Genomic DNA, 115,917 nt, shown 5'->3' on the forward strand with positions numbered 1-115,917 from the left:
AGTTGTCATGGCTGAAGAGATCTGGTCTCAGAACTGAGACAGATTACTGGTTGGAAGCTTTTTGTCATTTTCCTACAGCTTTAAAGCATTTGTTGTTGTTTGTTTCAGTGCTAAAAAACTAAAAATGATGAATATTATCATATAAGTATTGTTTATCTCATTATTGTTGTAGACTAATTCTGTTCTCTCATTCTCTCTTTTGCTCTAGGGTTGTGTGTCTGTGTGGTGTGTGATCTATTAAGTATGGAATGGCGCCAGAGAGCAGGCTACTAGAAAATAAAAGATACAGTATATGATTTAACTTGTACAGTAAAAAAAGGTAATGTTTTAAATGACTATAGCAAAGCAACAAAATGAATGCAAGTAAATCAGGGACAGACCTTGTAGGGTACAAAATAACTTTATGCAACTGATTACAATTTTTGACATAAATATTACTTACTGACCATGAAACTGTATTATAAATCATTTTTGTATATACTATGCCTTCTTATGCTCACTAAGGCTGCATTTTTATAATCGAAAATACAATAAAATTGTAAAACGTATTATCAAATATTATTACACATTTTTTGAATATTATTCTAATTTAAAGTAACTGTTTTCTATTTTAATATATTTTAAAATGTAATTTTATTCATGTGAGGGCAAATTTGAAAATTCAGTACCAATTACAGCCTTCAGTGTCTGAAGAAATCATTCTAATATGGTAATCTGCTGATTCAGAAACATTTGTTATTATTATGAATGTTGAATACAGTTGTGCTTAATATTTTTGTGGAAACCATGATACACATTTTTTTTTTTTTTCAGGATTCTTTGATGAATAGAAAGAACAAAATAGAAATTGTTTTGTCTTTATTGTCACTTTTGATCATTTTTAATGCAAAAAATATCTTATTGACCCCAAACATTTGAACGATAGTGTTCATGTTTGTTATGAGCAGCACAGGTTATTTAGTAAAATTCTAGTGTCATGAAAAAATGTTGCAGTTATTTATAAAGTTACAAGCTGGCAAATATTTATTTATTTAGCTAAAATTATTTGTTTTCTATAACTGCCAAGGCCTTGTGTTTTGGCCATGCTGCTATTAAAGCTATGCTGCAGGGTAAAATGTAACACAAAACTATTACTAAAGATTGAGATTTCATGTAACAAACCTGTGAGTAATTCAATGTTTGGTCGATGTGTTTCAGACCGCTGCTAATCTGAAACTTAGTTTGAATTACATCCTGCAACTTATGTGTGTCATCAAATCCTGCCAGGTGAGAGTTCCTGTTCCCCATCTCTCCTTTTTTTAGATGCCCTAGTTCTTTTTCCTCCCTCCATTTCTCTCTTCTTCTCCCCTGGTTGCCTGGAGTATGCCCTGCAGGTATTTAACACAGGCCTGACTTTTCTGCTGCGCAATGCTGTTTTACAGGGCACAGGCATTAAACAGGGCTGGTCCTGGCTTCCCTGCCCTGCTTGTCAGCCCAGCAGGATAACAAAGGTGAATTTGCTCTGTATTAAAGAGGCTGTTGTAGAAAAAGTGCTGTGTGATAGTGGCACCACAACGCTCGGTCCAGTGTCCTGCTGACCGTTAATGCCCCGGCACTTAGTCTTACGAGCAGGACTGCTAAACAAAACTGGGTAACACACACACTCCTAAAAAATAAAGGTTCTTTATTGGCATTGATGGTTCCATAAAGAACCTTTAACATTTAACAGTGATGCCATTAAAGAACCATTTTTTTGGTTCCCCAAAGAACAGTTTTTAAAGAAACAGTTTTTCTTACTTTGGAACATTTAATAATCTAAATAACCTTTGTTCACCATAAAGAACCTTTTGTAGAATGGAAAGATTCTTCATCGAACCATTAAAACCAGTAAAGAACCATTATTTATAAGAGTGTAAAAAGCTACACTCTTAAAAAATATAAGTTCCAAGAGTTTTGCAATAGTAAAACCAATATCAATGCAATAGTAAAACCATTTTGGGGTTTCCCAAAAAACTTTCCAGTGATCAGTTATAATTTGTATTTATTTATTTTTGAAGAACCTACTAAGAAACCTTTTGCAAGGTTCTTTAGATGTTCTTCATGTTAGTAGTAGTAGTAATAATAATAATAATAATAATAATAATAATTACTATTACTGATCACTGGAATTTTTTGGGGGGGAACACAATTCATCATTGGTGAGTAAAAGTATTAATTTCTCAATAAATAAATGGATAAATAAAAGGAAATTAGTACAGCAAAACTGGGAAACAAACTCATACCCCCGGTTTCACAGACAAGGCTAAAATGTAAGTCTGAACTGTATCAAGTTAAAGAAACTTCCACTGACTGATCTTAAAATATATCAGTGCCATTGTTTTGTCTCATATGGTGCCCGTGAGGTGACATGGTCGTTTCACTTAGTTTTGTTGTGGCCGCGACATCATAACTCGTGGGAATGTGATATTATGTCGTGGCCACGAGATCTTTTTGTTGAGCTGACAACATCCTTATGTCGTGGCCACGACTTCTTATGTTGAAGGAACGACATATTTTTATTGTGGCCACGAGTTCGATGCGTAAAAACAAACCTGTGTGACCATAGCAACCCGGGATTATCAGAGATGGATTTATTAATATTTTATTTAGAATTAAGAAATTTTTATATTAATTATTATAGAAATTACATTATTAAATTATTACCATGGCTACCGGACTGTATTACGTGCCATAGTCAGCATTCAAACGAAGTTTATCATGAAATGTTACATAAAGTGCATAAAATAAAATAGGCCCACAAGAAAACATTTTTATCCATCCCACAGTCTTTAAATCCATTAACTGATTGTCTTTTCCCCGTAATTTTTGTATATTATTATTATTATTAGCCTATTATTATTGGTCATATTTTGATATTAGTCTTTTCCCTTCATTTCGATCTCTTTACTTAACGTTCTGAATTGTAAATAACAGCCTACTGTAAATGTTCGACATGCAATAAAGCTTTGATTATGCTGACTGGAATTTTTACTGGAATGCAGTTTAAATTTAACATAGGCTATATTTCATTTTATTTCTGCTAAGTAATAGACCATAATTGCAAATACTACATAGTGTTTCGTTGAGGAATTAATCATTCACGTAATTTAATTTGTAAATGAAAACACAACATTTATCATCACACACGGGCATAAATACAATCATAAAGTCAAAACTTTATTGGCATAATTGTCAAGCATTCACAGTATTTGCAAAATATATGGTAGGCTAGCAAATATAGCATAATTACACAAAACGTTAACTAGGTAAAGCGATACACAAATTGAAAGGGCAAATATGCATATATAACAAATAAAAAATATAACCCTATAAGTTAATGTAGTAATAATAATAATAATAATAATAATAATAATAGCCTATACAAATATTAAATTAAATGTTTAATGTTAATAAAAATGTTTTATGATAATATCTGATAATCCCGGGTTGCTATGGTCACGCAGGTTTGTTTACGCATTGAACTCGTGGCCACGAGAAAAATATGTTGTTCCTTCAACATAAGAAGTCATGGCCATGACATAATATCACGTTCCCACGAGTTAATATGATGTTCCCATAAATTAATATCTTGTGGTTATGATGATATAATAACACGAGTTATGATGTCGTGGCCACAACAAAACTAAGTGAACCGGACATGTCACCTCGCGGGCACCGTAATCTCAAGAAGTAATGTTTTTTTTTAATATTCATTAATTACTCACCCTCATGTTGTTCCAAACCTGTAAGACCTTTGTTCATCTTCGGAACACAATTTTTTTTGTTTTACTGATGTTCTTGTTATGTTTCTGTGTTGATTATGGCAATATCATTGCTATCTATGGAGGGTCAGAGAGCTCTCAGATTCCATCAAAAATATCTTAATTTGTGTACGAAGATGAACAAAGGTCTTATGGGTTTGGAACGACATGAGGGTGAGTAATTAATGACAGAATTTTCATTTTTGGTTGAACTAGCCCTTTAAGGCCCGGTTTCACAGACGGGGCTTAGACTAAACCATTGTTCAATTAGGAAATTTAAGTAATTTTTATTAACATGACATAGAAAAAAACATTACTGGTGTACATCTTAAGACAAAACAAAGGCACTGATATATTTTAAGATCAGTTAGTACAAGTTTCTTTCAGTTAAAACAGCTCAGTCGGGAACTAGGATTAAGCCTTGTCTGTGAAACCAGGGGTAAATGCCCTAACTGAACTATGGCCTAATCCTGGTTTAGTCTAAGCCCATCCTGTGAAACCAGGCCATAATGTTTTATACCAAAACTATATGTGGCATTGCTCTGAGGATTTTTTTTCCAGCTCATGATAGACACTTCATTCACAAATTTATTTGAAATACAAATCTTTTGTAATATTATAATTTATTTACTGTCACTGTTGATAAATTTAATGCATACTTGCTGAATAAAGGTATTTCAGTCATGACAACTCTCGGAAAAGTTTAGCATGGTGATGGATATGACAATGTTAATGTATTTGGTCGTGGCGGAATAGATCTGCTACACTGCTGCTGAATTGCTGCTGCTGTTGGTTATTGCTGTAGTTGTATATTATTGCTGCTGCTGCAAGCAAGTACAGGAACTTGCTACTGCCAATGCATATGGTGATACGGTGCCGTGAGTATTTAAGACATACTGCTGCTGCACAAATAGCATATAAAATAACCTGTAGCAGATCTACACAGGTGGAGCTGGGGAAGGTGGAGGGCTTCAGAGAACTCTGAAAGCACGCTGCAGGAATCTCAGTGGATACTAGCCAGCCATATAAATGCAAGGCATTAAACTCATTGGCTGCATGTCCAGCATGAACCAATCAGCTTGTGCCAAGTCGTTTAACTCTCTGAATATCATCAGTTACGTTAACAACCCGTCAGCTTGCGCCATAGAGTTTCATGGCTGAACTATTTATTAATTTCTTTAAAAAAGTAGTACTTAGTACTGCAAAACAAAACTAGACAACACATATTTTATATCAAATCCATGGATCTCACCATGGGTACTCTCACTTTAAAATAAATTAAATGCATCCTTGCTGAATGCAACTAATAATTTTATTTTTAAAAAGTGGTGCTTAGTACTGCAAAACAAAACCGGACAACGATTTTTACCAAAACCATGGGTGGAGTTTTTTTCCACGTCATGATAGACACTTCATTCGCAAACGTCCGTGCGCGTAAATGCAACTAAGCGGGTTGCAGATTGCATGTCATTTCAGGAGACACTGTGCTAAGATTAATACACTATGCTTGTCAACCTGTTTAGCAGGGAGGCCATTTAAATTGAATATTGTCATGGATATAGAAAAATACCATTCCACAGAAGCCCAATGAGGTAATTCGATTAGGCTTCTAAAATGGGAAATCTAACATGAACTAGCTCACAACTCATACAAATCTGATTTAAAAAGACATTAATAGAGAGGCCTAATGGGAAAAATGCCAATTAAGCATTGATTGCCCTGAAATGAATGTTCTCAGTGTTATAGAAGAGATGTGTGTGTATGTTTGTGCGAGTATGTTCCCGAAGCAACCGACCTGAGTGTGTGACCTCGGCCCTAGATGACACACAAGCCTCCACAGGCGTCTCTCTCTCTCTCTGTCACACAGCTATAGCCGCTCGCCCATGGAGGGGATGACAATGCTATATATTAATTGAGGGTTTTCAGAAATAATAATAACAACAATAAAAAAATACCTCTCCACCATATCTCTCCCACTCCATCCGGCCCCCCGCTGTCAGACTACATTAAGAGGTGCATGCAGAGAAACAGCGAATGAGAGAGAGAGGCTGCAATGGAAGAGACGAGATGCCATCTCATCTCTCCTGAAGGCAGCAACAATTTCACTCCATTGTAACAAGGTGCAGCCTAAACTGATAAATTGCAGATTAAATGACGGCTACACTTCACTTGCTCTCTCCCATCACGCATACACACACACACGCACACGATGCCCTCCTTAATTTCACACGTTTCTGCTATTCGCTACCTTCTTGGCCTGTCAATTCTGCCTAATAGCAAGAGGCACTAAAACACCAGGGCCTGACAGACTCAGATCAAGAATGATGAACATCTCTTAGCAGTGAGAGACGTGTCTCCTCAGTCCTGACTTCACCGGATGGCTGAAACTTCTTATGCAGGAATCTGCTCATAGAAGAGCTCCAGCTGACAGTGCAGACGAGGGCCATGTCGACTCGTCTGGCTTATGAAAAGTAGCAGAGAAAGTCAGACAAATTAGTTTTAGTGATATTATAGTCGCAGGACGTGGCGGCTAATGCTGTATTATGGAAAAATAAGACATAAGGATGAGGGTTTCTGGACTTTTCCATGCCAAGGGCCCAAACTATAATACCATAAAATATAAGGGTAGCTTTTTAATTTCATGTATGCACTGTGTCACAGAGGAAATACTCATAATCTGATCATGATTTTTGTAGCATTTTAAGAGAAAAGAAAACATAATTAAAAAATATTTTTATAAATGTCATGATGCCAACTCTGACACAACATTTGCTTACATATAGGTCATTTCTAAACACACCCACCCACCCACCAGTGTTGTTTTAGTATTATGTGTATATACTATTATGTTATTTATTCATAATTTCAATTAGATTTTATTTTTATATACTTTTTAAATCTTAAGTTTTAGTAATTTTGATGTGTACTTTTGTCATTTTTATTAGTTTTTGTTTTAAATAGAATAATAGAATAGATAATAGAATTTAACTTTAATATATTTTCATTTTTAAAATAATTTTACTACTTCAGCTTAACCTTACAGTATTTAATTTCAACTAGTTGCCACCTTTTTTTCATTTTTGTTTAAGTTTACGTTCAACTAATATTTTTATTTTAATTTATTTCAACTTTATTTAAATAAAAATCTTTTTTAATAGAATTTTTGTTAACATCAACACTGATGTATGTATGTATGTATATGTGTGTATATATATATATATATATATATATTCACATTAATTTTGTTAAAATACATTCTCATAACCCAGCGTTATGGACAAAGTAAGCCAAATAAGCCATTTGTAGTTTGACTCCCCTGAAAAGTGTGAACACTGGATCTCTGAGGTGTTTTCAAAACAATATTTGTTTCAGAATCCCGACCTGCCCAGCACAGCAACAGTGGCTCAACCAATGGTGTGCGTTTGGGGTGGGGCTATCTGTTTGACTGACCAATGACAGACAGGGTGAGTGTTTAGAAAACCTGTTTGAAAACATTCTACTTGTGCACACTTCACATTTAAGATGTTTACTGGATATTCATGTGATGCTTAAATAGCTCAACACTTTATTTTAGACTATGACTTTTTGTAGAGACTAGTTCATCACATTAGCAATGTTACCATTCCTTCAGCATTTGATGTTTTAGTCAAAGATGTTCTCACTTTTAAAGAGTTTCTACCACTAATATGAGGCTAACTTCCTATAGAGGCCTCAAAATATTCCTCCATTTTCAAAAATCGTATCTAAACTAATGGGGGAAAGATACAATTCTCATTTCCACAAGTCTGTCTCAGCCCCCACCCCTATAACTAGAAAAAAGTGCAGGAAGACATGAAACAGGGTCATTAAAAACCAAAACAGTGAGTAGATGCTTGTCTTCCATGGGTAGATTTGTATTGTATATTCTAATTTTACTGCCTAAATTAGAGAAATAAGCATTCCCATGTAAATTTATTCATGGTGAAGGAGAGGGAGTCTTAGGGGGGTGCACTAAGATCTGCCAGATAATGCATAATTTCAGAGCTGAGACCCTCATTTCTGCATCAAGCCCCTGCCGTAGCGCCTGGTCATTAAATGCTAAAATAATGGCAACCTCGCAGCTTCCTCAGCCTAATTGCCTCCTTCTCTAGCACTGCATTCTCAAGACAATAATGATGTAGTGTGCCTGTAGCACCAGCCTTTCTATTAATAAGATTGTATTTCTAAGTGTGCTGGATGACGCCAACGTCTTTGGAGTTCAATGCGGTGTGTGTGTGCATGTGTGAGAACAAGAAGTGACTGCCGTTTTCATGTTTAACGCATGGCGCTTTAGCGCATATTCTGCTCACCGTTCTTTACTGTTGCGGCCTAGGATTTCATTGCTGATCGTCTTGATACAGGAGGGCAATCAAAGAAGAAAAATTCTCATTAATAAAGCGTTATGTCCGCTTGTTTGCGCTGGTTGGCTTGTGGTGGTGGATCAAGGCTAAGCGTGTGGCATTTTAATGAAATTCACCCCCACTTTTTTAATTGGCGGGGTTTAAGGAGAGCGGCGTGTGCATTTCAAAGCAAGATCAATACGTTTGAGTTATTTTCGTGGATGAGCAGTTTTTCTCTTTCCTCCAAGTGTGGCTGTAATTAAGCTTTCTATCTGCCTTTAAGCTTACAGGCTAACATGATTAGCAACGTACAATCAAAAAATAAAGGTTCCATCAGAGCGATGACATAGAAGAACCGTTTTTTTGGTTTCACAAGGTACCTTTCAGTGATCACTTCTTAAAAGAACGTTTGTGGGAAGAACATTTTGATAATCTAAAGAACCCTTTTCCATTACAAAGAGCTGAAAGTTCCCAAGCATAGATGTCAATAAAGAACCTTTATTTTTATTCTTAAAAGTGTAACTCACCCATTTTACCATCGACAAAGTCCTTTATTGTCATTGATGGTTCCATGAAAAAGCTTTAACATCCATGGAACCTTTCTAATGCATATAAAGTTCTTTATAGTGGGAAAAAGGTTATTTAGATGATCAAAATGTTCTTTACAATAAATTTAAAAAAAAGTTTCTTTTAAGAACTGTTAACTGAAAGTTTTTTGTGGAACCCAAAATGGTTCTTCTATGGCATCGCTGTGAAAACCCCCTTTTGAACCCTTTATCTTAAAAATAAAAGGTGCTTAAAAAGTTCTTCACAGCGATGCTATAGAAGAACCATTTTTGGTTCCACAAAGAACCATTCAGTCAAAGGTTCTTTAAAGAACCATCTCTTCCTTACCTTTTTATAATCTGAACTGAAGAACCTTCTTTCGCCACAAAGAACCTTTTGTGAAACAAAAAGGTTCTTCAGATGTTAAAGGTTCTTTATGGAACCATTTAGACAAAAAGGTTCTTCTATGGCATCGTGAAGCACCATTATTTTTCATGTCACCAAACTTGATACTGGAGGGCCTATGTCCTGCCTCAACACACCTCCCTGGAAGTTTCAAGTATACCTAAGACATTGATTAGCTGCTTTGGGTGTGTTTGATTAGGGTTGGAGCTAAACTCTGCAGGAAACCGGCCCTCCAGGACCGTGTTTGCTGACCCCTGGCCTAATCCAATCCTTTGCTGGCTCTCTGGAACGCTTTTTAATTATGTTGATTCGGTTGATTGTTGGTTAGCTCAAGACTGAGGTTCTATATCAAGGTCAGTTCTCACGTAAACTTGTGCGCAAACGTTTATAAACTCCCTGCTTGTGACGGCCATAATGGCTTAGGAGTTAACACTCAAAGCTCTTCCCCTCGCGCTCGGGCTCAGAGGAGTCTTTCCATAGGGCACTTAAGGCTTTATCTGGCCGTTGAGGGGAACCTCAAGTGGTTTTGACGGCATTGACTACCTTAAGCACCCTCTCAGCGCTCACTCTCTTTGAAACATTTAGCCTCTGCTCATCTTCTCGCATCCTTAAAAGCTGAAATTAATGACAGGAGCTCAGCCGCTCATTTATAATTGCTTCATTATACGGCCGTGTTCTCCTGACAATAATGGTGTTTGTGGTGTATTTCTAATTATGTGGCATTTTTTGCGCTCGTTATCAAGGACTTCAGGTTTCCTCTAATTGCACAGAAAATAATGACTGGCTCTGCCTTAGCCTCGTCTGCTCGCTCGCTAGACGTGTCTCTATTGGATTGCATCACAAACAGTCTCTCGCTGGAGTCACGTGAGGACGGCTACAAATGCCCAGACGTCACTTCTGGATGGCTTCAGCTGTCCTCTTTTGGCCCTCTGGTTCACAGCAGTGACTTTCAAGAAAGATTCTGGGGTGTTTACCTACTTTCTATAATTCTTTGTATCTATCTATCTATCTATCTATCTATCTATCTATCTATCTATCTATCTATCTATCTATCTATCTATCTATCTATCTATCTATCTATCATTCTTTGTATTTTTCTATATAACGTCTCTATCTATCTATCTATCTATCTATCTATCTATCTATCTATCTATCTATCTATCTATCTATCTATCTATCTATCTATCTATCTATCTATCTATCTATCTATCTATAATTCTTTGTATTTTTCTATATAACATCTCTATCTATCTATCTATCTATCTATCTATCTATCTATCTATCTATCTATCTATCTATCTATCTATCTATCTATCTATCTATCTATCTATCTATCTATCTATCATTCTTTGTATTTTTCTATATAACGTCTCTATCTATCTATCTATCTATCTATCTATCTATCTATCTATCTATCTATCTATCTATAATTCTTTGTATTTTTCTATATAACATCTCTATCTATCTATCTATCTATCTATCTATCTATCTATCTATCTATCTATCTATCTATCTATCTATCTATCTATCTATCTATCTATCTATCTATCTATCTATCTATCTATCTATCTATCTATCTATCTATCCATTTATCTATATTCCACTGATGATCACATTTTGTGATCTGGGTTTAATTAGAGAAACCTTTACACCATTTTACATGAAATTTGTTTTAATTTTTTCCTTCGCCCTCATAGTATGTATTAGCACACACTCCGAGGGAAGCGACATGCTGCACACGGCACTTCAGCGCAAAACATCGCTCTGCCCAGCAGGGTACGAAAATGTCGAACTATATGAAAACAAACAAACACAAAAATCATAATTATATCCAATAAGGCCCCTGAGGAGATAATCTCGCCACCCGACGTGTACGAGTGATGACATTTGATGATGCATCCCGCTTAATAATCTGTTGCAGTGATGATGATAGCATCACCAATAAAGTCTTCTTTAGATAGAAACTTAATTCAACTGCAGGAGATTAAAAACCTGCGCTTAACGCCCACTGTGCTCAGCTGTTCCTTCTCTCCGTGTTACATCGACGGATATGGATAATGCCATTATAATAATTAAAGTGTGTCATGAGCTGAACAAGCCTCACTGTTTGGAATGGTGTGTAATGGTGACCACCACTGATACTTCCATTTGCGAAAGAAATCCATTTACGTCTGAAACAAATAATAAAACACCAGGAGCATTAGAGTCAGTTTTATTTCTCGGTTTAAAGAAAGACGAAAGCAAGTCTAACTATTTCTCTCTCTTTCTTCCTTCCTCTCTCTCTCTTCTCTTTTTTTTGGATTCTGCTGTTGCAGCATGTACCTCCGCCACAGTAGGAGCCCTCAGAGGCGGACTTAATTAGTTGCTAAGAGAAAGCCGGCTCTAGCGTGGAGCCGCTAGTTCTGTACAGATCCAAGTTCTACTGTGAACTTTGCTAATTATCAGGTAGTCTGTAATTTTCCCCTCTCCCATGTGGCCCCTGACAAAGAGCTGCTAGAATAGAGGGAACAATTAGATGAAAATGATGCATAGATGTTGAGAGGGGGGTGAAAAGCGAATGGATATATTTCATTTTCCACTCTGAATAAGCTTGGCTGCCTGTCGAGCGCTCATTGTTTTAAAGTCATGAATGAGATCCGAAGGAGACATTATAATACATTAGATTTTCGACTTAAATGCACATCTGATGACGGGATGGCTCGTTGTGCCAATGATGCAATGATGAAACTTATTTTAGCATTTAGCATATATTTAAAGATAAGTCCATAGCAGATGATGTAATTATGATATCATAGTATTTTTTCCCCCCACTCCACTCAGATGCCAGTTAAATAAGGACATTTTAGCGTACTTTTAAAAGAGTACACATTATGGAAATATTTTACTTTAAAATAATATATGGAAAAAAAATTAATTAATATAAATTATATAAATTAAATGGAATGCTTTTGAACACTTAATTGCATGTTTTTTGCAATTAAATAAAAATGTATTATATGTATTAATTTATATTAATTGACATTAGTTGAACTTAAGAGTGCTTTTTGACCCACGTAAGTAGGATTTTAAGTACATTTTTATATGTAATTTTATAATGTGGAACGACAAGCATTTCTGGTAACTAAAATATACTTAATATGCAAAACATAAAATATTGACTGACATGCAAAATATAAAATATATAATTTCTATTAAAACTTGTGTGTCATGTATTTAAATATACATTTAATATATACTGTAATGATGAAGTTGCAATTTATTACATTTAAAATATAACTTAAATGTAATATCAAATAATGCACTACTACAGCTGAATTTATATTAATATAATAACAGTACATGTGCTACAGTATGTTAGTCAAAAAGTGTACTACTATAAAAGATTATTAACATAATATTAATTTAAAGTAAAACTTTTTACATTTTTTACAAAGTGCACTTTATAAAAAGTGTGTTATGAAAATAGTCATTAATGTGTACTCAAGTGTTTCATTAAAAGTTGCCTTTTAAACAAAAGTTCCCTTTTGTTTCAGGAATATTATAATATCTGAAAGTACAAAAGTATAAAAATATACTTTCAAGATTTGAATATATTCAATACACTCTCAGAAATAAAGGTACAAAAGCTGTCACTGGGGCGGTACCTTTTCAAAAGGTACACTTTTGTACCTATTAGGTTCAAATATGTACACTTTAAGTACTAATATGTACCTCTAAGGTACCAAAATGGACCCTTTAGGTACAAACATGTACCTTTTGAAAAGGTACCGCCCCAGTGACAAATTTAGTACCTTTATTTCTGAGAGTGTACATTTAAGCGCACTTCAAGTATGTTAGCTCATCTGGTAGCACATGATGCTAGCAATGTAATTTCACTGTTAGTCACTGTGGATGGAAAAGTGTCTGAGAAATGTGAAAGCAGAAGTCTGTGCACTAGCAAATTGCTTTGAATGGCTTTGTGCATGTTCATTTTTGTGATCTATTATGGAAGAGGTGTGACATGATAAGATCAGGATTCAGGCATTTGCCAGGACATTTATGAGGACATTGCCATCTGCATTAACCCATTAATATATTCAAATGCCAAGAGTGCCAGGATAAAATTTCTGTTCTGTCTTTTAAATAGACACCCAGTGTCACTTCATGCCAGTTTGTTAATGGTCTTTGCTTCTTGAGTGGCCTTTAAAGTTCAGTGTGTCAACATCACAAGCCATTTCAAAGTCTTTAGCATTATCATGGAAAAATTATGTGATCGTTAAACACCCAAGAGGATCCTGATAATAGCAGGACACCCTATCAGATAAAGGAAGCTTCAGAGAGAATAGACAGTACTATCTGAAACTCAAATAATTATTTAATTAGAACTTTTCAACAGTTAGTTCTGGTCCTCAGATCTTATTGGCTGAGTGTTGTTAAAATACAGTCCAAAAGCACTGGGACTTTTCACTGGTTGTATCACTGAATCACAGATTCAGTCCAGTGAATCAATTTGTTTGGTTGATTCATTTACTTGAACAGATTCACAAAAATGATTATCAAATTCAAGTTTCTGTATTATGTACTATGTTTCGAATTGGTTATGTAAATTAGGGTGTTTTATTTGCAGCCTAACTTTACCTGGTCAGGTTCCCGCTCTGGGGTGCGATTCCCAAAAGCATTATTATGGTCACCAACTATGGTCGCAAGTTCTGTCGTTATCAACATCGTTCAATGATTCAGTGTTTCCCGAAACTATAGTTCAAATGAACACTCATAAACAGCATCGCAAACCTACATGGTTGTAACTACAGCTCTCGACCTGTGTTTAGAAGCATAGTTAGTAGTTAGTATGGACTTAAATAAATTATGTTCATGGGAACAATAAGCAAGCTAATATGCAGTAAAATCTATATCTTCCATTTAAAATATATATGTAATTTAATATATTTGAGCATGTCCTCAATAAGCTCCATTTTTGAAGAGTGTGGAGGGAACCCCAGAGTATGACATAAGCGGGAACCCGCGATGAATCAAACATCAAATATGACAGGGAACAAAAATATTAAAGTCATCATCAGGTACCATGTTCAATACAGCAGCATCTTAGAAATCTCGAGTCAATTAATTAGCAGAAGGTATTACTCCACCACGTGCACATGACGTCATTAATGACGGCCCTATATTGTTGAACTAATGTGGTTCAAATGACATGCGACCGTGTTTGGGAAACAGTCGTGACTAGCTAGTTTATTTCCACAACAATGCATAGTACTGTGGTGGTTAATCAGCGAGTTATGTCATTGTACGGGAAACGCACCCCTGTTCCTGTCCATGTGTTGCTTTGACAACACAAGCTTGATGGTTCAGCTTCTCCTGTAACTATTTCTATTAGTGGAGAGGAAAAAAAATATTACTTGGAAAATTTTTACTCAGAAATTGCTAGTAGATTTCAGAAATAAGTACAAAGAAAGAGCAAGTAACAAGTTTTGAAGCAGAAAATAGTACTTTTTTGTAAAATGTACTCCAAGAATCTTTGTTTAAACATTTTTGTATTAAAACAATATTGCACTCTAGTACACACTACGCTTATTAGCCTCTGTCACAATGCTACCATCATCACACAAATTCCTTCTCCCTCAAGGCCTCTAAAAACCAAACAAGTTTTGGTCCTGCTAAACATTCATTACCCTCCACTGGTAAGGTCTAGAAGTCGGTTGTTTTTAAGATGCAAGTTTCTCTTCCCCCCCCACCCCCTCCATGCTCTATCTCTCCCGTCCACCCTGTCGCTACAGAGTCTCCGTGTCAGTGATATCAGGGGAAAAACTTTTAACATGCACGCCAGAGAGCTCACAGAAAAGAATCCACTTCTACCACACTGCCTTTAATTGTCCCTCAGAGACCAGTGGAATTGGAATCTAAGTGGAAAAGCAGTCTAACTCTCCATCCCTCTGTCTCTCTTTCTTCTCTCCGTCTCTCTAGGGTGGTGGTGTGCAAGATGGAGGAAGGAGTGGCAGTTTGTTTTGGGGCCTGCGACGTGGCTGTCTTTATATTGTTGCGGGAGCCCGGTCTTTTCCTGTTCTTCGGCGCTCTCTCGCTCACTTCCTCTCAGCTCCAGACTGTTGGGCTTTATTAACCCTCCTAAGCACGGGGGACCTAAGGGAGGTCAGACATCGGTCGTTAAAAATCTATTGTGACTCGTCGGGAAAATGAATAAATGAGCACATTATTCCCCCCTTCGTGTTCCGCGCTGTTTGTCTAATCAAGTGCGAGCGGCGGGCGAAGTCAAGCGGGGCTGACGCGCACATTTTATTTAAGTTTTTTGGTCTGTCAGAGGAGCTTAGAGGTGTAATGAAGAAAGGAGCGGTGATTTGAAATATAATCCCATTACCCTGATGAAATTACAAAGACGGTGAGAGTTCACAAATCACACGCTGTGTTTTCTATCAGCAGTGATGCCCCTGTTGAGGTGGTGGCACCCAATGGAAACCGGCACAGCCAATGAGAAGTGACAGCACTGTAACAGCACTGAGACCGCAGAGCAGGGGAGGAAAGCGGGCGTCTGGATCCCTCTACACCTCACACTGGTGCTGCGTTTAGCTTATTTCACTCGCTGAGGTCTTCACGCCGACCACTCTCAGGGCAGGCCGTGTTTGTTTATAAATTCCATTTTAATGCCATATTAAGATGCCTTTAAATAAAGACTAAAGGTGGGAGAGGCTGCACTATGCAATAAATATATTTATATTATATTATATATTATAAACTATTAAAAATACTCACAATTTCTCACAAAAAAAATTTAATTATTCTTTTTTTTTTTTTTAATTACATTTTATTTATTTCCATTACTTTTTCAATTCTTGAAGCCAAACTTTTTCACATCCTGGTTCTTTAAAGACAAATGTTGTTGAGGGGGTGAAATAAAATAAGAAATATCTTGAATTTGAGTGGTTTTAGCTTATTTTAATTAATTCATTGATTAATTCATAAGACTTATTGAGGCCCCCTTGAATCCCTGGTATAGAAGCGCTGCTTTAGAAACATAACTGGGGTGTCATTTATTAATATTCGTGCATAAATGTTTTTACTTTGTGTATAAAATGTGCTCACATGAACAGGTGTATTCTTCAAAAATAAGCCTTTTTTCAGTATGGTCAGGTGTTTATCCAAAGGACTATGCTACAAAATAGTTAAAAATATTTTTCTCACAGTAATGACTGAAATGATTTATGTTTATATCAGTATTTTAGATGATCATAAATGTCATGATTCATATTTGTATCATGGAATTTATTAGTTTGAGATTGAAAGTATACATAAAAGGTGTTTAAAAGTAGCAAAATTGGTCATTACTTTTTTTATATTTTAAGCCAGTTGCATAAAAACTAAGTAAGACAAATCTCTTGGCTAACTGCTAGTTTGTCAAACTAGTTTTTAAGTCTTAACATAATGGCTGTATTTATGCAACTGGCCCATGATTGTAATAAAAATCAACCCCTGTGGCATAAAAGTGCCTGTAGTTAAAGAAACACTGAAGTTTAAATTCACTGACTCAACATACAGTAATTACTGTATTAAAATGCTCCCACACAAATACATGTGTACATACAGTTAGAGACCCAATGTGTGCAGAAATAAAGATACGTCAAACTCAGTGACCATGTTAGCGAGACATCTGTGTGGTAATGGAAAGATTATGTGCGTCTTCTCTCAGGTACTTACCGTGTAATCTCACAATTCAATCTGAGGCAATCCCAGCGAAGTGGGCATTGTATTATTTTCGAGCGTGGAATCCATATACCCTCTTTGATTTTTCCATTTGATAAGGCCAATGCGAGCTATTCATTCCTCAGGAAATAAAATACAGTCACATTCCGGAGGGTGTGGGGGGGTAAATATTATCTTTCAGAGTTCCCCTGTCTGTTCTCTCTCAGAGTTTCTAGTTTAATTGGTTGCCTCACGCGCCCTTTAGGAGAACATTACAGAGGGCTAATAATGCTAAAATCTACATCTGCCTATAAAATGCTAGCCATTTTTAACACTAATGAAGTCAATAGTGTCTTGGTGGGTGTGAAGCAGTGAGTGTGCACATGAAATGTGGATTAGGCTACGGTGCAAGAGTACGGCATGCCGCAGATTGCCCTTTCTCAGAATAGAGTTGTATGGAGGTTATTTGTGTCTAATTGGTGTGGTGGAATGATAATGACTTGACTGAAATGCCCTTTTAAGCATCGCAAGCTCACACGTAGCTTCTCCATTGCCCCGGCGTTTGTGACTTATTGACCACATGAACACATTTCAGAACAATAATGTGGAAACTTCTTCAATAATTGCATTATGTATTGCGGCTGTCTCCAATTAGGCCCAATTGTACATTACTGATGAATGCTGAATTTCCGAGTCGGACATGGAAATGCTATGGAAGCTTTAAGAGGCCATTGATTATTATTATTTTTCTTTCTTGTTTTGATCACAACTTCATTTTCTCGTGATCTCGACATGTTATATTCTCATGATCACAACTTCATTTTCTTGTAATCTTGCCATGACAAAAGTTGTTTTCAAACAGCAGCACTAAATGTAGACTAACCAAATGAAATAATAAAATACTGAATACATAAAGCAGTAAGGATGTCATCACATCATGGGTCTGTTTTGATCAGAAGATGTCATGCATGTAATGGTCAGATTTTATGACAATTTTTTGGCCTATCTTGTATTATGAATAAAACAATTTAGAGTTGTTTTCTGATAGCACTCTGCCTATGCTTGCCATGTTGAATCCTCTGTTATCATATTTAACCATTTTAATTAAACACATAATATGTGTAGTGTGCTGTCTCTGGAAAAAAACAAAACAAAAAATCAGAAGGGATTAATTAGACTATATTAATTAGTTTATTGTAGACTTTATTAAGTGAAGCAAACTTTTTGCTGAAATATCCAAAACATTAACAACAAATAAGAGAGCACAGTTTATCTGTCAATAGATGTGCATGAATGTTGTGTTCACGGTGCATTTTGTTTCATAATCAAACAGTAATTGTAAAATAAAAACAATCATAAGAAAATGAAAGGGTTAGTTCACCCAAAAATGAAAATTTTGTCATTAATAACTCACCCTCATGTCGTTCCAAAGACCTTCATTCATCTTCGGAACACGAATTAAGATAGTTTTTAATGAAATTCAAGAGCTTTTTGACCCTGCAAAGAGAGCAAAGGAACTACCATATTCACATCGTTAAGTCCATGTGACATCAGTGGTTCAACCGTAATGGTCTGAAGCTACGAGAATGCTTTTTGTGTGCAAAGAAAACAAAAACAAAGATTTTATTCAACAATTTCTTCTCTTCCGTGTCAGTCTTTGCCGTGTGTTCAAGAGAGCACCACAGTGCATGCATGTAGTGCTGCTGATGCAGGAACCTGATGTGCTGTGCCTTGTATACAAGCAGAGGAAGATGCATGCTGAACATAAAACGGTCTTCAGAAACGTCTGAAGATTTCAACAGAGATGACGACTTGCATTTTTTTGCCCAGCCTTACTTATTTGAACCAGACTATACAGACGATGAACTAAGAGAGAAGGACGTTCTACGTCAGAATGCCGGCTCCTTTGTCAGCAGCACTGCACGCATGCGTCGTAGTACTGCGTGACAAAGACTGACATAGGAGAAGACATTTTTGAAGAAGAAATTTGTTTTCTTTGTGCACAGAAAGTATCATAAAATTAAGGTTGAACCACTGATGTCACATGGACTATTTTAACAATGTCCTTACCACCTTTCTGGGCCTTAAACGTGGTTGCATTGCTGTCTATGCAGGGTCAGAAAGCTCTCGGATTTCATCAAAAATATCTTCATTTGTGTACCAAAGAAGAACAAAGGTCTTACGGGTTTGGAATGACTTGAGGGTGAGTAATTAATAACAGAATTTTCATTTTTGGTATCCCTTTAAGTTATGATAACAAGAAAACAGCTTTTTTTTTGTTTTTTTTGTTAAGATCACAAGAATATTAAGTTATGTCGAGATGATGAGAAAATTAAGTTGTCATAACATGAAAACAAGAAAGAAATATTATAATAATCCATGGCTCCTAAAGGCTTTCTTGGCTCATTACACAATACAAATTGATGCTTTTTCTTTTTTAGTTTGGATTATCATAGTGTTAAACATCAAAATTAATATTTTTATAATGGATTTGAATATTTTAAGATTAAAAAGGTGTTTAAAAATTAAGTAGTTTTTTAACTTTAAGACTGGTCGTCAGTTGCGTTAACACTTAGATTGTAATAAAAAGTATACTGATTATACTTTGGGTAACAGCTAGTTCATAGCCTAGGTCTTAAAACTTAACATAATGGCTGTATTTATGCAACTGGCCCTTGACTGTAATAAAAATCAACCCCTACGACATAAACGTGCTTGAACTCGAAGAAACGTTCAAGTTTGAATTTAACTAAACTTTACTGCGTAGCCAGAAATCAACATACTGACCAATCAAATTCGAAACTTGCTCAATCCTGCGCTCAATCTGATCATCTATTCCATGCACGTGACAGCTCGTCATGTGCATGGGAGCAGATTGTACAGAAAAAATACTTTGCTTTCCCCTCTGCCCAGTGGAAAACATGGCTGTCATGTGCCCGTCCACGCTCATCTCCATGCTCAGCTTGCCCAGCCGCTTTTATTCAAAGTGACAGTACAAGGGCTGGGGACCCTCTCCTCTGGCACCCCAGATCCAGGCCTGCCCATGCGTCTCTGCGGCAGCACATTAATTCTAATAAAGCCTCGCTTTAGCAGACGAGAATCCCGCGTGGGGGGTGGGGTGGGGTTGCGGAGCGGGGGGCCAGCAGGAGTGGTATAAATACACACTTTAATGAAGGGAGGACATGGGCGCAGGTGGCACGGCTGGGCAGGTGGCACCTCACGCCCTCGGGCTCCTGGGCGACACCGCTGTTGCGGCGTGCCCCGCTCTGGGGGGTTGAAGTGGTGGAGATTGCATTTTAATTACCAACCACTTCCTCTCCGTCCTTTACAGGGGTCACAGCCTGAGTGTGCCTCTTGGAGTTGAAGGTGGGAGATGCAGCACAGGTAAAGTTTTTATGACTGTTTACAGGTATTAATGTATTAATTCATATATAAGGTGTGTGAGATTATACAGGCCTCTGTAAGAAGCCTTAATAAGGTTCAGCATAGATAACTAATTAATGCTTTTGTATTAATAAGCTTCACTGTGATATCCCAAAATGAAAATGTATTTTAGAAATGAATGAGCAAGTCATTCTTTTCCATATGATGTAACTGGCTGTAAAACAGTATTTTGCATGAATTTTGTTCCAATGACAGTGAAATTGTTTAGAAATTTTTCTTGCATATTTCTGACAAACAGTTCAGGTGTCACATCATCATTTACAATATCAACCATTCTGCATAAAAACGTGACAAAACAGTGTAATTTTCCTCTTAATATTCAGATTTTGGTGGCTAAATGTAAGGGGTTATTCCAAATGATTGCATCATTGAGTGGTCAAACATTTCTGAATAGTGGTTGCTGTTCATGGGAACACTGTGTATAACTGACCATTCCTCCTGAAAACCTATGTTTAGTATCTACATTATCTACAACTTGACTAATAAAATAATTGCAAATGAATATTGCATGTCTGTACATTTTAGTATAGTATTAATATAAACTAATACATAATGAGAGAGAGAGGGAAGGAACTGCACTATAATTATTAGTATAGTATTTATATACAGTACTGTTTAAAATGTTGGTGTCAATCTGTTTTTGAACGATACTAAGACTTTTAAATTTAAAAGTATTAATACTTCTTAAAGACATTCATGATGTTACCAAAAAATACATATTTTTCAAATAAATGCTATTCTTTTAACTTTCCGTTCATCAAAAAATCCTAAAAAAAAAATGCATCATGGTTTCCACAAAAACATGAAGCATCACAAACTGTTTTTAACATTGATTTGTTTCGTGAGCAGCAAATCATCATATTAGAATGATTTCTGAAGGATCATGTGACACCGAAGACTGGATTAATGACTGCAGAACATTCAGCTTTGCATCACAGGAATGAATTACATTTTAAAATATATTACAATAGAAAAGTTATTTTTAATTGTAATAATATTTCCCCATTATTAGTTTTATTTATTTATATATTTATTTATTTATTTTCCATTAAATAAATGCAGCCTTGGTGAGCATAAGAAACTTCTTTCAAAAACATAAAAAAATAGTATAGACCCCAAACTTTTGAACAGTAAGATATATGGTGATTCAAGAGCGGATGATCATTTGACAGTACATTATCCCTTCTTAAGGGGAAAAAGAGAGAAAACTTTGGCATCCTAAATAAACCTCTTATGTTCATTTTTCCACTGAGGTAAAAGTTCTGGCTTTGATAGAGTTTGAGAGCAAAAGTTTGTGTTTTGGATTGTGACGATCCACATACCAAGGTGGCAGTCCGAGTGCAATTCCTGAGTTATCCTCAAACCGCAAGAGAACTTGACATATTTACAGCCTGCACTCCTCAGTCCCTGAATCATGTGTGTGTCCAGTGCATTTCCATGGGGGAAAGGGGGAAATGTAGAGCCTCGTTCATGTGTTAAACCACCCTGGGGGCCCATTCATTAAACATCACTTAAAACTGAAGTACGCACCTGGTTTTCTTCTCTCATTTTTCGCACATTCTCTCTCTCTCTCTCCCTCTCTCTCTTGGGGTAGGCCATCCTTCTCTCCTCGCAGTGCTAACTCAAAACTCCTGACGTTTTAAATGTTTCTTTTCTGGGATTCGGGTTTCAAGCGTGAGCAGTGACCTTGGCGGGAGATGCTTTATGGATTTGACCTGGGAGTCCCCTCAACAAGCTTGGCTCCTCGATCGGCAGGCTGATGGAGGGAAGGAATGAAGGGAATAAGGAGAAGGATGGAGGAGGGTGGGGGTTGGGAGGAAGGGGGGTGTCTGGAAACACAGGACAGGTGAGGCTGCTGCCTCCAACCCCCCCCCCTGTCCCGTGACTCTGGGGAAGAGGCACTTCAGCACGCCAACACAGATGTTGTTGCATTGTCTGGAGCTCCAGCCCAACGGGGAGCAAGCTCTCATTAGCTATTGTCTTCCACTCACTGTAGATCCCTGTGATAAATGCAGCAGTCGCTGCTACACCGCCATGCCGAAGAAAAGCACCACGGATGGTTCAAAAAAAGAACAGGAGCATCCTCAACAAGTCTGGTTTAATTCAACATATTCATTTTCTCTAGGAGTCTGTACATATTTTATCATGTTAATGTGTCTATGGGTTAGTAGTTTAAAACATTCAAACTCACTCCTGTCTGTCAGTGTGCTATATATGAGCTCCCATCAGCCTCACTGTATTTGTCATAAAAGCAGATCTTAATGGTGAAATCATTGGGGTGTGTGGAATACAGGAAGCCATTGATGTTTTATGAAGATTAACCATCATATAGAGCACAGAGCGTGCTGTCAGGTAGGACCATGCCAGAGGGATTTACACAATATATAATGTACTCCACCACGAAGAGAAAGAAACAAAGTAAGAATCCCATGAATCTCTAGGCCCTAATGCTGAAATCAGTCCTTAGTGTGCAACAGTCGGGTTTCCGAAGTAAAAATCCTGTTCATTTTTTCCATAAGGGAAATGATATTGAATGATTATTTCAGCTTACTTTTTAAATAATCTTATTTAATGGTAGAATTTCTAGTTACAAAACACATTACCCATGATTCAACAGAGTAGCCTCCACCAATCAGAACTGAAGCAAGCAAACTGTGCAAAACACAATATATACATACATACTATACTATTTTAAAAAAAGAAGAAGTTAGGTACACAGTCTTGTATCTTTGTCTGATTTTCAATTTTCTTTTCTCTCTTTTTTTTTTTTTGCTTCAAATTAAAGTTTGCTATTTTTCACCTTGTAGCTTGTTTGGTTTGTGCCTTAACTCTTAACGCTTAAATGAAGACTCTTTAAAAAGCCCTATGGGAAAAATAGTTCAGAAATAAGAGCTGCTAAAAAAGTGGACAAGCACTGTTCCATTTTATTTGGATAGATTTGGACTACTTACCTCCGGTAAATTAGCGTTTTTACTGATGTAAAACAGCACTGACAGAGCACTGTACTTTAACCAACTCAGGGTTTGGTTTCGTGGTTCAGGCTGGTCAGGACAAAATGCCAGTTTTCTGAAAAATTCTCCATTTGCAGATTATTTTGATTATAATTGTGCATTTTTAGATTATAATTTTGTATTTTGAAATAGCTTGTAAATGGGAAGTAATTGACTTTCCATACTCATAAGCCTCAAGCCTCCATTTAGGGGAACAGGCATCTCTTTTGATCTTGGTGTAATAGTATTATCAGTGCTTGACCAGGTTAATATAAGGTGTAACCTTTTGCTTTAATTGTTTGATACAAAATTGCACTTGATTATACTAACTCCAAATTTAGCCACTGGGTGTAGGCCAGTGATAAATTTAGGTATTTTTCCACACCAGAAATTGTCACTTCATTAAAGGCACTGTGGGCATTTTTAAGGAATGGCATGCAGAAAATGATCCTACTCCCTAATAAAATATATTACCGCCAATCTCTGTAGTAAACAGTAAAATAAAAAGTGGCTTTTGAGGCACTTTCTACCTGTCAATCATTTCGCGCGGTCACAGCAGGCACTCCATATATGGGCAGCGGCAGGAAGCTGAGCGCGCCATCGTTAAACTTGAAGCGGTTGTGGGGAGCGAAGGACACGTTGAATGTTCACGATTTCCTTTCATATAAATTTACTCTCTCTTTCTCCTTAGTCACCTTCTACTAGCATGACCAGCTGTCCTTCCCCTGGAAACACAACGAGTTTGAATCTGGCTGTCATCCATGAGCCGTAACAGGTGCAGTAAAAACTCATATTCAGCTTAATTTGCTGACGGTTAATATAGGGTTCACACGGAATGCGTTTTAATCATTTTAAATCATTTTTTCTGTATAAATATTCGTTAGCGGCGTCTTTAATAGCGCTACTTTTTTTTAAGACACTGTCAAGTTGAAGAACTTTCTTGCTTTCTTTTTTATTCCGCTGCGCTGAGTCAAGAGATTTTAAGCTCAAGAGAACCTTATGTAAAGGCTCCTTAGTTTGCTGACTTATAGTTTCATGTGTATTTATTTTCCTGTGACACCGACCTAATGCACTGCTACCAGTCTCCTGTTCCTGTTTGTTTTCACCAACCATCATATACAAATGATGTTTCAATTATTTTGGCCTAATGTGTCACATATGCAGGCATCCAGTGCATGACCGTATCTGTACATGAAATCACATCCTTTGTTAATAATTATAATTCAAATGTTTTTTAGAAATCAAATTTTGTCTGGATAGTGCTACAGATGCCATTTTATAAGACCATGACCCCTACATCTCTGTGCAGGGAATATTGTGAAAGGTTCAATGTTAGATTCACCTCTTTAATGTCCTCATTCAGCAAGACATGAAGGCCATAGCATTGTTTCTCTAATCCTTTCTTCCTAGCCCTCTCATCCCTCGTTTCTTTTCCCCAGCCGGGGCTGTGAACACATTGCAGTGCCCGAGGGCAGTAGCGTGGACAACCTGTGCTCTCCTCACATGAGTGAGCGGCGAGCGGTCCAGGGATCCGAGCTGGCACGCTCAGCCAAACAGGTGTATGATGGGAAGACGCAGGCTGTGAAGGGTGAATTTTCTTACGTGGAGGTAATGTTGCTTTTGGAGCCAGTCTTTCTGTTTGGACCTGACTCAAGAAGCTTTTACACACATTGCAAACTGACTGTTTTGAATAAAATTGCCCCACGGGTGTAAATGGCATGAATTTTTGATTATGCCATGCCTTTTTCACTTTTTTAAATTCTATTGGTTATAGTCTGTGTGCACTTAAGTCATTATGCTCACATTTTGAGTTTCATTGCCATACTGCGTTACTGCAGTCTTCTCATATTAACCTAACAAGTATATATATATATATATATATATATATATATATATATATATATAATATTAATTTTAATATAATATTAATTTTTGGCTTTTTGCCTTTATTTGATATGATTAGATTTGTCTTTATTTGAACTGCCTGGAAATATGCAATGCAATGTGTATCAAGTAATATATATCTAATGCATTAGTTATGCATGTCAACAGATATATTGTTGTTTGGGGTGTGGAGTTACATTATTAAAAAGGATACACACTAATGCACCGTCCTTAATAATGTAACACCACACCCTAAACTCAAATACAATATATCTTTGTACTCAAAACAATATCCTGTTGTCTACAGATGTCTGACTCTTAATAACGTGGTGTAAAAAGCTGAGTTTGTCCCACTCTGCACATTGGAATAAAGAAATGACACAGACTCCCTTAGGAGTCACTAAGCCATTGGACATAAATCTCAAGCAGTCCCGCTCTTGATGGCTGGACCTTGGGTTACCATAAGAGACCATGCTAGTGGTTATTAAGTGAAAGTTTCCAATCGATAGCTAGGGAGGTGTAATCAGGGAGGGTTTAATTGCACTGGGAGACGACATCTATTCAGGTTATTGCCTCAGCTGTCCAGTGAGGGTTCATTTCCGCTTGGCGCCTATTTCTCTCCTACTCATGAACCCATCCTGGGCTGTGCATGAGAGCAGCGAAATGGATAAGAATGACCCTAACCTTTGACCCGTTCACCTTTTTAGTGTGAGGTCACCCAACTGGAATAGATTTTTAATTCCATGCATTATAATATCACTATAGCAGACTGATTGTATGCGCAATAACGAAAGGGTACAAAACGACCACTTTATGGGTCTTGTCTCATCTGAAACGATGAGCCCCCGAAGTCTATTAAAACACTTTTTTTTTTTAAAGATTTACCAATGAATCAGCTAATGTAAATCTAATGTTCTTGGTTTTTAGAAAGGAAAATATTTAAAAATGTACCAAAAGAAGGCAATAACTTGGACTGTCAATTGATTTTGTTCATTTAATATAATTAATAATAAAAAAAAAACAATGCAATAAAATTAACTGTATGTAAACCAAACCAACCACACTCACAAAGAAAAAAGTATAGTACAGAACAGAATGCAGTGGTTTCAGAATGTTTTTCTCAAATTAGTGCTGTCAAACGATTAATCGCGATTAATCACATACAAAATAAAAGTTTTTATTTGCATAATAAATACACACAGTACACACCCATTTATTATGTATATATAAATACACACACATGCATATTTCAGAAAAATGTTGTTTATACATTAAATATATTTATTTATAATATAAATGATATGAATATAAATATAGACATGTAAATATTTTCAAAATATATACTGTGTGTATGTGTATTTATATATACATAATAAATATACATAAAACACACACATATATTATGCAAACAAAAACTTTTATTTTGTATGCGGTTAATCGTTTGACAGCACCATTTCAAATGTAGCTACTTTTATCTGTCTGTATTTTAAAAATATGCTAAAATACAGCGAGACGCGATGCGACAACTAAAGACTCCCATCTACATCTCTACAACTGACCAACAATTTACAAATCACAGATTGAATGCAAAAACACATCCTTTGTGAACGGGTCCCTAAGTCTGTCTCAGACAGATTGACAAACTCGAAGGCAAAAACAGATTCCCATGGACCGTAGATCTTATGTTTAAGTAACAAACAATATATTGCCTTTTTGTAATCTCTATTCAATGACTGCATCTGCCTCTGTTATTTTTTATAGACACAGTGCAATTAATTATTGTTAATTCTATATTAACATTTACATTTATTCATTCACATTTACATATTAACTGACATGTCATTAATTTTGTTAATCACTTGATAGCCCAAATAATAAAATGTTCAATATGACTGTCCAAAACAGATAAAAACGTCTCAGCATTTAATCCTTTAACTGTTAGAGAAAGAGTGCCACAAGGAAACTGTGCACCATACGGGGCAGTCTGTGAGAATGGGAGCAGTTTTTTGGAGAGGAGCTGATTTGGCCCCGTCTCCCCTGTAAAGGCTGCGGGCTATTAATTTCTAGCTCCATGTGCTGCTTGATCACCAAAAAATTCCACGGGGCGACTTATTGCGGGGCAATTTAGTGCCACCAAATGACACTGATGTGTATGGATGGCTGGTGTCGCGTCAAATCTGGTAGATGTCAGTAAATTGGAACATATGTTGCTTAAACTATAACATCAGGATAATTCTCCCTTTTAAGATGGCTCATAAAATGGCAATTTACGAGCTCAAATTTGAGGTGACGATAACATAGATAATTTTTAATGGAAGGTTAATGTGGGAATCAAAAGATAAAATCCAAACCCTTTGGCCTTTTGTGAGAGAGCTGTCTACAGTATGGCTGCAAAAAAAGGAAAAACTTACAAGTATTTTATGCACCGTGGGGTGTTCCCCTTTCATTACGCTTTATAGCTTAAGGCATAAAAATATACTGAATATTTTCATGGACAATAAAATGTAAGATCCATGCATGACAGAGAGAGACTAAAATGAAAAAAGAGAAAGAGAAGCTCAGAGAAAGAAAGAGCGAGTAGTCCTGATAAACCAGTGCATGCAAGGAACTTGTGTTCAAACTGTTCCCCATCACCCAAGATTTAAGATCCCTCTGGAGTGCTGGATTGTGCTGAGGCTCTTTGTAGCATCTCGTCCTCACCGGTTCTCTCTCAGGGCCTGGGACTGAACAGTTGGCAATTGGCGGGCCATGTTATTCCCAGTGCTGCTCCTTCCTAAATAGGCCACATCAGAGAAAACATGACTTTTCACTATTTTAATAAATGGAGCCCTGTCGTCTTCATTATTAATAGCATCCCGGCGTACTTTTCGGATTCGGTTTGTGCAAAGCTACATGAGTAATTTATATTCACACGCACGTGCGAGACATTGGCCTCCGGTGTATGTATGCTCACTGTCTTTTCTACTGTCAGAAATGTGTAGCAAGATAAAATTTTAATGTTTACCAGGGCATTTCTGACCTCTCTAATCCACCTGGTTATTTGTAAAATCAACCCAGCACAGAGGCACAATTAATCAGTTTACAGTGACCTATCCCATTCAAACACAATACACACTCTATGTTTGAAGAGCCATTTGCATTGAGAAATAAATATGTACTCTGACTAAAAATGAATGATTATGTAGTCCAATTTATTTTTTTATTTTTTTACTTATATAATGGCAAAATAAAGATGTTTCCTTTTAAGGGACCCTGTTACTAAAAGCCAGAAGTACTGTACATATTTATTTACATATAGGCTATAGATTATACACTGTAAAAAGTGATAAGTTGACTTAACTTGAGGAAACCCGTTGCCTTAAAATTAAGTAAATAATAATAAAAAAATAAGTTAAGCGAATTGTCAAGTTCGCTTAACTTTTTAAATTTTTTTTTATTATTTACTTAATAATTTTAAGGCAACGGGTTTCCTCAATTTTTCCTCAGTTTATCACTTTTTACAGTATATATATATATATATATATATATATATATATTGTGTATGAAAAACAAAAAGCTTCATATTATAAAAACAACATGTTTTTAAGATTAAACAGCTTTTATTTTGTTATTTATTTTAAAGTCAAAACAAATTTGTAAAATATTACCTGGAAAATATCAGCTTTTTTACAAATTTATTTGTATAGCTTTTCTGACAGTACATACTGTTTCAAAGCAGCTTAAAAAAATGGGTGTTTCAATCATGAAGTAATACTTCAGAGTATCATCTATTCGGCAGTAGTATACTATACGATAATACAGGTTATGTGTCTAGTTAACATCATGTATTCAGTTAAGTAGACAAAATAAATATGTTAGTCGATGATTACAGCTTGTGATCATAATGATTACAAAATAAGGATAGTATTTGACAGTATTGTATGTTGATTTATTTGATATTAATTGTAATATTACAATTGTACAACATATCTTTTTCTATAGAATGTTAGAAATTTTGAGAAACTTTGTTATTCAAGTTTAAATAATTTAATATTATATATTCTATTTTCAAACAATGTAATTTGACAAAATTTGGTTTGGTTGGAGATTTTTTTATAGCATTCTTTTGGACCTTCTAGCACCCCTCTTGTAGCCTCCTGGGGGTCCTTGGACATTAGTTGAAAACCCCTGATGTACAGTACAGTAGACTGCCTCATCCACTAATCAATGCATTTAAACACCCATAGATGCAGCCAGTGAATCTGTAGTAAGACAAAGCACAGATTTCAGCTCATTCACAGGCAGTGGTAGTGATACTGTGTTCTCTGGCCTACTTTCCCAGACCCCCGGGCAGAGAGAGGAGCCCGGCTGTGGGGGGCCACAGACACAGGGGCTCACTCACATGTCTAGACCAGCCCTAACGCTGCACTGCTGGTCTCTCCATTTCACAAAAAGAGAGAGAATGAGTGTATCAGTGTGGCCCACTGCAGCTGCAAGAAATATAATGTCTCCTCTTTTCTGAGTGCTGTTCTGTATGCACTAAGTTTGGTTATTTCAAACCGAATTCACACCTGAAAAATTCAGCTAGCGATAGTAAAGTTAGTATTTATGCTATTGTTCAAAAGTTTGGGGTCGATAAAGGCTGCATTTATTTGATCAAAAATAAATTCAGTAAAAATAGTTAAATATTATTGCAATTTAAAAGAATGGTTCTCTGTTTTATTATACTTTAATATGTAATTTATTCCTGTGATGGCAAAGCTGAATTTTCAGCATAATTACTCCAGTCTTCAATGTCACATGATCCTTCAGAAACCATTCTAATATGGCGATTTGCTGCTCAAAAAACATTTCTTATAATTTTCAGTACTGAAAACAGTTGTGCTGCTTAGTATTTTTGTGAATATTTTTTCAAGATTCTTTGACAAACAGGAAGTTTCAAAGACATTTTGGAATATAAATCTTTTATTTTTTTTAATTTTTTAGCATTATGAATGTCTTTACTGTCGCTTTTGATCAAGTTAATGCATCCTTGTAAATTAAAGTTTTTTTTTTTTTTTCAAACCCCAAACCTTTATTAAACTGCAGGTTGAGTTTTTTTATTTTTATATATACATATTTCACAATTTACAAACTGTCCAGTTTAACATCCCCCCCCCCACCCCCAAAACGTTTAATATTAATTATTAATTAATAAGAAGATTGAGTCTGTAATAAAGTTAATTTATCCCTTTTAAACAACTAAAATGGTCAATTCTCATTGACAGTCAAACCCATCAGTGATCAAGCACATTGACTATTTAACAAGTTTGTTTTCTTGAAATCAGTGATTTGTTCATTCTTTTCCCTCAGTTCACTAGTGCAAATGCAGTTGTCACTCCCAAAAAGTTGGGTCTGTGTGTTCCGTACTTGAGGTTAAAGGACTTTATACAGGAATGCCTCATTTCTTATAACCTTTTATCTTTAATGTTGTGATAAATTTGCTTCCTAATCATAGTTTTGGGTAAACTATATTACTGCAGTTGTGTAGAATGTCTAGTGTAAATGGACAGTTTAACAGAACAAGCCTTTCTTCCATTAACAATGTTACAATTTATTCTGAAGGGCGGAAGCAGACCCTTGGTCACATTCAGACACTGGACCGAAAGAGAAGAGGCATTTAGTCATGATGGTTGAGATATGAGAGCTTGAATATTGCATGACCTACAAGGAGAAGGCAAAGACAATTTGAGCAAGAGAGGGAAGGAGGGGTGGATGGATGGAGGAGAGCGAGAGGAGCTTTGGTGTGGGGGCTGAAGAGAAGGAAAAAGAGGAGGAGGATAGGGAACAGATGGCTGTGGCCCCCGTCTCTTCAGCACAACAGACGGGGGCCGCAAGATGGCGAGAGCACTCGCAAGAGTCAGCTGCGTTCTGGGAGAATATGCGACGTCTAGCAGGCAGCTTCGGTTTTAATAACTGTCTAAAAAAAAAGGTAGAGTTAATCAGAGTGAGGGACATGCAGACGCAATCCTCAGGATGGTTTATGAACATGCACGTACGCGTACACATGTTCTCACTCATGCTTCTGTAGTGACATCTTCACGGGGTGAAGACAAATGATAATGCAGCGGCACTGAGAGACACAAAAGTTTCCTGTGAAAGTCAAACCGTAGAAGCTCCTTTGTGTAAGACACCCTTCACTAACTGATGTGAGTCTTACAGCCAAACACTTAAGAGTAACAAAATCTATATTTGTGTACAGTGTCAACTGTCTGGCTTTAATTAACACTTAGTTGTTTCGCTTTCAGTTGTATCTGGTGAATTAAGACAAAAGTGTGAACTTGAACTTTTTTTTTTTTTTGTAAATTACAAAATGTAAATTAAGGAGGTTTGCATAAATAATCAAAATCAAACTGAAATTGTGATATGGCTTATTGTGATTATCATACCTATACATATTGGAATTGTAATTTTACAGTTGTATTGTAAAATAAAAAGCTGCTATTATTATTATTATTATTACTATTTAATTATCTTTTATTTTACAGTAATATATTACAATACTAATATTTCTTATTTTAATATTTTATTTAATAATAATAAAATAATACATTATTATTATTATTATTATTATTATTACATTGATATATAATCACAACACATTTGGCCAAATTGTTCAGCCCTACAGTGTTTTTAAATATTAGATCAGTTTTTATCAGAAATTATGTGACAGATGACAAAAAGTATAATTTTTAAAATTGATTTTATTTTATCATTGAGAAATTGTTTGTTCGTGAATTGATTAAATTGAAGTATTTGAACCCTTTCCTAACATGCAGGTGTATAATATTCCACAAACTTGGCAAATTAAGCAATTAAAATGCATCTGTGAACCAGAGTTTGCATAATAAAACTTTTTGCAAATGCTTGCAGAGACAGGTGTGTAAAACATGTTAAATGATCCTGCAGAACAAATGCTTGCATTGCAATAGAATCATTTATCTTCCATTTTGTCTTCCTGATTTCTTTGCAAAAATGATTTATTTGTGGCTAACTTTAAGGTAATTTGTGACAGTTTGACACATGGGGTTTGTCAGAATAGTATATTTGTTGTAAGGAGACTATTTTAATGACAAAAGTCATATATGAAACTAAGCCTTGCCTTTTCTTTAATATAAATATGTCATCCTTTGAGCTTCGGACATAGGTAGCATCTTTATTGTCAGAGGTCAGAGATATCAAACAGGAATATCTCACACCTATAACCTACCCTTAATTGGAGTTTATTATGGAGTTTAATATGCTCAAAGACCAACAAGCATGCTAATTCAGGTATTTCCTACTTTGCTAAATGACATTAGGTGCGTTTCTGCATTTACAGTATATGCGCACATGCGATCACGTTCAGCTTCAGACTGTCTTTAAACAGCCGTACTTTGAAGGATGACTGGTCAAAGTTCCAAAACCTTGGCATTTCATCATCATGTTAATTAAACATCATTATGATACACCAATCGTTAACATAAATTCCCTGTGCAGAAATTGTTGAATAATTAAAAAAATTCCTTTGAAAAGCATTTGATAAATTAGCCTCTGGTGTTGCTAATGTCCAATCCATATTTTACATCTCACTGATAAAAAAAGAACAGTCAGCGCAACTACTAATTGAGGTTTAATTAGTATGTTAATGTATGCACGGTGTCTGCGATGAGTAAGAATGAGAAGAGAGCAAAGAATGATGAGGAGGAGAGGTACGAGGTGGCGTCGCAACATGCTTTTCCTCCATCTCTCTTTCTTTCTTTTTGCCTCTGTCAGTCTGTGGTTTTCTCGCTCAACCACAAGGGCCACTCGAAACACCTTTGCTTTCAGATCCAATCACAATCTTGGCGGCTTCAACAGTTAATAGATTAATGAATACTAATGTAAATCAACCAGCAGGGCCTGTAAGCAAGTGGAAGCTAGCATATGGAGATTTCTCAATTCCCAAATGGAGACCTTTTATATTCAAGGGTCCTGATAGTTGGCGTAATCAATGACGGCATCTAAGTGGTACTCTTTTTCTCTCTTCATCTCTCCCTCCCTCTCTTTCCCTCTCTTACTGTGCTCTTTGTAAAGGGCAAAGGACCAGAGCGAGAGAATCATGCATCTTTGGGAATAAAAATTAATAAAATCATAGGATGTCAAAGTGTGCTGGAAAAATGGTGCCCGCTAATGGATTTTCAAACGAAAACAGCTTTTATGCAATCAATCTTTTGGTGCGGGGACCAATTATTTAAGTAATTGTTCATTGCAAATGCTACATGAATTTGCCCATTTGACGTCATTTCAAGTAAACATCTTTTTCTGTCATAAGGGCTGTGAGAGGTCTCTCATTAACTCTTTAGAGCCCGGGCCTCTCTCTGCCTGCCACAGAATAAATCATTCAGCTGCTTTTAATATAATCCACTCGCTTTATATCACATCAGCAACTTAATGCAGAATGTTTAACCTGCCTTTATTTTTTTATCTGAAAAAAGGGCAAAATCTCTCAACTTCGGTGCCATCAGATGCGTGCCACATTCACCTTAATACTAGTTTGTTTAAAAGCTGTGATTAACAGCAGGAATACCTATTTTAAGACATAAACCACAAACTGTATCGTGTCCTGAATATACTGATACCCCCTGTTAGCATGTATTGACCTTACTGTCTTGTTAGTGAACTCTCTCTGTAATGAGTATTAAGGTTCCCTGTTGATGTATTTTCAGGTGGCTCCAATTAACACACTTGTATATCAGGTATTGTCTGCTGAAATGAAAGAGCTATACTATATGTTAGGTAAACACAAAAACAGTATGTTTCTAACACAAAGAATGACATGTGTGCATGTGTGTGTTTTGTTTTGTTCTCTTTTTTTTTTTTTGTCTGTGCTCAGCTGCTGTCAGCCTCCAAGGTAACCTTACGTTTAACTGTTGTGCGGAGGTGGCTTCGCCAGATGTTCCTGTTTTGATGAGAACGGAAGATGAAGAAACAGCTGTCTGTACAGAAAAGGAAAAAAAAAAAGAGAAAACCTGTGCTTTTACTTTCTATAGGTTCTCCGATGCAAAGCGTACCTCATTCTGCAGAAAATCTAACATTATATAGATCACTGCTATGGTAACACTACCTGTTGGATGAGATATTGTCTGATTCTATGCAAATTATATAGCAGGCCAGTGGAGTAGCAACCATTACAACATCATTATATGTCATTATATTAATTTTGCTTGGACTGAACAAACCGGTAAGCAGTAAATTCAACTATTGCTAGTGGCTAGCTCATTTTGGAGTGAAGGTCATGTTATGCAATTAATATCCATGAGCAAAGCTGGTAAGTTTGAGATCATTATGACACCATTGCGACTGCCAACAATTTTGTATATCATCGATATTCCACAATTCAGTGTTATGTGGTATTGATTTTATGTAACACGATCAATAAACAAGTTGTTAGTATTGGATAATTTGCATTTTAGACACAATATTGTCGATTACTAGTGACAGGAAGATCAGATCATTTTCATCAGTCTTATTTCTGATAAGACTTATTTCTTAATCTTTATTCAAGTGGTTTCATTGGTCACACTTTATTTTAGGGCACAGTTCTCACTCTTAACGAACTATTAACTACAACTTTTGCCTCAGTAAACTCCTAATTAATTACTGCTTACTATAGTTAGTAAGGTAGGATTAAGGCTATAAAATGTTTTTGACTATAAAAATAAAATAATTATTTTTGTTAATACTTGTTCAAATCAATCACTTTAGCCAAGTTAGGCTATTTTCTGCTTATTTTGATAAATAATGTTCAATAAATATAATGTCATTAAAATGTTAATATAAAAATATATTTTAAAATACAGAAACAAAATAAAAAGTAAAGATTCTGAAAGCATTGAAGGAGATCCCATAATAAGATAATATAGATTTACAGTAGTAACAACAAATTTTATTTTATTATATGATATGATTATTATAAACATTATAAACATGGTGATTATCTTTAAGGTGGACACCCAACATAATAGGCTATATGATACCATATGAACCATGTCATGTCAGCAATTGGAATTCAGCCATCTATTAAATATCATGTTAATTATTGTACCTTTCGCCCCAACAGCAGGGGCGCTTTTTACACCAAATACCATACTTTTACATATTCTTCTAGTTATTGAAAAACTGTTGCTTTAATTATCTTAAAGCAAACTGGTAATCATTAAGAAGACCTTTGTCTCAAAATATATTCAATAATTTTAGCGATTCTCATTTTCTACTTAAATCTACAACATTAAAAAAAAAAAAAAAACATCAAATATTAGATTTAGCATAGAATCAACTACACGAAAACACATCACTGCCAGGAGTTATTGCCCACTTCAAAGGCCTGTTTAAATGATTAAAACTAGAGGCATTTATCAACTTTAAGATTACTTTTTATCATGTAAACTATATATACAGCATGTTATATACACGTGACAGAGGGGAATACGGCCGCATCACAGCATGCTGCTCATATCAAAGCACATGACAGACAGCTGTAGGAGAACACCTGAAAAGCGTGACTGAATGAACGATACTCGTCTGTATTTGCAGTACACAAGCCGCGGTTCAGCTGCCAGTGTGAAAGCACAATGGCCGCGTGCCGCTTCTGCGCTGCCTCTGCTCTGCTTATGTGTGCGGTGTGAAACCGGTGTTATACTATAGTACAGTTAGTCAATCTAAATCAGCGATTGTGCATTAACAACCGTCAACCAGGTCAGCACACAAATGAGCATTCTGAACTTATATATCCAGCACATTTGTTATTTTGGTCACGCATTAGTACATTATGGAAGTGTACTTTTTTAAACCTGGGAAGTTTGTTGAATACTTTCCAGGCACAAATTTCTGGAATATTTCTCTTTGAAGATTTAACATGCAATGGCCAAGTCCAACTAATCCAACTAAATCCAACTAATAGCTGTTGATCTAATGTAAAAGGTTCATGGTTTTAGGTGCAAGGGGCCGTTTCTATAGCAACCTGCACAAACCGCGGATGAGATAAGGGGCCAGAAACCGGGCCCCGTGGGAGTCGTTAGGCATCTGTCTCCCACCACACCCCTTCTCCATCCCCTCTCCCTTCAGACCTCAGCTGGGGAGGAGCAGCCACGCAGACAACGCTTAGCTAACAAATTGCGGCGTGTCTCCCTCTCTACCGTGGCCATCACCTTCCTATTGGGTTAATCAAACATTTGTTCCCCAGCTCCCTTACAGCTCGCTGACCAGGAAGTGAGCGCGGACGGGTTGCCACTCTGTCCCGGCATCAGAATTTGGGACTGACGGACACTTTTAGCCAGGAGAAGCCCCATCAATTGTCCTACTCCATTACAGTCACACTGTCTCAGTCAAGCTCCATTGCTCATGGAGTTAGACCTCCACAGCATAATTCCCCCATGAAGTGCGTCGTGTTACACGTCGGAGGGCAGGAGAGAGGCCTGTCAGAGGCAAGGTTCATCAGAGCGCTGTGATTAGACATTTGCAGGTATCTGCAAGGGGCACTCATGCTCCACTGGGTCTCAATGCACCTTCCCTTCTCAATATGTTCCAATCAAGACGCTTTTCTATTCTGCCTTTCTGAAAAGCAGACAGATAAGAGCGAAACCCGTGTGTGTTCCCCGCGTGAACGATTCCATTTAACTAATGCAATGACGAGCAACAAAAGATCAAGTGTCCTGAGCAGTGGTAAAAATAGGCTTGTTGAAATGGATGATGATGACCATTCAAAGGCCGCTATCTTCCATTGCTGTCATACAGGAGCGTGTAGAGAGTAGTTTTTCATTAACTCTGACAAGCCTTTTTATGTGTATCCTCATTAAAGGGAGTATGGATTCATTACCAGGCTTGTCTTTTTGATGAAAGTCGACCACCCATTGTTCTTAACGTCTATGCTACGGAGACGCAGCTCCCGTGTCTCGGTGCAAGTGAATAAAAAAATTAATTCCTCCCCCCACCCCCCGTTTCATTAAAAGATGTAACTCGGATCATTTTATTTTCCCGGCGCTTTTCAAGTTTAAATTAGTCTGAATCTTGGTCCAGTGCTCTATGTAGAAGCCATTAGGGTGTTTGTAGCGAAGCGCTATCTGCACACTTTACCCATCAAGATTGAATTATTCCTGCAGATTCGCCATTGTTGAGGCTTGACAGCTGACGTATGGTTTGATTCTGCCGACTGATATTCCTCCATGCAATTAAAAGTTTTTTTTTTTCCCTTTCTAATGCAGACAATGCATTATTTGTTTTGCTGTTTATTAAAGTCTTACACATTTTAATTAGCTGTCATGCTAGTCTCTCAGGTTGTTCACTGTACAGTGAGAATTAGTTTCTATTTAATGATCAGGACTTCATGGCTGTGTGGTTTATAAGGAACATCAGTAAGTCATTTTTAATTGAGATGAGGCAATACTGTAGTCGCTGTAAACAAGTAATGAACTGTAGCATGTCATCCTTGGAAATTTGAAAAGGCAAGCTAATTTCTCAAGACAGATTATGAATGATTTAAATCTCCTCGTTGCCTCTGAACACCTTCACAAAAAATGTGGTCAATGTCCTAAAAAGATGCTGGGTAAATTGCTACAAGTACAGTTTAATTGGAAATAGTGAAACATGAGAGAGCTGGAGGATTTCAGGATATAATTAAAATTGCGATCATGAGATTTATAGAGAGCTTACAACGCTCTAAGAAAATAAAAAAAGACAACATCACTGTGGAGATTATTTTACTTGGTTTGGAGCAAGCCCTGTTTCCCTGCTAAAAGTGTTAAAAATATAATTTATAGAGAAAAGTGAATTATTTCATTAGATATATTTTTTTCAAAATTAGGAGAGAAAAAGAACGCTGGGCATTGCATTGCAAAATTATTTTGATCAACAATTTTAAGTAAATTAATAAATGAGCTTGTAACAATGTTTAAAATGTTGCAAATTTATATAGGTAATGAGAATACCTGCAATTATCACACATATTTAAAAATTCTCTCTCTAAAGAATTGAATAGGTTTTAAAGGATGTACAAAGTGGACCTGTATTAATACCAATTACATTGGTGATTCATTTATGAAATATACCTATACTAACATTGTAGTGATAAAATATTGACTATAGAAAATGAACAATTATGTATTCCTTGAATAAGGTGCCTATACTGTAATATTACTCAAAAATATATTGCAAACGTGTATGCATATGGCATTGACATTTGGACTCTTAGAGTGTAATAAGAGTGAAAGACAAGTTAGACTCAATCATATCCAATTCAGTCAAAACCCTTATGATATATCCTACACAGTTTATAATGTGTGTAGGACACATTTTAAACATCCTTTATAATATCATCTGACATGATCACATGTCTGTCATGGTTAAAATGACAATCTGCATATAATCAAGAGAATGGGCAATTTCTGAGTTATATCCACAGTGCTCACTGTGTAATACGTTAAAAACATTGCAGTGGTTTAAGAGCACATCCCTGACCACTACAGATAGATGGGGGGTCTGAAAGACAATAACAGATCCATCACATCCTCCTGCTGCTTTTTCAGCCTCATTGGCTGTAGTGTGTACATAAACCCTGGTTGAAACGCGCTGTCCATCAAGAAAACGGCACATTATTTTCCTACGATGCACTCCTGCTAACACGCTTCCATTCATTTTCAAAATACCCTGTTTTTACGAGTCTCCGTCTGCCCTGAGAAAGCACGATGATTGTCCTGACAAAGACCTGCGGTTTTTACTGGATTATCATTATTTATTTTTAGACATTGGAAAGCATTTTATCTCGAGTGCAGCGTAAAGGGAGGATGGAAGTCTCAGGAATATTATGCCTTCATTAAAACACATTTCAGTAGTTTTCTGTACTGTTTTCCTTTCTTTGCTTAATGGTTTTAATACTAAAATAATAGTGTTACGTGTTACTGTCAGTTACCATCATCAATAGATAATTGATCTGCAGCATAGTCATGGACTTTTTAACATGGATGTTTAGCCGACCTCAACATTTTGGGTTAAATTCTGAATGAGTGTATAAAGGATATATTAAGGTATAAAGGAAAGTGTATATTTTAGATCCTAATAACTGACCATTTAATAATCTTATTTTCTTTGCTAGTTCATTGTAAACTGATGTAAAAAGCCACTCAATTAATTCTGCACTAAAATAATTATATTAAATATGATCATTCAATAATAATAATAATTATTATTATTATTAATACTACTACTAATAATAATAATAGAAGAAGAAGAAATGTAATGCAGTATATTTAAAATATTTTAGATGAAACTTCTCACTGTAGGACAAGCAAACTTCTCAAAAAGTATTTTATGTCTACAGCAGTAAATAAAAATGTACATTGTTTAGTAAGTTATATCATTTCATTGAGCTGGACACTTTGGTTGATGTTAATCCATCACCGAATGACACAAAGTGAGAGAAAAAAACATAAGTACACATAAACTAAACTCTGCCCACCTCATACTGTGAATCACCACATTCTCTCTCTCTCTCTCACACACACACACACACACACACACATTCTTGCACCAAGGCTGCCTTACACCTCTCTAGTCCCCACCTAGCGGTTTAAGGGCCAGGCAGAGGCAGGCAGCCTTGTTTTAGAAACAGATGATAAATAAATCAAAGTGCACTAAGCACTGCTTCCACATGGCAATCGGCCTCCTTCATAGCGTCTGCACCTCATCAATCACGCCATTGTCTGCCTGAAAGGCGAGCCTTGTAAATGTCATCTCCACTCAAACCCAAGGAGAGGCGAATCAGAATGCACCCACTGAAGAGGGTCTCTCTCTCCCTCTCTCTTGCTCTATCTCACACATATTTTTTTTTTTTTAATTGAGTAGTGTAATTAAACTAAAAAACCCGGCTGGACTGCCTTTTGACAGGACGGATGAAGACCCCTTTTAATAGGGCTATGAAACATATTTGTTAAAAGGGATGAGGCAATATGTGGGCATATGATTGGTTGCCCTTATGTGTCAGAGTTTTCTTTTATGATTAAAACCCAATGAAAGGGGGTCCTTGTATTCAATTACACAAAAACTTGAAAGAGATGCCAGTGGAAGAATGAAGCATAATTGTTTTTATTACATAATGGTAATCAAAAATATGTTGTTATAGATTGCAGCTTGTTCTCATTGATTATCTACACTCTTTTGAGTCCGTTTAGCTACATTTGTGGATTTTTTTTTTCTTGTGCTAAGCCAATTAAGAAATGTCATTTGTATTGCAGATTGAAATAGGAAGACTAAAGCTGCGTTCTGATTTACAGGATCCTTATGCGGTGTTCATTGCATCCTACGCACTGAGCGGGAAAGAAGTTCAATGCACCTGGAAAAATTTGACAAGACCTGACAGTACTTGTTGTGCAGATTAGGAGTTTCAGGTATGATGGTTCATCAGTGAATTCTGAAAATATAGTTTCATTGTTTTCAAAAAAATATAAAGCAAAACAACTGATAATAAGATTTGTTTTTTTTTTTAAGCACAAAATCAGCATATTAGAAGGATTTTTGAAGGATCATGTGACACTGAAGATTTGATTAATGGCTGCTGAAAATTCAGCTTTACCATTACACAAATAATAATAATAATAATATTTTTTTACTATATTTTTGATCAAATAAATGCAGTCTTAGTGAGCACTTCTTTTAAAAACATAAAAGGCTTCTGAAGTGTATATAATTAACATATTCAAAAATAATTAAATTAAACCCCATACATTTAATGGTAGTATTGCAGTGTTTACTATGAAAATAAATGTGATTTTATTGTTAATAATTTAAATTTAATTACCATCTTACATACTTTAAACTCGAAACTACCTAGAAATTGCACCACAGGTGAATTAAGCTGAGTAAAAATCACTGAATAAAGAGTAAATTTCTCTCTCCACTTCCTGTAAATATATTAATGTACATTTGTTCCCTCTGAATGAACGTTTTGCCTACCTTTTGATTTGAAATTTCACTTTAGATGAAACCCTGTGAAGCCGATTGGAACGTACACTGAGATGATGTAGTATACAGATCATTAGAAGAAGAAAACAGGTCAGTTTTGTTAGCACATGTTTTCAATTCCATTTAATTTAACTCTGTTTGTGCACTCGTGACTGAGCTCAGGTTTCATGGTGCATCGCCCTCCACGATTATCATCAACGCTCTGCTATTTTAATCCACAAACCCCGTTACCCTTTCTGATGCACCCATGTTGGGGTAGCATAAGCCACTAGGAGAGGTGCTGCTCATCGGTGGGCGACCCTCTAGGGATATGAACTCTGAGACCCCTCACTGCGGATCAATAGGACAGGGGTGCTGAAATAAATCATGATGTTCAACTGCTGTCTGTCAAACAGCCGCATCCACGCACACACAGACAGCACTCAGTTTTATGGCGGCGCTCAGTGTTATTGCAATCTTTTGATAGCTGCAGCTAATTTATCTGATTGCCAGAACACCTCGCACTTTCCACCTCTCACGCCTGTGATGCAAAAGTCTGCTAAACTGGAGCAAGAAGCGCTTAAAGTGATTTACGGAGTCTGTCAATAACGCCGGTGCTCATCATAGCCTGTTGTGAATATGGAAGCCATCTTTACATTTCAGAATAATAACGTGTCCATAGGGAACACGGAAAAAACAATGGTAGATATCCATCAGGAGCGTTTTTTTCCACTCCGGATCACTTGATGGTTTCTTTGCACGGGCTCCAGACGTGAAATAAAAGGCAGGCGAACGATACGCCGCTGCTAGCAGCAGGGCAGACCCCATCAAAAGCAAGAGTGGCACACACACTGAATGAACACGTCAGCTACCTTTTGGCTTTTTTAAATGAAACGGCATAAAGGGCTCCCCTGCCACTCTGCTGCGCTGGCAGCCGCCACCAATTGCGTTGGAAAATCTATTTTGGAGTGAGCAGCCCCCCTCCCTTTCCACCCCGGTCCCCTTCTTCTTCCCGTCAAATCAAAAGGAAGAAAAGAGTGACTGCTGGACTGACATCAATCAAAGCCGGGGACGCGCTGGCGGCCAGGAACAGAGGAGGACGGGGTCCAGAGTTCACAGGTTAAAGCAGGCGATGGAGGGAGGAGGGAAGAAACGAGGGGAGGGGGTGGACGGAGGGAAATCGGGCAGCTTGTGCCTGACTTCCGATATCTCCACATTGTAAAAAGTGCTGAGGAGAGAGAGAGAGAGAGGGAGGTAGCCCCTCCTGTATTCGCCTGCCCTCATTAATCTTCATGCCATCTTCTTTACCTAGTCATGTAGAACGGCTCGATAGAGGGCCGTATAATGGGGAAGGCCCGATGCCAATTACTAGGTTAACATAGTGTTCAGCCCCACTGCAACAAAGGAATGAGATCTTGGAGGATATCTGGGGTGCAGGGGAGCAATGCATAGCATTATGAAAGAAAAAAAAAAGAAGAGGGAGAGGTTGACAGAAAATAGGACGTTACCTCCATTTTTTGTGATAACTAAACAATACTGAAACTCAGGATTTCAGGGTAATGCTATGTAGTTGTTCTTCATTCATTTTTCTGGTTTCCTGTTAAAGGAGAGCCGTGTTTTCAGGGTTTAAATGCCATTATATAAAGCACTTATATATATTTAAAAAACATAAAATATTGCTCTAACTGAGCATCCCAACAAATGTTGAACCAGTGGTGTGAGTTTGGGGTAGTGCTTTCTCTTTAGAATATTGTCCATCAACAAGTCTGCATATATTTGATCAAAAATACAGTAAAAATCATAATATTGTGAAATATTATTACAATTTAAAATAACTGTTTTCTATGTATTTTAAGATGTAGTTTATTCCTGTGATGGCAAAGTTGAATTTTAATGTCACATGATCCATCAGAAATCATTCTTATATGCTGATTTAGTGAATATTAAAATTAAAAATGATTTAAAAAATTATTTAAACACATGTAAATGTTATTGTGCTACTTAAATTTTTTGTCGAAACTTATTTAAGGAAACTGAATAGAACGTTCAAAAAAGCCTTTATTTAAAATATAAATCTTTTGTAACATTATAAATGTCTTTACTGTCACATTTGGTCAATTTAATTGACCATTGCTGAATATAATTTATATATATATATATATATATATATATATATATATATGTATATATATATATATGTGTGTGTGTGTTTTATAAATTATAATTTTTTTTTTTTTTAATATAATATAATAAGATTCAGTAGGTTATATGTTTTAGGTCATGTGACTGTAAATGGTCCTATTTGTGACAAATTCATTTTAAAAAGTTTTTCTCTTTTTTATGTCCTCTCCTCTCATCTTTGCACTTGAGGGATTTTGCGGAGTGATCCTCTTGTAATGAGTGCTGTCAGATGCAGCACTGTTGTAAAGTGCAGTTATTTAATTCCAGGTGATTAAAATAGGCTTGGCTTAGACTGGCCTGACCCGTGGGCCTGAGGTTTTGTTTTGGGACTAGCTCTATATTGAATGCCCTATAATGGAAATGTCACACCATCACTGTGCAGATGCTTTGGGAGAGAGACAATGAGTGTTGATTCAGTCCTTGCTGTCTTCACTGAAAAGTAGCATTTGTGTAATGCACCTGTGATGTTTCTCTCTCTCTCTCTCTCTCTCTCTCTCTCTCTCTGTGCTTTAGTTTTGATGTTGAAGAGCCTGACAAGGGCCAACAGGACATCTCTACCTGCTGACGTCACGTCAAACTCCCGCTGTCCTTCAGTGTTGTTGGCCTCAGCGGCTCAGTAGGTGCTGCTCTTGCGTTACACATGCAAACAAATTGCATTTATTCACTATAACTAATAGCTTCTTTCCAACAAGTTATAAAACACTGTTCATAAGAAAGAAAAAAACACAAATGAGATCTCTTTAATATCTCAATTGTTTCTCTTAGAAAATGAGATTAAATGTAAAACAAATTGAGATTTTCTTCCTTAGAAAAGAACCTGTATCTCTTTTTTTTTTTTTTTCATAAGAAACTGAGGCAAAATCAATACCACCATTCAAAAGTTTGGGGTTGGTAAGATTTTTTAAAGATGTTTTCTTATACTTGCCAAATCTGCATTTAATTGGTTAAAAAACAGTGATATCGTGACACACTGTATAATTACCATTTAAAATAACTGTTTTTATTATAATATGTATTCCAGTAATGGCAAAGTTGAAATTTCAGCAGTAAATACAGTCTTCAGTCTCACATGATCCTTCAGAAATCCTTCTAATATGCTGATTTGTTGCTCAAGAAATATTTCTTATTATTATCAATGTTTAAAACAGTTGTGCTGTTTAATATAAGCTCTATATATTTTTCAGGATTATTTGATGAAAGTTCAAAAGAACTGTATTTTTTTGAAATCGGAATCTTGTGTGACATTATAAATGTCACCTTTTTCATCAATTCATTTATGCTGAATAATTTAAAAAAAGAAGAAAAAACTTACTGACCCTAAACTTTTGAATGGAAGTGTGTGTATATTCAAAAGTATATATATATATATATATATATATATATATATATATATATCTTAACATCCTAATGTGCAATAAAATAATATACACATTTCATTTACTCTCTCCAGACAAAGATCAGGCAATAATAAGCTCTTGACAGGAGGAGACGGTGTGAGGAAACAGCTTTACATTCAGTGGGTTGTGAGCGGGGTTGGCTGATAAGCGGCATTTTTGTCTGAAATGATAAGGCAAGGAAAGCAAACATATTACAGGGCTCGAATTTCTATATCTATCGCTTCCCAATACCACATGTCCAATAATTCATTCATTTGTAGCATGTGAGGATGCCGCCTCCATCCGTACATACATTGCGCTGATAAGAGATCTGGACACAGAATTGGTAATACAGAGTGAATGGGACACTGTTTGAGCTGATTAAATGAATCTGACTCTCTGCCTGGATACAAGTAGTGGCGGCCCAAAAGAAAGAGAGAGAGAGGATGATTTTGGTGATATGCACAATTTCATACGACATGTGGCAGCTGCGGTAGAGAGCTGTTAGAGACGGGCCGTCCCTCTCTGACCTCTGTGTCATAGATAACGGGGACACTCACAATAGCCAAATGCATCATTACAGACTTGAATAGAATAATGATTGATCTATTTCAGGTGACTGCTTTGACGGTTACATTTTGGGCCAGGGATGTCAAGAGAAGATATATATGAAGCAAACATTTGATTAAAACATAAGCTGAATTGAATAAGTCTTACAGTGATAAGATCCATCATTATGCTTTCTTAATATAGGGTGAATATCAAATGCCGTATTTGCACCCTTGAAGGGCAGTATGGACACTAACATAGGGTTGATCCAAATAAAAGTGAGCAACTGAATCCCTTTATAAAGGATCCTTACACAAGAATTACATATGATTGAATTTCTCATATATACTACCATTCATAAATTTAAGGTCATTCATTTTTTAAAAGAAATTAATAGTTTTATGCAGCAATGATTCACTGAAATAAATTGGCCAAAATGGACAGTAAAGACATTTATAAATTATATTTCATTTTTGTAATTTATAATATTAAGCAGCACAGCTGTTTTCAGTATTGATAACATGTTTGATAAGCAGAAAATCAGCATATTTGAATGATTTCTGAAGGATTATGTGACACTGAAGAGTAATGACTACTGAAAATCACAGGAATAAATTAAATTTAAAAATATAATAAAATAGACAATAGTTTATATATTTTAATGAGAATAACAACAAAACATTAAAAAATACATTCACTGATTATAAGTGGAAAATATTGCTTATAGATGTCACCCTCCTAAATGTCTCATGGACAAACAGTATGCATTTTGAAAAGTATTTAAATTAAAGACATGAATAGGCAGTATTTAATGTTTCAAATTTGCCATGTCAAAAGCTATACAAATATAAATTTTTTTAATGTATTTCTTTTTAATTTGGTTTATGTGTATTGGTTTTTACTACATTTTTTAAGGTAAGTGGTTGCAAACAATTCATTCATTTAACTGATAAGTTCATCAACTAAATTTGTTTATTTAAATTGAGCTCAAATAAATTGATTTCAATCAGTGTGGTTACTTTAGATTTTTTATACTCTTTACTAAAAATTCTGTTCATTATTTTTATTTTTTACTCATCCTAATATATGTCAACTCTAGAAGCAAGCGAAATTACTTCTAAAGTCTAAATGACTGGCATTTACACCTGCAGATATTAGGTACAATTCATCCATCTTGCACTATATAATGAGTATAGAATATTAAGTACCACTGAGCTTAAATTAGCAATGGCTTTAATACAGTTTGACCTTAAATGTTACATAATACTACACTAGTAATGATTCTTGTTTTCTATGAGAAAAAAATAAAAATAAAAAATAGTGCAAGAGAGCACACATCTGAGCCAGTAATGGCCTTTATTAGGATCACTCATGATTAGCTAGAGTTTAAAATGGGTGTGAAGTGTCATTCAATTACAAATGCCAGAGCAGGCAGGGATCACTGCAAATATCAAGAACACTGTTCTGAATGAGTGTAATGAGGCACTCTGAACTCTGAGCTGTCATTATGGACAGGGCAATCTGAATAATTAGAATTTTATGGCTATATTTAATAAAACAGTGGAGTTTTGGTAAATTAACTTATAATGCAAATTCAAGTGTCGTGCTATGGTACAGACATTGGGCCTCATTCAGGAAACACGAGCAGAATGAATTTTTGTGTAAATCGTTCAAAATGCTGTTCTGACGTAAATTTTCGGATTCGTGAAAATGTTCGTATTTTCGAAATGTTAGTTGGTACGAAAGAAATCTACACCTGCTCCCTACTGTCACGGTGCACTGGGGACGAAGGAGCGAGGAGACAAGGAGTTCTTCAGAATACAATATATTTTAATATGACTAGGAACATAGGAAGACATACAGGATGACGTAAAACAGCAGACAAAGAACCAGGGGAGAACACAGGACTTATAAAGACGGGGAACGCAATCAGGAAGAACAGAAGCAGGTGGAGTAATTAATCAAAAACCATTTAAACTAATATTAAGAACCGGAACTAAACCAAATAAGGGCAAACAGGAACACAACGGGAACAAACATGTGACAGATCGTAACAGTAACATTGGGGAGGGGGGCGGGCGCCCTGGAGGCTGGTGCAGGACACCGAGGCAGACCGAGAGCCATGGCAGGTCAGGGGACTCGGGCGGCCATGGCATATATACCCCCCCCCCCCCAAAATTTCCTGGGGGAAACTATGTCGTCTGGTGGGCGCTCTGGAGGATTGGGCATTGGAGGGCGTTTGCGAGGAGCGGGCTCTGGGGTGGGGACAGTAGCTGAGAACTCCAGGGGTAGCGCCATATCCATGAGCGCTGGGGTAGGAGCCGGCGGCCATGACAGCGGAGAGGCAGGCGGGCTTGAGTGAGCTGCGGATGGTGGTGGGCTTGACTTCGGAGCCGCGGACGGCGGCGTTGATTTCCCCACGAACGGCGGGCTTGAGTGGGGAGTGGCTGACGGGTTGGACGGCGGGCTGGTTCTAGATCGGGGCTGGACACTCTCCAGACACCAGAGGATCCCTTCCCTCCAGCTCAGTCCTGTGGTGTCTGGGAGGTCCACTGGGCGATGGTAGTTGGCCCCGATCCAGAACGGAGAATTCAGTGTGGCGTCATCCAGCTCCGTATTCGCGGCGATTTTGCAAAACTCCCAAGCGAACGCCACAAACGGGAGATCCAGGCGAGCTAGGGCAGAGAACAGATCGGCGACTTCCACAGCCGCGGGGAGAAACAGGGAAAAACAAAAAAAACGTTTCAAAAAACAGGAAAACAAAACGGGGGGAAAAGGAGCGCCACTCGTTATTTTTAAGGTCTGCTGTTCTGTCACGGTGCACTGGGGACGAAGGAGCGAGGAGATAAGGAGTTCTTCAGAATACAATATATTTTAATAAGACTAGGAACATAGGAAGACATACAGGATGACGTAAAACAGCAGACAAAGAACCAAGGGAGAACACAGGACTTATAAAGACGGGGAACGTAATCAGGAAGAACAGAAGCAGGTGGAGTAATTAATCAAAAACCATGGAAACTAATAATAAGAACCAGAACTAAACCGAATAAGGGCAGACAGGAACACAATGGGAACAAACATGTGACACCTACCAGGTGTAAATGGTGCGTAAAACGTTCTGTGTTCTTTTGGGCAAACTGATGACACTGAATCTTGATGCACTTCCTTTTTTTTTTTTATTATTATTATTTATTTATTTTTTTTGTAGCTGACAGTTGATCAACTGTGTAGTTCCAGTTTCGCTTTGGGTAGAACGCAGCACTTGTCATTGTCACTTTTTAGCCAGCCGTCCAATCAATGGAGGAGGGGCAGGACAAATACCACACCTACCAATCATCCTACTTGTACAACAACTGAACAACAATAGAGAAGTTAATATTGTTGGTTACTGCTTTTTTATATTCAGTAATATTCTTCAAAATGAGACACTAGTAATACGTTACTACCGTGAATATTCCACTTCATAGCAATCAAATCGACAGCTGGAAAAATTTTTTTTTTTTTTTTTTTTGTCAATGGGGAAAAACGCTGTGCCACCAAAGCGTTTTCAAACACCACCGGCTGGCAGTTTTCAGAAGAGCTCCTGTCATTTTTCAGGTGGCTAAAAACACTTCGGTGGACACACGTTATTGAATATTTATTGTTAGCCATATGGCCTATTAGTCTTTTTTGTATTTATGCAATAAACTGGAGCCAAACTTGAGAAAGTGAACCAGAATATTCCACTGCGTTCCCGGACACGAAATTTGCGTAGCTGTAGTCATAGGTGGGGATTATGCTAATTGTGAATGAGCGTGCACGAGCGCCCTATTTTATGAATGATTGGAATTCATTAACTTACGCATGTTTTACTATCAAATTGGACGTTTACGAAGCATTTGTGAATCCGGAGGAGAGTTTTCGGGAAGGTCCGTTTTACGTGCAAATTAACTCCTATATTTACGAATGTTTCATGAATGAGGCCCATTGTTTATAAATGTATCAATGCTAATTTGACATACAGTACATGTGCGTTAGATTGAACTATTACAATATCTTCTTTAACAAAAGCATATAAATTAAAGTCAGACTTGTGTAGTTGACACACTTTTTTATTTTGTAATGACTACTGATCAATATTTTGGCAGTAGCTTATCTCAAGATTTCATCTGTTTTAGCGAGGAATAAATATATTTCATACTGTTTTTCGCATGTTTTGAAATTCTAATTCAAGCATGGCAATACATTCTCCGTTTTCATCTTTTCACCAGTCTACCATTCCATTACAGAAAAACACCGGGAGCAAAAGGTTACCTTCTCCACAGAAACATGTAAACAGACTGAAAGGTCATCAAACAGAGCCCCGTGCCGCAGCGCCCATCTCTAGCAGAGGAGGAATTTAAAAAAGAAAGGTTGTGAGGAAAAGTGGCTGGCCCTTTCAAAAGCACAGAACAGGACAAGAAGGGTAAGTAGAAGAAAGAGAAGCAGAGAGCACACGCTTTCTTCCATAAGCCCCTCCATAAGTCTCCTGCAACTCAATTGGGTGAATTAGAATAGCAAGCATATATCAATGTGTAGGACTAACCTTGTTTACCTCTGGGTCTCACGTCTGTGCCGCTGTTTTGTTGTGCTGTAACAACACTAAAAAGCATTTTAACGTTTGCCCTCATTTCGGGTTGTTAACGGTCAAGTCAGGTCGAAAAAATGGTTCAGATGAGTTTGATACTCCAGAATGAAATAATATGCTAGACGCCTAATGTTGGTGAAGTTAACATAGATGTTGTACTGTACAAACATTTGTAAGAAGATGGTCACTCTTTGCAATATGTTTAAACGTGAATTCCCATATTGCTAATGTACCGCCGGGATTAACTCAGCGACGACAGAGTAATATAATGCCGTTTGGTTTCAAATGACACTAGTGACATGGATTAGAGCAATAGAAACAGAAGAGGAATATAAACCAGAGATGACACCTAAAATGGCTTCTGATTTATCGCCGTGGTGAGTTTGGTACTGGGCTTCCATGTATATTAGCGCAACAAATCTGGGTCCATTTAGCAAGGAGATGCTCATACATACATCACCAGTTTCAGCTCCAAGCCAAGGTCAGAACTCATTGCATCAATCTTTTCAGCAGAGGCTACTCCACACAAGGGCAGGTTTGTAACTGTCGCCACGGTAATAGAATCTTTTTTTCCTCTGCTTCATCTTTTCTCTTATCATGTGAAATATATATTCAACTTCTCCTCTTTCCCTCATTCTCTTCCATTGCATTTTTTTTATCTTTAAAACATTGGGTGGACCTCATTCTTTTTCCGCGGACACATGCTCTGAGGATCATAGATTTTTAACGCTTTCATTTCTGGCGCTGTCAGGGGGCCTTTATAAAAAATAACAATCCTACAAAAAGCCTTGACCTCCTGAAATATCTTTGATAGGTTCTTCCTTTAAAATGTATTCAAAATGAAATGTTTATATCAATTTATATACAAAACATTTGTATGTGTATACTTATTTTATACTGTGAATCTATGTATTTGAGTATATATATATACATAAGATTTTTTCAAAAAGAAAGTAGTAAGCAAGGATGCATTAACTTGATCAAAAGTGAAAATACTGTACATATATCTCTAATGTTACAAAAAAAATGCTTTCAAAAGGATCCTGTAAAAAATGTACTACACTTTCCACAAAATAATAAGCAGCACAACTGTTTTCAACATGGATAATAACAAGGAATGTTAATATGCATCAAATCAGCATATTAGAATGATTTATCATGTGAAGTATCATGTGACACTGAAGACTGAAGTAATGGCTGTTGAAAATTCAGCTTTTCATCAAAGGAATACATGACATTTTAAAATACATTAAAATAGTTATACAACAGTTATTTTAAATTGTAATAACTGTATTTTGATTCAATAAATGCAGCCTTTGTGAGCACAGATTTCTTTCAACAACATTATTAAAATATTAAATTAACATTTAAAAATTGTGTTACATAATGAACATAACACATGCCTTATTGACTTCTTATATCTTTATATACATTTATATAAACAATACTTTATGGTGTTTTTTGTGTTATGTCACAGTTTTTAGACCCAGTCCTTATTCATCTTCTCACTGAAAAGAGGGACCTGAACATTCTTCCAGAATTCACCTTTTGTGTTCTGCAGAAGCAAGTCTTACAGATTCAGAATGAAGGTAACAAAGTAAATGATGACAGAATTTTCATTTTTGGGTGAACTGTCCCTTTAAGGGTAAAATGTGAACAGCATGAACATTTTTCTAAAGCATCTACAGTACTGTCCACTGAAACGCTTAAGATACATTTGGTTTGAGCAATTGTGCTGTGTCAATATTTGCCATTGTGATTACTCATGCAAAAGTGTGTTATGCTTTATGTAAGATTAATACTAAAATCAATCACTCACAGAGCACTTTATGTGTACCAGTCCATTTAGTGAGAGAGGGGGAGAACAAAAAAAGAGAGAGGGAGAGAAGTGAGTAAATATATAAATAAAAAAGCACCTCTTTTAATTGATGAACTTGACCTGCTTTTCCTTGATGCCAATTTTCATTTGATCTATAAAAATATGCTTGAGTGACATTATGTGACAGCATCTTAATCACTGTGAGAGTAAATAAGAATAATTTATGCTGGTTGATTGTGGGCAGAGGGCCATGAATCAGTGCTACGTCAAATATAACGCCAGGTGCATTGATGAGGTGGAGAGGCCGCAGACAGCAGATTGGGCTGTAAAGGGAGTAGAGGCGGGAAGCATTGACACTGTTACCCCATTCCCAGCATGCAACAGAGGACACTAGTGGCTAATCTTGGCATCAAATCCTGTGAATGAAGAATGAGTTGTGCTGAGTATGTTATTATAGGAGATACAAAACTCTTAAAAACTAATTTTTGGTTTTAAAAAATAAATAGATTTATAAAATCTGTATTATAAAAGATAAAAAGTAATCAAGTTTCATTATATTAATAGAAATACTTTTTAAATTGTGTTGCACGGTTTGCCCAAAAATATAGTTTAATAGGTCCACAGATGTGACAAAAAATAGTCATATTTTTTTTTAAATATACCAACTTCTTTTATCCTAAAATTCATAAACAGTCAAATTAAATAAATTAAGAACTAAGCATCTCTCTCATTTCCTCTGCAGTAATTAATAAATCATATCACATTCGCAATCCCAGTTGCTCCTTAGGGGTTGCATGGATTCATTGATCTTCCCTTCAGGTCTCATTGTGTGTGTGTGTGTGTGTGTGTGTGCGCGCATGTGTCTCATCACAGGGAAAGCCCCTTAGATAAAGTCCATCATGGAGATGGCTTCTGACAAATATGTCGAGTGTGGCGAAGACATGACAGCTGTCAGTCAAGGTCCAGGCACTGGGAGGTAAAACATTTTGTTGGCCACAAGGTTCTGTTTAGGCAGAGACTGTGTGTGTGGCAAACTTAGTTTGCACACAGAGAAATGGCAGGGTCATGAAAATTTTTTATATCACAAATTATTGTAGTTAACTTAAAAGGTCAAGTCTTTTGTAACCTAATTCTTTAGTTAGAAATCCAATGTTAATAAAAAGGTCCATATGTTAAGAAATAGATGTTTGGGTCAAAAAGTGAGATAGGGTTCCAAAATTAACATAAAACACAATTTTCAACCTATATAGTTTATGATGTACAGTGGGGCAAAAAAGTATTTAGTCAGCCACCAATTGTGCAAGTTCTCCCACTTAAAAAGATGAGAGAGGCCTGTAATTTTCATCATAGGTATACCTCAACTATGAGAGACAAAATGAGAAAAAAAATCCAGAAAATCACATTGTAGGATTTTTAAAGAATTTATTTGCAAATTATGGTGGAAAATAAGTATTTGGTCAATAACAAAATTTCATCTCAATACTTTGTTATATACCCTTTGTTGGCAATGACAGAGGTCAAACGTTTTCTGTAAGTCTTCACACACTGTTGCTGGTATTTTGGCCCATTCCTCCGTGCAGATCTCCTCTAGAGCAGTAATGTTTTGGGGCTGTCGCTGGGCAACACGGACTTTCAACTCCTCCAAAGATTTTCGATGGGGTTGAGATCTGGAGACTGGCTAGGCCACCCAGGACCTTGAAATGCTTCACGAAGCCACTCCTTCGCTGTTCGGGCGGTGCGTTTGGGATCATTGTCATGCTGAAAGACCCAGCCACGCTTTCATCTTCAATGCCCTTGCTGATGGAAGGAGGTTTTCACCAAAATCTCACGATACATGGCCCCATTCATTCTTTCGTTTACACGGATCAGTCGTCCTCGTCCCTTTGCAGAAAAACAGCCCCAAAGCATGATGTTTCCACCCCCATGCTTCACAGTAGGTATGGTGTTCTTTGGCTGCAACTCAGCATTCTTTCTCCTCCAAACACGACAAGTTGAGTTTTTACCAAAAAGTTCTATTTTGGTTTCATTTGACCATATGACATTCTCCCAATCCTCTTCTGGATCATCCAAATGCTCTCTAGCAAACTTCAGACGGGCCCGGACATGTACTGGCTTAAGCAGGGGGACACGTCTGGCACTGCAGGATTTGAGGCCTTTGTTACTTTGGTCCCAGCTCTCTGCAGGTCATTCACTAGGTCCCCCCGTGTGGTTCTGGGATTTTTGCTCACAGTTCTTGTGATCATTTTGACCCCACGGGGTGAGATCTTGCGTGGAGCCCCAGATCGAGGGAGAATAGCAGTGGTCTTGTATGTCTTCCATTTTTTAATAATTGCTCCCACAGTTGATTTCTTCACACCAAGCTGCTTACCTGTTGCAGTTTTCCCAGCCTGGTGCAGGTCTACAATTTTGTTTCTGGTGTCCTTTGACAGCTCTTTGGTCTTGGCCATGGTGGAGTTTGGAGTTGGACTGTTTGAGGTTGTGGACAGGTGTCTTTTATACTGATAACGAGTTCAAACAGATGCCATTAATACAGGTAACGAGTGGAGGACAGAGGAGCCTCTTAAAGAAGAAGTTACAGGTCTGTGAGAGCCAGAAATCTTGCTTGTTTGTAGGTGACCAAATACTTATTTTACCGAGGAATTTACCAATTAATTCTTTAAAAATCCTACAATGTGATTTTCTGGATTTTTTTTCCTCATTTTGTCTCTCATAGTTGAGGTATACCTATGATGAAAATTACAGGCCTCTCTCATCTTTTTAAGTGGGAGAACTTGCACAATTGGTGGCTGACTAAATACTTTTTTGCCCCACTATATTTGATGTATTTTTGAGTGAAACAGGATATTCAGATGGAAAGTGAACAGATGATTGTTCACAACAAAACCATAAACAGTAAGAAAATAAATAGGGTCGATTTTCAACCATGTGAGCCTAAACTGTCTAATCTTGTCAAAATTACTCAGAGCACTTTAAAGGATTAGTTCATCCAAAAATGAAAATTTGATTTAAATGTACTCCCCCTCAGGCCAGCAAGTGATGTAATGTTAAATTTCTCCAAATCTGTTCCAACGAAGAAACAAATTCATCCTGATAGTAAGTCAATTTTCATCAAATTTTCATTTTTGGGAGAACTATTCCTTTAAGTATCATTCCACAGAGAGCAAAGACACATGTTTATTCGTTTGGTAGATAGTTTCATCCAAGGTGACTTACTAATGAGATTTGATTAGACAAAGATTTGTATGTTTTCCTTTGCATTATTGTGATTATCACAAGACAATGACCAGATTTTTGTCCCTGGAAGGGTCTGAACAAAACACACTTTAAATTGTTCCCTACCTGAACAGGGTAGCAGAAACAAAAGACAAATACAGTTTAATCTACTGCTGCCTTCGTGTGGCATATAGTATAAGGAAAATGCATGGCATATCATCCGGTTATGCTATTAGCATTACAATACCATATTCCGTCGGTCATCAATGGCCACGTCTTTATGACTGCGTTCGATCTCTGCCTTCAAAGGCCATTAGCAGTTTTCCCTCTTGAGAGGACAAAGGCATGAGCTCTAGTCCTTGAGTTTTTCTCATGCTAACACAAAATGACATGTTTCCAATGAGTGAACCGATAATCCCTTCTATTTGCTTTCTGCTCCGCGGTTAACAAGTTTCATTAAACAAATGGGGTTGTAATATTTCTGCTGACATGTTATAACTAGCTGTTGCTTGAGTGAGATCTAGATATAGCAGCTGTATGTTGAGGGCCAGAATGGATTCTTTTTCATGTCATAACATAATGGAAATACTGCTTGTGACTGTTATCTTCCACAACCATAATTTGAAAGTCTGAGAAAACATTGAATATTATCATGTTTAAATGAATGTTTGGTTCATAAATACTGAAAAAAAAAAAAAAGATATAATTATAGATGTAGCACCCCCTGTTAGATATTTTTAAAGCCCTAACAGTGTACAAAAAAAACATAATGTAATAAAATATATATGCATGTATCAGGGGAGATGTGTTTAGCCCATTTAATCTGTCTTCAAAGGAGGACAAGTCCTTCTGGGGGACACATGCTGGGCCCGACATCTTCTGTGCTGTTGGGGATGATCCTTGGCCCCAGTATTGGGAGACACTGGTGTTCCCCCTTCTCCAAAACAGCTGTCCTCCCCACTCAGCATTTATCTTCTCTGATCTGTCCCGACCTTTTAGAGATTTCTCATCTGACAGCTTCCAGATACACCAAGTCAAACTTCACTGGGAGCTAATATCGCATGCATATACACACTAACACTTACCCTGCTGGTTAGACCTCCAGTGCCTCTTGGCTTGTTTTCCAGTAAAAATATCTGAACATTTAAATATGGAAAAAAGTACTTGAGAAACAATTTTATGGGAATATATTTTGAAGTTTATATTTCTGATCACATTGCCATTTTTTTCTACTCCTGCCATTTATAAAAAACAAGTAAAGTAAGGGATTACTATTATTTTTTCTGTAATTTAATTACAGTTACTTCTGATGTAATTGCATTATAAACTATAGAACAATTCTGTATAAACCAATAGTGAATTTAACATCAAAATTTAACGTATAAGGTAAAATCTATATGTTTTTAATGTAACATTGTCCCTTTATATACTTTGCTCAGTTCAACAACAATTTATGCAATTTTATATTATTTATTAGAAAGAATTAAAAGAACAGTTTCATGTCTGTGCTTGCATTGTTCAACTGGTTGAGGTTGATACAGAATTTAGAAAGTAAGTAATGCAAAGTATTTTAGAGAGAGTAATTAGTAATCTAATTACATTGTTGAATATGTAATTATTAGCTAGTAGTTACTTTTTAACTTACCCAACACTGATGGAAAGTTACCCAAAAACTTTTTGCTGCAGTATACTCCATCAAAAAAGATTCTTAATTATAATTTAGAAAAAGACTTAATTGGATAAACATTCACAGTTTTATTTCTGTACATAACTACTTTCCCCATCAGGAAAAACAACCAAAAACATACTTCATGCAGTTAAAATATGAGACAAACATTTGCAGACATCTTTTTTTGCACAAATGACAAAATATTTTGATCCCTCAGAATGATAAATGAGATATTTCCTCATATTTGCTGGAAAAATATATAAAATTTTGAAAAAACAACTGGCAATAATTGAATCCTGGAGATGTAGTGCAGGTACTGCAGCTTGTTGACTGTTCACTGTCCACTCAAATGTTCATCTATCATACAGGAGCAAACTGCGGAAATGCATAATATTTTTAAAATGTTGATTAGTGAACCTCGTGCTGCAGTTTATCAAGGTAATACATCACCAGTGATGAGATATTAATCTCAGGATGAGCCATAACCGTTTCTTCCCCTCTGACAGGTCTAGAGCTCACAGGACTTTAATATGACAACGGAGCTCCGAGAGCCATCTCGGAAAATTAATTAAAAACCGAATCAAACCTGGTAGAAAACACAACCAACACTTAATGAGGACTCAACGCCATGAATCAGCCAGCCACTGCAACAGGGACTTTATATCCATGGGCACACTTTTAGATGTGCAGTGATGTATTAGTCCTGCATGTCATGTACAGATGTGCTCCATGAGTTTTAATGTATTGATTATGCACGCCAAAAAAAAACAAAAAAATCAGCTGGACAAGTAAAACAATGAAAACAGCTGACCGACATGTCTTTCGTTTAAATAAGTGAATGCAAAAATCAAACAACTGAATGACACAGAGCAAATTTAGATTTGATGGGCCAATAAGTCTCGGTGTTTGTGCCACTAATCATGTTAATTGATCTTTCTTTTGTGGCACAGGAGCTGGGCTCAGATTGCATTAGGCATAATGAGGATTTAATGTGGGGTCAAGAGCAGGCCGGGGTCCTACCTTGTCAGGACATTGAGGGAGACTGTGTTTGTTTACACCCCGCTAGGCTCACCGTTCCACACAACAACTGCACCAGGGGACGGCAAGGGGAGGGACCCTAAATGCTCTCGCAAATATACTTGTGTTTTATTGAAAACAAAGGCCCTGTTTTTTTAATTATTTATCTTAAATACTTTTATTATAAAATGTCTGTGGATGAACAACTATAAACTTTAGAAATACTTTATACTTAAATTTATAAATATTTTTAAAATAATTTTAATTCGTTCTAGAGCAGACCAGGAAACCAAGAATAAATATTTATTTATTTATTTATTCATACATACATACATACATTTAATAACTTAGTGCAGCAAATTGCAGATGAAAAAATAGCCCATGTGTATTTGTGAATTATTGTGATCTGACAAAACAGTGCATTTGCTAATTGCCCTCATAAATATAATTTGAAAACAGTCATTTTTTATTTACTGATTTTTTTTTTTTTATGTTTAAACTATAAATCTTGTAACATTCATTTGTTACATATACAGCAAAAAAAAAAAAGACATATCATCAATTACTATCTATCTATCTATCTATCTATCTATCTATCTATCTATCTATCTATCTTCTGTGGCTCAGCAGCTAAAAATAATATTTCTCATGAAGAATATTTACAATATTAAATATTTTGAATTATCTCATGTGATCTACAGCAAAGCAGACCACGAAGAACAATCAGAAGTTAAAAATGTATTGTGATTTTAGAAAGAAAAAAAAAAGAAAAAAAAGAAAAGCTATATTCCTGTGTGTGTGTGTGTGTGTGTGTGTGTGTGTGTGTGCATACAACTCCTGAGGTCATGCCACACTTTTCATGACAAAGGGCATAGTGAACCAAGCTCTCCCGTCTGGCGAACAATCCCAGCCCTGTCTGTCTTTCCTCTGCAGATCAGCCCACACAAAAGACCAGATTCAGCTGTTTATGAACCCCTCTGCCTCTCTATTCATCTAGTGCTGCCATTATTCCAAGGTCATGCCAAAGAGCTGGATTTAGAAAGCCCTAACTGAAGTCCAATTAGATTCACAGTCCTTTCCGCACAGCCCAACACTAGCAGGGAACTCACTTTTTTTTTCTCTCTCTCTTTCTTTCTTGTTGGACAGGTGACCTCTATCTAAGAGATATCTAGATATGTAGTAGTCTCCAGGAAGAGATGCATTGAAATGAAATGAAACTTATACAATAAAAGGAAAGAAGATCAGATTAGTTTCCCTTCATGCTGTTTTTGTTTTTGCTTTAGACTAGGACAGAAAAGATTGCAAGTGCATTCAGAAATGAATTAGATGTAGTTTTCTATCACAAGCAGATCTCTCAATTTGAAGTTAAGAGACCTGAAAGGGAAGAATAAAAATACCAAGTGATACCCCACACTGAAAAAAAAAAAAAAAAAAAAGTCAGTAAAAATATAGTACAATATACCGTAACAATTTGAAGGAATTTTCCATATTTGGTTTTTACAGGTGTTTTCTGTATTTTTGAATTACGCTTTGCATTGTGGGAACAAGAAGCTCACTCGATTATCGGCACGAAAACAGTGCTAGAGCAGGCGCCATTATTCACGGAGATAGTATCGGTCAAAATTTTATTTTAAAGTCGGATTCCGGGTTTGGGGAACTGTTCTTACACTTCCGTAACATAAAAAGTAACGTTAACTTAGTTGCTGTCTAGCTTGTTTGGCAAATGAATGTCAGAGCCGTCATATTCAACATTTTCAGCACAAAGTCACATCTTACTCGACGACGTGGAGGTAAGTTACTTGTTACAGTGTTCTCACTTTTTTATAATTAAAAGTTGATTAACTTTTAATTGTTGTTGCGGTGTATTTCTACTGAGGTGACGTTAAACAGCTGTAAGAACGTAAGTTTTCACCGCTAGAGGGCACGTATTCAAAACAAACAAAGAAACAAAGGCGTATTTTGATGACGCCGTGACTGAGTGTGGAATCATGGGAGTTGTCGTCTTCATCTCCACAGCCGATGCAATCCGACGGGACTCGGGCAGAAATCATGTTCATGGATGAGCTAATGTATTAAAGATTTATTAACGTCGTAGTATGAAGCAGGGTGAGGCTGAAAGCCGTCGAAGCGAAACAAGGCCGCTGAATGAGCGTGACACACGGCTCGAAAGCAGCGGAGCTTTTATAATACCACAGTCGACCGCTTCCGCTCCTTCCGGTCGTGCTTATGTGAGGTAAAGCAACGCTGTTTTATCATACTAGATACATTCGAAAGTTCTGTTATAATGCTACTCTGTGCGGTCGTCACCTGTCTAATAAAACACATAACATATTAAAGCGTGTTTCCATGTTTTCTATAAAACAAAACCGGAAATCGAGGGTGTGTGATGTCATTGGCAGGCGACACCATGGCTGCATCCGAAAACTTAGGCAGCTTCCTTGCTGCCTTATGAGGTAATGACTTTGCAGGCAGCGTGTATGTACGAAGGCACCTCACGAAACTTATTTCGGACAGGATTCTGAGGCAGCGTAACGGTTTAACGATCTACAACAAAATAGAAGTGAGTTTTGGTGATAACTAAACAAATATTTAATTACTATAATACTAATTTCTCACTAGAAATAACATCAAAAGTGCAAAAAGTTAACCAGAAATATACATTTACACACAAACTAACCACCAAACGCAACTTCCAGCCGCCATCTTTATTTTTTAGATCAACCGTCTTGGAATGGAACGCACAGGATTGTGGGATATCAAAGGCAGCGAAGGATACATCTGTGCTGCCCTCAGAAATCGATCAGATGAAGGCATCTCAGGAGACAGGAAGTGAAGCTAACTTTGGATTCGGACGTGCCTTGATGCCTTCCTACCTTGGAATACCTTCCTACCGGCCTCCGAAGGCAGCATTTTTCAGTTTTCGGATGCAGCCAAAGACTGGAAATGGTCCGTGTCACTAGTTAAAATTGCTTATTTCTCTGAATTTAAACATTCTTCGAAACATTTGGGATAATGTAAGTACACAAGTCAGCAAAATATATAACAATGTTCTAGTGGTTTTTGGATATTTTATCCAATACTTAATATTGTGCCTTTAAATCTGAGGTACAACTGTGTTTAGAGCGCTTCATGCCTTCAACAGGAGCTGGCAGAGGAATTGTCAAGAAAAGAAGACACCATTTATGACTTATTTTTATTTAAAAGAGATTAAGATACGACTATTCTTCAAGGATAGCACGCCTTTTCTGCCACACACACACACGGACGCACGCATGCACGGTAACGTTACTCTTTTACTGGCACGCTGTCTGTGAACGCACACATGCCATGCACGCGCAGAGAATGCCTCGGAGAGAATGCGCACCGAGTTCTCTCTCGCACTTACATGGACAAAATCACACAACATTATGTAAAAATGACCATTTTTGGCAAGTGACTTATTCTTATTCTTAAATAAGTTAAAAAGTCTTGACTGATGTAAAGAGTTGGGATGTGTCAGATGTGAGTCATGTTTTAAAGGGACAGCAGTTCATGACATTCATGGTGTTTCTTTTGTTTTCTTTTCTAATGACAGGTCTTAATTGCTGCTGTACTGTGCATCCCAAGCACCCCCTGCATTCTTACCATGGGTTTGTATTCTATTTTATTTATTACCAGTTTTTATTTTATTTACCATTAGGGATGTTCAATATTGACAAAAAATTAGTCATTGAGTCATTTATTCAGTTGACTTTTGTTTGTGTAGGAAAGATTTAATCAATGTTTGGAGTGGTTTTCTGAATTTACAATGTGTTTTTTTTATAATTTCTTATTTGTTTATTGTTATTGGTGATTCCAGATTGCTGTCATTCAAGAAGTTATCATTTCCTCCCCCATTGTGGCTGAGCTACACATTCTCTGCGTTTTATTTTAAACAGAAAACATCCAGAGGAGATGGCACCTATGCTGGAATCCATACAAATGTAAGGGAACTTATGTAATGAAACTGTGTATAAAGCATTTTATTGTGTTGCTGTTTAGTTGAAAATAATCAAAGGGTTAGTTCACCCAAAGATGAAAATTCTGTCATTAATCACTCACCCTCATGTCGTTCCAAACCCATAAGACCTTCGTTCATTTTTGCAACACAAATTAAGATATTTTTGATGAAATCTGAGAGCTTTCTGACCCTCCATAGACAGCAAGGGTTCTACCACGATCAAGGCAAAGAAACGTAGTATAAGGACATCGTTAAAATGGTCCATGCGACATCAGTGGTTCAACTAATTTTACAAAGCTGCCATCTACGAGAGTACCACAACGTATGTGTGTGCGTTCATTTGCCAGTAAACAAAGTGCAGCACATGCACTTCTACGTCAGCAGCACCATATGCATTCGCCGTGGGTCAGAGAGCTCTCGGATTTCATCAGAAATATCTTAATTTGTGCTCTGAAGATGAAGGAAGGTCTTACGGGTTTGGAATGACATGAGGGTGAGAAATTAATGACAGAATTTAAATTTTTGGGTGAACTATCTCTTTAAGTATATCATAAAACATTGTTGACAAGATCACATGCCAGATGCAATCGGAAACCACTGGAAATGCAAGTTTTTAGAAAAGATGACGAAACATTAAAAGCTAAATGCCATAAATTTACAGATACCACATTAGATCCATATATTACGAGAAGTTGCGAATTCCATCGAGATAATGTCCAACAAATACACCGTCCAGGTTCGTCTGTCCATTGTATGAGGAGGATTCCAACTGTTGACTAGCAATTTTTTTGCTGCTGTGAGAGCAGCTAACAGTAAACATCTTTGTTGGGAGGTGAAGTCCCAAAAGTCATTAATGAGAAAATGGCACAGAATTAAACATATCTCAGTACACGACAAATATAACAGGTTCTGTGAGAGGTGAGACCAAAAAGGTGAGAGAGGGGCACTCCCAAAGAAACAATGCGAAAACGTGCCTAAAGATCCTTGCGAACAGAGATTACACTTAGGAGAAGATGACACATTCATATTCAGAAAAAAAAAAAACCTTGAGTGTGATTTCTTTGGTTCAGATCTATTTAGGATATGCAACATTACAGAATTCGTATCTGCACCCAATACAATTTCAAAATCCAAAAATTTCAAGAGATAGGTTGACAAAACAGAGAAAAAGTAGGGTCAGGAGTACAAGGAGCATAAACGGAAATAAATACAATATTCCTATTCTCCACTATTGTTTTTATATGTGTTATTCTACCGTCTGTATCACAACCTTTATCTAAAATAGTCATTATTTAAAGACTTCCGCACCAATATTAGGACCCCCTTGGTTTTAGTATCCGAAGATGAGTCAGATATCACTTCATAAAACCCACCATTACACCTGCGTATACCCTCTTCTTTTAAATGGGATTCTCGAACTAACACTATATCAATCCTTCCTCTTCGCAAAAAATCCAGAAAACCTGTACGTCTGTGAGGGCCAATTAGGCCATTAATATTACAACTCAGAATATTAAGGTCAGTCATAGGCAGGGACGGACTGGGAGTAAAAAAAAACACCCTGGATTTTCTCCCAAATAGGCCCACCACAACTACAAACAGCCACTATTATCTCACAATATTACAGCAATCCTGTCGCATTTATGGCAAATAACATCACAAAACCCATGTTGACCCTGCTGACAAAAACAATAGGAACCATCACAGAAATTCTAATGATTTCCACTACAAATGCCATTCCAAACCTAATTCTTGAATAACTAAAATTCTGAAATCTACATAAAGCATAACGCAAAATGTATAATATGACAATGATAAACATAAACCTAGAATCGCTGCTGTCTCTTATGAATGAATTGCCAGACAATGCGGAGTGATAAATAACAATGAACGTTCGGACTAGGGGTGTCCTAGGATTTTACTATAGTGCTCATAGGCTACATGAGAGAGGAGGGCAAAGGTAACCTAACTGTTCGCTTTTTTTATTTTAGCTTCTTCCAACTGCTTTTATCTTCACGTTTTTTGCTTGCCATCACGAGCCCACTTCGTGTTAGTTTTGGTTTCTTATACACAAAAATAGATTGCATTAGCGCCCCCTTTTGTCGGCTGTCAATGTCACTTAATTTGACACTTTTTCTTTGATGAACCAGCCAGCCTGAAGGCTGTCGAATGGATGGCTGTTCTGGACTTCTCCAGAATGTCCAGATGGCCAGTCCGCCCCTGGTCATAGGTATCGAACAGAATTACTGCATAATAAGACAAAATAGAAGTTCGAAAATGAAACCAGTTGAATCTATCATTAAACCACCCCCACCCTTCCCGTCACTAAAAAAAGAAAATGTACAGTATGTTCTATAAAACATAAATACATTCCTACGAACTATGGCAGATCAAACCAAGAACAAACTTTGATCTGCCAGCGCCCCTTAATATGGTCCGTGGCGTCAACAAAAACCTGCACATTACTGAAGCACCAACATTGGCCCCATAGTCACATATTGACTAGGTAGTATCTCTATTTATAAAAAAAAAAAAAAAAAAAAAAAGGAAAGAGAGAAGGAATGCAACTAAAACATAAATAAAATAACATCATAATCCGTAAGCGATACTGTATGCACAATGAAAGCTTCTAGTAACTATGAATTAAGAAGTGAACATTAAAGTGAACAGTGAAAAACACAGTCACCTAACCATTCTCCAATTAGACAACAAATGTCCAGCTGAAGCTCACTGAGAGTTGATGGATGAATGGGATCTGATAAAAACTCTTGCTTCTTCTGGGGAGTATAGCATTTTAGGTTCACCTTGATTGAGAATGACCTTCAGCGTTGCAGGATAAAGAAGAAAATTCTGGATGCCAGCTTCTCTCATTTCCTTCCTAATTGGCGCAAATGTACTACTGCTTTTTCTGGAAAGAATGACAGCGTTGCTCCGTCGTATGTTTACACCGGGGCATGAAGTCTGGCAGCCCTCAGAATGAGCTCCCTGTCTGTGTACCGCAACAGTTTAAAGATGAAAACCCGTGGTTTAGCGCGATCTGAGGAGAGCCTTGTGTACACGCGATGCGCTCGCTCCACTTCAATCTTTTTGCCTGCCAGAGACGGGAGCCATGTTCTTTTCAAAAAGCCCATACGGTCGTCCTTTTGGAACCTTCAGGCAATCCGACCAGACGCAGATTGTTGCGCCTATTGTGATCCTGTAAGTCCACGACCTGTTGCTCGAGGGATCGTGATCTGCGACAACTTTCTTTTGTTCTCTCATCTCCCCTGTAAGAAGATCCAATTTAGAGCATAGCGACTGAACAACTGACATGTGAGAAGCGAACTCGTTCCGCATCGCCGTCAACTCGGTTCTTAGAACGTCCTCAAAGTGTGTAACAGTGTTCGCCATCTTGTCCACCATATCGCTCTCGGTCGGTAGCTTGGATTTCTTCTTAATCGGAGAAGCCGACGGAGACATCTCCTGCTGTTTCCGATTGTATGCCATAAGGGAAAGTGTTATTAATGAATAAAACTGAAAATAAAACAAAAAATAAAAAAAGGGGCCAAATGTACGGAGCTCTACTCAAGTGCAGCTAGGTTCATGAGTACGTGACTCCTAATTTGAGCTTTTTTCAAATCTCAACATGGAACTTGGACTGAACATGCAGAAAAAGAAAAGTAGTTTCCACAAACTGGCACATGGAAAGAGATACTAAAAGCACACAAACACTTGGAGCCCTGCTCTTAATTTAGATTGTATAGTTCTCTTAGTTTCACATTGAAATGTGAGGCATGAGTGCATGAATCTTTGTTCTTTTTCAAATGCTCTACAAGTTTTTTTTTTTTGTTGTTGTTTTTTTTTTTTTTTGCAGTACCATGTCAATTGTAGATGCAGATAATTTAGCATGAATTAGAGGTTAGTAATCTAATTTAAAGGGTTAGTTCACCCAAAATTGTATATGAAAAAATCTTGTTCCAATCCTGTTAGACTTTTTTTTTTTTTTTTTTCATTTTTGGAACACTAATGAAGATCCTTTTTAATGAAATCTGACAGCTATACCTTATTGGACCCTGAAATGGTAGTTGTATAGGTTGTCAATGGAGGGACAGAAAGCACAGAGATTTCATTAAAAATACTCTTCATTTGTGTTCCAAAGATGAATGAAAATCTTATGGATTTGGAACGGTATGAGGGTGAGTAACTGATGACAGAATTCACATTTTTGGGTCAACTGTCCTTTTAAATACTGTTGTGTTCTCCTATGGGAAAATGGTGTCAACACTGGAACATTTCACTTGACTATTGACTGTAAGGCTATAGCAATTGTTATTAATGACAGTCCTGTCTTTGTATTCATCTTTTTCACCATGTATTTGAAAATATTTTGAATCTTGAATGTTTCACAGTGAAGTTTATCTTTGTGACCACTATTTGGTGCAACACCAATATTGTACAAGTCAAGTACCTGCTCGTGTTTTCTTTTTTTCAGCCTGTTGCTGTTTAAAACTAAAAAGTGTTCACATTACTCATTCTTAAATTAACTGATGTAATAATATTTTTGTCTTCACCTGTTTAAGGCAAATAAAAGCTACTGAACGCACTTTTAAGAATGTTTACATAAGGTAAAAATAAACCATGTTCAATTTGTATATATTGTGCTGGATTTATTTGATACTAAAGATAGGCCTATGCTATAATTCTTTAGAAATTTCTGCATAATGGATTGTCCGTTTATGGTACAGAAGAAAATATAAATCTACAGAATTTTCCATTTTAACGTTGCAGGAAATGTCCATAAATTTAACAGAAAATATCCTGGTAATTTTCTGCCAGTACATTATCCGTTTTTTTTATGGAATTTATTATTATTTTTTTTTTTACAGTGCAGCTAACGTGGAACGTTCCTGCAAGGTTCTATCAAAGTTATGAACCTTTTGAACATCCACAGAATATTCAGAATTTTTTTTTTTAATAACTTAATGGGAATGTTAGCTAAACATTCTTATTTTTGTTAGCAGGATTCATAATGAGAATTTCATTTTGATAACCTTGATGGAGAGATGTTTAAAATATATAATAAAGCTGTCATCCAATGAAGGGCAAAAACTCAGGGCAATGTTTACCCTTTTAGAAACGGTTCCCAAAATGTCAGGAGAGCCTTTGCCATCTTTGGCACTAACAGAGAAAAGGCCTCGGTCCCCAAGGGCATTTTCAACAAAGCACATTGAAAGCACCTCTTTTCAAATACAGCGGTAAAGACAGACAGTTATAAGGTGAAACTAAATACATTTTGGCTTCGAGACTGAGCGGTTAAATCGAACACAGAATCTTAACACAGTTACCCTTTACTCTGGTTTAGCTGTGTTGCAAGTGATAGAGTAAAGCCAATCCTAATGTTTACTCATTAACTCAGAGGACAGACGGTAGACAGGGACTTGCAACTCCAAAGGGGACAGATCCTCTAACTGTGTCTCCTTGATAAGTTTGCATTTCAAAAGACCTTGGTCTAATCCATTAGGGGGGCTAGGAAAACAAGATGTTCCTCTCCAGTTTGGCTAATTAGCTTTTTTTTTTTTTTTTCCCTCCTCGTCAGAGCAGTCCATATTCTTAAAGTGCTGTTGGGATCCAGATGTGTAACTAGGCTAATGACTGACTGACTAACAAAGAAAAATGGATGCCCATTCTTGAGCAGCGATGGAAGTCTCTGGTAGTCAGTGCCCATTTTAGGCCCACAGAGTTAATCACCCTGAGCGCTTTGCCAAATCTATCTTTACATCCATTTAGTGACATTTAGGTCTGGTAAGTCAGACAGATGTTTGTTTTAGTGGTGATGTGGTAAGTATTGGACAACACTTGTTTGTCTAGCCCTGATTTTGACTCATTGTAATCTGTTTAAATAAGTCATTTGTAACTGAGTTACAACTGAAAGAAAGTAAGAAAGAAAGAACATTCCGACATGCCATTTAGGAAGTCAAGCAATATGCATAGCTCACCTGTTATTGACATCAGTGACCCATTTTAAGATTTTACTCGATCATATTTTCTTATTCTTATGAGTGGTGAGAATGTTTTTGTAGTCCATTTAAAATGATTTTAAAGATGCAAAATGTTTAGAAACAATAACATTGTTCTTAAAAAAAAACAAAAAACAATCTAGTGTTCACCAATGCTGCATTTATTTGATCAAAAATACTGTCAAACAGAAACACTGTGGAAAAAATGATAATTTTATATTTATAATTTTAATATTATGTTTAATATAATATTGATAATATTATATTTAAAATACTCTAAAATATAATTTATTCTAGTGATGGCAACTATGAATTTTCAGCAGCATTCTAATATGCTGTTTTGGCGCTGAAGAAAATTATTATTATTAATTATTATTAATTACTCACCCTCATGTTGTTCCAAACCCGTAAGACCTCCATTCATCTTCAGAACACAAAATAAAATGTTTTTGATGGAATCTGAGAGCTCTCTGACCCTCCATAATCAGTAAGGGTCCTTACACGATCAAGGTCCAGAAACGTAGCAAGGGGATCGGTAAAATAATCCATGTGACATCAGGGGTTCAACCGTAATGTTACGAAGAAAAAAAAAAGACTTTATTCAACAATTTGTCTCTTCCGCCACCTTGGCGCCATTTTGGAGAGTATCCACTGAACATAAACAGGGTATGCTGTTCTGTGTCAGCTGCGTCACACAGATACGTTTTCTACGTTGTTGCGCTTTGATCTGAACGAAAACAACGTATCCACGTGACGCAGCTGACACAGAACAGCGTATGCTGTTACGTTCAGTGGATACTCTCCAAAATGGCACCAGGGTGATGCGGAGGAGACGAATTGTTGAATAAATTTTTTATTTTTTTTTATTCACAAAAAGTATTCTCGTAGCTTTGTAAAATTATGGTTGAACCCCTGATGTCACATTATTTTATCGATGTCCTTGCTACGTTTCTAGACCTCGATCGTGTAACGGCACTTGCTGTCTATGGGAAGGTCAGAGAGCTCACGGGATGCATCAAAAATATCTTAATTTGTGTTCCGAAGATGAACGATGCTCTTATGGGTTTGGAACGACGTGAGGGTGAGTAATGTGAGTAACGACAGAATTTTCATTTTTGGGTGAACTAACCCTTTAAAAAGTAACTGTAACAACTCTGGTTGTTCTGTTTTCTCTGCTTTGTTGAGGGTGTCTGTGTTTCGGCTCTCCCTAGGGAAAGCCATCCGATTGGCTCCTGCAGGCTGATTGTTGCTGTCTCCTGATTGGTCTACAGAACTTCGAACAAAATTGAACAAATCCTTTAATGCACAGCTAGCCGTTGATTATCCCTTACATGTATGGTAGAAGTTTGAAAACAAGAAAATTTTGTTTGTTATTTTGTCGGCTCCTGAACTTAAACTCCCAATAAACGTATTGTTGTTGAAAATCTTTTGTCCGTGCTAGTCCTTTCTTGTTGCGCTTCTTCCCTAGACGGGGCATAACAGTAACCTCACATGCAAAACAGCACATACTTTCATGAAAAAATTCAATATTTTCTTAGTTACAGATACAAAATGGCCTGTGTCTATTTATGGATTATTACTGTGATTTCACAAAACAATTTATTGTACATGTGTGTCATTTTTGAAGCACCTTTGTGTGACATCGATGAAGCTATATATAACAATGTGCAGCTGGAGTTCATTTTTAATGCTGCATGTTTGTTGTGATTGTTATCAGGTCTAATTATCTAATTAAATATGTCACCAGGTTATCTGTTCACTATAAACTGTAAAAGATAATGCTAAATTATTTGTGCATCACCTAATTAATATTCATGAGGTAAGCTGTCATAATTATGGTGAGGTCACACCCAGCCAATCAATCACCTGAACTTAAACTCACTTATTTTTGGTCCACTTCATCCTTATAAATGAACAGATGTTGATTCAGATGGAAGATTAACTATATTTAGAGGAAATTAATTTGTGTATTAAATGACTGAATTTATTTTACGTAAGACTAAGAACATTATGCTAATGAACCTCTTTCCTGTGACACCATCTAGGTCCGGCCTCCATGTGTTTGCAGGGATATCCCATGCCTAGCGTCGCCCACGGGGTGAGGGCGGGGAGATGGGTGGCTGACGCAGGCCGCAGCGGCTGTGCTACCTATCTTCCTTTTGAAGCAAAGCGGAGCTGACAGAGGCCACCTCAGGAGACGGCTCACTCTCCATCACAGTGCTGAGAGGAAGAGGCAGGGTCTGTCAGGGGTCCTCTAGCACTGCAGAGAGCTACGTACCCCCATCCTGCTGCTGTCTCCACTGCACCCAGTCACTTCACGCACCATCCATACAATGAGGAAACGTACAGGTATAGTACAGTCAGCAATATCCAATGTGTCACATGAGATGTATTTCAGTGAACTATGAGTTTTTTGGGCCAATTACCCACCATGCTAAAATATTTACACATAACATTTACACACAAACTACCATTTAGAATACTTTGGGGTTGACTGGATTTTTTATTGTTTATGAAAGAACCCTTTTATGCTTATCAAGGCTAAATTTATTTGATCAAAAATTACGGTTAAAACAGTACTGTAGTGAAATATTATTTCAAATCATTTTCTATTTTAATATATTTTAAAATGTATTCCTGTGGTGGCAAAGCTGAATTTTCAGTATCATTAGTCCTATATAGAGTGTCACATGATCTTTCAGAAATCATTCTAATATGCTGATTTGAACATTTCAGTGTTGAAAATAATTTTGCTGCTTAATATTTTTGTGGAAACCATGATACAGTGATCAGAGGCAGACTTAGTGATTTGGGGGCCCTAAGCAAATTCCAGGTGTGGGGCCCCCACACAATAACTATGTGTCCTTTTATGCTTAACCCTTATTTTGCTCGCTCGCTCTAGTTTATAGTTTATTTATCCCTTCACAACCAGTAATTAGTCAACCTGGTGCTGTTCTAAAGCCAAATTAGGCTACCTTAATTTTTTTTTTGGATCACAAAAGGAAGACATTATCAAAAAAAGAAAAGAAAAATGCTTGCACTTGTCCATTTAATAAATTGTAAACGTTTCCAATCTTTTTACAAACAAAAAACTATCCCATGCAACTCATTCCATATTCCAAGTGTTTATGCTTAACCTTTATTTTGCTCGCTCGCTCTAGTTTATAGTTTATTTATCCCTTCACAACCAGTAATTAGTCAACCTGATGCTGTTCTAAAGCCAAATTAGGCTACCTTATTTTTTTGAGATCACAAATGAAGACATTATCAAAAAAAAAAAACATAAAACGAACATAAAATTATCCCATGCAACTCATTCCTGAGTGTTCTGAAGGCATACTGTAGGGTTTGCCAAGAAACAAATCGAAAATGAAACCTGTTATTAAGGGAAAATATCCAGTCATATAATTCGTGCATTTATACGAGTACAAGGCCGGTGCGCCTAGGAAAAGCACACAAGAGAGTCATTTTGAAACATCAAGATAAATAAAATTGTGACTTGAAACACAATACTTTCTTTACTGAGGTGAATATCTTTGTTCTGAGACAGTCAGACAGTATTATACAGTCTAGAATGCGCGAAAAGAGCGCTCCCTCATATAATCACTATAGCTGTCACTCATTTCAATTCATTGCGATCTCACGACGTTCCGTTAATAAGCTTTACACTGCACAATGAATCTCTTATTTACATGGTATCTACACTTTGTTATAATGAGATGATGCCCGACCTTGCACTCAGCACTTGACAAAAACTCGGCATTTTGATCGATGAGTGGATTCTTAAACACTTCTGGTCACTGCGTTCAAGAAATCAGCTCAACGCTGCAAATATGTTTCGCCAATATCAGATGGGGCCCCCTGATTCCCCGGGGCCCTAAGCGGCCACTTCCCTTGCTTATTAGTTAAGTCCGCCCCTAACAGTGATATAGTTTTTCTTCTTTGATGATTATTCAATTTATATGTATGGTTTGACGTTTTTGTAAGTCATCTTTAACATTTTTACTTTTTCGAGTGTTTTTTTTTTTTTTTTTTGCTATAAAGCCTTTAAAAGAGTGTTCCATTGCTTACACTATTGGGGCATGTTGTCACAACAGCACAATATTGTTCAAATAAAAAAATTTTGTTTGTTTCCTTCCTTCCTTCGTAATAATGTCTGAATGTCCAATAGCTTTTTGTAGCCAATGCTTTAAGGTACTGTATGTAACTTTAAATATAAACCGACCATGAGAAATATTTACTTGGGCAAAAACTCATGTAACATCTTTCCCCAGTCTCCCCTACAGCACATGTTTCAGGAATAATTATTAATTCAAAATTTGTTGAATTAAGCATTGCCACATGTACCTGCCTGAAGGAAGAAATGAGACACAATGGTCACTAAAAAGTTATATACGCTACAAGTTTGACATTCAGTCAAATACATATGCCAATATATTGACCAAAATAAATAAAATAAAATTCTGTTACACCAATATACCATACTGCTCGCTGAAATCCTGAAAGTTGCACTGAGCTTGTCACCTATACCCTTTCATCCAGGGCAATCCGTTTTAATTCTGCAAACTTTCTTCTTCTGTCAAAATTGGTGTGGAAGAAGAGAAACGAGTGGAGAGAAAAAGGAGACAAAGGGAGAGCACCCTTCTAACTTTTATCTGTGCAGCAAAATGCTGTTATCCTCGAGTGGTGTCAAGAACTCTATCTCTCGTACGCTTTCTTTCCCCCCCTCTACCAGGTGACAAGCACAAGACGAGAGAGAGATAAGATTGGAAAAGAATCCCACTCCACTGAGTAAATAAATAATCAATACTCATCTAAATGTAAATGAGAAAGTAGCCCTCTTTGATAGCATCGTTTTTATCAACCAACCAATTTTCCTCAGACACTCACTGGGCCTCAACCAAATCACCATCATTCAGCGTCCGAGTAATGGAGAAGAAAAAAGAACTGTGAAAGAGAGAGAGAGAGAGAGAGGAGGGGGGAAAGGAAAGCAAGTGTGAATGGGTCACCTGAAACCTGAAGTTCAGTCAACCTTCACCAACACCATTTCACCAGAAATGCCATTTCGTTGCGTCGCACTCTTTTATTTTATTTGTATTTTTTTCCATTGTATTTCTGACACTCTTGTCAATTACCATTTGCGCTGAGCTCTCAGCATATCAGTGTCTATATCAATTGCCGTCACCAAATCGTCTTTTGTCCTTGTTTTGAATCACTTTTTATCTTCATAACTTCTGCATGTCAGTCTGCGGTAGTAATTTTGAGTCATACTCACGTATCAGTGCCTTTTTAAAATACAAACCGTATTGATTTCACCTTCCCAGGTTTCGTGAGGGCAGGTTGCATGAGAGGGTTTTTCACTTCACTTGTCAGTGGCTGTCAAACTGCTGTGCGAAAGATAAAAATGTGTTGGCTTAGTGAAATAAAAAAATAAGGGCAGGTTTTAAAATATAAATTACAGCAGGAGAATAGATTAGGGCTTGGGACATGCTGTTTGAAAAGTGTTAACAGAAGCTCCTTGACCCAGCCAAACACTTGATGCTTTTGTGGAGAACATACACATACAATAAAGACGGCGATGACAGCTCTACTGTAACTACACAACCGTAAAATCCTAGAAAAGGGAAACACAACCACAAAATGAAACCTTTGGGATCATTCACTTCACCACAAAGTCGTTCCAACTCTTTATTATTTTCTTTCTTACTGTATGTAAAGCTTCTTGTGCACAACTGGTCACATGACAAGCGAAAACCAATATTGTTTGATGGCAAACTTGGCGTGATGTGTCTAATGTAATATTTTTAATTACAATTTTAAAATATGTTCTTTTTTAATTTTTTAAACATGACATGAGAGCTCTGGTGGACAGAAAGTTTTTTTTGTGAATTATGGCTTGATATTCATTTTATAGAAGTATAAATCATAGTAAAAAAATGAATTAATAAATTATAAATCAGCAAGAATAAATGATGAAAAGATGTGTGTTTTTGGCATGTAACATTCCTTTTTGAGACCATATTTGGGCTGAAAGGAGTCTTTTTTATCTACGCTACCATTTAAATGTTTAATGTCAAATAATTTTTTTTGAAAGAAACTAATACTTTTATTCAGCAAGGATGCATTAAATTCATCAATCATTGTAATAATATTTCACAATTATGGTTTTAACTATATTATTGATCAAATACAAGCAGCCTTGGTGAGCATAAGAGACTTCTTTCAGAAACATCTTTCCAACCCCAAACTTTTGAAAAATGAATTGACATGCGTGCATTTCTAAACGCTTGCATTTGACCCTCACCCCATCCCTGACTGATCCTAGTGGGAAGAGTTGAAAGTGGTTCTCTCCATCTTAACTCTGTCACACGCAGAGGTGCTAAACATGGCTGACAGGTCGAGGAGAGCGGGGAGCACGAGTCCCCTCTTACTCCGCCCCGATCCGAGACCTGTAAGGGCCATGTCCAGAGCAAGGGCAGGGGCCTAAACTCGCCCTGACAGCTCCTCGACAGATCTCACAGCCTTACTGACATATGGACGTGCGCTGTAAAATCGGAGGAGTTCAAACCAATTTGGCGATGGAACCCAGGTGACACGGGGGGACGGCTCAGTGGGATTAAGGAGGTCGGAGATACCTGTCCACTTGCAATTTGCAATCTCTGTGGAAGGGAAAGAAAGGAAATTCTGTATTAAAAGAGCTTGGAGCAATTCCCAGCCTAAGTTTAATCTTGATGCATGAAATCATCTGTCTGATTTAATTAAGTACTGACTTGGCATTCACCGCCGTGATTTTTCAACACAAATGCGAGGTACGTCATGTCAGAAATAAAATTATATAAGCGGAAATGTGATTTTTAGGACACAAATAGTTGAAACGGCTGTTACAAAGATCTGTAAATAAATAACCCATATAAATGAATGAAAGCGAGGTCCGCGTATTCCTCAGAGTAACTCGGCTTTAGGCTTGTAAGATGAGGACGTGCTGTAGATGCTCAGTGGGCTTGCTGGAAAATGTCAGCAAAGCTGCAAACATCTGCCAGGGACCTGTCAGTTAGATCAGATGGCCCTCTCTGATTCTCCTGTCGCGGCTCTTCGCCGATACCGCGCTCCGGAGGGTGGGAGGGTGGAAAACAGGCGGGAGAGGGCTGAAACTGAAAAGGGAGGCCCTGAAAACCAAAACTGAGCCAACATCTGCCTGATTTGAGCTGTGGAGAAAAAACGTCGCTTTTTTTGTGCCTTCGGTAGTGAGGAATCAGGGATGCATGTGGTAGAATAAGGAGACACCTGTTATTGCAGACAAAGCTGTCAAAAGCCTGGAAAAGTGTGGAAAAGGAGTCAGGCTTTGTGTGAGATATGCAGAACACAATATGCCAGGTTGCTTGGCTGAGACGATTACAGGAATTGTAGAACAACAAGATGATTATCGGGGTTAGTATGACTATGAGAGTCATGTGACATACTACCTAGTATATCTAGATGCATAAAAATAACACTGGAACATGCCACATATGAAAGCCTATTATGGATAATTTAATGTCACTTAAATTCACACAGTGCAGAAAAAAATAGGTAGGTTAGACTACTTAACACTTTAGTGAGATATAATTTTGAAATTATAGAGAGAATATATATATATATATACAGTCATGGCCAAAAATATCAGCACCCTTGGTAAATATGATCAAAGGCGGCTGTGAAAATTAATCTGCATTGTTAATCCTTTTGATGTTTTATTTTAAAAATTCACAAAAATCTAACCTTTCATTGGATAATAATAATTTAAAATGGGGGGAAATATCATTATGAAATAAATGTTTTTATCTAATACACATTGGCCACAATTAACGCCACCCTTTTATTCAATACTTTTTTAAACCTCCATTTGCCAGTTTAACAGCTCTAAATGTTCTCCTATAATGCCTGATGAGGTTAGAAAACACCTGACAAGAGATCAGAGACCATTCCTTCATCCAGAATCACTCCAGACGCTTTAGATTCCCAGCTTCTTCTCTTCAGTTCACCACTCATTTTCTATAGGGTTCAGGTCAGAGGACTGGAATGGCCAGCAGAAGCTTGGTTTTGTGCTCAGTGACCCATTTTTGTGTTGTTTTTGAGATTGTGTTTGGATTATTGTACGGTTGGAAGATCCAAACATGGCCCATTATAAGATTTCTAACAGAGTCAGTCACTTTTTTATCTGTTGGTATTTGATAGAATCCATGATGCCATGTGTCTAAACAAGATGTCCAGGACCTCCAGCAGAAATATAGGCCCATGACATCAAAAATACAGCAGTATATTTCATTGTACACATGGGGTACTTTTTAATCCCTGTGTTCACCAAACCCATCTTGAGTGTTTGCTGCTAAAAAAATAATTTTTTTAGTTTCATCTGACCATAGAAGCCAGTCCCATTTGAAGTTCCAGTCGTGTCTGATAGTGATAACTGAATATGCTGGAGTTTGTTTTTGGATGAGCTAGGATAATAATTTTTTTTTTAAACCCTCCCAAACAACATGTGGTGATGTAGGTGCTGTTTGACCATTTTTTTAAGGTTTTCTGACCCTGAGACTCAACTATTTTCTGCAATTCTCCATCTGTGGTCCTTGGAGAGTCTTTAGCCACTCAAACTCTCCTCCTCACCGTGCATTAGGACGATATAGACACACGTCCTCTTCCAGGCAGTTTCGTAACATTTTATGTTGGTTGGAAATTCTTAATTATTGCCCTGATGGTGGAAATAGGAATTTTCACTGGTCTAGCTCTTTTCTTAAAGCCACTTCACTAATTTGTGAAGCTCAATTATCTTTTGCTGCACATCAGAAATATATTCTTTGGTTTTTCTCATTGTGATGGATGATTAAGGGAATTTGGGCTTTATATTTCTGTGAAACAGGAAGCCATGACTGGATAATTTCATGTTCATAATCATCCTGGAGTGCTCAAAATTGTGAATATGAATGGGAATATACTTCAGAGATATTTTACTCATAAGAATTTCTAGGGGTGCCAATAATTTAGTCCAATGTGTATTTGAGAAAAACATTTATTTCATAATGATATTTCCCCCCATTTTAAATTCTTATTATCCAATGAAAGGTTTGATTTTTGTGAATTTTTAAAATAAAATATCAAAAGGATTAACAATGCAGATTAATTCTCACAGCCTTCTTTGATCATATTTACCAAGGGTGCCGATATTTTTGGTCATGACTGTGTGTATATATATATATATATATATATATATATATATAGAACAGTTCTTTCTGGTCCTCGAATCTGATTGGCTGATTAGAGTGCGATATTAGAACAGCTCCTCCAGCTGTTTGTATCACTCCACTTGCCGAAGATATTTCTCATATCGTGTGTCATGGCGAACGCCCAAATCCACTATAATTAAAAAAAAAAATATATTGTTTTTGTGTCACCGAATGTAGTTTTAAGAGTTTTTAGTCTTGAATGTAGTTGTTTAAACTTCAAATATGCGGTTGGTAAATAAAAGTAATGTCTATTTGAAAATTTGCTTTGACGTTTTTGGAGATGTGAGCTCCAGGGTGTCAGCGGCCGTTCAGCGCTCATAAACCCGATGAGAGTGCCTCACCTCGGCCAGATCTTCTGGAATTTGCGTCTGGCTTTGACCACTCTATAGTGGCTAAACATGAAATATAATTCGTTTTGAGTAAATCTCGCAGGCAGTCTTTGGTCTCATTAATCTATTATTTGTTCCAGAGTAAATAGTTTTGGCTGAGGGCTAAATCTCATCACGTTATATTTTATGTAACTTCAATTCTGTATATAGTGCTGTCCTTGTACTTTTGACTGAATTGCCTAGCAACTTTTATGATGGCTGTTGTTGTTGTTTATTAAACATTATTATTCAATAAATAATATTTTATATACATATTTAGTATTGGGGAAACAGTGTGTTCGTGATGGTGATTTTAGTGTCATTGTTCCGCCAGTCAGTTTCTATCTTTTGCTGTAGTGTGTTAGTAGGAAGTATCAGTTTACATTTCCAAACATTCATTTTGCCATTAATTGTAATAATCCAGTGAATGTCTGACAACAGCCAGTGCTCCACACAGAGATCTGATCTAATCATCATCCAGTCTGTCTGGAATGACATGAAGAAACAGAACAAACTGAGACAGACTAAATCCAGAAGAACCGTGGCAACGTCTCCACGATGCTTCAAGAAACCTACCTGCAAAGCTACAGTACTGTTAAAAGTTTTAGGCACTTATGCAAAAATGCTGTAAAATGAGGATGCTGTCAAAAATAATGTCATAAATAGATTTTCTTTATCAATTAACTTCTATTAACTAAATTAAATCAACATGTGACCATCCTTTGCGTTTAAAGCAGCTTTTGCCCTAGGTGCACTTGCGCATAGCTTTGCTGGTAGGTAGGACACACACACACACACACACACACATACACACATATATATATATGTATGTGTATATATATATGTATATATGTGTGTGTGTGTGTGTGTGTGAGACTGATATGAGAAACAGTCTCAATTATGAGATATAGTCACATTGGAAGATATGCAGTTGCAGTTTACAGAATAGTCGCATTTTCAAGATATTAAGTACATTTTGATATAAATCATGAGAAACAAAGTGGCAGTTGTCAGAAAAATCTACAAATGCCAGCTATAAAGTACATTTTGTTATATAAAATTGCAATTATGAGAATCAAAGTCACAATTCTGAGATATAATCACAAAATGTATAGATGCATTTTGAGATACAATATTGCATTCATGATAGTCACAAATGTAAGAAGTCACATTCTAATAAAGTTGCAATTACTGTATGAGAAACAAAGTCATAACTGTGAGATATAGCTGCAATGGTGAAATATAAAGTCTGCATTTGAGAAATAAGTTACAAATGCAAGCTGTAAAGTATATTCTGTTTTAAAAATGAGTGAGAAATGAGAAACCTTTGAAGTCACGTTCTCATTTATAAGATATACAGTATAGACACATTTTGAGATATAAAGTTGCAAGTATGTCATATTGTGATATATATATATATATATATATATATATACATTTTGAGATGTATAGACACATTTTAGATATAAAGTTGCATGGTTAGTATGACTATAAGGTTAGTATGACTATGAGAAACATGTGACCCTAAAAGTTCAAATTGCGAGATATAAAGTCACATTTTTATAAAGTTGCAATTCTGAGAAACAAAGTCTTAACTGTGAGAAATTGAATCTCATTTATGAGAAATAAAGTTGCAACTACATTCAACGTATACATTGGAAACAGGCTAAGATCTGGCTCAAGAGAAAGATTCAGCTTTGTGCTGTTACTGAGAATGACAGTGCAAAGGATTTCATGTGCACCATACCTTCCATTAACTTCATGTGTGCCCTCTGAGATGACCCTCTCGTCCCGTGGGAAGCCTTCCCATCTAGCTCAGCACTCAACCAGACGGTCCGGCTGTGAGACGCTGGCCTGCTAGACAGTTTTGAAAATACTAAGGCAAATCACTGGTGAGAAAAGGCCAACATCCCATTTCATGATCACAACTCCCGATGAGTGTGAAACGTCAACCAGCTGTCCCCTGACTCCACCAGAAACAACGAATCACACTCACAAAATATGGGACCCGTCAGCAAACGATATGTTTGCGTTTTCCACTAAATGATCAATTATGAACATTATGCTAAATTGAGTAATTTCAAACACGTGGAGCTGGCACAGAAAGAGGACAGGAGAAGAAAGGAATCAGAGAGATGAAAAAAGCAGTGCGTTTTAAAGGTTTAAAATAATATTTATTCCTCTGACGCTCTCATATCTAAGCAATTTAGCCGTGGTTGGAAATTGTCTGGCTAAGTTCTTCCAGTCCCACAGTTTAATCCGCTCAAGGGAGATTTGCAGACGATTCCCAAAACCATTTTCAACTTAAACTTCTCACAACCCGGAGAGGTGGAAAAAAAAGCTGGAAAAAAAAAAAAGCAGAGAAATGTGAAATCTTGACAGGACGAAGCCGGCCTTAATGCTATTCGAGCACAGCTGTTTTCATTTAAATACAAGGTATTGGGCCTTCTTAAAAGCCTAGCATCATCCCTGTTTCCCTCCATAATCTCTCCCGCTCGAAATGTTCGGGGAAAACACTGTATCGGAGTGTGCAGGCAATAGCGCTGGCAGTCTACTTTGATAAATTCAAATTGTTTTTCAGCACAAAATACAGTGAAAGAAAACTTTACTGTAACCTTATACGCAGCCTAAAGAGCTCAAATACAACACCGAATTTTCTCCTTTTCACTTAGTATGTGAGCTTCTCTGTATAAATAAATCTATCTATCTATCTATTTATCTATCTATCTATCTATCTATCTATCTATCTCTTCCTAATGTCTTCCCTCACACCTTCAGACCTGAATGACTTACATTCTTTTGTGGAACAAAAAAGAAAACAACATCAGAATGACCAATGTGATGAAAAGTAAAGGATATTAGAGAACATTATATTTGTATAATAGTTTAACATTCACTATACTACCACTACTACAAAAAACATACATGCATACCTACACACATACAAACATGCATTATTACATATTATTATTGCATATATTTGGGTAACATAAGGTCTCATTAGTTATGTTAATAATAATAATAATATTAATATATGAGAGATTTATTTTTTACAGCATTTATTAAACTTTGTTAATGTTAGTTAAAAAAATTAATCGTTCATTGTCCATGTTCAGTGCATTAACTAATATTAATTGATCACATTTTTAATTTAAAAAAAGTATTAGTAAATGTAGAAATTAACTTTAATTAAGACTAATAAATGCTATAGAAAATGTGTTCATTGTTAGTTCATGTTAACTAATGTTACTGTTGTTAAATTATTATTGTATTGTTACAATTGTCATAGTAACTATTAACTACTATTATTAATTTTACATATATATGTTATATTTGGGTTACACTTCACAATAAGGTCTCATTTTCACAAGTCAAGTCACCTTTATTGATATAGCGCTTTTAACAATACAGATTGTGTCAAAGCACTTAACAGTATCAAATTGGAGGATAGAGTGTCAGTAATGTATAATGATAAGATTAAACACTCAATTTTCAGTTAATGACATTCCATTATTGAATTCAGAGATCTCATTGTTTAGCTCAGTTTAGTTTAAATAGTATCTGTGAAATCAAATTGACGATAATTGCTAGAAATTAAGTTTTAAACATGAAAAATGTTTGAGCAATATATTTTTTACAGCATTTATTAACCTTTGCTAATGTTAAGTAATGAAATTCAATAGTTCATTTTAGTTCAGTGCATTAAATGTACAAGTAAATGTAAAAATTAACATTAATTAAGACTAATAAATGCTGTAGAAAATTTGTTCATTGTTAGTTAACTAACATAACTAATAGTGTTTCCATTGCTATTGTAAAAGTATTATTACTAATAGTAACAATAATGCTATTAAATTATTAGTAGTAGTGCCTTATATTATTATTATTTTACTATAAAAACTACTACTACTAATAATAGTAGTATTGGTATTATTATTTTGTTGGACATGTTTTATTTTGTGTTCCACATGAGAAAGGAAATCACACAGGTTTGGAACAACATGCAGGTGGGCAAATGATGACAGAATTTTCATTTTTCTGTGAACTATCCCTTAAACGTTTTTCTCTCAGCCACCACCGACCTCCAGCGTCCCTCTTGTTTTCATTCTTTTTCTTTTTGTCTGTGTATTACAGTGGGCAAAATTGAGCTTTGCCTTTCTGACCTTACTCTCCCCATGTCTGAAAAGAGATGAAGGACAGCTCATAGATGCTATATCTCTCAACATGTATATTCACCCCTATTCCCACGTGGTCATGGTTCTGCTGCTCAGATCGGCCAACTCTGAATTGCATTGCTCAACAACTGGGCCGCAAACCATTTAAAGACCAATTTCCACCGACCATAACGCCTTTATCGCTGGTGTTGTCAACTCAATTTTCGAATTTTGCCATACACCCTGGTTCCCCCTATTGAAGTGTCATCTGATTTGCTGCGATTCTGACAAGGCTCCAGTCATCACGGTAATCTCTACGCCGCTCTCCCACTTTTCCTTCTCCGGTAACAACCTTCCATGCCTGTCTTACGTCAGAATACGAGATAACGTGGTTTGCTGTGGCATGCTGAACGAAGCAGTGCTGGATGTTTATATTGGAAGTCAGACCATTTTGCTTGTCCTAGTAAAAATGATCGCAAGTCTTTTCAGTTGTCTGTCTGTGGTGACTTGGTCAGACACTTGGTCAGTACAGACTGCGTGAGACTGTAAAGAGAAGGTCATCCATTGCAGCAATGACAGGTTTTATTGAGATTAGAGAGCAGTAAATAAACTTTACAGCCATTGGAACTCTTAGCATTCGCTTGCTGTAAAAGACGCACGTTCGATTGTTTGTGGCAAACTCACCTTCTCAGTTGAATTAGGTGGAATGGAAAGGGCAACTCCTAAAACTTTTAGTGATCCCTCACTTGAAATGAAGGGGCTTGCAGAAAGGAGGCCTGTTTCACTCTGCCTTCGGACAAAAGTGTGTTTTTGGTGTTATAAGTGCAGTTCTATTTTATATACTGTATTATTATAGTATTTATTAATATTTTGAATTTGCTTTATTTAATATGTTCAGGTTTCAATTTAATTAAGATTTATTAATTTTGTTTTGTGCTTTTGTCATTTAAAAAAAAAAAAATCTATTTAGTTTTTAGTTTTATTAATTGTAGTACTTCAACTTATTTTATTTTAGTTACTTGCCAATATGTTTTTTTCTAGGTTATAGCATTTATTTTATTAATTTTGAACTAGCTATTATATTTATATTTTCATTTTTCCATTTTAATTAAAGTTTTTAATTTTGTTTTGTGCTTTTGTCATTTTACAATTTTTTGTAACTTTTTTTCACTTAAATTTGATTAAACTAATTTTGAATTAGCTTTTATTTGTATATTTTCAGATTTAATTTTATTTTGTTTGTTTGTCTTTTTTATTACATTTACATTTATGCATTTGGCAGACGCTTTTATCCAAAGCAACTTACATTGCATTCAAGTTACAGTTTCTACATTTTATCAGCTCTTGCTTTCCCTGGGAATCGAACCCATGATCTTGGCGTTGCTAGCGCCATGCCCTACAGGAAAGCATTATTAGAATTTTTGTTTTAATTAATTCTTCTACTTCAACTTATTTTATTTCAGTTACAGCAACATTTGAGGGTTTTTTATTTTATTTATTTATTTTTTGGAGTGTAAGATTTTTTTTTTTTTTTTTTATATTTATATTTTATTTCAAATTATTTCAATTGACAAAAATGATTCTTAGTAGTAGTTTAGTTAACAGCACAGTGATGGCACTGTAGAAGTAAATATAAATTACCCACTCATATGAATTAAATATGGATTAAAAAATCCAGAAAATATAGCAACCATAAATTTAATTTAATTTGAAATATATTGCTAGCTTCTGTCTAAATAGTTCAGCAAAATTAAGATGACAAGCCATCTTTTTTTTTTTTTTTTGCTTTCCTTCTGTAAATTCCCCGAAAAATCTTAATATATCATAGACGTCATAAACTGAGCAACTGAGCAACTATCTCCAATAAAAGGCCACAAATAACTGCACTCATCCCCCACTAAGTTGTCCTCACCACAAAGTCTGTGGCAGAGTGCTGCTTGTGTTTTGAAGAAATTGAAAACACTGCCTGGGGCACTATCACATTACTGGTCATGAGGGAGCCATGGTAAGATCACTTTATGGAATAAGCCCCAAAAATAGGCCGACTGTCTCCTCGTATTCTCTAACGCTGGATGGGCATGTAGCCAACCTGACTTTAGGTGCTCCTTTCAAGAGTATGACTGCTGATGGGTGATGATCGCAGTGATGGTGTCATTATTTCTGAACCATAACCCCGACAACCATATGTTTTGGCATAGATCTGGTTCAGTTAGTTCTTTTGTAGAAAAATCTAGATTTCTAGTTCACACTCTAATGAGACTCATGGCTTATAGAGACAGTAAAGGGCAAATGTGTACTAACAAAATGCAACCCGGCTAACAAAAATATGTTCTAAGAACTTTTTGCTAACATTCCCATTAAGTTATAAAAAACATCATTTCCGAATTTTCAAAATGTCCAAAATGATGTTCATGTCTTTCTTTCTTCATTTGAAAAGAAATTAAGGTTTTTGAGGAAAACATTCAAGGATTTTTCTGCATATAGTGGACTTCAATGTAATTACGTAATGGATGCGCATCGCAGAGCTAGTGCAAGACGAGCATTTGTGAAAAAGTATATACATTTTTTTTTTTTTTTAGAAAATTACCAATGGTTTCACTAGATAAGATTCCTTGGCTGGGATCGTGCAGAGCCCTTTGAAGCTGTACTGAAACTGCAATTTGGACCTTCAACCCGTTGGTCCCCATTGAAGTCTACTATATGGAGAAAAATCCTGGAATGTTTTCCTCCAAAACCTTAATTTCTTTTCGACTGAAGAAAGAAAGACATGAACATCTTGGATGACATGGGAGTGAGTAAATTATCAGGAAATTTTAATTCTGGAGTGAACTAATCCTTTACGTTATCTAATGTTCTGAGAATGATCCCTGTTAACTGAAAGACCACCAGTTAAATAACCATTAGTAACTAATGAATTAGTAACTAATTATTATCATTTACTGACTAATTGATTATGTGAGCCAAGATTTTTAAAAGAAAAAACAAATAGAACAGAATAAAAAATAAAACAAAAAAATTATATAAATTCTATTTTACGAATAGAATTTAATCTGTTAATTACTAGAGTAGTGACCTACAAATAGTGCAACATCTTTCTTCATTTTTCCTTGCATTTTTATAAATATTCCTTTAAATATTCCTGAAGCACCAGCAACAATAAATAATGTACAAGGGAATGATCAGAGCCAAACAAGTGTACGGTGCTGTCCAATCCATTTCCAAAATTTGTGATGATCATCATCTTCATCCTTGCTATAATAGTCATCTACACTACCCACAGTTAGTTATCAACATTACCTTCAACATCACCTCACCAGCACATCTATTCTCTCCCCTCCTCTCTCTCTTTCTCTGTGTGGTTCAGGTGAGTCCTGTAGAGGTTGCAGACCTTGTGCTGAACAGTGATGCACAGCCTCCATTACTGCTGTGCCTGCGTCCACATGGCCCGATCTGTTGTTTATGACGCTGACATGTGCAGTAATGGGGGTTTGTTTTTTTCCACGCACCTCAACATAGACCATACCATCACACCAAGCTTGTCTGAACTGTTAGCTGCTGCATTTGTGAAGATAAATAACACAATTTAGATCTATATTTTTCGTTATTCATCATAGCCATGCTAAACATTACAATTTAGTTCAAATATTTTATTACATTTATTAAATAAAAACTTGCAGTGAAGACTCCAGTCATATCAGTGGCTAAATAAAAGCTGTTTCTCTAAAAGAGAGGAAGGAGGCTGGAGGGGAAAAAAAGAAGAAACACAAAGGAAAAACATCAACTGTTAAATGCCATGAGAAATAGAGTGGTGTTTAAAGAATGAAAGGTGTCTAGTTTAATGATGAAGAGATATTATCAAACATACTGAGTGATGTGATTCCCAGCAGGATCTTGAGGGCTTCAGAGCCACAAGCCTACGAGAATGTGACATTAAAACATGGCAGCTGTCACTAACAAGGAAAGTCAGAATCTGTGTGCTGTTTTTGAGCTCGAATGCAAATATATGCTCTGCGAGCGTATGAGAAGTTAAATACAATTACCCCATGTCAAATTCTATTTCTTCGCATTTCTGAGAGGAACAGCTCTGAGAAGCATCTTTCTTCACGAAATAAATATTGTTCTACTTTACAGAGCTGAAAGAGTTGTGCGCAGTTTCATTCAAATTTGATGCAGGTGGTACGGCGTCTGCTTTCAGTAGCCCGGGGCTACGCTGAAAATGCTCTTAAATTCTTTAAGAAGGCTTTTAAGTTCATCTAGATTGCAAATACAAGAGCCTCAGAGAATTGCCTGAACTTTTTAAGATCCAGTGTAGCTTAGGAAAAAGGGAAAATATCCAAACACTGAAGGCCCTCGTATGCAAACAAAACAAAGGGTGCATTCTAACAGACCGAACCTCTAAACATTCAAGTTCCCTGTTGAGTTTCTCGCTTTAGTCTCACATCATCACAGAACTCTGGGATTTCACTAGAGCTCCCTCAAGACTCCCGAGAAATAGTTCACCCAAATATGAAAACGCTCACATACTTTACTCATCCTTATCCAAAAGCAAGTTGCGTTCTTTCTTCTGAAGAACACACTCAGAAAAAAAAAAAAAAATTGAGGGCAATTACAAAAATAGGGACTGAAACTTTCTCTTTGTTTGGTAGAAGTGAGGATTTTTGATTTCTGATCATTGTTTTCAGTTGATTTGGATCATGGATCAAACTGATCTGTTTCTCGAATCAATGTAGTGAACTCGACAACTTAGTCTGGTTCATGAACAAATCATTGAGACCAATCATTCAAATAATTTTTGGGTCATACTTTAGTTTAAGGGACCAATTCTCACTATTAACTAACTATTACACTGTGTCCTAAGATTACAGCGACAAGCAATTTGGCTGTCCACACCAGACGCCACACGACAACGAGACTCGACAGAATCACTCAAATATCACAGCTATTCAAAAGCGAGAAGCACACTGCACTCCCAGGGAAATGGACAAGTTTGTAATCTAATTCAGAAATATTAAATATTTTAACATTATTAAAAGTACAGACTGAGTGATTATGGAATGCACTTATTGGTTTGCATTGAGTTCACAGTCTTAACGTAAACATTTGCTTTAATTTATTTTTAAGATCTGAAGTAAACTGTCTATTGTTGGCTTCGGCATGGCTATAAACGTCATGCAAAATGATATTCAAATTCACATTAGACACTTTTAACATTAAATAAAGCGCATAATCGGTACCTGAGAAACTTCGCTTGTCCCCATCACACTGGTTAGGACAAAAATTCTGATTAACATGGAAAAGATGCCTTTTGTTCCGTGTAGTTAGGACACGGTGTTAACTTAAAATTTTGCTTCCATAAACTCCATAATTTGCAACTTATTAATAGTTAGTTGGGTAGTTGTTGTTAAGTAAGGGGGAAAAATTAAGGGATCTAAACTATAGTCATGCAGAATAAGGCATTAATATGTGCTTTATAAGAAATTATAAACAGCCAATATGCTAGTAATATACGTGATAATAGGCAACTAGTTAATTGTGAGAATTGGTCCTTAAACTAATGTGTTACCAGTTTTTGGAAATATTGTTGTAAGGACCACTACACAAAATAACTTTTGCATTTTTTCCTTGAAAGACACAGCCCCTTTTGTAAAAAAAAAAAAAAATATAGGAAATTATACATTATTAAAATGTTTTCCTTTTGTGTTCCACAGAAGAAAGAAATTCACACGTTTGGAATGACATATAGGAAAGTTAATGATTTTGGGATGAAATATTCCAACCCAATCTCATGAAAAAATGTACATTTTACAAGGTGATGATTTTGTATGAATTCGTATGTGCTTTGTACATAAACGTATGATTCTTAGAAAAAAGCAAGCATAAAGGTATACTCTTAAACCTATCCTTAGCAGGATGCAAGCAGATCGTACAAATTAGCCACCAATTCGCTAAAACGAAAAATAGTTACCAATTCCCATAAAAATGCAAAATCTTTTTATGATTCCTAGAACACAAGCTTTACTCAAGCTAGTTGTTTAACATACGAAAGAACCATAAAAAAGGACCACTGAGACCTAAAATGACTAAAAATGACTTTTCATATGGCATCGCATCAGGAGCTTCAGGGCGGAACAATCAGGCCTCTTTCTGTTTACTCTAATTTTTTCCAGCCCTGCTTAGTACATGCTGGGCACCTCGGAAGGGGGTGAGATTGGAGAGGTTACCCCCACATCTGGAGCAATGAGTTTGACCCCCTCAAAAGGGCGCAGAAGTTGCCCCCCCAAAAGCCGCAAACAAAAGCGTCGGCGAGAACGTCGGGGCCCTGCGCGCCATTCATCGCGCCTAATGACTTGTTCATTAAGAGTGATGATGGATAAAGACTTCTCACGCTGAGATGAAATCAAGATTTATACGCGCTGTTTCCGCACCCAACTCGTGGGAAGATCATCATCATTTAATTCTATCTCTGCGGCCGGTGATGGGCATCCAGAGAGCGGGTTATCAAACGGTGCAGTCAGCTGGCAAAACCTGCACACAGACACACGCACATACACACGCTCACAAACACACGTGGGGAGAAAAAGAGAGGAAAAAAAACACGCCTTTGGCACATCTGGAGCTCGCCGGCACAGCTGAGGGTGAGCTATAGATGCTGGCGGGAGGCCAAATCACAGAACGCGAATGAGAGGAACAGAGAGAGAGAGAGAAAGAGAGAGGGACACGTACGTGTTAGGACACCGCCAGTGTTAATCCCATCAAGGAAATTACTAACGAAAATGTTTGTTGACAAAGAGTTTTTTGACTTTAAAACATTTGAAAACCGTAATGAAAACAAGACATAAAGACACATCATGCTGATAATTAAAATATTTGAATTAGAATTAAATGTTGATGAAAATATAATGAGGAGAAAACAATGCAAACAATGTTTTTAGATTTGTTTGTTTTTGGATTAATTTTCTTTTCTCTAAAGTTTTGTTTTGTGTATATTGCATTGTGCAAATATTTCCCTAAAAAAGAGAGATTTTTATGTGAGCATGTTGCTTCATGTTCTGTTACCAATTATCAAACTAAATGAATTAATTACACACACAAAAAAAAACAACTAAAAAATTACAAAAAAAAACAAAACAACTAATGATCGACTGCTTTAACACTGAAAATCTAACCCATTTTGTTAGCAGATTAATAGCCAACTGAAACACATCAGTTAAAACTTGCTAGTTGCTAGTCAAAACACATATGAAAATACGTACGCTGTTGCCATAAAAACATGCTATAATGCAGTGAATAGAAATAGGATAAATCCTTATCAAAGTCTCAAAAGCATGAGATTTCACTACTCAGTAGCATGTTATATTTTGTTAATGATGATACATCTTTTATATGTTCAATACATGTTTAAATGTTTATACATTTATAAAAAATTTGTGAACATTTGATTAAAGGTTGGTTTTTACAGTTTGACACGTATGATCAACTAAAATGTTGTTTAAATAAAAATATAAAATGAAATATAACTAAAATTAATGATTATAACATGACAAAACTGTGAGTAAATTTCAAAAGACTGAAAATAAAAAAACTCTACAACTTAGCAGCAGAGATCGCCAGATCCTCCCAGGTTTCTTCTCGTTTAGATCCTGATCATTATTTTTTTTTTTTCCACACCATATGCGTATATACTATCTCCTCCACACTGAGATGCTGGAGAAAGAGAAAAAACACACACCCTGAACATTAGTGTGTGCACTCACATCTCTGGCCCTGCGACCCACCTTCCTCTCTCTCTTCAGCTCCTTATCTCGAGGTGGAAATAGGCCCCAAGACACTTCATCAGTGTCCTTCAGCCAGCTATCTACAGCTCCCAACTTTTATTAAAACTTCAGCTCTTATCAGCTCTCAGGTAATTCAGGCATGACAAATTGGGCACCAGATGCCACCTCTATTTGAGGCCGGCACTCCGATCGTGCTCCCGCCCAGAGCCAATGGAGAGGTGGCGAGCTGTTGTATTGTGGGACGCTCACCTTTAGGCCTGATATATCTGGCATTCACAACCTGTCAGTTTTTTTTCAATGATTTAATCAGCATTGCAAGGACATTGAGAATAGTTCACCAAAAAATGATAATTCTGTCATTTACTCACCCTCAGGTCATTCCAAACCAGTATGCTCTTGCTTTTTCTCTATGGTACACAAAAGTTGACATTTTTGAAGAATTGTTATGCAGCGTTTGGCATATAACGATAGTTTATAGTGACCACATCAGTCAAGTTTCAAAAAGGACAAAAACACATCATAAAAGATGCTGCGATTCATTTGAAGTGTGCTTTTCACACTAAATACTCAAAGTAACTTTTTATTGGAGCATATTATTGATATATGAATGAATATTGCTTTATAACCTGCACTGAGAAAAGTACTCACATAAATGGACACATAAAGTACGACATAAATGGTCACACTTTAAGGTCCAATTCTCACTATTAACAAACTAAGAACTAGTTAATAGTGAGAATTCGTCCCTTGACTAAAGTGTTACCAATACTATTTATTAATATTTTAAGGAATAATGTTATTTAAGGAATTAACCCTACATATCCTGTAAATATCCAGTTTAAATGCCCTGTTCTGAATATGTATAATAGCTTTATTAGAGGAGCAGACCACAATTTAAGTCATTATTCACTGATAATCTTGTTCTCCCCACACCAGCCTCCAGATTTAGTGTCCAGATTAAAAAAAAATTAAAAAATTGTAAGTCACGTTCAGTTACCACACACACGAGAGTCATCATCAGACTGGAGATCAGAGCGATACATTACAAGGCGGCCTTGTGTGTGAATTCTGCTTGCAATCATGGCAACCTCATATTTACTGTCCACCACGGTACACATTTCACAACGGCCCATTCTAAAGATAGGATGCTGTTTATGGCGCCTTTAAAAAAGGCTGAATATGGAGCAAGTTAGCTGAACCTTAGCGTTCAAATGATGTGTGCGCTCACTTAAATAAAATCACGGCGGCCCCAGGAGACTGAACTGAAAATCAATCAACAGCCGGCCGTCCCACCATACAATATAACTACATATTACACTGATGTGATTGCGCAGCATTCGTATAGACTGTTAGACAGGCTCCAAACTCAAAACACACAGAACAGGGCCTTTGCTGACAGAGCCTCTTCAGAAAAGTGCACAACATATATTCACTTTAAAAATAGCTCCATAAAAAAAGTGCATGTCACAGGACAGGGACAATAATTGAATATACCAGACTGGATTCAGCTGAAGCCCTGTCCAGCAGTGCATTGAGAAGCTGACAATAATGAGCTCTCTACACAGAACTGGAGAGAGGATGAACCCAGGGAGAGAGGAAGGGAGGGCCGCACTGGTCTGGACCCTTGACGGGAGATTGTATGAGGACCCTCGGTCGTAAATAAGAGCCCCTGATGGTGTGGGCTCAGCGGACGTGAAGCATGAGATTGAAAACCAAAGGCATGGGACACAGGGAGAGAGAGAAACTGCTGTACTGAACACTGCATAACTCTGCTGACAATCACTGGCTTGTCACTGACTCTCACGCACAGATACAGAACCTGCATGCTGGTTCCAACTAAAGATTCCAAACAATAAAATAAATATATATTATAGTTAAGAGAAATTCTCAGGAATTAAAAGGCCAGACCAAATTAAAATATTATCTGTAAAATGCTTACATTGCATAAAATTATGAGAATGTAATGAAATTATTGCTTATTATGAGAGTACAGTTAGATCAATAAACATGAGGAGAAGCACATTTTAAATGAATTACATTAATTTGAAAAGTGCTTTTAACAATAAAAACTCAAAAAGTAGCTTTTATATGGAAGCGCATTATTGAAATGAACGAATATTGTTTTATAACCTGCAAAGCATTGGTGACATTTATGAGGAAAACCTTGAAAAGAGAAAATTACTACATGATGAAAAATGAGATAAAATAACTTCACATTATTATTATTTAAAGTATTATGTTACAAGGAATGATAAATAATTAGCAATAAGTAAATAATAATAATATGTACCAATACTTAAATATGCAATATTATTTAAGTTTTTATGTATTAATAAAGTTAATATATTTATATGTTTGTATTTACAAACATATGAACTTTATTAATTAATACATTTTATATATATATATATATATATATATATATATATAGTTCCAGCCAAACTGTTAGCCTGTGCATTGCTTGGCAACACGCAAAGCTTTTTTGACTACATTCTCACCGGCAGATGTACATTAAATAAAATAATCATGTCTAAAAAGTAAGTTTCTTCATAAATAAACCATTTTTCACAGTGCAGGTCCTATTAATGGCCTTGTCTCTCATGTGTGTCCACCCGCAAATGAAAGATAAAAAGTACAAGGAACATAACCAAATCATGTAAATTAAAAATATATTTCAAAACATGGCCTCTAAGTGAATCACAATTACATGAACACACATAATCAGATTCATCTTCCGCTATCATTATTTCAGCCAGGCTTTGTGCGATTGGCTCTCCCCACCCACACCCCCACCCCTCCCCGCTTTAGGTTCCTTTCCGTCACTTGAGACGAGTCTCTCGGCCAGGATGCCAGCTGTTAGCCTGGGCTAAAATGTGTTTTAAGTGCTGCTGCAGGCTGGTAATGCGCCGCGCAGCCTGCCAGGCCGCAGGCCTCTGAAGGCAAATGAGAGAATCAGTGGTTAAAAAGCAGGCCTTCACTTGGGCCCGGGCCAGAATTTAATCTACTGCATGGAGCCATGGCATTGCCCGGGGGGTATGGGCTGAGATTTGTCTTTGCTCTCTGTCTCTTCCCTCCTTCCTTTCATCCTTCTGAAAATCTTTTCGCTGGAGCTCCATGTTGCTGAGTGCCTATGGGCCCTGGCAAAGAGATGCATCCTACTTTGAGTCAATTAGCGATTCGAATTAAAGAGAAGCACAAAAAGCCTTCAAAGTGAATTAGCTAAAACAAGCAATTTGGGTTGGTAGCTGAGTAATGTAGGACTCTCAGTCATTAAAGTGTGCGACCAAATGGTGAAGTTGTCTTTTTTTCTTCATGTGCTTTACATTAAATTTACATTTTTGTCTGTGCACCAATTAAAGGGTTAACAGCAAGCTGTTTACCCAAACTCCCTCAGGAGTTACTCAAGGACACAGGCAAACATCACCTGAGACCACATTCTGTCAAAACAATAGAGCAAAAGCACCCAGCCAAACGCATTCCATGCTCATTTAGAACAGAAAGTAGGGTTAGGAACCCAAGAACCAGCTCTTATTCAGGACTGGCTCTGAGTCATTTTCTTGATTTTTGGTTCCATTAACGTTCTTGTACGTGAATTCTTCTGCTCATGCAGGCTGGATCCTACACTAAAATAGTTGGGTAGTGTAACATGTATCTCTATTATATTGCTGTCAAAAATCTTTTAATTGTGAATGTTGATCATTGGTTGCACTCAACAACAAACAAAGAGTACATTACAACCAATGTGATATGATTCCAGAATAAATGACTCTTCTGTCAGTTCTTAGTAATGAAATCACTCAATATGTCATGAAACGACTCTTTTGACATCATGTTCAAATCGTAGTGAACTGAAATGATTAACTGGGGGGTTTCTATAACAATGTGGAATAGAGAGTTTTTCCACAATAAAAGTGCTTACACTGTAAAAAGTGATAAGTTGACTTAACTTAAAAGAATTAAGGAAACCCGTTGCCTTAAAAATTTTAAGTAAATTATAATTAAAAAAAAGTTCACTTAACTTTATAAAAAAATATATATATATATTATTTACTTAATAATATTTTTTTTAAGTTAAGCCAACTTATCACTTTTTACAGTGTAAAAAGAATATAATTAAATATATACATAAAGAAAAGTATCACTGTTTTTGCTTTGTTACTGATGCTTTAGTACTAAAAGAAAATGGAATCATTAACAAATCAGAACCTTCATTTGGAGTCAGAAACAGCATTGTTAAATATCTTACGATTCCCATCCATAGCTGATTGATATGGAGTTGTTGATAAATTAACAGAATCCCAACTCCCTACAAAAAGAAACATCATTTAAAAAATTTCTTAAATAACGAAACCCATCTTGACTCATTATGTTTGCATCTGCACAAACCACAGTTTAACCTCAAAGACCTGAATCAGGGTCTGTGTCCCCTTTGTTTTCCATTTCCTTACTACTTTGAAAAATAAGCCAATTCCCTCAACAAAAATGCATTTGGTTTGGCAATTTGTTTTGTTCTTCAACTTTACTGGATAAACTGGACTTGGGTAGGATCAGCCAGTGATAAATCGTGTCCATTAAGCTCGGATCCTGTGCACCTTAAAGTAAAACACATAGCAAAAAAGAAGGAGATCATTAGGAAAATGAGGAGAGACCTGAACTGTGTTTGTGAGAGTCGGAGATAAATGATAGCATCTCACTCTGGTCCATTATGGATTCTATTTATACAGCCGTCCTCAGAGGAACAAAGCTGGTCCACAGCCTTGTGTAGAATTAGGTTACCAGCGTGTTGGGAGACTCTTCTCAGCAATAAATAAAAATGGATTGAAACAACGCAGTTGCAATGTTCATCATTTTGGTGACATTTCTACTTACTCCTTTAGCATTTACGTATTACGTTTACTATACTATATGGTGGTATACAAGAGGCTTAAATTGTTGGGACTAATCGAAGAAAGCATTTGAATCAAACACCTTCATAGTACAGATCAGTCATGTTTTAGAGGGGACACCAGTGGTAGTCTTTGTTCACTAAATACCATAATTGAGAAAAGACAATGGTAGTGAAGATATTGAGGAGTGTACAAGGGTTCAAAATAATGTTTAAATAAAGCAAAAACGCAATTGCACTTTACAGACAGTGATCATACAGTTGTAGAAAATTGCAGTTTTTGACAAAATAATTATACTGATAATTTTGCAATCAACTCTATCTCGCTTTGTTTTATCTTAATTTATCAGTCAACTCATTTTAGGAAAAAAGTCATACAAGTTGAGTGAAGCAAATGGTCTGCCAAAAGTGTCACTCATTTCAGACAAACACTTTTACCTACAATAATTATCAAACTTAAAGTCAGCATAAAATTAAAATTCATCCTGTCTATTTTCTAAATGCATCTTATTGATATTGGGGGTGTTGGACTTTAAAGGGACAAAAAATGTAATTTTAATTTTTGTTCACCCAAAAATGAAAATTCCATCATTTACTTATCTTTATTTAATTCCTAATTTTTCTGTAAACTACAAATGAAGATGCTATGCAGAATGTTCACATTGCTCTTTTCCATACAGTGAAAGTGTGAATCTGTCAAGCTCTAAAAATGCCAAAAAAGCAGGTCCATATGACTCCTACACAATAATCTAGTCTTCTGAAGTCATATGATAGCTTTGTGTGAGTAACAGACTGAAATTGTTGTTATTAACTGAATTTTTTTCCCTCAGCTGTGTAATTTGAAAATTCACATATTCAAACTTGGCACATCATGTTTGGTTGCGAGACATGAGAACCAAAGATGTTGACATCTTAGGTTGTGTTCCACTGTTTTTTAGCCCTTCCTCATTAACTTCATTCCATCTTGTTGCAATGGGCTGAAATGGAACATCCTAAGCCGTTGATCACTTGGAATTCACTATGGAGTTGATTTATTTTTTTAAATTTTTTCCTCACAAATTTGTTTGATGCAGCATTCTATATGTGTATAGGTATGCTTGGGCTGTTTTAAATATATATATATATATATATATATATATATATATATATATATATATATAAATAAAATAAAAAATAATATATCATAGTGGTTTTTGGGGTTGGGGTTAGGGATGTTCATTTCGGTTATTTTTCCTAACCAACAACCGACGCTCGTTAACCGATTATTAACCGTTAACCGACAAGATTATTTTAAATTAGAACTAAAATTAAATTAGAAAGAATAAGTGTCTGTGACCCATTAAAAATACTAACATTTGTTTTCGGGGGATTAATTTTACATGCGCAAAAAGCAGTAAACAACCCTAACCTTTTACAATTCCGATTATCTTCATGACTAAAAGGAGTAGTTGCTTCCACTGTTAGAAGGGGAAAAAAAAAAAAAAGTGATTGCACACGGTTAAGCATTCTACTTTGACAATGCAGCCTGTTCATTATCATTATATAAAAAAAACAATCAATCAAACATATGGGGGGGAAAAAAAAAAACACTGCTCAGTTTAAATATGTAGTCAAATCTGTGCCATTAAATTATCACCGTACCACCGTGAAGTTATGCAAAACATTTTGTTTTACGTGGATATTGGAACGCGAGTGAAGTAGGCCTGTACATAAAAGGTAAATAATATTTTGGCATTCAAATACATCGCGAATATGGAAACATTTGATTTTGTGTCGAACGAGAGACCCAACATTGGTTTCAGTTTCGTTTTAGCCTTAATTCGTTTTGGTTTGTCGCTATATCTTACATTTTTTAATTCTTGTTCTTTTCTAAATAGCCTACTGTTAATTGAAAGGATTTGTTGAGAAGTGAGGGGAACTAAAATAGCATAGCTATGTTTACAGTGTTTATTATAGTATTTGTAATTCGTGTCGGCCTATCTGAATGAAATAATAAAATGCGACTTATGTTTTTTTTTCTCTCTCTAAAAAACGTTTTTTTTTTGTTGTTGTTGTTGTTGTTGTTTTTATACGCGTAGCTTATTTTAACCATGCAGTAAACCTTTTAAAATATCTTGATAAATTACTGAAAAAATAAATAAATAAGTGACTTTAAACCGTTTAACTGATTGTATTAATCGGTCAAAATTCTTATCGGTCGGTTAACGGTTAAACGGTTAAAATGAACATCCCTAGTTGGGGTAAATTAAATGTTATCTGTGGTGGCATCAAAGTTGCACTGCATTGTGGTATATGGAGCTGCCTGAGGTGTACAAGTCAAGTCAAGTCACCTTTATTGATATAGCGCTTTTAACAATACAGATTGTGTCAAAGCACTTAACAGTATCAAATTGGAGGATAGAGTGTCAGTAATGTACAAGATTAAACACTCAATTTTCAGTTAAAGGCATTTCATTATTGAATTCAGAGATATCATTGTCTAGCTCAGTTTAGTTCAAATAGTATATGTGCAATCAAATCGGCGATAATCGCTAGAAATTAAGTGTCCGTAACTGAGCAAGCCAGAGGCAACAGCGGCAAGGAACAAAAACTCTGTGACAGAATGGAGAAAAAAACCCTTGGGAGAAACCAGGCTCAGTCGGTTTCTCTCAAGTACATATGAAGTAGACTCGGTCAAAATCAAGGGTCGAGGGTATGTCCATATAAACTTCGCGAAGTGGAGCACACTTCAAAATGGCAGCGGGGATTCCCCCAAAGGTTAGTGTTTAGGGAAGTTGCAACCATGTTTCTAAAAGTGAACACAGCCATAGACATCAAACCGTCTTTATGCACCTTATTTGAATAAACGTGAATGAGAATTCACATTCCGTCAGCTCACGCACTCTAAAGGATGTTTAAGACACCAACCTTCCCTGTTCTTCCTTTCTGGATGACATAGTGATCCGGGGCTCTGATAGGCCCCCTTGTCACAGTCCTGGCGCTCCGATGCAGGTTAACCTCGCTCGCTCTGCAAATGAGAATTTGACTGACAGTGCGGCGTGGGGGAGTGATGGGGAAAGAGGACGGCTGGTGTTCCCCTGTTTGTCCAGGCAGCCGCTCCCCCACCTTCAGGAGGAAGAGGAAGCGAAGGAGCATAAAAGATTGCCCCCTGTATTTTTTCATTAGACTTTCCTTTTGTTACCGGATACATAAATCGGCACTGGCACAATGCAATATGTATGGTGCTGCTCCACCTGCGGACGCGAGGTAATGGCTGCCATGTCGCAGGAGTCAGGGATGATAAGTGAACCGCGGTGAATGTTAATGATAGTGATCATTCTGGTCTGCTCCACCTCTCCATCTTCCCTCTCAGGCCCCGTGTGTCACCACCCGTGTGGCAGGGTTCAAGGGAGTAAAACGAAAACAAACGCTCAAGGTAAAGAAAGAAGGGAGCGTAGGAACGAGGGTTGGCATGGATGGATAGAAACAGCTATGGCATGTAAGCAGCATGAGCGCTTTAAATAGTAATAGTGACCCTTGAGTTTAACTCTGCTGGTTCTGTTATTTTGGAACTTCCAGTTTAGAGTTTAAAGCAATGAAAAAAAAGGATCATTCAAACTTAGCTGCTGGACAAAGCATTGAAACGGTCATGCGACTTTGCCTCGACAAGTCATGTGACTGGTTAATTTTTTTTAATAATCTGAAAATAAAACACAACAAATTGTTTTTGCAACATTCTGATTTATCACATTAATTGAAGTTAGAGAGAGAGGGGAAGAGGGAAAAATGTAGATATGTTTAAATATTAATATGTAACATCAATGGAGAAAACAGATATTATACATAATATAATACAGGAAATTTGCATTGTTTACAACTTGAATGCATGATGTATCATAATAATGTGATATTATGAAATGTCATGCATATGAAATGCTTAGTTGTACTTGTACCTTGTCCATCTTTATTGGAAGTCAACTGTGCATGTTTGTGCCAAGTTTTAGACATTTATCACATGGATTGCCTTTGCTGATGGAAAAGGTCCATAGGACATATCTTATGAGATGTAATTTTGTTTTATTTTATCATCAAGACTAAAACATTTCCTTTTGAGAACATACAAAAACAACAAGTGGGAACAAAGTCAAGTTGTCGTGTGTTATATTCTTCTCAGTGCGTTCTCGAACACAGACGAGCTACAATATGGTTAATTGCATTGCGAGACGCTTATTTATTTATTTATTTTTTTGATTAAGCACACGAGCGGAAGTTGAGAACAGGTGGATACAGACAGATGTTGTAATTTACATTGAGAAACATGCCTGGGGTTCATATCTGGCCATTGTTGTAAATGGCTCTGACAACCTGCACACAAGCTGTGCCTGCCACCAGTTCCAGACGCACTAATGAAAGCTGACAATATTTGGACAAATGAAATGGGCTCATCCTTATTATGAAGTATGCACGGATTTGGTGAACATCTTTACGTATGACCCGATTTGGGGTGAGAACTAGCTCTTGGTAGATTTCTAAATTAATGTTAAGTCAAATGTTAAATAAGTTTATGGAGCTGAGAGAAAGAAAAAAAAGTGTCTGAATTAAAAAAATATATAATAATGTAAATTGCTGAAACAAACACTTTCTCTTCCCTCAAATTATCCACTTTGTTGGTTGAAAAAATAATTGGATCAGAGTGGCATTGAATTTTAGAGAGGTCAATCACACACTTCCTTTTGAGTATTTCTAATGTTGCCATTTAACATTTTAGAATCATTTAATGTATTATTTTTTCAGTGCTATAACATAAACAGCTAAATGGATGGAGAAAAAACTTATCATTTCCTTCTAATTAGTATTTTTCTCAGAAACAGTAGTAGATGAACCTTTAATTAAGCCTTGATTCTTTTCTTCATGTTATTTTGCCTTACTTCCTTACAGGCAGTGAATGTGAATGTCGCTCCCATCTGGAGCTCGCGAGCCTTTTGTAGATGCACATCAAGCAGTCGAAATGTGACAGGACTTATAATGGACTCAGAGCGGCAGAATGCCTCCGAAAGCGGCCCACAACGGTGTCTCCGAATTACCTTGCCTCGCCGAAGATGACGATTAGATTCACCGAGGACACTGCAGGTGCTTTCTACCGGTGGCGTTTCCTTATTAGTCAGATGTCACTCAAGCCTGTTTACGATGCCAGGTAGCTGCTTTTGATTTGCTCTGACACAAAACGGCATTATAACATCTCACGAGTCTCCACACACGCATGAATACACAATTACGTGCAAGCACACACACATATAGACTCATCTTTCACACTGTAACTCCATCCCTCAATTCCACACAGAGCTGGACCAATTATTTTCTGCTGTACCAGCATTTCCAAAGCAGCAAGAGAGGGGGGAAAAAAACAAACAATACACCTCTTGGCGACACACACACACAAACACACGGCACCCATGTCCTCCCACCCTTCTCCATTACTCAGCCTTCTCCTTGTCTAACTTTGCCAAAGTCTTTGGAAGTAGCCAAATGCGGTCATGCCTGCTTAGCTTCCTGGACTGATTGTGCCAGAGAGGGAAATAAGACACAGATGTATACAAACACAGGGTGGTGCCAGTTGCGAGACAGTTAACAGCTTCATCTCCACCTTCTCTCCCCCTGCAGCCGGGCACAGGTGGGGTATAATTAGGTTCCTCTCTCCACAGTTCAAAGTCAAGCCTTTACCAGTTGTGACAACCGAAAGGAGGCTACATCCCTATGTACTCACCGCTATCCCGCAATCTCTTCCCCCCAAAAATGAAAATACGGTAAGTGGGTCCCAGCTGATGCTGGTGGGCACGTCTTGCCAGTGTCGGCAGCTAACAGTTTGAGTTGGCATGGGTGAGTGGTGAGGGCCAAGTTTTCCCAAACACACCTTACCCTCGCACTCGCAACTGCCCCGCTGAAGACCCAGAGCTTGAGCTGTCAGTCCGGACGTCCTTCACAGGTTGGGCTTTCATCTGGCATTGAGGAGGAGAAGGACCAGAGGGGTTTTCAGTGTAAAACAGAGATTTATTTCCATCAAGTCACAACGCATCAGCCAAATCGGCAAACTCAGTGCTAAGAAGAGAAACAAAGAGAGAAATAATTTAGGATGCTTTTGATTGTGGGGACTAGAGCGAGAGGGAAAACAAGACAATACGGTATGCTTGACAACTTCAGACAGACACCAAAGCCACAAAGAGGGAAGAAAGACAACCTCATTGCCAAATTCAACACTGCTCTTGTTCAAAATGTGTCCTAAGGCATGAATGCTTAGAAACCAACACTACAAACCTCACATTATAACCTGAGGTTCAACCCACTGTTTTAGCTTACATAGTAACAGAGATTGAAAGCAAGGTCCACAAGAACACACCAGCTGTGTTAAATTGTTTCTACGAACTCCGAAGTGTAAAAATGCACTAGAAATGTACACACAAAATGTGTGCTGCCTCCACAATTCTGTGTCTGTCTGTCAAATTGAGTCTGCCTAGGACTGCAGTTTGTAATGCCTGATCAAACTAAAACATACAATATAAACCAAACATTTGTACATTGTACTATAAAAAACTCAAAACGTAGTCGTTAGTCTAAAAACTAACATTCTGCCAAACCGACAGGTTGTGGAATGTGCCAATGTGATGTAATCGTGTGGCTAAACACCGCCTCTGCAGAGGAAGATCAATGCCTGCTTCTACATTGCTGCCTGTTTAGCCCCGCCCACTGATTTGTGCATGTAGTGTAAATAACAAGAAGGGCAAACACAGGTCTAAGCAGAAACAAAACAATAAACTTGATGAACTTTATTTTCAATTAAGTTTTAGACCACATCAATAAGAACTTGGTCCTTTGTTCACATTATTTTATTGCGGATTTGTTTACAAACCAGGCACAATTTGACACTGGATTTTTAGAAAGACTGAAACACGATGCTGTGCTGACTACATTAGATCCGATGTCGCACAACACAAGTGTAAGTAACAGTCACTATTGCTTTGCCTGTTATTACAGATCCGATATTCAAACAGAGCGTTCTGATGAGGGGGGTCAAAACAGGACAGAAAATAGCCTGTAAGTTATGTTTTTTGATGTAAAAATCTTGATAGCATTATAAGTGGACCTCAGAGAACAGTACAAAAAAACAAAAAAAAACAAAGGCAGTTCATGACCCCTTTAAATTTACTCTCTATAGCAGTCTATGGAATCATTATATACTATTCAATATATAACAAATAACTAAATGCAATCATGGATGTAATAACAGTTCAGATGACACATTGCCGTTTAAAAGTTTAGGGTCTGTATTTTTTTTTTTTTTTTTTTTGCTTTTGAAAGTCTATCATGCCCAACAAGGCTGATCAAAAATTTGATTAAAAATACAGTAAAAACAGTAATACTGTAAAATATTTTATTACAATTTAAAATAACAGTTTTCTGTTTGAATTTCAAAATGTAATTTATTCCTGTGATGTAAAGTTGAATTTTCAGCAGCCATCACTATAGATTTCGGTGTCATGATCCTTCAAAACTGATGATTTGCTGCTCAAGAAACATTTCTTATTAACATTAGTGTTATTAATATTAGCAGTTAAGAATGGCTGAACTGCTTAATAAAGTGTGGAAGCGTTTCTTTTAAGATCTTATAATGAACAGAATTTGAAATAGAAATCAGTTGTAACATTATAAATGTCTTTACTGCCAATTTTGATCAGTTTTATCTTACAAAAAAAAATAAAAAAATCTTACAGACCTGAAATATTTGAATGGTAGTGTACATCATAAGGTGATTTTGCAGGATCAGGCACTGAATCGTGTTCCCACTGAAAAGCCAATAGAATCACTTCACTGCTACTATGCGACAGTGATTTGGTTTGTCGTTTGGGAGTTGCTAAGCAATTTCTAGTGTCTTCAGCACATTGCTATGTGCTTGCTTGCAAGCCCAAACTTAAAACAGCCTCTTTATGATATTCCGGTTGCTAGATATAGCTTGTATCCCTCCTTCCTTTTTAAGTCTATGCGATTTTTCATCTATTTTATAGTCCGACAGGCAAAAAAAAAAGTCTGATTGCTTAGAAAAGTGAAAGAAAATTATCAATGTGTCCAAAGTGTGAAGATACAGTACTGCTGGGGACTTAAAGTGTTATCATAACATTATGTGAGTGGCATGGAAAAGTGTGTGCATGTGCTGAGAAGCGGGGAGTCTTATTAAGGTATATTTGCCTGACACTGAGTGATTTGAGTATTCACCCACTCTTCAGGCACGCTGGTATAAAACACATTAACCGTCTTTTGATCACACTTTACCTGACACTGTTCATCTGCAGTTATCTGCTCTACTTGCAACGCTGCCTTTGTCACCGCATGGAGTCTCCTGTAAAAACAGAGGGCAGATTATGGAAAGCAGGGTAGCGAGATGGACTTACTAGACAGCATCCTTTGCCAGCAAGAAAATTGAGACAGAGTCTGAATTACAAAATTGCAGCTAAGGGCCAAGAAATATATTTATGCTCAACAGACCCAAGGCTCGGTATTGATCTGACATTGTCTGCTGACACATTAGTACATGAGAGGAAAAAAAGAAAAACTTTCATTATGTCACTGAGAGGAAACCAATATATTCATAGATACAGCGTCAGTTTGTATATATATATATATATATATATATATATGTAATTAATTGTAATTAGTTTTGACCACAAGTTAAAGGCGTTTTAATGCGTCATAACGTAAGTGAAGTGCCAGGTGCATTTCTTTGGCTCTCAAAACCAACAATAAAGTTTTTGTTCACCTCTCAAACAGTTCTGTTCCAAAAAAAATCCCCCATAATCCACCACCATTAACGCCCCCTCTCTGAATTCAAACCGTAATTTGAACTTCAAAGCTTTCTAGTATCCTCAAGTCACATGCAGGCCAATCACGTAAAGCTTTGAACTCTGAAAGAAGTTTCTGTGAAGACCTGGTTAAGAACTAAAAATTTATGTAACACACACGCACCACCCCTTCAGATGGAGGGCAGAAACACCAGGCAAACTACTGCATGGTGATATGCCTTTTTAATGATCAGGTTTTCCAACTGTACCACCAATGAGGATCAAAGGAAATTGAAATATGTCTTATGGTTCTCTGTGATTAGAGCAGAAAACCCCATACCATGCATGGTTGGGGACGGTCCTGCTGACGATGGGCTGATTCACACAAATGCATGAGCACATGCAAGATTTCCATCAAAACTGATCTGAAGCGCAGCGGTGTTCATAGTAACTAAAAGTCAGGGGTGCAAAAATGGGTAAAAAACAAAAACAAAAATAAAAAAAACATTAAAAAGTTTTAGGATGCATTAATTTGATCAAAGTTGAAATGTCTAATGTTACAAAAGATTTCTATTTCAAAGAAATTGTGTTCTTTTGAACTTTCAATTCACCGAATAATCCTGAAAAGTTGTATTATGGTTTCCACAAAAAAGATATTAAGCAGCACAACAGTTTTCAACATTGATAATAAATGATTTAAAAAATGTCTATAAGAACATGTAGACCTATTATATTCAAATAATTATTTTGAATTGTTGTAATATTTCACAATATTATTTTTTACAGTTCTTTTCCCCCCTAAAATGCAGTCTTTGTAAGCATAAAGGACTTATTTTTAACATATAACATAAAAATCTTACCCCAAATTTTTGAATGCTAGTACATATGCCGCAACTCGAAGGATGAGGAAAACTTAAACATTATTGCAACAAAATTAAAGTTGTACAATAACATACATTTTTACATTTCATACTCATTTTTACGAGTTGTCATGAGCATGTGTTAGTGGAGCAGCATGCTTGATTTTTGCGCACCACATCAACACATGATCCCAGCATTTCTGATTCTCATCCCCTAATTAACAAATAATTAGCATGGACTGTTTCAGGATGTGCTCAAAATTTATCACCTTCCTCTACCTTTTTTTTCTTCAAAATCAGGTTTAGAGTTACACGTTTGGCAGGCAGTAATGCAGTTTTCCTACTGTATCTCATCAAACTTTCTAGTGAACACAGACGCTTAAAAGTACAGATCAGTAACATCAAGATACTTATATGCAACTGATAATTAGAAAATAAAAAAATTGCATGTTCCTTGATCATCCTGATGTGTTGAAAGTGTGGGTCAACATATCAGCTAAAGATTGTGTGGTTTTGTCTGTATAGCAAGTTAACTGCATCTTTTTCACACTGTTGAAGGTGTAGCTTCACACTTCGCAAGTGTCAAATGTACGAAACATTAACAAGTAACCAGATTTTCCCACTCCAACATTTCAACCTTTGACATCTAGATTCCCTTTGGCTCGTCTCGTCGATGCATGCCACAGTCAGAGGTTCAACACTTACACCACTTTGAGCTAAAAATGGGAGAATTAAATAGCATAAGTAGAATAATTATTTATGTGACAGTTTAATAGCAAGAACACACAAGTTTCCTGGGTGGGCCCTGAGTATGAACTCACAAAGAACTGCTGTTTCCATTCCAGCATTCAAAGCTGGAGCGTTAGACACTTGGCACTACCAACACCAAGAAACACACCATGTAGAGTTCAATGTTCGAAGACTTTCTGAGTTTTAGAGAGTGCTGTTATTGTTAAAATTAATTTTCAGGAATTGAAATAAAGATGAAATATAAATATTATACAGAAATCCTAAAAAAAAAAACTTGAAAATGTTTCCTTGGCAACCCTAGTGGGGAAAAAAAACCTGAAATGCATTTATTTTGTGCTAAGTATACTACAAATACATTTAATTTATGTGCTTAATAAAAATACCCTGCAATTGTACTTTTAGTATACAAAACTGGTATACTTAAAGTCTGCTAAATTGGAACCGTAATTTGAACTTCAAAGCTTTCTAGTATCCTCAAGTCACATGCAGGCCAATCACGTAAAGCTTTGAACTCTGAAAGAAGTTTCTGTGAAGACCTGGTTAAGAACTAAAAATTTATGTAACACACACGCACCACCCTTCAGATGGAGGGCAGAAACACCAGGCAAACTACTGCATGGTGATATGCCTTTAATGATCAGGTTTTCCAACTGTACCACCAATGAGGATCAAAGGAAATTGAAATATGTCTTATGGTTCTCTGTGATTAGAGCAGAAAACCCCATACCATGCATGGTTGGGGACGGTCCTGCTGACGATGGGCTGATTCACACAAATGCATGAGCACATGCAAGATTTCCATCAAAACTGATCTGAAGCGCAGCGGTGTTCATAGTAACTAAAAGTCAGGGGTGCAAAAATGGGTAAAAACAAAACAAAAATAAAAAAACATTAAAAAGTTTTAGGATGCATTAATTTGATCAAAGTTGAAATGTCTAATGTTACAAAAGATTTCTATTTCAAAGAAATTGTGTTCTTTTGAACTTTCAATTCACCGAATAATCCTGAAAAGTTGTATTATGGTTTCCACAAAAAAGATATTAAGCAGCACAACAGTTTTCAACATTGATAATAAATGATTTAAAAAATGTCTATAAGAACATGTAGACCTATTATATTCAAATAATTATTTTGAATTGTTGTAATATTTCACAATATTATTTTTACAGTTCTTTTCCCCCCTAAAATGCAGTCTTTGTAAGCATAAAGGACTTATTTTTAACATATAACATAAAAATCTTACCCCAAATTTTTGAATGCTAGTACATATGCCGCAACTCGAAGGATGAGGAAAACTTAAACATTATTGCAACAAAATTAAAGTTGTACAATAACATACATTTTTACATTTCATACTCATTTTTACGAGTTGTCATGAGCATGTGTTAGTGGAGCAGCATGCTTGATTTTTGCGCACCACATCAACACATGATCCCAGCATTTCTGATTCTCATCCCTAATTAACAAATAATTAGCATGGACTGTTTCAGGATGTGCTCAAAATTTATCACCTTCCTCTACCTTTTTTCTTCAAAATCAGGTTTAGAGTTACACGTTTGGCAGGCAGTAATGCAGTTTTCCTACTGTATCTCATCAAACTTTCTAGTGAACACAGACGCTTAAAAGTACAGATCAGTAACATCAAGATACTTATATGCAACTGATAATTAGAAAATAAAAAAATTGCATGTTCCTTGATCATCCTGATGTGTTGAAAGTGTGGGTCAACATATCAGCTAAAGATTGTGTGGTTTTGTCTGTATAGCAAGTTAACTGCATCTTTTTCACACTGTTGAAGGTGTAGCTTCACACTTCGCAAGTGTCAAATGTACGAAACATTAACAAGTAACCAGATTTTCCCACTCCAACATTTCAACCTTTGACATCTAGATTCCCTTTGGCTCGTCTCGTCGATGCATGCCACAGTCAGAGGTTCAACACTTACACCACTTTGAGCTAAAAATGGGAGAATTAAATAGCATAAGTAGAATAATTATTTATGTGACAGTTTAATAGCAAGAACACACAAGTTTCCTGGGTGGGCCCTGAGTATGAACTCACAAAGAACTGCTGTTTCCATTCCAGCATTCAAAGCTGGAGCGTTAGACACTTGGCACTACCAACACCAAGAAACACACCATGTAGAGTTCAATGTTCGAAGACTTTCTGAGTTTTAGAGAGTGCTGTTATTGTTAAAATTAATTTTCAGGAATTGAAATAAAGATGAAATATAAATATTATACAGAAATCCTAAAAAAAAAAACTTGAAAATGTTTCCTTGGCAACCCTAGTGGGGAAAAAACCTGAAATGCATTTATTTTGTGCTAAGTATACTACAAATACATTTAATTTATGTGCTTAATAAAAATACCCTGCAATTGTACTTTTAGTATACAAAACTGGTATACTTAAAGTCTGCTAAATTGGAACCACTAATTTTGTTCTTAATGCACTTTAATTGTGTGGAAGTAGTGCTGAAGTCCAACTAAAGATACACTGAAGTATATTTAATTTCGCTATATTGGAACTAAGTATACTTCAGGTACACTTTAAGTATCTTGCATTTAAAGACTGATATTATAAAGCGATCAAACAATCCTTATTAATAGTGATATTAAAACACATTTTAGACATAATATTAAGAAATATGCATTAGAAATACTCCAAATAAAGTTTAATTTTAATTTTATACCAGTCAGTAAGTGATATGTCAATAAATATTTTAATGGATTTGAAGTGTACTAAAAAAAATAAATGTAATTTAAATAAATTATGGCTTGTTTTTTTTTTTTTTTTCCTAGGGAACTAGCTGAAATAAAATAAAATAATTTGAAGCATTACATAATACATACATATATATATAGTATATAGCTCATAATGTGAGCTAATTCAAAATATTAATAAATACTTTAACATACTTTAACAACCTTTGCTTGTGAGAAAAGTTAAATAGAAAGAGGTTACAACACTTTCAATAACTAAGTAATAAATAACAAAACAAAACAAAAAATAATGAATTTAAAAAAAAGATACAAATGCAAAGAAAAATCAAGATAAATAAAATGAAAGTGGAAACTGAAACATGCTAATAAAAGCTAATTCAAAACATTAATGAATACTATAACAGTATATAAATAATGCCAAAAAAAAAAAATGGTTTTAGAACCTTTAAACTTTGGATTGTTGGAAAAGTAAAATAAACAGGTTTAGACACTTTCAATAAGTAACTAACTAACTAACTAATTAACTAATAAATAACTAACCAGCCAACCAAAATAATTAATTAATTAAACATTTACATTAAACAATATACAATAAATATTAAGTGTGTGTGTTTGCACACACACATGTTTGTTTTTGTGAAAAGTGGGGACATCCCATAGGCATAATGGTTTTTATACTGTACAAACTGTATGTGCTATTGCCCTACACCTAACCCTACCCCTTACAGGAAACTTTGTGCTATTTCAGATTTTCAATACACTCCATTCTGTGTGATTTATAAGCGTTTTGAAAAGTGGGGACATGGGGTAATGTCCTGAAAAGTCACCTTCTCCTTGTAATACCTCTGGCATACCCTTGTCATTATACAAATCTATGTCCTGATTTGTCACAAAAACGCGCACACCAGTTCATGTATGCTACTGTTTAAGCTTCAGGAACGAATTTCAAACAGAATCATGTCTTATTATGAAATTCTCCCTGAGGTTATTTAATTGGAATTCGACGCGATTCATCAAGCAAAATATTTCAGCCTCTAAACTCTTGGTGATAAAGCTTTGATATGCATTTTGTTACTCTATGCTGATGTTTGACTTCAAAGTTAACCTAGAAACTTTTTAAAAGCATTTTTGTAAAGGCCACTTTGCTTTGCAAATTATCCTGAGTGTACTTTAACAAGGGCCCATTTTGTATATTTTTTCATCAGCGGAAAAGAGTCTGTCCACGCCTGTCAAATCTCTCTTCCTTTTAACACTGCACGCATACCCTCTCCAGCCTCTCAACCTCTCTCCTAATTGCATTGCTTTTAGCACAGTAAATCTCTCTGTGTCACTGGCTGCACTCTCCGCACATAACGTATTGCCTCCGTGCCGGCATGCCTGGCACTTTCAAAAACTTGCCGCCTTCAAAAATCTGAACTGTAATGACATGATTAATTGGCTTATTAATTAATCGCTAAATGTATGCTAATTGTTTAATTGGTCGCTTGATCTATTTAAGATCATTTATAAATTAAATGAGTTGATTTACCCTGTGTATTGATTGGATCTGACATTGAATTATTTGGCCAGCTACCTGATTTGCAATTTCTCCAATTAATTCACAAAACGGACGTGTGAAGACCGGCAGGGTAATGTTCAGCATCATCCAGGTGATCTACACAGGGCCTGACAAAAACTGCACTTATTTATGAAACCGAGCAGGTGAAAATAATCCATTAATATTAATGCAGAACTGTAAATTTTCATAAGAGATGGCTTACGGAGAGCTAATCTTCGAGCATTTGTCATTGTAAATCTAAATGTGCTTCAAACATTCAGGCTAAAAAAAGGGAGCTTACCTTTGAAAATCCTCAAGGGGGATGAGAACTGATTTTCACAAAGCTTTTTAGCTTCAGTTTAACAAATCAACCAAAACACACACGCTGAACACACTGTGTTTCAAAGTTTCTGTCTCAACAGGTGCAAATGTTTCAATTTTCTTGGAAACCTTATTTGTCGGTATTCACACGTAAAGTCTAATAATACAGAACAGAATCTTTATTAAATTAGGTCAATGTTAAATTGATTAAAAACGTGATGCATGAAAAAATATTTATTGTTAAACAAGGCCACAGGAGGTAGTGCAGACCATCTCCAAGACTTCACCATCCACTCGTGAGAGCATTTCATCCAGCCACCCTGTCCGACTCCTTTGACGCTCTCGGAAAGCAACACCAATAGAGTAGTTGAGGGAATACGCAAGTATACGTCCTAGGACCAATATTTTTCTCTACCAAAAACCCAAATCAAAAACTTTTATTTTATAAATAATATTCAATGTATTTCAAGAATTCATGAAACATTTAATAATCAAATTTCAGTATCCATCTAAATGTTTACATGTGAATACTAACGAGATCATGGGGAAATTCTCCATTTAAGATGGAAGCGATTCACTCACATACTACAAGCAAAAAAGAACAAATCCTCAAAAAATAGAAAACTGAGTCTGACAAAGTGCTCTGAAACACCTTTAAAAGCTCAGAGCTGTGTGTGCATTAAGACCTATTTCAATATTAGTTTACAAGTCTTTGAGACAATAAATCCAACAGGATTTTGCTGTTGCAGTTTCCTGGCACTGATTTACGGTGGAGTTTAAAGGCATTGTTTGGTGAAGCATAGGGAACTGCTGGGGCCCTCGCTATAAACCTACTTAGAAATGAAAAAATAGAGGAACAGAGATATAGAAAGCCTTACAAGCTCTCCTACTACCTAAATGGAAGACAAAATCACACCAGCTCAGGTCTATTATTCTCACCTGTACTAGGTGCAGCAAAAGCTACTCTGGTGGCCTCGTTTGCCTTCAGACCAGATACTGTATTTGCTGAAACTGCTTCAGGACCACACAGATCTTTCATAGTGATCAAAAGGACAACTAATAACTTTTAGCAAAGTAAGAGTAGTTTATTAATGATATTTTTCCATTTATGATTCATTTTCACATGTGCTTCTTGATCTGACACATATCTGTGCCGTGGCCATTCATTTTTTTTTTTTCTTTGACCGCACATTACTGCAAAAGCTAAAATGGCTGTTGTCATCTTTCTGTGGTAGAATCAAAGAATCAAATCATTTAAAATAATTTTAGGAGAGCAATAGTGAGGGAATAATGGAAAAATCTTCAGTGGAGAAGCTTAAACTCATGCAAATAGAAGGCTTACGGAGAGCTAATCTTCGAGCATTTGTCATTGTAAATCTAAATGTGCTTCAAACATTCAGGCTAAAAAGGAGCTTACCTTTGAAAATCCTCAAGGGGATGAGAACTGATTTTCACAAAGCTTTTAGCTTCAGTTTAACAAATCAACCAAAACACACACGCTGAACACACTGTGTTTCAAAGTTTCTGTCTCAACAGGTGCAAATGTTTCAATTTTCTTGGAAACCTTATTTGTCGGTATTCACACGTAAAGTCTAATAATACAGAACAGAATCTTTATTAAATTAGGTCAATGTTAAATTGATTAAAAACGTGATGCATGAAAAAATATTTATTGTTAAACAAGGCCACAGGAGGTAGTGCAGACCATCTCCAAGACTTCACCATCCACTCGTGAGAGCATTTCATCCAGCCACCCTGTCCGACTCCTTTGACGCTCTCGGAAAGCAACACCAATAGAGTAGTTGAGGGAATACGCAAGTATACGTCCTAGGACCAATATTTTTCTCTACCAAAAACCCAAATCAAAAACTTTTATTTTATAAATAATATTCAATGTATTTCAAGAATTCATGAAACATTTAATAATCAAATTTCAGTATCCATCTAAATGTTTACATGTGAATACTAACGAGATCATGGGGAAATTCTCCATTTAAGATGGAAGCGATTCACTCACATACTACAAGCAAAAAAGAACAAATCCTCAAAAAATAGAAAACTGAGTCTGACAAAGTGCTCTGAAACACCTTTAAAAGCTCAGAGCTGTGTGTGCATTAAGACCTATTTCAATATTAGTTTACAAGTCTTTGAGACAATAAATCCAACAGGATTTTGCTGTTGCAGTTTCCCTGGCACTGATTTACGGTGGAGTTTAAAGGCATTGTTTGGTGAAGCATAGGGAACTGCTGGGGCCCTCGCTATAAACCTACTTAGAAATGAAAAAATAGAGGAACAGAGATATAGAAAGCCTTACAAGCTCTCCTACTACCTAAATGGAAGACAAAATCACACCAGCTCAGGTCTATTATTCTCACCTGTACTAGGTGCAGCAAAAGCTACTCTGGTGGCCTCGTTTGCCTTCAGACCAGATACTGTATTTGCTGAAACTGCTTCAGGACCACACAGATCTTTCATAGTGATCAAAAGGACAACTAATAACTTTTAGCAAAGTAAGAGTAGTTTATTAATGATATTTTTCCATTTATGATTCATTTTCACATGTGCTTCTTGATCTGACACATATCTGTGCCGTGGCCATTCATTTTTTTTTTTTCTTTGACCGCACATTACTGCAAAAGCTAAAATGGCTGTTGTCATCTTTCTGTGGTAGAATCAAAGAATCAAATCATTTAAAATAATTTTAGGAGAGCAATAGTGAGGGAATAATGGAAAAATCTTCAGTGGAGAAGCTTAAACTCATGCAAATAGAAGGAAACTGTATGATGTATTGGCCAATTTGCTTCAAAAGTAATGTACAATGAGTGCCTCTTTATACCAGACTTTTAGATACACTTTAGACAAGCCCAGACACTTAAATTTGATTAACATTTGATTCTTCAAACAATGACAAGAAAATTAACAGGATGGATATAAAGAGCTAAGTTGGCTCAGTGATTTGTTGCCTTTTGAAATTCATCATACTTATTTCTGTAATATTGTCTAATAGGAACTGATGTTTACAATCCAACTAATAACATGACAGAATTCATCAAATCCATTATTTATACATACGTATGTTTGTCCTGTTGTTTACAAACTAAAAATGATCTCATTAAGAAACTGCTGTTATTACAAAAGATTACTACAAATGATTTAATGGGTCGACACAAAAAAGAGCTATAAATTCTTTATTAATTAAAACAGTTCCAAAATTTCCAATTTTCAAGTTCCAATTTTTTTTTTTTTTATTAATTAATTGCCAGTTTTACTTGTTCTTTTTTTTTAGATGTAGTAGCACTAGGTCACATGGTAATTATGTATAATAATAATAATAATAATATATTTTATAATTATTATTATTCTTTTAAATAATTTTTTTAATTAATTGATTGATTATGTCTCATTTCATATTGCCAAACGTCAATTTGCTTCAGTATCTAGCTGTGACATTTATCACATTTCAGTCAGATAAATGCTAATGCAATTCTGAATTTTAAAGTATACCGTTTTATCTTTGTTTCTTCCTCTTTCAGTCTTTTATTTTCTCCATACTTTTTCTCTGTCCATATGTCTTGTTTTCTGATTATTTTTATCAGCTCCATTGCTGTTATAGCTCGATCACAATTCTTAAGGCCAATGGATAACTGAACCCGTTTTGGATTCAGGCTAATAGTTTGCTCATTGATACTGTGAAGAATGTACAGTATCTCTCTGTCTCTTTCTCTCTCATTCTCTTTCCAGAGAGGAACCTCAGGGGATCAGGCACCCCATTTCACTTTTGCAGACTTATTACCCTGCCTACAGACCTGTATGTGATCAGAGCTGAAGTTTCTTGACTGCCTAAACTTGCACATAAATGTTCCTCCAAAGTGCCATTCTGAGACTCTGAAATGGCATGTTGCCTCTAGTTGGTAAATGAATTTCACTATCACTAAGATTAGGCTATGTTTTTGTGACAGTTTGAATAATAGCAAGGTCTACAGAATGCAATTTACAGTAAGAAACAAACCCTGTTAACTCCTCCGGCAATCACTGGGGTCACACTGACCCTCAAGCTTACTGAAGAACTGCAGTTTTGACTGGATTTTAATGATGCTGGTGTGACTAGACACCAAATAAATGAATGAATAAATAAATAAATACTTTATTAAAAATCATGGTATGGATTATGTGGCCTAGTTAGTTATTTTAAAACAATATCCATACAATGGATTTATGTAATATTAATAAATACATAAATGCAATTATTTATTTACTTATCCATTTATTCTAAATAATGTATCACGGCTTCCACAAAAAAAAAAAAAAGGATAAATAAATGTAAAACATTTTAAGCAACACAGCTGTTTTCATTATTGATAATAATAAAAACTCAGCATATTTGAATGATTTCTGAAGGATCTTGTGACAAGAATAATGAATATTTGTCATCACAGGAATAAATTATATTTTAAAATATATTTAAACAGAAAATACCCCTTTTTTTAAATTGTAATAAGGTATTAATGATATCATTGTAATACTATTTAATCAAATAATTATAAAGCCTTCAAAGGACCCAAAACTTTTGAATGGTAGAATATATTGTTTTATTTTATTTTATTGCTAGTAAAATAATAATTTAATAAGTCCGACTGTGTGTGTGTACACAGTTTTACTACAACATTTATGTTATGTTGACATCTAAAGCTATTATATTTTAAAACTATGTTATATCGTATTTAAAATATTACAAACGTTACACATAATTAAACGTAATACATATATTTATGCCTATATCGATTGAAATAGCTGATATATTATATTATATTACACTGAATCAGGCTTTTTTATACAAATCAACGGCTGGGGCCTCACTTTGAAAGGGGCTTTTGATTAGGTTTTTGGTGGATGTGCAATATCCTTATATTTGGTAAAATATTTGGTCCTAGGACGTATACTTGTGTATTCTCTCAACTACTCTATTGGTGTTGCTTTCTGAGAGCGTCAAAAGGGTCGCTGACAAGGTGGCTGGATAAAATGCTCTCACGAGTGGGTGGTGAAGTCGTGGAGATGGTCTGCACTAACTTCCTGTGGCCTTTAAGAGAGCAGGAAGGAAAGGAGAGAGGTGATGAATGGCGATGGGTAGTGCCAGCAGCGAGGACTGCAGGAGAAGCTCATTCAGGCCTGCCTGCCTGTCTGATTTATAGCGCAGGGAGGGCACTGTGTACACCTCACCATTTGCCATTTTGCCCTCTCGCTGTTCTCCTTCGCTCCGTCGTCGATGCAGAAAAGGTTAGGGGGCATCGAACTGACACAGGCGTTGTGCACATCTGGCTAAGTGTGGGAGTTTTTTACTTTGATAGGAAAAGCACCGGGGATGTGCCTTAGTTAATACACTCAGTGCCAAAACAACACCTGTCGTTGATTTGATACGGCGCTCGGCACACTTCAGGCGTCCTCAGCCATCCTTTTTGTTTTTGAACTCTATCAAACGCAGTGGATGAGTGACAGAAAGACGGACAGATGGTGTGATATTGTTATAAACAAGAGTTGAAAGGCGGCTGATGTTTGAAGGGCCTCTTCACAATAATCACAGTAAGGGCAGAACGAGTGGCAAACATTGGCGCGTCTACCTGAGCCGTGTGATTACTCCACCCCTGAGTCGTGCCCTTCTCAGGCTAATTACCACCTGTCAGACAGCCATGTCACCTCACCTGCGTTTCTCAAACACTCCTCTTCTTTGATGAGGTTCAAAATATTATCTTTCCGATGAAGAAAAAGCAACGCGTGCACGTGTGTGACTGCTGGGGTAATTATCATGTTTGCGCTGTCAGTGGAGCTGATTAGCCTGACTCATAAAAATATGACCCTCCGGCCCAGCAAAAACAAGGCCACCCATATTTATAACAGGCAAAGGCAGAAAACACCTGAACGGACTATTAGTCTGTCACAACACACTCTCGCCATCCAACACACACACACACACACACACACATTTAAACACTTCCACATGGAGCTCAAGTCAGCACTTTATGAGCTCTCGTTAAACGCACCTCGACAACTCAGCAGGCGAGCTTGTTGTCACTCAGTTTGAGTTTGTTTAAATTTGGAATAAAAAAGAAAAATCAAATATATCATTTTTTTTTATTATTTTACTTTTGTTTGTGTTGTCGGTTCTGTTTTTCCTACTCAAATTAATAGATTTTATCTATCTATCTATCCATCTATCTATCTATCTATCTATCTATCTTCTTTTGGAGAAAACTTCATAATTTTACATTTTTTCTGTACTACTACTACTGCTGCTACTACTAATAATAATACTTATTATTATTATTAAGTGTAATAAAGTGTGCAATATTTTCCCCTCAGTTTATAAATGTTATTTTTCTCTTGGGGAACATTATATAGATGTTCTCTTGAATATTCATAATACTCATTTACATTTTGCATGTAGAAACTGTAATTTTAAGAAGTGAATCTGATAACTTTAAACTGAATGAAGAGAGAAGGAGAGAGGGAGGAAGAGAGAGGAAGGGAGGGAGAGGGAAAAAAGAATAAAATTGGGAGTTTGTTGGCAGCTGAGTGACAGAAACAAACAGTCCAGGCTTGAATAGCATTGCGTGTTGACTCTGACAGGTAACATGTCACCCAATCGAAGGCAAGCCGCTAATTAAGACTCTCCCAAACGCGCACACACACACACACACACACACACACACACACACACACATACATACACAATGAAGCCTGACACACCATTCTGCATATGGACTTGAACTGGTAGCAGCCATCTACACTAAGACAAAGTCAGAGGAACGCAAATATGCTAACAAAAAGAACAAATTCAATCTTTCTGTCATTATACAAGCTCTTTGAGCAGGAATATATTTTGATGTGTACATACTCTAGGAAAGACAGAATTACAACTCCAGGGTAAGGCTAAAAACTGCCAAATGTATTAAACATCATAAACCCGTCTTTTTAGGCAAGAATCAGATGTGGGTGTCATGTAGGCTAATAAAA

At 36.4% G+C, this 115,917-nt stretch overlaps 1 long non-coding RNA gene across 4 annotated transcripts; it reads left to right on the plus strand.

The window, feature by feature from the left end:
• The first annotated feature begins 23,822 nt into the window (after positions 1 to 23,822).
• Positions 23,823 to 99,270, plus strand: LOC131546327 (uncharacterized). Of its 4 annotated transcripts, none has more exons than XR_009272655.1 (12): positions 23,823 to 23,983; positions 24,648 to 24,816; positions 40,395 to 40,508; positions 41,099 to 41,172; positions 43,756 to 43,862; positions 49,439 to 49,614; positions 51,254 to 51,365; positions 52,469 to 52,571; positions 61,069 to 61,123; positions 61,333 to 61,456; positions 69,515 to 69,818; positions 98,829 to 99,270. It is a non-coding gene; the product is annotated as an uncharacterized LOC131546327 (long non-coding RNA). The 4 variants fall into 4 exon arrangements; XR_009272654.1 differs by having other exon boundaries at positions 43,756 to 43,858; XR_009272657.1 differs by lacking the exon at positions 41,099 to 41,172.
• Positions 99,271 to 115,917: the final 16,647 nt, after the last annotated feature.

Source organism: Onychostoma macrolepis, chromosome 08 (assembly GCF_012432095.1).
Source record: "Onychostoma macrolepis isolate SWU-2019 chromosome 08, ASM1243209v1, whole genome shotgun sequence".
NCBI classification, from domain to species: Eukaryota; Metazoa; Chordata; class Actinopteri; order Cypriniformes; family Cyprinidae; genus Onychostoma; species Onychostoma macrolepis.